General features: G+C 34.4%; 1 protein-coding gene and 1 pseudogene across 3 annotated transcripts; one reads left to right on the top strand and one right to left on the bottom strand.

The window, feature by feature from the left end:
• Window positions 1–15721: 15721 nt before the first annotated feature.
• LOC149577322 (uncharacterized) lies at window positions 15722–98463 on the bottom strand. Of its 2 annotated transcripts, XM_089823460.1 has the most exons (15): window positions 97889–98408; window positions 56686–56726; window positions 34224–34309; window positions 33935–34004; window positions 33694–33842; window positions 33492–33587; window positions 33296–33366; window positions 29854–29915; window positions 29559–29622; window positions 29383–29467; window positions 29179–29305; window positions 28954–29036; window positions 28769–28835; window positions 18750–18889; window positions 15722–16687 (listed from the first exon to the last, which is right to left on the bottom strand). In XM_089823460.1, the coding sequence occupies exons 3-15, from the start codon at window positions 34266–34268 to the stop codon at window positions 16382–16384; spliced, it is 1365 nt and encodes a 454-aa protein (XP_089679586.1). In that variant the 5' UTR covers window positions 34269–34309; window positions 56686–56726; window positions 97889–98408; the 3' UTR covers window positions 15722–16381. The 2 variants fall into 2 exon arrangements, with proteins under 2 accessions (XP_089679586.1, XP_089679585.1); XM_089823459.1 differs by lacking the exon at window positions 34224–34309 and having other exon boundaries at window positions 97889–98463.
• LOC149577323 (V-type proton ATPase 16 kDa proteolipid subunit pseudogene) lies at window positions 58245–66197 on the top strand (annotated as a pseudogene). Its single transcript, XR_016363194.1, has one exon. The product of XR_016363194.1 is annotated as a V-type proton ATPase 16 kDa proteolipid subunit pseudogene (transcript).
• Window positions 98464–144179: the final 45716 nt, after the last annotated feature.

The raw sequence follows: 144179 nt of genomic DNA on the forward strand, positions 1-144179 counted from the left end.
ATTCACTTGGAATAATAGAAGGGTGGGTGACAGCTGCATTGCCGAAAGATTAGACCGATTTTTGGTGTCCTACTTTTGGGTGGGAGGACTGTGGTCTTCTAATTTTGAAATATTAGATTGGATAGTTTTAGATCATTGGCCCATTAAGCTGGTCATCTCTTCAACCCGTTTGCCTCAAAAATTGTTGTTTAAGTTTCAGCTCATGTGGCTCAAGGACCCAGACCTTTACGGTTGTATAGTCAAATGGTGGAAGGAAGGTAGGCCTGCTTTTGGGACAGCAATGTATATCTTTGCTAAGCTCCTACAATATGTAAAATATCAACTCAAGCAATGGAATCGACAGTGCTTTGGGAACATTTTCCAAGCGAAACATGAGGCTTAAGTGGAGTTGAACAATATTACCAGGTTGATTAGGGAGGATGGGGTGTCGGAGTATTTGTTGCGGGAGGAAGCCAAGGCTCTAAAAACTCTGGAGGAATGGGAGCTGAGAGAGGAAATCTTTTGGAAATAGAAAGCTCGGGTTGAGTGGCTCCAGGAGGGGGACAAGAACACTACTTTCTTCTTCAATTCGGTGAAAGCCAAACAACATGGTAATTCTATCTCATCCTTGGTTACTGATAGGGGGGAAGTTATTTCCTCTACTCAGGATATGTTGCATGAAGCTACGCAGTATTTTGACTCTTTATTTAGGGAAGAAGCGCAGGGGGATTTGGTTGCAAAGACCCAGGTCCTTTCTTGTTTAGTCTCTTTGGAAATGAAATAGAATCTTATGAGCGCCATATCGCTGGGGGAGTTGGAGAAGATTGTTTTTCGGATGAAAAAGGGGAAGGCACCTGGTCTTGATGGCTTCCCGATTGAATTCTTCCAAGAATTTTGGGATATTATTAAATTAGATTTACTAGCAGTTGTTCAAGAATCCCAGAAGAATAAGCAAATGCTTCGGGCCTTGAACTCTACTTTCCTTGCACTCATTCCCAAGGGGGAGAAGGCTGATCAGCTAAGTCAATTTTGTCCTTTTTATTTATGCAATGTAACTTATAAAATTATATCTAAGTTGATTGCTGAAAGGCTAAAAAAGTGTCTTGCAATGATTATCTCTGAAGAACAAAGCGGTTTTGTGGAGGGGCGTCAGATTCTGGATGGGGTAGTTGTGGCCACTGAGACTATTTATTCCATGGCTAATTCCAAGGAAAAGGCTATGTTTATCAAACTGGATATGGCCAAGGCATATGACAGAGTCCACTAGTCCTTTCTTCAGAAGATTTTGAGAGCTTTTGGTTTGGAGGAGGAATGGATTCAATGGGTTATGAGTTGTGTTAATTCAACTTCCTTCTTAGTCTTGATCAATGGGGAGCATTCTAATCCCTTTGGGGCCTCTCAAGGTCTGCAGCAAGGTGACCCCCTCTCTCCTTACCTATTTCTTCTTTTGGTGGAAGGTTTGGGATGGTTGATTAAAAGGAATGTGGAAGAGGGCTTTATTCAGGGCTAGCAATGGGGAGGGGGTCTTCTTGTACAATCTCACCTCCAGTTTGTGGATGATATAGCTTTGATGGGCATGGCTACCATTAGAGAGGCTTCAAATATGCGTAAGGTGTTGGATATTTACCTGGGTGCATCAAGACAGCTAATCAACGAGGGTAAGTCCTCCATTTTTTTCTTCAACACTCTGCCCTCCATTCAGCGAAGAGTTGCTCATATTCTCAGGTTCCAAATTGGTGACCTCCCATTGCTATACCTTGGGATCCCTATATTAGCTGGTAGGCAGTCCAAGGAATCGTGGTAGGTTATTTTGGATAAATTCTAGGACAAAATGAATCATTGGACTCACCTCTAGCTATCTTTTGCTAGCCAGGTCTAGCTAATTCAATTTGTGGTGCAAGCTCTTCCTCTTTATAGGTGTATGATTCAGGTGGCACCGATGAGCTTTATTAGGGATCTTGATTCCTTAGCTAGGCAATTCTTATGGGCTAGAAATTTATCCTCAACTAAGTGGAGCCTTATTAAGTGGGAGATTGTCTATAGCCCAAAAAGGTTCGGTGGTCTTGGCCTACGACAGTCACTGCTGTCTAGTACTGCTCTGGTAGCCAAATTGTATTGATGTTGGTGTGTGGAACAGTACTGGGTGTGGGCTAAAATTTTGTCTCATAAGTATTTTTTTGGGATCCCACAGAGTGATATTCCCCGGTATAGCTTGATAGGGAAAGGCTCGATGATCTGGACTACTCTCAAGAAGGGGGTTGCGCTCATAAAGGGAGGCCTATTCTGGATTTGTAAGAGGGGGTTAGAGGCACATTTCTAGCATGACTCTTGGGATGGCCATCCTCCCATAGTTGTCCAATATCCTCATTTGGGCCTATTGTCCCAACGGTTTTGTGAGGCGGGATGGACCAGGGTGAGTGATTTCAAATCACTCTCCTTTCAGAGACAATTGGTGGAAGTAAGATGGAAGAACCTAGGGGAGTGGCCTAATTTGGGGATGGAATTAGAGTGCGGTGAGATTTATCATATTCTTTGTGGTCATGATTGCAGCACCCTTATGGAGAGTGATGTGTTGGCCTGGTCCCCTAATCCTAAGGGTGTCTACACTATGTCTACTAGGTATCAAGAGTTCCTCTCTCAACAATTGGTTGGGAGGGAGGTTCACTGGTGGAAGAAGGTATGGAATAAATTCTCTTGGCCAAAGTGCAATTGTTTCATTTGGACTTTGGCTTGGAATAGGTGCTTGACTTGGGATAATATTCAGAAGAGAGGTTTTGTTGGCCCTTTGAGGTACGTTCTCTGTGGTGGTGGGGAGGAAGATGTACAGCACTTATTCTTCTATTGTTCCTTCACCTTGCAATTATGGCATTACTGGTGGGATGTTCGGAAATGTCCATGCATTCATGCATCCTCCTTGGCAGAGTTTTGGATGAGATTGGGAAGGCCACCCTCTTCAGCTCCCTTCCTGCAAGATGCTTGGTATGCTGGTTCTATCTTCTTGTTGTGGCAAGTTTGGCTGGAAAGGAATCATAGAATCTTTAGAGGTGAAAAATTTGGGGTTTCAACAAGTTTGGATTAGAATTTTGGGGATGATCCAAGAAACTGTTGAAGCCAAGAGCGAGATTGTGTTGCCACTGGAGAAAGGCAATGCTGAAATAGTTGGCAGGTTTGGTATACAGGAAATCTCTCCTGTCTCAGCTTGTGTTAAGAGAGGGAGACGTGCAAAGAAAAGAGTTCAAAGGTTGGGGAATTGGTTACCCCCTCCAGAGGGTTTTTTGAAAATTAATACAGATGGCTCCTCTAGGGGTAATCCAAGTTCAGTTGGGATTGGTGGGATTGGAAGGGATTACTCTAGATCTGTGGTTTTTGTTTTCTCAGCCAATAAAGGGATACAGACTATCAATAGGATGCAAGGCTTGGCTATCCTATATGCCTTGAAGCGAGCTTATGCTCTAGGATGGCGAAAGGTGATTTGTGAGGCTGACTCTCAGGTCCTAGTTAATATGTTGCGGGAGAGGAAGACTTTTGATGTTAGCTGGTAGTTGTCTATGGTAGTGCAACAGATATTACAAGTTAGTTCTTTAATGGATTCAATATCTTATGTTCATATTCCAAGGGAATGGAATAGGGTGGCTGATTGTCTGGCAAAATGGGCGTCAGAAGCTATAGGCGGCCGGAAGATTGAGTGGGATCAAATGCCCTATGAGCTATGTTAGGACTTGGAAAGAATTTTGGTTGATGATAACAGTGGTACTGGGGACTGATGTTTATTGTGGTTAGGGGACTAGGGACTCTGGTGTTCCCTGGGGCCTTGGCCCTTTGATGCTTTGTATTCTGTTGTTCTAAGTTTTCAATAAAGTTTTTACCCCTCTTTTTTCAAAAAAAAATTAGAACTCAACTTTTTCAAGTAAACATATGCATAATATAATTGAATAGGAAAATGCCAAAGAACAACTGTGAAGATTCAAAGGGAAATTTACAATAAAAAGGAATACACAAACATATATATTATATATATTTCCTCAATTCCTTTGATGAGAAATATATATCCCAGAGACTATTGTTCCCTTTGTACAAGAATTGTGTCTTGAATAAAAAATAAATTATTCTTCCTCAAAATTGAATTCCCTCTTTTTGAAAAACTTTACAATATATATCCAAGAGGCGACATTCAATCTTTCATAACTATTTCTTTAAACAATTAAAAATTAAAATTAGGAGAAATGAAACCTTTAATCTCTTGAAAGAAAATGAGATTAAGGCATTATGTATCAAAAGTAATATATTCAACATAAAACTAAGAGGCAAGAGACAAAATATTTTTTGTGCATTGCTTTAGCTCACAAATTTTGATAAGGAAATGATGTTATGTTTTGATTTTATTTCTTTGTTTTGTGTTTTTCTTGTTCTCTTAGCTCTTTGCTTTCAGTGTTAGCAATTTGACTTCTTTTTTGAACTTGTCAATAATATTGATTGGTTCTACCTACTCCATGTATTATCAATCTTTGTTTGTTTTGAAAAATTGAGCTCTCCTCCTTTTGGCTCCTTCTTAAAATTATCTTGGCAATTTTAATGGCTTTGCAAATTCTTCATAGTATGAATACCTTTATTTATTTTTTTAAACTATTTCTTTGAGTCTTTGCCACCAACTTCAATAATAGATTTTTTCACTTATTTTCGCTGATGTTATTTATTAAATGAAAATAGATTTTGAAAGGGTCGTGAAACCTTTTACAACTTAGAACATAAGATATAAACTATTACAACCCATAGACAAAATAATAGCAAACATAAGAGAGGCATGGAAATAGACAAAAGCCAACCAACCATCAGGACAACACATGGACAACCAAAAGACTAAAAATAAAAAGATAGAACTCAACACCTCTAACCCAATCACTTCAGTAGCTCCTCCACTTCCAGCTCTAGCTTCTCCATATCCCGAATGACTTTCTTTAACTCTTTAACCTCATTTGAGAGAGAAGACTCTTTCTTCCTGGTATGCACTCTATTTCTATTACTGGGGCCAACTTGAGAATCCACAGTGGATTCCTTATCAGCAACCACATGAACAATGATCTTGTACGTAGTGGTATTATCCAACTTGCTAATTAGGATCTTAATGGGTTCATTTGAAGCTTTCAAAATCTTAAAGCATTGGTCAACATTAGGGGAGAGGAACAAATAGTTGAGCAGGGTCCAATAGTCAATCACCCTATCGTGAACATAGAATCCAATCTTCCAACACAATTTTACTATATATTGTAATTAATTGATCTATTTGTAAATATTAAAAAAAAAGAGCCAAATGTTGATAATAATAAAATATAACAATAATTGAACACATGAAAACTTGTAAATGTTATAGTAAAAATAAATAAATGAATTCATTAATGAGCGAAATAAATAACTTTTTGTCTCAAACAAAATATCATAGCTATCTCATATATGTGTGTCACTCAAAACATAATATGGTCACTTAAATAAACATTGACATTTTAGTGTACAAATACTAGTCTTGTGTGTACAACTATTGGGGTAGCAATGTATATGCATAGAATAAATCATGTCAATAATATGTCTCATCATAAATGTAAAAGGTGAATACTAATAAATGCCTTGTATATTTTTATAAAATGTGTGAGATTGTCAAAAAAATTTAGTGTTCAACTAATGGTCCCTTTGTGTTGGTTATAGGTTGTATTTTATATAATAATGTGTCATTTTTATAACAAAACAAAAAAAAAAAAAAAAAAAAAAATTGGTTGAAGTATTTGTCCTTTTGTGTTATATATAAAAGTTATATATAACAAATATTTATGATTAATAATAACTATTTGGTCCATTTAAGTTGCATATATGTTACATTTCATATAGTTATACAATATTCTATTAACAACAAATGATAATTTTAAAAACAATAATTAGATATTTTTAGATTAAGATTTGGTCAAATGTTTAAAAAGTCATTTTTTGGACACATATCACTAGATGCACTATTTTCACGAGTTGCATGATGAATCGTGACTTCAGACCTTAGTTGTAGGTAGTTCAATGTCCATTTTACATTTCTTAAAAAAATGAAGTTCTTACAATATCCCATGTAGCAGCTACATGTTGACAATGTTAGCCCTCATGATTGTCAGTTCCTCTCCCCTATTGTTAAGGGAAAAGTCCATGTTGTTAGCCTTACCTTCCAAAGACAACACCCTATACTTCAAAGCTTTAAGACCCTCAATACCCATCTCTTTCCCCATAGCTCTCACCTTGCTCCCTTCTATCAAATTGACCTCACTTGCAAGCTCCTTAGCAGTGACTTCCACATTCTACATATTAACCTTTCCCTTTAGAGCCCTAATCTTGAGATGGACCACATAAAATTCTTGAAAAAACCATTTACTTAGCCCATGCCCCCTACTAGCATCACTAAGATTAAGCATAGAGGGGCATTGCCTTATCTAAGTTCATATTTCCCCTCTCCTTACCCTTGAGGACCCAATTTAAATTTATTTTCTACTGTGAGACTCTTATCTTCAAGTCCTCCAAGACCAAAGTCATCCTATTCTCAATCTTCTTAGCCTGGGCACAATTGTCTTTAAGGTTATCCTCTTGAAGGAAGTCAATATTGCCATTAACAAGGGAATTATGGCAAGGAGGAGACAAAGCCCTAGCAATGTTCTCCTAACTTTAAACAAATCATGAGGGATAGATTTTTTTTTAAAAAATTGTGTTCTCTAGTTCTTCACTATCTGTATCCATCTCAACACCTTCCTCGTTATAATCTTCATTAGTCAACACTTCCCCCTTTGTAGTTTTTCTTGTCTTCCCTGCAAACTTAATAGGGATCTTTTTAGAGGTTTTTCCTTTGTCTTTCCTCTTAATACTTTTCCCATCTTCATCTTCTGACTCAGAACCCTTGCTCATAATGGTGTTAGAGAAATTATCATCATCAAATGAAACATAATCTTACGTTTCCTCACCAGAGTCAAGGTTCTCATGAATGTGCATTCCAATAGATTTATCCTTGATATGATCATATATGAGAACCATTAAACCATCATGCAATGGGGGATTCGTAACCTCCTGAGACCATATATCATTGATGCTAGCGTTGAGAGAATTAAATAGGTAAAGAGGAATATGAAGCTTCTTATTGCACCTAAAACGATTTAAACGCACAAAATGATAGGACAAAATCCTGGAAAAATATCCATCATAAGTGATATAGTACATTATCGCCCTCAACACTAACCTCCAATTTTTTTTAACTAAACTCGAAGAATAGTAAGTCTTACCCATTTTAACCAGAGCTTCTTTTTCCTCTTCGTTCTTGGGAACGAGATTGACTGCAACCTCAGATAAATTATTCTCTATAAAAAAATTCCTTATCCTCGAATGTCAGTGACCTACGAGATCAAGTCTTCATTGAAAATAATCTTCCCAACTTGAAAAACCAGCAACTCTTCATTCTAGTTTTTGTAACCATAGGGTTCCCGCTATGGAGCCTCTCCGTAAACACAATAAGGCCCCCCTCCTCGAAAATCTCCTAAACCCTCTTGCGATCCTTCCACTTCTCAAAGGAAACATATTCCCTTCGATGTCTTTGCCACCTATGTTGATCCTATACCATATTGAAGCCTTCAAATTCTTCTTCCACTCAAACTTAAAAACACCACAAACCTAGAGCTCACATCAATAACATTGCAAAGAACGCAATGAACAACCCAAGTAAAAAGAATGAAGTTGAGCCCGCTCCAAAATACCCACAAAATGTGCGGATGAGAAAGGCAATAATTATCCCAACTAGCTTCAAACTTGCAATCTTGCCTAGCAATCATCAATATAGCACACTAGGTACTAAATCATTCATTTTGCAATTTTCCTTCTTTCCCATTACTCTTATCATAATTAATATGTGACATAATCTCTGATAGGAGATTAGCCTGCCCTTGCCACCTCATTTGTTGATTAAATTTTGTTACCACACTGGCTAAAGTGTTATCCATCATATTAGACTCTCTAAAGGTATGAGAAACATGGTAATTTTCCATAGTATTGAGAATATTCTTAGCTTTTGATATAATGTTGGCAATGGTCCATGGAGGACTAAAAGAACCATTAAGGCATCTCACTATGTTGTTTGAATCTCCCTCTAGTCAAATTTTCCTCCAACCCATCTTCTTAGCTAGTTGAATAGCTTGAAGGGAAGCCACAACTTATGCATAGCTGTTGGTCTAATTAACTCTCTCCCTACATCCAACTAGTCCAAGGTTACCCTGAGCTCCCTATCAAAGTTGACTCTAAGGCAGTTCATAGGGGGGGAAATCCATTTACTCTCATGTCTACTATTGGACTTGCTAGAGAGAAGAAAGAAGGTTCCAATGAGGGATCCAAGAAGAAATAGAGGAAAAAAATAGAGCAATTTTAGTTCTTAATAATCACTCGCTCTATTTTAGAAAAAAACAATCAGAGGTATTGCTTTTAACCTTAAAAACTATTATTTTATCCCTTCCAAATACCCTATAGAATGTGAGGGAGGGAAAATGACCATAGTCTTTTAGCCTCCTTGGAAGAGGAAAGAGGATGATCCCATTAAGTAAAACTTAAATGGTCAGGGGAAAGACCCAATCTAGTCCTAAAATAGTCTCATCATTGTAGCACAACACACACCAATTAGTAAGGTGAAAACCTCTCTTACATAAATTATCCAACATTAGAATCCTATTATGAAGGAGAATCCATAAAAAGATATTGATTTTAGGTAAAAGACCAATGCTCTATGCTTTAGCCCAACATAGGGGTTGGTCTTGATCAACAGAAAGAAGATCATAAGAAGATGTCGTTGAATAAACACCAGATGAAGTAGCGACCCAAACCAAGTCATCCATGTCTCTCTGAGATAGGACCACCAAGTTAAGAATGGTCATCAAGGGGAACAAATGGGGAGAAACCAACCTCAGATTCACCCATCCCTCTCCATGCCAATCATTAGCAACAACAGTTCCTTATGCCTCCTCATAGATTCTTTTCCATCTATACACTTTGTCCCAATTACTAAATTCCCTATCTAGAAATCAATCATCATCCTAGGAAAGTACCATATCTCGACTTGATACTAATGGTCATCATCTCTCTAGTTTTAAGAATACAATTCTAGATGAAAGATCCATTAGGGTCATCTGGGAAATAAAGAAAGCCATGGAGATAGAGGTGATGAGAAAGATATTTAGACTTAAGAATATCTCTCCACTCTCAAGTGCTTTTAAAAACTCTCCAGGCTTGCTTAGCAAGCAAGACCTAATTTTAAAAATTTAACCTTTTGATTCCCGAACCCCCTTTGTAGTCCGGCTTGTAGACTTTATCCCACAAAATGAGAGGAAGTCGAGATTTATCTTCAGTGACAGACCATTGAAATATTTTTTGAATCCTTTCAATAACTTTAACAAATTTAGAAGAAATAAGAGAAAAGTCTTAGGGTGTATGTGGGAAGATTCTGGAGAGTAACCTTCAAGAGCTAGATTTTTCTAGCTTGACTCGAGAGAATTCTCTTCCAACCAACCAGTTATTTGTTGAATTTATCCACTAGGATGTTCTAGAAAGATACGAGGAGTTTAGAACCTAGAGGGAGACCCAAGTAAATCACAGGCAAATTCATCGTTTGACAACCCATAGTGTCAACAATGTGGGCCTGCCTCTCAAGAGGCATATTGATAAAAACTGTGGATCTTTTTTCCCAATTAATCGACTAGTGGCTTTACAATAACAGTTAAGAACAACTTTCATGTTCTTAGCCTCTTTAATGGGCAAAGCATCTACAAGGTTAGTATTATTGATGTTAAGAACTCACAAACCCTTACTTTCATTGACGTTAATAACTCACAAACCTACAAGATAACAATGATATCATTCCCCAATCAAACCCAAAAATCAAATCAAACCATCAATCTTTCTTTCAATCTATGGTGGGGAATAACAAAGACTAGAGTACACTTTCATCTTTTAATTTTGGGAAGAAATTAACTTTATGTTCAAACTTTTTAAATTAATTATTAAGCCCTAAATAGAGCTAGGTCAATTCAATTCCTTTCATGATAACTTATTAACACTATTAACAAGCAATTTTCAAAGTTTAAGTGATATTGTGACAATTAATAATCGAGTGATTGTCAATGAGCGGACACATGTCACGATTCCAAATGATTATAGGCACAAAAGAAAGCATTCCCCAAATTGACCCAAAATTCATCTAGTGTCATCAATCTTTCCTTTAATCAACAGTCGGATAGAAGAAAGATTACAATTGTCATAGTGTCACATTGACTCGAGTGAATTTGGGAAATGTATCTTGATTTCAAGAAGATCTAGACTTGAATTTATAACTTTTAAAATCATGCCCAATATAGAGTTGTGACTGTTGATCTATCTTTCATTCGACAATCCAAATCAATTCCTTGAACCTTTCGCATAACAAATATTAAATTTTCAAATTGTTGCATAATGCATTAAATTATTTCTCACATTTACCATATTAACTAGTATTTACATCACACAATGTATTCATTTAGTCAAAACTTACAAAAGTTAAAACATAGTACATACAAATTATTTCTTGATAAGTGATGATGTTATTGCTCAAATGAAAATAAAGTTATATTAATAAATTATAACTCATTACTTTAAAACTTTTGTTGAAACGTCACATCTGAACTTTTTTAAACCAAGATTTTCATTTTAAGGTATAATAGAATTTAAACTTTAAACAATTTCAATATGGATTAGAATAAAATTCAAAATATGATAAAAAGATCAAAAACTTGATAGGAGTCTCAATTTCAGAGAATTTCATGCGGCTCCAAGCCTTTTTGAGCAGCTAGCCCTGAAATGCATCTTCTATCATTGATCTTAATTAATCAAAAATCGATAAAAGTAATATATTAACAGTACTAAAGGAGCAGCAGGCAAGTTGGTGACAGTATTAATAATGGACACTAGTCAATACACTTGGCAGCCATAAAGCCTTAAAAGGTCGCTAGTCATTACACTTGGCAAATTCACTTCCAACTTAGCCAAAGATTTATATATTTATGTAGGCACCACCATTATTATTTCACCTCAAAAACAATTAATTTACCTCATATATAACAAACTCATTTTAGGCAAGAAAAAAATTCGCCAAAATTGATTCATGTGCCAACAAAGAGTAATTTAATTGTTGCATTTAACCTGATTTTTGTTAGGGCAAAATAAAAATTCGCCAAAATATAATATTTTGTTTCCCTACATTGAACAAAAATATAGCCCTTGAGATGCAAATTTTCGTGCCCATATAATGTTGGATTCGCCATATTTTTTCCGAGAGGTTTCTTAAAGTTATCCCTAACCATGGAGTACAATTTCAAATGCCAAATGTTCAAAGAAAAAGAAATCCCACAATCAAACCTATAATCCCCATGAAATATCATGGATTGTGAAAATATAATATATTTAATTTCAAAACACAGACAATGGTCCTAAGCATTTCAAAAAAAGTAGAGACCATTAATATATCTCATATTATAGCAAATGACCTCAATAATACTTCTCAACACAACAATTTGTTTATACAATTATAATTGACCTATCAACAAATAACAACTATTTAGTATGAATTCCTATAGAGTTAAGGATGTATTAGTTTTCACATTATTAAAACGTTAGTACATCAAATCATTGCCCAAATTTGGTTTTATTAAGGTGCAAAATATGAAACAACCAACAACATAATTTGGTGATTTCAAATATCACAATCATGTGGATTTTTATTGCCATCGACTATTGTATTAATTCTAACAATCCAATATTAATATGCATTCCTATAAAGGTAATGATCTACTAGCTTTCAAGCAAGCGCCTAGAACACAACAGTGAATTGTGAGCCTCTCATTTAAGAGGCCTTGGATTCGAGTCTACTTGAACTTAACAAATAATAATAATTACCCATAAAAAATGATCTATTAACTTTCACACAATCAAAATGCTGGTGCATCATACTATTACTAGAAAGTTATGTTAAAGTTCAAAACATGATAACAAACAACAAGATTAGGTTATCTTAGATACCATAACGATCAAATTGTATTTAACTATCACAGCGACCCTATAGCTTCTAGAATATTAAAAAGTATAAACATCATGTTGGAGTTATGATTTTATCCTATATATATGACCTTATCATCATAGCTCTTGTAATGGCATCACTCTTGAACAACTAGAGTCAGTTATATGACTACATATACAATATTAGTTCAAAGAAAAATATGAGAAAGACTTGAGTTGTTCGAGTGATACCATTAAAAGAGCATGTGTGTGTGTAAGACATGACAAAATGTATAAAATTTAAATTATCACTAACCACTAATATTGATAGCCAGACTCGGCAAGGAAAACACCTGCATGGATTACTTCATAGGTCAAGACAATGCAACCTAGAATGCTGAGGATCATAAGAATATCCAAGCAAGCAAATACAATCATATTGTGTGGACAGGGATTAAGAAGTTGGGTGGAGGCAAAGCAAAAGACCTTGTTGCACTTCAAGCTGAATATTTGAAGTGGGGTATGAAAACTCTTGCACCGCACATCACTGAAATCTTCAACAAAATCTGCCAGGAAGGGTTTCCGAAAGATTGGACAATCAGCCTTGCAATACCACTTTTTAAGAGTGGTGATGTTAACAATCCCTCCAACTACAGGACTATAATGATCAATCCCCTCTTTGCTAAACTTTTTGGCAGTATGATAGAAACTGGGATCAGCAAATGGGTAGAAGAAAATCATAAACGTGCTAAAGGGCAAGCTGCTTTTAGGCCAAAGCACTCGACAGTGGATCACTGTGTCACTCTGAGACACATTATTGAAAAAAAGTGGGAGAAAAAGGAAGAGGTTTTTTGTTGCTTTGTTGACTTCAAAAAGGCTTTTGATACCGTTCCGAGAGACAAGCTTTGGTTGAGGATGGAAGAATTGGGGATTCCTAGGCATCTCAGAGCTGCTGCTCATAGGATGTACGAAGAGGTGAAAGTCAAAATCAAAACTTCAGATGGCATTTCAGAATGATTTAGGAGCGATATCGGGGTCAAACAAGGCTGCCCTTTATCCCCTACTTTATTTGGTTTATATATTGACAAACTGGAAGAGTGGTTAAACACGCAAGAGCGTGAAGGCATTCAGCTAGGGGAATTTGTTATAAAGCTACTCCTATATGCGGACGACCTCATTTTAATTGCCAAATCTGCTTGTGGTTTGTAAGACCATCTATCTTCTCTTGAGCGCTTTTGTAGAATGGTGGGGATGCAAGTCAATATCAGCAAAACCAAGGTTATGATTTTCTCTAATAATAAAAAACAGCATCAACATGAATTTTATTACAATGGAAGTGTTCTCGAAGAAGTTGCGAAATATAAATACCTTGGTATCGATTTTAACAAAAACTAAGCTGGTCTAGCTGCAGGTATAAAAGGACATTAAGTGGATGGAAGGCTTTCTACGCTCTTCAGAATAGGTGCCGTGAAGCAGAGTTGTGGGATTGGAAAACTATTCAAACCTTGTTCGGTCTTCTTGTGCTACCAGTTGTTCTTTATGGGTGTGAATTATGGGTCAGCAACACTACTATAGCACAATGGAAACAAATCAAAGGAATCCAAAAGCGCTTGATTACAAGCAAGTTTAAAATTAAAAGCACTGTTCCATATGACATCATGCTAAGTGAAATGGGGGCTGCGCGTATCGAGGCACTTGCTATGGTTCGCCTTTTAAGCTATCTAAAAAGAATCGAAAAAATGGAAGAGGATAGATGGCCGAAAGTTGTCTTTAGGGACACACTATGTAAGCGAAAAAGGACATGGATGCAACAAAACATCAAGTGGATGAGTAAATGGAATATTCATTTCAATATGTGCCCCACAAATAATAAAGAAATAAAGGTCTTTGTTATGGAGAAATTCTACAAGAGAAATTGGGGAAGCGAGATTGGGAGGAAGAAACTATATTATATAAATGAGTTCAACCCCACTTGTGATCAACTCGAAAAAGTGCACATAGGAGCCAACATTTCTTGGAGAGCTAAAATTCTTATTGCTCAGCTGAGAACCAACTCTCACCAACTTCGTTGTGAGACCGGGCGTTGGAAGAGGCCAAAGGAGGCTTGGGAAGAGAGAATTTGCAGATTTTGCAATTCTGGGAAAGTGGAAACTGAACAGCACTTTATTCTAGAATGTGAGGCCTACAAGGATAGCAGGGATAAGTTTGCGGATACTATATGTGACAGTTCTTGGCATAACCTGTTCGACGAAGAGTACATTGAGCAATTGGGGGGGCTCATCATTAGTCTCCACAAGAGGCGAACAGCGCTACTTAAGTCTGCTTGAGTTGTCTTGCTGTCCCATAGGCTATTTTTAGCCTCGTGGACGTTAAAATTTTATCTATCTATCTATCTATCTTTGCATTTTTTAAATAACATGATATTTGTCCTCTCGATAACCAAAGGAAAGCCGCCAAGGTCCAAGACCAAGACCTTACACAACCATCCATGGGGATGAAACAGACGAAACATTTGTGCTTGCTCAAAAATCGAGACTTCTACTTTTCATGCCTTCCTCAATGCTTTGTGATGCAATGAACCCCCATGCAGTTCAAAAGATCCTTTCCCACAATCACCACCAACAAAACACATATAAAGAAGCAAAGGGAAAGCAAAGAGAGCACGGGTGTTGCAAAAAAGGTGGACTTTATCTGCCCCTTCGGCAATGGAAACTACTACAGATGATCCCCATAACTTAACCATAGTTTGTGATTCAGGCCCTATTTCATGGATATTTCCCTTACTAAGGTGGGGATTAACTAATATCGTGCCCTTAAAACAAGCACCTCCATCTTTTTTAAGTGATGTGCATTCCTGGAATGTCAACCTGACCAGCCTTGCTTTAGTGTTGATGCATGGATGAAGGCCATCCATGCCAAACCACCCGAGCATTTAAGCATTTCTTGTAAGCTGCAATGATAATATGCTCTCACATTCACCTGTACTCCAAAACACAAATCAAATTTGCCTGTTAAAGAGGGACAAGAGACCAATTCTGTGCAAAAGACCCCCAAGGAACATGCACGGCACCCTTGTCCATGTTTGGAAGACAGCCTAAATGAAGCAACCTGGATTGGTGTTATGTGTTGGTAGCCCATGGTATTCCACCTGCAACAAGAATAGAACTAATTACAAAACTATTTAAATAGACATTCACCTGTACTCCAACACAAATCAATTTCCCCTGTTAAGAGAGATGAGAAAGCAATTCTGTGCAAAAGACCCCCAGGGAACATGCACCACATCCTTGTCCCTGCTTGGAAGACGGTCTAAACGAAGCAACCTGGATTGATGTTATATGTTGGTACCCCATGGGTACTCCACCTGCAACAAGAATAGAACTAATTACAAAAACTATTTAAATACTACTGTCCTTGCAACAACAAATCCCAGCCAAAACCAGAATAAACAATTTAAAAATCAAAGATTTTGAACATTCACAAAGTCAAAAACAGGAGAAGTTTGAAAATACATCCAATATGCATAAAACATGGTACCCCCTGCCAAAGAGGCGTTACAAAATCTTAAACCTTGATTAATGCTGTATTTTGATCAATTTTAATGTCCAACGCTCCTACTTACACTGTATCCCAGTTGTACACCATCGCTGACAAGAAAAACAGCATATATATAAAATATAACAGTATTAGGTTTTCCATTAGAGTTATAAAATGTTTTTGTACAAGAACTGCAATATGCAGATAATAGCTGAATTCTCAACATATATTTCAATGTAACATACGAAACCAATGGGCCATGCAAGCCTTTCCTGGTATGTCCCTTCAAATTCAAGAGCACAATTGTTAAACCAGCAACCACAAAGGCACTACAGGAATGCATTTTCTGGATGCATAAAACTTTGAGATAAGTTCAAATTAATAATGAGTAACTCTAATTACAAGGTCATAGAAGACCAGAGGTCAAAATAAAATGATTGCAGGTTTGACCTTGGTACTGATTTAAAGCAACCTGATATGACCAAATCTCAGGTTTCTTATTTCCCATTTTGTACATTTCCAATTTACAAAAAATGGTAAGAAAATTGGAGCAACGAGGAAACTGGTCAGCTCGATTGAGTAAATTAGCAGTTTGGATTTCAATTGAGCAAGCTCGCATAATTTATAGCATTATCTTGTAACTATGGCCAACTGAATCTGTCAGACATTAAAATGTCTCCAACATCATCTACAAAATGGAGTTTCAAGGAGTTGATAACATGACCCCCCTGAATTACAAATGCTCCAGCACAAATGCAACCCCAACAGCTTCCATTAGTATTTGCAGTTATTACTTTCTGCCCTTGTCAAGAGAAAGACTCTGAATGCCCTTCAATGTAGCTTCATAATTCCTTGAATTTGATTTATCACAGTTTGAAAGTAAGTGCTTGGAACTTTCTAAACTTACTGGAGAATTTTGCCAGGCTCCAACAATCCCAAATGGACTCATATTAGAGAGAGGTGGTGAGAGTGAATCAGTCTGAGACAATCCCACAACTTGCTTGCCGCTGGAAACTGTAGCTCGCCTTGAAATGTTGCTTCCGTGACCAGTAGATGCCAAACGCATGCGTTGTGATTCTGTAAACCCTATGCCTACCTGCAAGTCCAAGTTACAAATTGCATATTGTCAGACAATTTATTGTATTCTTGGCATGCAACAACATAGCCTATGAGATTTTAGTTTGTTTCCCATTAAAAGCATAACTTAATGTTCTAAGGATGACACATGTTTACTCTACTTACTACATATAGAAGTGCTTTTCAAACTTTCAGCAGGAAGCAAATTCAAAATTATCCTTCAGAGCAGAAAATTGCACCATTTCAAAAGTGCAGATTTTCACTGCTGTCTCACATTGCATTGCAGACCTGCAGACACATGCTGCCAATGTGCTTTGTGCCTTCTAAACCATACTAAAACTTTGACCAAAAGAATCTAGAAAGTAACCACAGGAAAACACCTATACTGTATATGACATTTGGATAATACATTTCAGATGAGAACCCATTAAGGCATACAAATCTAAAATTATAGCACTCTATTAGGCCTACATCATTTTACATAATACAATGACTTCCACCGGAAGAAACCATAAAAAAAATATAACATACATTTGCATGTTGCACGCCAACTATGCTCATTGATGTAGGGATTAAACAAGAAGAATATCTACTACCAAAATAGAAATGACATGAGAAGAGTCATCTGCTTTGTTAACTTCAAAGCTACACTTGCCCTCTAAGCTATAATCAGAAAATCCATAAACCAGCAGCATTGTTCAAGAATTTCTTCATTCCTACACAAGTTTATCACAGCAGTGTTTCAACAAACACTGTTTAAGCTTTAAACAGTTTAAATTCACCGTAACTTTTGCAGTTCACAATTCATGGACTATCATTTTTATAATACGACTTCCACTGGAAGAAACCATAAAAAAAACATAACATACATTTGCATGTTGCACGCCAACTATGCTCATTGATGTAGGGATTAAACAAGAAGAATATCTACTACCAAAATAGAAATGACATGAGAAGGGTCATCTGCTTTGTTAACTTCAAAGCTACACTTGCCCTATAAGCTATAAACAGAAAATCCATAAACCAGCAGCATTGTTCAAGAATTTCTTCATTCCTACACAAGTTTATCACAGCAGCATTTTAACAAACACTGTATAAGCTTTAAACAGTTTAAATTCACTGTAACTTTTGCAGTTCACAATTCATGGACTACAAGGCTCTAAACAGTGCTAATATCTGACCAAAGGAATTAAGAATGTAATCGTAGGCAAATATCTATATTGTTGTACAACATTGACAAATACGTTTCAAATGGGAACCCACCACCAGTATTAAAGTTTCAACCACGTTGAGCTTGCCAGATCCTTTGCATTCCATGAAGGGCTCTAAACTACATTGACACCTGACTGAAGAATCTGGAAGATAATCACAACATAACACCTATATTGCTTCTACGACATCGATAAATCCATTTCAGATGAGAAAACAAAAAATCATGAATATCCTTCAGTGAGATAATTCCTTTTAACTGATCAAAGCCATCACTAGGGCATGCTTTGTTTCTTGTCACTGTTGGCATTCGTGATTCTATCTTCTAGAAATTCGTATAAATTATGTTAATCAAGCCAATCTATCGTATAAAGAAAATTAGGAGCCACAAGATTGTCAATGGGGCCATATTGACATATTATGAAGTAGAGCACGGGCATAGATAATCACCAAAAAGATTGAGTAAATGGATATCACACAACTTTTCAAAATAAGAATGTATTCAAAATAAACAATGTAGTGCTCCATTAAGCCTGCATCCTTTCCCTTGCCACACTGGCTTCCAATGAAAGAAAGCAGGTCAAAACATATAATGTCCTCGTACCTTCTAAATGACCATTCATGTTAATTAGCATAAAATTGTAATTACAAATCTCCCACGCTCATCAATCCATATCGCACAAAAACTACTAAAAGAATTGCTGGCTAAAGGGTTATCTGTTCTGTCAGCTTCAAAGCTACACTTTCTCTTTACGCTCCAAAAAGAATATATAAACTAGCAGAATTGATCATCAATATCTTTATTCCTATAAAGTTTTATCACAGCAGCATTTTCGTAAACAATCTCTAAGCTTCAACCTGTTTGAACTCACCAAATCCTTTGATGCTCCCATCTCATGGCCTACAGGAGACTTGAGCTTAGATAGATTACTTGAATTAAAAATGGCTGAAGGCAATTTTCTGTGGGGAACAGCAGAGCTATTGTACAAATTGTCCCGTTCATCTTCACGTCCTGGAAATTTTGAAATCACATTTACAAACCAAAACAAATATTGTCAATTTTGGATATATACACAACAAAAAATGCAACTATTGCATTTGAGCAGACAATATGGTTGAATATCTAACTTTAACCAACTATTTTTTTTTATCTTGAAAAGAATTAATAATTATTAGCCTGAGCTCAAAATTACAGCAGGAAAATAATTCTCTAAATCAACATTGCATTATGGGGTTGTAATTTATAATTATAAATTTACATGTTAAGATTCTTAAGGTAAAAAATTCTAAAGAAGTGCCATTCATGGCATAGTGCGATCATTAAATAGGGGCATCATTGTTGTAGCCAACAAGGTTCAACCCTCATGAGACCATTGTGATAACAGACATTGTTCCCTTGCCATTCCATTGCATTTTGAACTTGTAGGTATGGACTACTTGTGTCAATGTAGTATATTCATGCCAAAAGAATTATCATTTAATGGGTTACCAATCAAAAAAAATCCTTAGAAGAAAAACTCATCAAAAGATCAGTCAATTATAAAAAATCACAAAGAACCATTTTTAGCAATTTTTATCCAGCAAAAATATGATTTTTCCACGATAAATCAGCATGTGATTTTTCAAAATTTTGCCTAAAAAAATTTTAAATGGTCAGAATCTTCAGTTATTCAAAGGTTTGGAAATTTAATGCCAAAATCATCTTCACTTTTTTATGTAAATTTTTCTTCATAAAACAGTTTTCTGTTCTCTTCAAATTTGTTGTACTTTTTTTTGGTGGAGCAGACTATTTGCTGGCAGGATTTGGTAATTTTGCAGCCAAACTTCAAGCTTTCAACAATTTTCAGACTCTTTTTTATTGAGATTGCATCCTTCAAGTGAATTTTTTTAGGGCAGTTCATCATTTTTTGCAACAAAAGGCGATGCCCCTAATCCTAAATGCTAAGACACGTTTGGCATTTAGATTTACAAGAGTTGGGACTCTTTTTAACGAAAGCAATTCCCCAAAATGTTGTAAAACTACATTATTTTAGGTGCCCCCAATCATGATTGGATTTTTTTACTATAAAATACCCTAATGCTGAATCTTTTTCAAGCATATACAATTAAACTTAGGCTTTTGTCACCAACAAAAAAAAATCAAGTCTCATACTAAACTCTGATTTTTTTCAGTGCTATGGGTTGGGTTTAAATTTTATTGTTAGTGAAAACAACCTAACACTGCCTTAAAAATTGAACTCTTTTAGTGCTTAGCATTAGGGTAAGAATTCCTTTGTCAAAAACAAAAACCTAAACCTAAACCTAACCCTGAATGCTAATATTTTAAGTGTTTTTGGTTAGGGAAAGTTGGCATTTAAGGTAACAATTAGGGTTTACTTTTAACTATTGTTTATTATGATACATGTTCGACTTTATGACATGTCATTAAGTACTAACATTTATGATTCCAGTATACTTAGATGCAAAAAACATCATTAAACCCCTCTATAGTACACCATAGTATACCTTGGGAAATGCTACCACAAAAGCAGATTTCACAGCCATTGAAATTGGAATAATTTATGGAGATGTACTTTTCGGTACACTTTTCTCTTACATTTCTTCTCTTCCTCTCTCTTCTTCAAGTTCTTGTTTGAACAAAAATCAAACATATATGTCATATAGATAACCATGCCTATATGCTCTACTTAGTCCTCGTGGGTAGGTCTAGCATTGGAGGAACCAAAGACCTTTCAAATGCCATTTATTTTTGTGTCGCTCTACTCTCAAATAAATCTTTCCACAAACTATCACTCTTTGATATACCTTCAAAAAAAAGTAAAGATTTGGTATTTTGAGGAAATTGCTTCTCCATACCATCACTTTGGCACACTGAGTAAGCAGGCGTATCTAAAGGCAAGTGGGGTAAGGTTGGTACAATAAAGGCTTTTTCTAGGAGTGATTGGAAAAAGTTATAATCTTAGAACAAATAAAAGACCCCATTAACTTTTTTTATAGATTTGGTCATAATGCCATGTGAGACTTAGCATGGACATTTTGTGCAATACCACTTCAAATGCCATGTGGCAAAAGAGACGAGGCATGTTGTAATTCCTTGCAAAAAGTCTACAGATATCACTTATCGAGCACAAATGACTTCCAAGATTAGTCCCCAAAAGCAAGAGCAAAAGAAGAAGTTTTAATTCTTCAAAAGTTGGCACCAAATCTCTACATAAGGCACACCTACCCACAACAATCTTTGAGTAAGTCCCAATGAACACCTAGCTCTGAAACAGATAGCCCAAACACAAGTGGATGGAATATTATTTATTTATTTGCACCTCGTATTTATGGGATTGAAACCAATTTGGAGTGTACAATGTGTAGGAACAAAATCCATCAAACATGCAAAATTGACAATTGGCAATTTCTAGTATGTCTTTAGCCTGTCATTCCATGTTCAAGAGTCTCAATACTAGCAAGTTATGGCAGATGAAACAGCAGATACATATTTCAATTCAAAGCTGCATCTTTCAAATAATTGGGAGGTTGATAAGCTTAATGGTGCCATGAGAAGGCATTACGAATGTTATTACCCAACATTGATTAAAATGGGAAATGTTATATACATCATGATGCCATGTGAGACTTAGCATGGACATTTTGTGCAATATCACTTCAAATGCCATGTGGCAAAAGATACAAGGCATGTTGTAATTCCTTGCAAAGAGTCTATAGATATCACTTATCAAGCACAAATGGCTTCTAAGATTAGTCCCAAAAAGCAAGAACAAAAACAGTGGTTCTAATTCTTCAAAAATTAGCACCAAATCTCTACATGAGGCACAACCACCACAACAATCTTTGAGTAAGTCCCAATAACCACCTAGCTTTGAAACAGATAGCCCCAACACAAGTGGATGGATTATTTATTATTTATTTGCACCTCGTATTTAATGGGTTTGAAGCCAATATGGAGTGTACAATGTGGAGGAACAAAATTCATCAAACATGTAAAATTGGCTATTGGGAATTTCTAGCATGCTTCAGCCTGTCGTTCCACATTCATGAGTCTCAATACTAGCAAGTTATGGCAGATGATACAGCAGATACATGTTCCAATTCAAAGCTGCATCTTTCAAACCATTGGGAGGTTGATATGCTTAGTGGTGCCATGAAAAGGCATTACAAATGTTATTACCAAACATTAATTACATTGGGAAATGTTATATGCATCATACTGATAAATGCACAAAAATATATAAGGTACTGAAATCTCATCAACTTGCATTGTTTTTTTATGAACTTGAAAAGATCTATTGAAAATTTGTAGATGCATCAAATTAGATCAAATCTGCAAGTGCATTATCCAAATTGTTTGAAGAAGTGGTCATATATTTAGGGCCACCAAATGCTCCCATATTTATTATTAGCAATGTTGTTACTCTCATTGTTGTCAAGAGACTCCAATAAACAAGCATCCCTCTATGATTTTTTGGCCAATTCATAATACACTATTTTGATCTAACCATAGAGGATGCCAAAAACTTGAATGCGCTATGGAATTATTACAAAAGGCTCACCCTATCATAAAGTTCATCTACAATCACTCAAAGGTGGTGTATGATATATACCTTGATAGGAGACATGAAACCATAGTTCAAAATTTCATTCTCTGCCACTTATCGGCGAGGCAAAATATAAAGTTCTCGGCAAATATTGGAGATAAATCGACAACTTCTCAAGAAAATACCGAGAACTTTAAAAATGACTTAAATTTAATTAGAAATGCATTTTTTTGCAAAATTCAACAAGGATGCATCTAATGAGTTGGTAAATGAGTAAATAAGCCAAACAAGCTGATCTAGATATACATAAATGCTAAGTTGCCGATTCGGATTCGGGTTCGAGATTTGGGTTCAAAATTCATTCAATTTTGGGGGGCTGGGTTTGGATTCATCTTAAGTTCATCTATACAAGAATATGTGTGTGTGTGTGTGTGTGTGTAAACAGCAGCAAATAAGTTCATACACCAATATGCTAAATTTAAAGTCATTGCAACATACACCACCATATCAATGTTTCAGTTCGAAAACAATAATGTCAACATTAATAATCACCCATCACGATAAAATATCATCAAAAACTATCAAGCAAATCATCATCATTCTGCAGCTACGCATTAGAATCACAAAAAGTAATGCTATAAGCCTATTTAAGGCCAATGTTGTGATTGTGCCATATAGTAAGCTTCACCCATTATTTTTCATACTCGATGTTTCAAAGACAACAACTTTGGGTCAAACTGGATAAAGCCAAGAAAGCAGGCTTTGGATCCAGATTTGACCACAGTAAAGATCTCTTTAAATTTTGTTCAATCCATAGTTTTTCTATACATGTTAGCCTATATGCACAACATACATTCCATAATAGATGTCTGCCACTTTTATACATCCCGATTCTTCTCAAGTAGCATTTAATTCAAATTAAATATGATTAGTAATTTGAGTCCAGTCATGTGATTGAGTCTAAATCTGAGTCTAATTTGGCATTAAAAACTTTTTGAATAAGTAAACCAAAATGTGTTTTTTGACCGAATTCTCTGAAATTCTGTTTGGGTTTCTGTGCTGGAATCCGAAGTCATTCAAAAGTCGTCTGAATTCTGCCAGGGTTCCTTTGAGAGAATTCCCAACAAAATTCGCTCTGTGCGTGTGGCAGACTTTTGACAGAATCTGACTAGGACCAGACTTTTGAGAGAACTGAACCAAGAATTCCTAGGTCCATGAGAGAATCTGGTCACTTAGTATAAATGCAATATGTAACAAAATTGCATCCTCATATGGAATGTCGATGGCTGGCAGCCATATTTGGAGACTCTGAACTCTAAAGAAAACTAGAAATAGAAAAGTGTCTTTGTAAAAAGATAAGCAAATACAAATGTCACATAAAATATGAAACTAATCTACATCTTCCTTTTCCCCTTCCCACTTAAAAAAATAAATTTCGAAAACTTACTTGTGAATCCGGACTTACTTGAAAAATCTCTTCGAATCCACTTCAAGTCTTGAGATCAATCTACAAGGCTGCCAAAAACTATTTCTCTCCGGCAAAACCCTTCTCTCCTCCAAACACTCAAAATTGCAAAGTTAACAATGAATGGGCAAGTTGCTGAGTGTCCCAATTTCATTGGTTCCCCCCAAGAGAAATACTTAAGTTATTGCAAGAAGTGGCCAACTTATCGGTTAGAATTTAAGGTCTTCTTGGCTTGAATTTTTTGATGGGGATACTACACCCCTCCCCTCTCAAATTTTATTTATCCTCAAGCAAAAATCATTTATAGATAACTTTTCTTGTAGAGCCAACATATGAAGCATATAATTGGATGCAAGAAGACATAGGGGAGATTTCGTGGAGATTCCAATCTATAAGAATGCTGAGATGCAACAGCTTGCTTAGACACCAAATTCAACAGTTTCCCTCAAGGTTTTACAGACCCAAGCCCTTAAGCATTTATTGGACATGTCTGCAAAGCACTCGGGGTTGCTAAACTCTACCCAGTTTTGGGAACAACCAATTGGCTGGATTTACACAGGCCTCTCCTTGAACGCATCTCTGATTTTCCTTTCAGACTTGGAAATAACAACTAGTCTTGAGCATGTATGTTTAAATAATAGTAAAACTCTGTGATTACCTGAATTTATTATTATGTATAATCAAAATAATCAATACTGTGCATACCAGTCACAGAGATGTATGAAGCTTTGTCTTACAATCTGAGTATCTTCCTTACTTGTCCAATGATGTTCCCTGACTGTGTAAGAGATATGATTATATTTAATATAAAATTTGCAGTGATATACTTATGTATTATCCATTTTATTATAATTCCCATTGACTGGAACTGCTCAGTATTTCCTTTCTTATTTCCCTTTCATGATATTGCTGAATCAATAGTTGACTGTTCTGTATTTTTTTTCTAGTTATTCTTGTTTTTTTCCCATTTCCTTCTTTGCTGAGGATAGAGCCTCACACTCCAAATATGAAGCTCCACATAAGACATCAAGCAGCCAATTAATTTTCTCTCTTTTTTCCACCCAACTATTCAGCATATATTATAAACTCTCATTTGATTCTCTTCTCCGATACCCAGCTCCATTAATACAAAAATATTTCACGTAGTTCCCCTCCCATCTTATATTATATTTGCAATATATAATCCTTGTTATTGTAGTGGTCTGTGTAAAATGTAACTCCCCAATAGAAAAAAAATGGCACAGCAGATATCATAATTTTTCTGCCTCTCTGATCAATATGATCATACTGTTATGTTCCCTTGTTTTTCTTGTTCTAAATTTGCCCTCAACGCTTGTTCCCCTTCTTCACAAAGAGGTAAGCTCTCATAAAGAATTACGATATCATATTACATGCTGTTTATCAGTCATTTGAAATTTATAATATATTATTTGTTGTGTACAATTGAAACTGGAATTACCACTTCTGATTTTTGATGTTTGTATTAAGAGGTGAAAAATCTATCTCAGTTATAATTAGTCTCCCTAATAATGAAACATCTCCATCTCCTGTCAAATTTGTGGACTATAGGGTGTTTGCAATATAGATTCTATTATTATCATTGAGTATAAAACGTCCATTATAAACTCCTCTGATCCAAATCTGTTTTGTCAGCATTTTCTGAGTTACATTTCGTTGATATAAATTTGTATTCAATGATACATTTCTTCATTGTAAAGAGTATAATCTATAAATATGTGTACTGTTCTATAATTCCTTCATTAATATTAGATTGTGATATATTTGTTATCCCCCCATATCCAATCATCCTCATAGATAGCCATTTACCTTCTCAATTAGATTCCCCATGATGGTCTCTGTCAGAAGGTGCGATAATTGATGATATCGATGCAATAGTAATTCAGAAATCAGCACATATTACCCTTATGATAAGATCATGACACTCGTAATTTTAATCGCTGCTGTTGGAATTGCTGCTTGAACCCTGTCGTATGCCTTGTAAGTTTTTTAATCGATAATCAAGTTGGATATTTTAGAAACTCCATCACTTCCTCCTGTTTGGTCCTTGTGTTTTCCGATTGGACTATTAAAACATGCCTGATTCAGTGTGTTATTACATCTGACTGTGGCATGATTCCAGATGATCCCTTTGAAGTATTCTGTTCCATGACCATTCTTAACATACAGTAGTAGTTGTAATATGGTCATAATGTTATCGATAATGAAACCCATGTGTTTAATATCCAGGATAAGAACCTTTTTATGATTGCTTGTCTATTCACAAGTCTTATGTCATGTACTGAGTGGGTTGAGAAGAGAGTAACAACGTTTCTATGTTCTTGTCACCATCTGTTATAGTTGATCTGTTATATATGCATAGAAGAATGAAGAGTTTGCAACGGCTCAGAATGCTCTGATTATAAATGTAAAGCCTCTGTATATACCAGGATGGCAATACTAAAAAAACATATGGTCTCCTAGATATCACTTCTGCAATCAGGCTGGCAGGAGTGTTGCTCTGATACCATTTGAAATGTCTATATGTCTAATTTTCTCTTGTATGTTTTTTTTTTGGTGTTCTAATAATTTCTTTATATTCATTGATATGAGAAAAGGCGTGTTTTTTCAATCAATTAATTATATTATTTATTAATATTAATAATAATATTAGTATGCATAATATAAACACTTCACCATACATATTATGATTATTAACCTAATCATTATATAACATTATATATCATCATTTTATATAATAATATTTGATTCTCATACTTGAACATAAATGTAAATATATTATGCAATATTATAATATGATTATAATAAATGATAACTTACCATTCTATTATTATTATTTACCTATTTATATTTTAATTTTATAGATCTTATTTTGGCAGGATATTACAAAGCTTCCAACAGATCTTTATTGTAATGTTTCATTAATGGTCATCTTACTTAAACATTAGTTTATTAGGTAATTTCTATTTTCATCTTTAGTTCACACTTGTTTCATAATAGAAACATCGTTTTTGTAAATCTATATAAGGAGCCTTCATCTCCACTATTTAATACAACATTGATTTACCATAATATGGTATTGTAATGGGTCGATGGGATTTCATAAAATTTGACAAAAATTTTAAGAAGAATTCGAGCCTCTTCGGATCCTCAAAAAATTCACTGAAAATTGCAAGTTTGGTAGAGGGTCTTGATGGTGTGATTTCCTAGTTTGAGCAAAAAGTCCCTGATTTTCAAGGGTTGGATGTACTTGCATGTTGCTTTCATGCACTTTTTGTGAGTTGCATGTTGTTTGCATATGTTTTTTACCACACAAAGCCTCATGTTTTGTCGCAGGAAGGTTTCTCTGGTAGGTTTCCAAAATATTTTCCCTTATAAAATTTATGATGGGTTTTCATGATTTTTTACCTTAAAAATTTCTGATGGGTTTTATAACTTTTTCCCTTGAAATGTTTTTGATTAATTTTCATAGTTTATCCCTTTGAAAAAAAATTGATGGGTTTTTATAATTTTATCCCTTAAAAAATTTCTGATTGGTTTTCATTATTTTGTCCTTTCAAAATCTGCTGATGGGTTTTCACAAATTTTTCCTTCAAAATTTTCTAATGGATTTCCATAATTTTTTCCCTTAAACAAATTCTAATGGGTTTTCATTAAAAAAATTCCCTTTAAAAAGTTTCTAGTGAGTTTTAATAATGTTGTCCCTAAAGCAAATTATCTTCGGTTTATAGTTTTTAAATTGTTCCTCGAAAATTAAGGGTTTTCTCCTCTCGGGAGGGCTCTCCAACTTTTAAAAAGGATTTACCAGTTTTCCTTAAAACCAGTGTTTTGTATGATCTCCGTCTCGGATTTTGGCCTCTCGGTTTCATTCTTTGATTTTATCCTCAAAAATTGTTTCTCGATTATGTAACTAGCAAAGTAGTGTGGGACTCCTTTAACACGTATTCCAACACATGCAAAACCAAACAGATTTTTTTACTTCATGTATTTTCACCATAACTCCACCTAATGTGGAAGAAAGCTTGAGGTTTCAATTCTAAAATATCCACAATTGTAATTCTACATTGTAATCAATGCTTTGTTTCAATTACCAATTCTATTTTATATAAGGCAAAAATCAGGCGCCATTGAGGAAGAGCAACCAATGTCATTGATCCAGATTTTCAATTAGATAAATATAATTCTCCTTTTTGTCTGGTAGATATTAATATCCTTAAAGAGCCCAATGTTATTATTAATGTGACTGGAAGGAGACAAGAAAGACTTTGACAGTTTGACCTTAGAGGTTCATTGTCAAGACCTACAGCCCTCTAACGTAATCTCTTCATAGCACCGAAAGTAGTAGGCTATATTAATTTTTTAAAATTTGAAAATTAGATTGTAGGTTGACTTTGTACTTGGATCATAATTCAAGAATTGAAAACTATTTGAATCTAGTTAGCATTTATCCACTATGCAGTATGCATTGCGAACATAATTAGCAATATGAACATATATCATCCATGGTATAAAATACAGAGTAAATTCTCACTTTAATTGGTTCTCTATTCCTATAGACTATGACTATGAGTGACTAAAATGACTTCAAATTTTTAAAAAATTGCAACGTTTTCCCTTTTTGGAGAGCTCCATGTTTTCCCCATTTTTTAAAATCTCTTTTGGTGTCCTGATTTAATCCTGAAAATGACTTTTGATGCCATGGCAAGAAAATGGCAAAAACAACTGATTCAGTCATCCTGACTAAGTAATTTTGAACCCTATAATTATGAAAATCAACCCATATTAGTATAAAAGAGAGTAGGGATATAAATCACTTCAATAATCAAAAGAGCATATATCTAATATAAGCATAAAACAATACCTGGATACCTCTCTGAAACAGCACCAGTTGTTAATGCAGGCCCAGTACTTGATCCTCCAGCTGCATCCTGCCATGCAATTACAACAAATACAAATCTGAAAAAAATGTTCCTGAAACAAGCCCCAGCCAAAATTATAAAGATACTTCAAGACCACATGCAGAAAAAATTAAAACAAGCTACTTACAAGAGTTCTTGGAGGTAGGTTAGCAATTTGGGTTTGTTGATATTTCAAAATTGTCCAGTCAAAAATATGATCACATTCAAATCCTGAAGGTTACAAGAAGAAAACTTATTATTTAATGCATTTTTCTGTAAGTCAACCACATACATAAACAAGACATCGCATAGCATAGAAGTTCCCCCACAGGATACTTTTTAAGCTGTGTAAGAACTTCAAATGATGACATACCTTCGCGAATGAAAAGATCATGAAACAAGCTTTTAAAGTATCCATAATCAGGCTTATCCTCAAACCGTAATTTCCGTACATGAAGACAGTAGTTTAAAAACTCTGGGGGATAAGACATGCACAGGACCTGGGAAACATTTACACATTAAGAAAGGCTGATTGCTAAGATAATAAGAATTATTACTGCTGTATAGCGTTTCTTACTTCAAAGGGTGTTGTAACTTTTTTTTCACTGATTTTATCATACTTCTGCTTTTTGGTAACTGCTTTTAAACCCTGCCAGGGAAGGCTGCGAAAAAAAATGTCATTCAGTTAAATCATTTTTCATTAGAAAACCAAAGTCGTGATCTTTGTGGCTAAACAAAGTCAAATTGGCATACCTTCCTCTCAAAAAATACAGAAGTACATATCCAAGAGACTCCAAATCATCTCTACGGGTTTGCTCTGCCCATAGAATAATTAATGTACCAAATGAAATGAGAAACTCATACTAGATCCAATAAAGAATGAAAGAAACATACAAGAATTGACAATTCTTTTAAATTTATAATTATAGTTTTAAAAATCTAATGCGAAAAATCAGTAGACAACATTACTAATAAGCCAATTTTTCACTCTGCACAAAAATTTAATCATAAAATCACAATGAATTTACACCTAGAAGACTTTACATACCAACCCCTAGATGAGTATACATGCTTGCATATCGAGCAGTCCCAGTTAAATTTTTGTTGTCCCTGTATGACAATTCTAATGGTTATCTCAGAGTTTAAGGTTTCACACATCTTTATTAGTAATAGTTGATAATAAGTAAGAGGAATAGGAATAGCTGACAAAACACAAATAATTTGATATAGTTCATCAACAAATGCTATAAAGCACAACCGCACAATCCACTCAAACTTAATAGTGGCAAAATAAATCAAGACTCGAATTTCACAGGCAGTTATTTTACAGTTCAAAGCAGTTGCATTTCACTTATACAGCATTGACACAAAAAACTGGAAGTGTAAATGGATTGAACTACTAAGATTTAGAACATGAAATCCCCAACAAATTAAATAATGCTCAATATTAATAAAAATATGGAAATAACCATCACCAACTTGAAAAATGCTCGCATTTTAGTAAAAATATAGAAATAACTGTTATTGTTATTTCATGCCAAATATAGTGCATACATATAATTTGTTCAAGGTTGCCAATTACTCTCAAATTCTCAACAAAATTTAATAAAAAATGCTAAGTTGCCAGTATGTCCCTTTCTGCAAAATCTCCCCTGATCAATATTTCAATTTAATTTTCATGTCTTCTAAGTTTGTGGATGGACTGTTGGACCTAAGGGAGCTGAAAGAGTGAGTGTTGGCCATCTAAGAAGGCATGATCGAGAAGGAGAGTCTAGGGGGCTTTGAAAAGGTGGTAAGAGGTGGCCAGATTGGGGGTACTTATTCCTACACCAGGAGACATCTGATGGTTTCTTTCCCCTGGAGCAGTTGTGCCATGGCTCTCATTCCTCTACAACTGCAGTACCAACATACTCCTACAGAACAGGAAGAAAGCAGCAAAGGGTTGTTCCTTTCTCAAGAGTTAATGTCAAGTTAGAAATCAAGAGTATAATGTATAGCAGATAAAAATGTGGTAGGAAACCTGTCAGGCTTTCGGTGCTTCCTGACATAACAGCACTATTTGATAGCATACAGTTCATGTAGTATAAATACTAGACACAGAAAGACCAGAGCCTAAAATATAAAATTCAATTTTGATTAATACCTACAGCAACCCTGAGCTGCAGCTTACTGATCAAAACAACATTTGAATTTGATTTCACTCCACTTGGATCTAATTTCAAATAAGTCAATGTTAACAATTAATAGGCTTCACAAAATAAAAGAAGCAATAAATATTAGTCCACTTATTATGGCAGAAGACCACACTTACAGTCAATTCAGTTGCCTAAACAATAACAGTGATACTATTATCAGAAATATAACGAATTCACAGCAATCGGATGCTATAGAAACCAGCACCCAAATAGAGTTGTAGTCACTAGCCAAGAGCTGACAAGAGCCACCCGGATGCAATTGCCGAGTGGATTACCTTAATGCTGTCCAGGGTTTTTGTCAACTTGCTGGATATGGGGATCAGGGGTTTTTTGTCCTCCAATCTGCAATTGCAAATGATCGAGATGTCCAGTCTGTTTGAAGACTAATTTCATAAAATCACATGATGTCACAAATCTTTGAATTGGTTTAAATAGTAATATGAAAGCTCATTTTCCCTCCAAAGTATAAATTCAAATCTTATTTTCTCTTAAAGGAACCCACCTCCACCACCCCCCACCCCCAACACACACAGTTGCTATCAACACTTAAAAGCCTAAAGTAATAAATACTAATTTAAAAGACAAACTGTGAAAGTTTTTAGAAGACTCTGTGCCACAACGTGAAGATTCAATAGCTGGATATTTTATATTTGCTTGCAGCATCTTCAGCCATTAAAGATTTAGGTCCATTATTGAAAATATTGGAGGCACTTATAGTATTGGATGTTGATGCAAGATCATTCCAGGGACCATGCAATAATGCATGGCCAAAATTATCTTTTTTTACCATTTTAGTTTTCTGTCTGATTTTAGTTGTGTGGGTTCTCTTGTTGTGTTTCTTTTCTTTCTTTTTTCTTACACATGGTCAGTCTGCTGGGTATAGCTGATTGCTTCTGGAAGGGCTGAAGCACCTGCATAACAGCCTTCTTAAATCTATGTCTACCTGTGTCAGGGAATTATATATTTCCTTCCTTCAAGTGCCTGCTTGTGGGATCATGATCCTCAATGCTGTAGCGGTTTCCTGTCACCTGACTAGGCCATTGAAATTCTCACCTTCCTCTTTTCTTCGCCTAGTCTTGGTCTTTCACACACAGTTGCCACATTGATACTAGACATGAGCAATAGAGACACAGTGGTCTTACCTGGGCAGTTATATGCTAAAAACAGGCTTGGATGGATGTGACAGTTATAAACGTTACTAGCTGCTGGCAGTTCAGTCTAGCACTTATCTCATTTCAACAGGCACAAATTGTTATGTATGATTCTGACAATGAGACGTACAAGGCTACAACTATTACCAAATTTGTGGGCCTTAGGTGGCCAGCTTGTCAGTTATCCATCCACAACCAGAAAGGCACCTTAACTGCCAGTTATTCTTTAAACCTTGTAGGGGCTTCCTTTCCTCATTTTTTCCAGGTCAGACCAGATACTGAATAAGTTTTCAATTCCAGGAGGTGGCAAAATTTTTTCATTCTGATCAGCAACAATGTACAGGAGATATACAGCACAATTGAACATGGGATATTTCCAAGTCAAGGATTTATATTGAATCATTTTACTTAGGCTGTGTGCCTCTTGGTGATTGTTGTCCGAGTTTTCTATCTGCATCTTCTGGGACATAGTTTGAAGGTTATGTAAACTTAATTTTTCTTTCTGTATCTATATAATGCTGAGTCCCTTGATCTGAGCACCTGTACCAGGGGAATTGATGTTGAAATAGTTAAGCATTGTAACTTGATTTACCACTCTTGTTAACTGAAAACATGTACGAATGTGAAGAAAGCATCTTGGGATAACCGCTTGACTTTACGCCCCTAGCCTATGCCTGTATTAATGGCCACCATCGTTGTCATGAAGAGGGGCCATGTGAGCACCTTTTGCTACATGTGATTAAAACGGTTCTTAGGACAGCATTACTTAGGACATGCAGAGGACTGGAGCCACCTGCATTGAAACAAAGAAGCATAGCCACTTACAATGCACCAAACATTGTCAGTTTTCAACAGATTTCCTTTTCATTTTCAGATTAGAAAATGTAAATGGTGCTCTTTAATACATGCTACAGTACTGTATGTTTCACAAATCATACAGATTTAATGGTGTTTTTGAACAAATATTAGGGTTTTGTATAGTATTTTCCATGTTTGAATTTTTTTAATCTGATGGACTCTAACAAACAGGTCTGAGTCTTCAGCTTCTTGGTTCCATGACAGAGATGAGAAAATGAAAATAAGGAACAAAGCACAGACCTAGTTTTCATCAAGAAGACTAAACACACAAAATATCTTTGATTACCTGTATGGAATATGACGATGAGTGATTGGATCCCGAAACTTCTTTGCTAGCCCAAAATCAATCATAAATACCTTCAAAATAAGTGAAAATAGGTTTATCTCAAGGCATAAACATTGACAACAGAACCAACTCGTAGATTGATAAACATGGTAACAAAGCAGAAGATTGTATTTCTCAAACACAAAAAAAAGTATACCTGGTTTGCCTTCTTCTCAAGACCCATGAGAAAGTTATCAGGCTTAATGTCCCTGTGAATAAAGCCCTTTGAATGTATAAACTCTAACCTATTCAGCTGAAAAATACTACATATGCATCAGTGCTTCCAATAACAACAAGAACAAAGTACAAAATATTTGATATTGCAATATAGTATTATACAAGACAATGGGCATGCATACCATCTGCTCTGCAAGCATGAGTACAGTTTTAAGAGAAAACTTCCTATTGCAAAAGTTAAAGAGATCTTCAAGACTTGGCCCCAACAAGTCCATTACAAGAACATTATAGTCTCCTTCAATACCGAACCATCTTATATTTGGAATTCCAGCTGCAATGTAGCAAAGGGAAAAAAACATCCATCAGCAATATTACTGAAGATCTTAAATATAAGAAGCTACCAAAAAGGACTGGAATCCTTACGTCCTCCCATTAGAAGCTTGTAAACCTTAGTTTCGTATAAAAGCTGAGGGTGTTTGGTCTTCACATTTTCCTGGAGAAGCAAAATGGGTGTATTAGAGACCAAAAATAGCCCACCTCCAAATCATAACATTCTGAAGCTTAGCAGAATCCCTTGGGAAGCTATTAGAAATTGATTGAGCGTGTTTTTAGTGGAAAACCCCTAGCTACTATAGATCCTAAATATATAAACCAAAAAACAAAATCCTAAACTGCTACAAATAGCCTGCAACAATGATTTCACTTTAAATACCATGCACTTAAGTCCGTCTCTACTTTTACAGTGCAAGTCAAGCATTTAAGACCCACGTATGGCCCTTCTTCAAGTAACCCTGCACCCTAACATGAAAAGGGCAATGCATAGTCATTCCCCACATCTTCTAGTGATTAGCAAAACCAAACTATTTCCTAATTCGAATAATAAATAATAATATAGTTGTTGTACCAGCTATAGAAAAGGTTCAGACATAGTTTGATTACACTGTTATTGAAGAATACATATAGTGGTTCGAAAGCTATCGTATTTGACCAGAAATGTGGCTTGCTTTCAGTGTTATCTATAACAATAACAAAAGCTGAATGGGATAACAGTAGTCATACTAAAATATACAAACAAGAAAAACTAGTCACGAGCCATACAGAAACATTCTTTGATGAGCCATGATGTGTGATTTCCCAAAGGACAATAAGACATTCTAGCCTTAAATGTTCTTTGGCGAAAGTTTGAACTTTGGATGATTGATATAATGACCTAGTCCATTTGGTATACCCAACTGAGACAAAAAACTGCAAAACGGAGTCAAGGTATTGAAACTCAAACAAACTTGATCTTTGTTAAAATAAAATCCCAATAAAAGGTAATGCAGATGCAAAAAAACAATTATTTTCAATATATTTGTCACCCATAAATGCAAATGAGAAATGATCCACTACCAGTGAAATCTGCAAACGTTCAGAAAAACCTGACTTAAAAAAGCATGCAATAAAAGCAATCAGATGATGAAAGTCTGTGAACATAGAAAATCAGATGAGCAAAAAAACCATGAATGCTGAGATAAATGATTGAAAATATAACAAAGAAAAGATACTTAAATATCTCTTGTGCCATTTTCAACTTGCAGCCAGCCTCATCTTGTGGTACACCATTCCCAAACCATCAAACTCCCTTGTCATCTAAATCTGGACTTTGTCAGGAAAACACTGAGAATTGTACAGTTTGAGTTCACTCCAGTCAAAAATCAAAAATGGTAAAACAATAGGATGAAACTATGGCAAGAAATTGCTTATGGTAATGGATCCTTGCTTTGGTTTCAGGGTATAACTAAACCACTGTAGTAACACTGTATCACTAACTCCTATATCTCCAATGGCAACAAATGGAGGTTGTCTTAGGCCAATGAATTGCATTTCTATAAGGCGTCCAAAAGAAAGTAGGAGGGGAACATTGACTTAATAGTGGAAATCGTCACCCCAACTTTTCCCCACAAACTTGAGAGGGGTGGTCCTGCTTTCTTTTTTTTTTGGATATATTTTGTTTGAAGAAAGGCTTATACATCAAGACAAAAAAACAGATTTATAAGGTACAAATGATCAATTTTGTTTGTGCTTTGCCAAGATTTAAGCATTGAATCATACTTTTTAACAGAAAAATGGCATCTCTCTTCAATTTATACAAGCTGTCATTATGCGTTACTATGTTTTGCTTATTTCCTCAGTCATATTAAAAACCTGGATACCTTATGATATAACATGGGAAGCTTATCCCACAACTGTATTTATCAACACTAAATAGCCAGCAAGCTTTTAAAACACTGTTTTTCCATACAACTTATAAACTTCAAAGGATATGTACAAGTTGCAAAGTAGCACAAATTCAAGTTAGAGGAAAAAAGCAACTTGTAATGTCCCTACGGGGGTGTTGCAGATTTCTGCCAGGCATGCACCCAAGGCTCGGAACTGCCCACAAATGCACAGCCACGAGTCAACCAAGGGACCTGCCTCTAGGTGCTTTCTTAAATGCTACGGTGAGATGAAAATTCCATCCTTAATGCCAGTGAACACCGTTAATTATCAAGTAGGTTTTCCACATTGTGGTCACCTGACATGTACCACCTACCCAAGATCAAGCAACCATGTGTCCACAAGGGGGAACAGCCTCCAAGCACTTTGGTGTGACAAAAACCTCACCCTTAATGCCAATGAGTGCCATTCACTAACAACCTAAGCTTTTGGCATAGTGATCACCAGGATAGACACATGATTGCCATATCAGAGGTGGGTCCTGTTGTAACCTACACACAACATCGCACCATTGTTAATGGAGACCCCCTGTCCTTTTGGTTTGCTAGGCCTTTTGGGTTGCATTGTGTTGGTAGCTCTATGCTCCGTCTGCTGAAGTCTCCTGGGATCTAATTGAGAACTGGTATCAGAGTGGGTCAAAGGGATTTCATAAAATTTGGTAAAATTTTTATATAAAATTTGAACATCTTCTGATCTGGAATTTTTTTCCAGAAATTTGTTTTTCAATTTTTTGAAATAAAAAATTGTTGGAGGTATTTTATGAAAAATTGTGGTTCATCTTTGAATATTTTTGCTGAAAATTTCAAGCTTGAGGGTTTTGATTGTGTGATTTCTTTGATTTGAGAAAAAGTTTCTGATTTTCAAGGGTTGCATGTTTGTTGCATGCACTTTTTGTGAGTTGCATGTTCTTGGATATCCTGTTTTACCATGTAAAATCTTGTGTTTTGCTGCATGAAGGTTACTCTGTAGGTTTTGTAAACTTTTTCCCTCAAAATTTATCTACTGGGTTTTAATTTTTTCCTCAAAAAATGACCTATTCATTCCTAATAATGCCTCCTATGTCAAAGATCCCAAAATTGCATTTTGCGAGTTTGGGATCCCATATAAATTTAACTTTATCCTTCCTCGCGATAGGGAAAAGTATTAAAAAGTAAGTATTGAACTATTGACAACAAAGAGAGAAATTATTAAAGAAATTTATATTTATTATTTATAAAATAGAAAACTATAATTTCTAAAATGGAAAAATTAAAATAGAAAATAATAAATATAAGTTGAACTATTACCTATATATCTAAATGTTAATATTTATTGTTAATTGTTTACATTTATTTATAAATAAATATTAGCACAGTTCCAGGAAATGCCAACCCACATTCTCTTGTACATGTATCACCGAACCTAGAATGGCAAGCATATGATATGTCATGAACACAACATGGATACCATACGATTCTGTTTAGAATTCATTTCCTTTTAGCCATGCTAAATTCATTGAAATTTGGTTTCTTCTAATAATTGTTGTGAATCTTCAATAATTTGAAGTCCCAAATTTTTGGGGAATAAACTAAATTTTTTAGTTAACTTAAACACAGACTGAATTCATACAGCAGTTGTTTCAAGTAATTTTCCCTGCACAACATTTTTTAGGATTTTTCCTTGCGCAATTTCTCTACATGATTTCCCCATGGTTTTAAATTTTATTTGTGTTTGTGCATCTGCAGGATTTTTCTAGCACTCTTCTATGGGTCTTAATCTCAACTTTTGTGCGTTTTAATGTCAAAACTCCTTTCAATTTGTTTGAGGTGAGTCACAACTAAAGTTGCAATCAAATACTTGATATTAAACTAGTTTTTGATCGATAATATAATTTTGATTTATATTGAATATATAAAAACATAAGTTACAAAAACCAGAGATAATTCCTATGCAAAGTATATATTTCTTCCTAGCTCTAACCACTACCACCCAATTAACAAGGCTTACAAAAACTTACAAATATAAACACCCCAACCAGCTCCAAACCAAAACACCCGTATAGCTACAAAAATGAATGTTCATCCTTGCCAAAACAGGGCAGGCAATCACTTTACAAACCATCTACTATTACTATCAACCTTTCCCCGAAAACCAAACTCCTTTAAAAACAATGTCATTTGCAATCATTATAGGGCAACATCCATTACAATATAGCCCTTCACTGCCAAAACAATGCAAACCTCAAGAACCAAACACAGTATATTTCTGAATTTCATACCTATTTAAATCACAAAAACACTAAACCAATAACGGGATTCTCGACTTACTCATCTTCTTCCATACCGTTGACCCTTTCAACTACTTCTCCTCTAAGGCTACAACCATTGAATTTCCTTTGTTCTCAGTCCTCATTCCTTCTAGGATCTCTCGTTCCCCTTCCTCTTATCCGCTTCCCTGATATGGGTCTTCAGCAATTCCCACCAATCCTAAGCCTCATCGCATCGATGTTCCATGTCTGAATTGAGGCTTAAGACCAAAAAGGGTTGATAAAAAATTTTGCGTTCTCCCACCACATGTCAATCTCCCTAAATGGCTCTAAATCCATTTCCTAGTTCAGCTAATGCGACTATGGGGATGAGCCCCTCAGCCATTCTAGCTTTACAAAATCTTTTAAAACCCATACAATTTCCTCCTTGGATCCCAGCTCTAATGCCCAAACCAACACCATCGAAGCTATGTCAATATTTGACCTATATCTCTGCTCCAAATTGAAGTATTCCTCATCCAAAGGAAGGTAGATAATCTGCCAAAACTGGGGGTTATCAATGAAGAAGATACTCTTCAATCTCTTCCTAGTTATCTCCCCCAGGAATCATTGTTCTCATCTTGCAGTGTGCAAGGTAAAATTTGCTTCCATCTCTGCTCTACAAACCAAGCCTACCTCACAGACAGAAACAATGACAACCAAATATACCAATTTCTAGGGGCTTAATGGCATCTTTGCCATCTTCTCACATCTTCCACTTAACTTCCTCCAGATTCACCAAATTGAGTACCAAGGTACTCCGTGTGGCATAAATGTATGCCTCAAATGAGAGAGTTATCTAATCATTATACACTCTCATTGATAAACAACCTCTGATCTCCCATACATACACATTATTGTCATCAATAATAAAACCAGTCCTCCACAGATAATAATTAGCATTGGTACTACATTAATCAGGGCTGAATATTACTCCTACTTGAACACCTTCATATTTAGAACCAAGACCTTTTTTTTTTTAATTCTAATTTTTAACCCCTCCTTTGAAATATATGAGGCTTTCTCTAGGATATGAGACTCAAACCCTTCGAGTTAGTAATCAGCAATCATGCATCTAAAGTCACTTCCTTACTATCCACATCCTGCAAATCCTCCATCCATTCACCTCTCAATCTATCATTTAGTGATACAGCCAATTTGCACATTCTATCTATGATCTCATTACCTTCACATTTCACATGTGTGATTTTAAAGTCTAAAAAGGATCAAGAAGTTGATTTTGACATTTTGTCTGTATACTTGTTTAAGTTTCACATTCCAGTTTTATCCTTGTTGATAGCATTCACTACGACCTCCGAGTCCCCTTCCAAATAGAGCATGTCCACGTTAGTCTGTTAGTGCCTTAATTGCACTTAGACCCACTTGAACTTCCACTTTGTCATTGGTCTCATCCCCAAGACATTTAGCTCCCAACAATAATATTGCCTTGGAAATCTCTAGCCACATACTCTGCACCTGATTATATTAAAATTTTAATTATTTTGAATTAAAAAATATTAATAGTATTATATTATTTTGTTCTAAAATTAATTTAGATTAAAATGTTTTTATAATAAGGGTCAAACAGGTTTTGACAGGGCCTCGACCCTATAAAATCAGATTTTGAATGGATTTAAAACCCTCAAATGAACAGCTACAACAAAAAGTTCAACTCTGCTCAAGCCTCATGCCTAACATTTGTGTGCCTTGATTTCCAGCCATAATGAATTTTTTGATGCCTATACATTCAGAAGTTAGAATTCACCAGCATATGCCCAAATTGATCCTTCAGTTCTGATAAACAATATCATGAAGTTCCCATAGCAATCCTGAAAATGATATTATTGTCCAGCAGTAGAATTTATAAAATATGCAGTCTCTGTACAATAAAATATTCATTCTCCTGCAATGCAATTATTCTGTAAACTTGTCTCCAGCGGACTTCACTAATTTGAAATAATCAGTAGGTACACTGTGAGATACCTCTAGCTGGATTTCAATCCAATTCCTGAGAAATTCCAAGACTTTTCATCCTTAAAATTCCAAAACTTGTTGAACAAGCTCTAGAAATGCTCCTAACAAAATGATGAATGATGTTGCTTTTCCACTCCAACATCACTTTAATGATAATGTTCAGATAAGTTGCCGGTTCGGATGCATTCACATTGGGTTCGAAATTTGATCAAAAAAAGTTTGGGCTGGGTTCTGGTTCATTTTCAGTTCGTCCGTACAAGATTTTTCTTTTAAAAATAAATTGAAGAAAAAAAAAATTAAAAATATATATATATGTGTGTGTAAAAATATGCTGCAGCAAACCAGTTCATACACCACTATGCTAATCTAAAACAACTTAGCAAATTCAACCACCACATATATTAATGGTTTTGTTCGAATGGCATGACAAAATGTCAAAATACACCACCATATGAATGTTTCAATTCAAAAACTTTTAAACAACAATGTCAACATTAATAATCAGTAATCAGTAATCAGTCATAGACTCATAGTGATCAAATAGCAATGTATCATCAAAACCATCAAAAAATTTATCATCATTGGGCAGTTGCTGATTAGAAGCACAATTAGCGCCACTAGTATCAGCAATCTCAGCCATAGCCTCAGTATCAGCTCCATCAGTACCATGTATCTCAGGATCACCATCTTCAATCACAAGTGCATCAAAGTGGACTTCCAACTCCGCGGCCTCTAGTTCGACATCCCATTGTTTTGCCTCCCCCTTTTTGTATGTATTCTCTTTGTGAGTTGTGAGCCTCAAATTTGAATGCACAAACACCAAGTTATCTAGTTTCTTGGAGTTTAGTCGATTGTGTTTTATTGAGTAGATGAAGGAGTATGTGCTCCAATTCCTCTTAGATGATGATGAACTAGCAACCTATCAAGATTTGCAAATTAACCAACAAGAAACTAGAAATTAGAGTTTTGAATATTTACCAACAAGAAACTAGAAATTAGAATTTTAAGATTAAAAGACTTAGCTGCGATAAAATTTTGATGGCAATGGGTTGCAAGTGTTGGTATCTTTGTCCATGGAAGTACCACCATTTATGAGCATCAGCATTGTTCTTGTCTTCAAGAGCGTCAAGACCACAATCAATGGTGCTCGCAAAACTTATAAATTCAGACCTCACCGCAGGTCGTAGATGCTCAGGAAAGAGCCTTTGAAGGGCTGTCTTGTACCCTTGAGCAACTTCAGGATCTTTGTATGGGGAAACTCTAGTGGTAATCCCCTTGAGGACCGATTGGCTATAGAACTTGGTGCTCAATGCAAAGGCAAGCAAATGCAAAAGGGTAGTCATTTTGTTCCATCTCTCTACCATGATAACTTGTAGCTCCTCGACGAACATTTCATCAAGATCTTGTTCTTTCTAATTTATGATATTTCTAATGTCCTCAATCATGGAGTCAATGCCATCATATACCTCACCCAAGCAAGGCCTACACATGTCAGTGTATCGGATCATGCTCAATATAGGCTCAATGATCTTCAAAAGGTACTCAACACGATCCCACCAAGATTCATTTAGTATCAATCCCCTTATGGCAACTGCCTTGGCACTATTAGATTGCCTTCATACATTCCAATTAGCACTAGTTACCATTCTAGTCAATGCGTCTTTAAACTTGATAAGGCACCTCAACACAATAGTATTGGAGGCAAAGCAAGTTTTAGCAACCTATTTTAAAATAAAAACAGTAATAGATTAAAATTTTGAAAACATAGAAAGTTTGCTAAAGTGGCTAGATTTCTAAAACATGTTTAAATTTTAAACAATTCAACTTACCTTCAAGAGCTCCAATTTCAAGAATTGTCTGAATATGATTTGCATCATATGGTGGTTCGCGACTAACATTTGGATCTCTTGTGCCTCTTCATACATTTCTTTATCCAATCAACCTTGGTGCCAATTTCTTGCAGCATTAGGTTGAGTGAGTGCACCGCACAAGGTGTCCAAAAAATGTGTTCATACCACTCCTCAACGAATAAGCTGGCAGCCCTACAATTCTTCGCATTGTTGGTTATTACTTGAACAACATTCTAAGGGCCAACTTGCTCAATAACTTGGATGAGAATGTTTGCAATAAAAGGACAATCCTTTACCTCTCCTTCACAATCCACAACTTTTAGAAATATTGCACCTCTTGTAGACACTACAAGAACATTCACCAAAGGACGATTCTTTGCATCTTTCCATCCATCTGATTCTATTGTCACACCTGTTTCGAACCATGAATCCTTGATGGGCAACATGGCATTCTCTACACAGGCCACCTCATCATCCAATAAAGTGGTGTGTACCTTCTCATATCCAGGGCCCTTGAACCCGTTTGGAGCCTCATTAATTGCCCTCACCATGTATTGCCAATACGGTGAGCGAACAACATTAAATGACAATCCATTTGCATAAACATGTCTAGCTATGGCTTGATCAGCAATGTCTCCAGCTTCATTTTGGAATGATGATTCCAAGGGTCCCACTACTCTTTTACTTACAATTTGTTGTTGAGGAAGATGCAAGAACGGATGGCCCTCTGTAGGTGGTTCACTAGGAGTGGTAGTTGAAGGCATAGACAACGTTTTTCCTTTCTTTAGAGGCCTCCCACTTTCCAACAGATGTGAAGAATTTGCCCTCCCAGTAGCTTCCTCTACTTGCTTCTGCTCTTGAATACATTTTTTTACAATGTGATTTGGAAGAAAGGTTTTGGGTAGCACTCCATTTATTCTTGGCTTCCCGGTACAAAATTTGATGCCTTCTTGAGGGATAAAGCATAAATGTGCTTTTACTCTACTATAAGAGCTAGTAAATTCCTCCTTGCAGTGGCTACAAATCCACACATAACCTCCTCCACCTGGCATTGGTTGAATCATTTGCACATGTTTCCAAAGTGGGGATCATTGGTTAATTTTGAAGTGGGGGTTATTGGCAACAAAAGCTTTGCAGCCATGATAGAATCTACAAACAAACAAAGCAAGTTAAAATAGTGAGAAAAGATTCACAAAAATAAACCTAGGTCGTAAACAAATCAATAAAATCATTTCATTTTGAAAAAAATGCAAAACAAACTTCTTTCAGGTTTCCAGTCATACACAGGCTTACTACAGATTAGAATATTGAGAAATCGAGCTTCATTTGTTTTATACTTTTATAATTTTATTGTTTAGAATGGATTATGAAATATTAAATATTAATATATATTACAATAAATTAAACAGATTTAAAACAATTAAAAAACTAACAAAAATACATTAAAGAAGCTTTAAAACACTTAAAATAGTAACAAAAATACCTGTATTGGTTTTCTGTGAGGTTCAAATGTTGGCAAAGGCTGAGCCTGCAAAACGCTGGAAACAAAGCGCTGCAGCCCAAAACAGAAAGGAATGTCCTCTGCTCATTGAATGCCCAAAACGATAGTGTCTTCAAACGCCCAAAACGATGCTGTCCACTGTCTTCGAATGCCCAGAACCATGGCTTTTTTAACGCTGCATGCCTATTTTATTAAAAACTTTAGGTTGAAAGCCCAAAAACACTATTTTAACATGTTGAAAAGTCAACACAATTTTGCATTTTTCCAAATTTGTTTGGAAGTCGCCTACATTCTGCCCGCACTCATTTTTCCTCTACCAAATTTGCAACAAATTCTTGCAAAATCGACCAGGGTTCGAAATGTAGAATCCACACTGCATTTGATGGTAAATACGCAAATTTGAGATGAATTCATATCGACTATGAATTAGGAGGAATCGAATGTCGAATTTCGCCTTCCAGTAGTGAATACGGTAACTTAGATGTTCAGCAACCATTTACAATTAATTTGATATTTAAGTCTAAAATGGCTTATTAATGTTATATATTATTTTCCTCCAAAACAACATATTAACTTCAAATAATTATTAATTAATTACTAGTTACCTTAAATATTTTAAGACAAAATAGTAAATAAAATAATTAAATAATATATTTTTCCTTGCCACCAAAAAGGGACATAACAAGTCCTCCCACCTCATGTTTGCACTGTAGAACAATCACTAATGAACTATAAGAATCACCAAGATCCCATATCAATCTAGAAGGCATGTAAAAACTTCTACTAGAAATGTTACACTGCAATGAGATTGTAAGTATGACTTGATTCTTTTTCCTAGATATAAACCATATGACATACTTATTTCTCCTAGATATAAACCGGATCCCTCTATATGAGTTCAGCAAACTCACTTTCATGTAACTTGGCCTTACCCGATTTCTATTGCGCTGCTCTGATTTCCACATTCTTTCCTTCCCCATAAGGATAAGAGTTCTCTCCATTAAGCCAGCTCTAATTAAAAAATGTAGACATTATGCAAGGATAACAAAATCCCATGTCTTAACTTAATTGCATAACTTAATATCAACCTCGTGCATGAATAATGCCTCATCTTGTTTATTGTTCCTAACCTCAAGGAACCATCTATAAATGCTCTCAAATAATATTGTCCTCCCATTTGCCGTAAACACTAAATCTATCGTCCAAAAATCCTAACAGTATCAACCAAGAAAATTACGCCACTGCACTCTTGAAAAAACATGTCCCGCCAAGTCCCACCACATAAGAGTCATCTATAACTATGTACTCATCCATTGAATACTCAACTGTGAGACCAGCTTAGTGCGGCCCATTTTGAATCCGACCACCTATGCTATTACCAATTTACCATTACTTTCCTCATGCTCACCTTCCAAGCTCAAGTAACCTCCTCATACATATCGGAAGTAATCTCAATGTAACTTGCTTTGCCTTTCCCATGGCACCTGTGATTGGGTTTTCATGGTTCCTTCCAAGTGAAGCACATATCATTCCTTGACTCAAATTTCAGCTTATAGGTGATGTAGGTTTTAGCTGATTGGAAACACTCACCTTAAATTTATAATCTAGTCTATTATTCTTTAAGTTTTTCATTGCTGGTGTATAGAAAAAGTAGGAGGTGTCATCTCAAGATCAAGTGTCATCTAGATAGCATCTTGAAGTGTGATTGGCTTCAAAGCCATCATCAAACCTCACAAATAAGCATCCAATCCCTCTATAATTAGCATTAGCACTCTGCTCTCTGACATGTCAAGGATCATAAAAGTAACCTTCTGAAACTCACTAACGTAGTTATCAACATCACCAATCCACTTAATCAATGCTAACTTACAGATGTACATTCTTACATCCTCCCTCTCAAACCTTGCAATCAATTTTCTGTTCAACTCATTATAAGACTGAATCAAAGCATGGTTTAGTGTCACCAGACCATGATGCCACCAATCATATGCTGCATTCTCCAAATGTAATATCAGAAATTGAATCGCCTCCAATTTTAGCGTGGGGGTTTGAGTGTAAAGAAGGTATCCATGCAGATGCCTTTTTCCCACTACCATCAAAGTTTGGAAGAGAAAGTTTACTCGATGCATTGTATGACCTTATGTTGAGTTCAGGGACATTCTTTTTTTGTCCTTTTCTTCTCTCTTTGCTAGCTCATATACTGATACAAGGTAGATGGAAAAGGTCCAAAGAGGAGTGAGAAAAGAGTATTTGCAGGTTTTGCAAAACGGGTGTGATTGAGACTGAATGGCATTTTCTCACAGAGTGCACACCATATGATGACATCCATGCTTAGTAGGAAAACAGTTTGAAGGAAGGGACAGCATGCACAGTTTATTTGGAGAGAATAAGATCTACCAAACTGCTAGTTTGATTGTCAAGATTCATAACAGGATGTCAGACGTGGAACAGAAAATGGAGTTAGCTTGACGTTTGTCATTCTGTGGTCCTTTATTGTTTAGCCTTATGGACGTCATTAAAATACTTCAATTCAATTCAAGGTTATCTCGTGTCTAACTGCATCAAGAAGTGTATGGAACGCATCATAAGCTTCTATAACCTCATTAGCCAATGGTAGTTACTTAAGTCGTGATGTTGCCTCTGCATCCCTAGGTGTGAAATTAGGCTAGATTGGTACTTGCCCTTCCAAGATTGTAAAAACCTGCATTGCTATCATCACCAGTTATATTCTAAGTTGGCCTGAGAAAATTCATGTTTTGCCATACCTGTCCAATAGCTGTCATCAACTGATGTCGTGTCTGCATAATATTTTACTTCATCAGCTTCTGCCCACATGCAAGATCATTCAAAATATTTTCCACACTCTGATCATCATATCTCCTCTCAGTCCTATCCCAAGGACTCACTAACTGCGCCCACCATTGTTTCAGCTCCCTATGTATCTCTACATGGCTGCCTTCCTGCTAGTACTTCTGAAAAAGTTGCAAACTCAAACTATCTTCCTCTTTGTTCTCTTTTGAGATACTGTTAAGCTCTATCACTAGTGTACATTAACACCCAGGCTAGCTGGATTATTGTTCTCATACTACTGTAATGTCCCACTAAGATACTTACCCAGAGTTTTACTAGCAAATCTTTGTACTGTTATGGAAGTCTCAATGATTTGAGTGTATGATTGATTGCAGAGCTCAACATGTAAAATGATATTTACCTTCTGTGAATGGTGATTCATAACAGAAATACTGAACTTTAAATAATGAACTCACTCACAACATAGAAATTCTCAGAATAAATAGTTTCACAACTGAATGAACAATAAATTCCTACCCTTAATCTACAGCCTGTGCAACGAACATTGATGATTTCAAAGAAGTAAACAGATGCAGTAGTCAGAGTCCTTTCTAATTTTCATCCTTCAAACTCAATAAATATTTAGATAACATGTGACTTCCAAAATACTCTAAGCAGACTACAGAAAAACAATGAATATTATAGTCCCCGTCCAGCTGATCACAGACATGTAGCAGAATTATTTACTTAGATAACATGCCAATTCTGAAATACTCTGTCCACAGATTACAGCAAAACATTGAATATTATAGACCATGTCCAGCTGATCCCAGAAGAACAAGGCTCTTTACCATAGCAAAGGGAGTCTTAAGCACATGCGTCTAGCTCCCTTACAACATAACTAGTTCCAGCAACTAAGACATCTCCATCAACAATGACAAGATATTATTTTCTGCTGTCTCGCTTAACATAGAAGATGTTCTTATTTCTTTCCTGATGCCCAATAATCAACTCGTCCCTACATAATATTACTCATATATCCACCATGGTAACCTGTTTGAACAATACTTGTCAGCCATGAATGTCGAAGGACCACACATTGAGGAATAGGCAAGCCAAAGTGTAAGTTTGCTGCTGTAAAGAGAATCCAAAAATATGCACTGGAAGCAATGACTCAATAGCAGAAATTCGAATAGAAAATGGCCCAACACTTTGGACTTGAAGGAGCCGCTATCAACCCAAATCACACCAAACAGGAACTCCACACCACAGAGTATAGCCTTGCATTCGATCCTTGATAGAACCCACACCACACAGAAGTATATTGAATATGCACTAACAATTGTGTATTATTTGAAACAGCTACGATCAGTAAAATAATACAAACCAAAGCTGAAAAAACTAACAATCAGCTCTTTAGATAATCTCCAAACATATCATAAAAACAATATTTTATCCAAACTTCCACTTTGTTAAGCAATTGCCAATGATATTGAATTATTGCTCAGCTCTTATGAAGCTTCATGTCAAATTCATATAAAAACCAGGAGTTCTTCAAAAGTCCGCAATTCTTTTATAAAAATGCCTATTCTAAAGTATCACAAGTCCTAATAAGGCATCCAACAAAGTTCATAACTTTATTCCAATAGGATTGCATGCCTCAGTTTACAGCCGTAATGAATTTCTTTATGATTATACATGCAGTAGATAGTTAGAACTGCCAAGCATATTACCAAAACCAATCCTTACAATAAACAATATTCTAAAAGTTCCCGCATCAATCCTGAAAAATAATATTTTATTGTCTAGCAATAATTTATAAATGCTAAATGTTTTTGTAACTTCTTTCAGATAAACAGTAGAATATACATATATATATATATATATAAGATTATGATTATATTAATGAATAGACATGTCTGTCTATCCTTTACTCGCTTTCACATATAAATAAGAAAATGCTGCAAATTGGAAAACGCATACCATATACAATGGCAGTGCTTAGTACATTTGCAATGATCCTAAGAAAACCAACATGGTATCAGAGCCAGGTTCAAATGTAAGAAAACAACAAATATAGATACCACAGGACCTTTGTCGTTGGTACTTAATCCACAAGAAACATCAGTCCTTGCCATGTCTGCAATCTGCGATCAAGTTGACAAAGGTGAAAAGAATGGATTAAGGTGTTCAAGCAAGAAGCAAAATCACATATTCAACACACATAGACACGATTATTGAATATTGTTGTTCCCGAGTGTTGCTAGATTGATCGTCTGAGTATTTGACGAATCTCGGTGTGGCTGATTTATTCATATTGAGTTTATCATCTCCAATCAAGAAGATTTGAATTCATTTTACTTTCATTAACTACAATGCGGGGCTTATCAGGGGCCATTCATAGCCTGAGATATTATTATCATTATTGAAAGTTGAAACATAAAGCTTCATTGCTGTGTGATTTTTTTTATCTTCATTGGGACATGGGAATGATGGCAGGATTAAAAAATATATCAAGGGCTGTAAGATTGAACGATAATTACACTCACTTGACTGCAATCTACCTGTGGTAAAATCAGTGCTTCCATCCTTTGGCATGAAGGTCTTTGTGATACTGTTCTGTAAAGATGTTTGGCTGCCAGATGGGTACTAATTATATTATGAATAATGGCAACAAGTCCTTGTTTGTAACTGATAGTTTTCTACCAATAAGAGTATACAACATCTCTATTCCTAAAACCGGAAGCGATATCGATTCCGCAAACTTAACCTATCATAAGCATAACTGGCAGATAATTTGTCAAAACTACTGAGAATATTACAAGCAACAGTTGACGAAATTATTCAGTTTGGGAAAGTGAAAATAAAATAAAATTAGTGCTAGAACAGGGTGTAATTTATTTCTAAAATGAGGGTACGTTACATGCCACAAGGAGAAGCTTGAAGCCACCAATGTGGAAGGAAGTGAGGAAGATTGTAAGGATAAGGTACAAAGTCAACCACAATATATTACTACCTACAAAAGAGGGATAATCAGAGAACAATGATGACTCATGTCTTCCCCGAAGATGGAAAGGTCATGGGCATCAACAATGAAGTTGTAGAAATAATGAATTTGTTAGAAAATCCATCGTATCAGTTATTGTCGTGGTCGGAACGGACGGGTTGTGCAAATATGTTGCTGGATAGACAGTGCCGACATACCTCATGCACAATGTCTACAATCGTGTTAAATTAAGGGATTAAAATGGAATTTATAAGGTCTAAATAATCATAGCCACATTACATAGCATCTCCAAACATCACCACCACACATGCCAATATGATTTTGTCAAGGAAGTAACTTTAGAGTGTCTCAGGCACAATGTTCGAACGGTGGTATTTCAGTTTTGGAGTTATAGCAGTTTCAAAGCATGCGAATATGAGAGATATGTTGTCTAAAATGATATCAATCACATTAACTCCTTATTGGGCAGTGGTATTGACAATGAAATTAAGATATAAATATTACTTTGAGTCATGTGCAAAATGGTAGTGAGCAGATGCTAGAAGTTCTGTAGAAAGGATTCACATCGTGAAGGATGTCATTAGATATTTGATCCAAAATAATAAGATAAGTATTTTTTTATTCTTACATCTTTAGTATTGTCCTTATTGTTTTTGTGGTCAACCTCTTATTTGTATTTCGATATGCACTATAAGAGTTATGTGTCTTGATTTTTTCCTTCGAGAATGTTCTTTCTAGAAAAAGAGGGAGATTGAGATTTAGAGAAAGCATGGCATTTCATTAGAGGCAACTTTGAAAGAGAGGAAGCAGATAGAGGAGATGATTCAATCAACCTTTGGTGATCTCGATCATATTGATTTAGAGGGAGTAAACCATGTTGAAATGGATTCTCTAGTGATCAATAAATTGTAGCAGTCAAGAAGATTGTGATTCATGAATATACTTCGTGAATGTGATTTTAATGGGCCTACCCCCTGTGTACATCATGAGAAAGTGATGACTTTCAAATGATGTTACTTGTATTTGTAAAAGTTATTGAAAGGTGACGATCTTATAATAACTTAATTTTCTACTATTATGGGTATCTTACAATTTCTATGTAGATCATAACAAATTATACTTTGCATGGCGGATGTTTATATGGTAAGCATTATGAGAATGCATGTGCACATACCTTATAACCATTTTTTGAGTACATGGTGAATGTTATGCATATTGATATTTTGGAAGGCCATTACACATAGCACTTTGTGAGGCCTCACCCCGACCCTTCATAGTCTTAGTTGTTACAATTTTTTTTTTGATACTCACGACTCGAGATGTCAAGACATTATCAGATACTTGAACATATTATATTATTTCATGTTGTGTGATGTTACTTCCAGATATTTGATGTTCATCATTTAATGTTTTATGTATATGTATGTTAATGAAATAAGTAAATGTAGGGTTAACACTTTGATTAAGGGATTTGAATGGTTAAGAATTGAATAGGATGAGAGAAACCCTGATTTATTTATAGATGTATGTTTTAATTTATGTGATTCTCTGATACGTATATACATATGTGCATGTGATTTTATGGGACTACTGATGTGTGCAATGAGTGTGCAGGGTATTTTAGCCGAGAAACCCGACGGAGGAACAGAACTAATCCCTAGGTGCCATTTGTAGAAACCTTGTTGTTCGTAACTAAATTATATTGTGAGATGTATGTATGTATCTTTCTGTGATCAGTAAATGTTAATGTTTGTAACTGTGTTCTTATAGTGTCACTTGACACTCGTGAATTTGCTTATGCATTCCAGCAAGCTAGCTAGGGTTAGCTGTGTAACCTTTGGACCTAAGTCGGATTAAGTTAGTGTCTTTTTGCTAATTTGTTTCTTAATCGAGTTTAGTTACTCCTAATTCGGATTAGTGCTTAATCTGCATTTTTAGAGTTGTTAGATGGTCCTAAATTTTTCCTAGCTTTTGTTTGGTCCCAAATCTATTCTTAAGGTTTTAAATCATGAAATATTTATATCCAAAGGGTATGGGTATGGGTTGGGGGCATTTTCCAACCCCTAAGCCCCTTTTATTGACTTTTGAGGTCACTCAAAAAGTCTATTTTTGCCTTTGTGCGAAAATTGAATATGGCTACCATGAGTTGCATCACCTCAACTCCACTTAGTGGTTAACCTTAGGATTGGTTGAGTTAGAAACTTCTAGATTTGTGGGTGGGTGGGTGAAGTTATTGCCCTTTTTGGTGGATGAGTTTGAGACATATTTAGAGGCCCTTTTTGGAGTAGTTTGGTTGTTACCCAATCTCAACTTTTAGAGAGGAGTCTTGGAAGATTGAAGGCAAGGAAGGGAAAAGCTCTTCTCAAAATTGTTCATTTACCATTACCTCTTTGTGAAGGTAGGAGTTTTTCATGTCCCTTGTTCAGATTGTTTATGGTTGTTTCATGCTTATGCTATTGTGTTGTTATTTGGATGCTTGTATGTATGTTGGGTATGTTGGGAAGGATTGAAATCATGTTCTTAAATGCTTTTCTTTCATGTTCTTGTTTGAATTTTTGAAGTTTTCTTGTATGGGTGTTTTGGCAATACTCACCCTTGGATAGGGCAGAAGTGACCAATTTCAGGAAAGGTCTTTTTAGTTGGACTCCAACAGTGTAGAGTCTCTTCTCAGGACGAGAAGAGGGAGAGAGGGTAGGGTGTTATGAGCCCCTACCTGTCAGCACAAACCTTGTATGAGTTTTGGCATGTTAAAATGGAAGAACGGAAGTTCTTGATTTATAGCCCCGATTGGACATCTATTTGGGTGTTGTGTTTGACGTCTCCTGTTGGAAAAATTCACCTTTCCCTAATTTTGATTCATTGTGAATCCTGTTGTGGAAACCTAGTGTGAATATGCATGTTTGATTTTGTCTCTTGGTCACGCTTGTTTGACACCTAATCAGATTTTGTTCTCTCCACGATCTTAGCAATGTGTTGCAGAAAATGATGTTGATCCCTTGATAAGGGACTTGAAGGAAATTTATTTGATTGTTGTAATTTTGGGATTGGAATCCTATGTAATTTGTATTTCAAAACCTTGTTGTAATGGCAACGACGCCGGGTTTTCTTCCTAGTTCTTTCCCGGCTGAGCCTTTGAATCAGGTTTGCCAATAAAATGGTGATTGAGTATTATTGTTTCTCATGAGATTTAATTGAATTTTCAGTTAATATGGATGCACATCAAAAATAAGATGAAATGATGATGATTCAATTAGGCAAAATTTCAAGTTTCATATATGTTGAAAAAAGAAAGATTACATTATGAACGTAGATTCAGTTTTCGTGATTATTGGAAACAAAACAATTCTTGCATTGTGATTAAAATGGATAATTCAAATTCTTGTTTTGTTTTGTTTGTAGCAAGTCCTATTAGATTTATTTTGCAAAAAAAATATAACCCCTCTTGGTTAATAATCAACTTCAAAATGTATACTTAGAAAAATAAAAGCAAAAAAAAAATGTGTCTCAAGAGAGTAAAAACTCTCTGGTTTTTGTATGGGAACCAATTTATTCTTTCCTTGGTGACAGAGAATCTTTTAAGATTCTTATATATTTTGAATATCATAAGAGAATTAATACCATTCAAAAAAAAAAATATAATATAATCATAATAAAAAATACTTATAATCTAATATCCTAAATATCCTATATCTACCTATAAAACTTTATGTATTAAATGCTTTTCCCAATTCCCTTGTTGGGCGCGGCTCTTTGTTTAGGGCTTGAAAAGACCTTTAAATTTAGAATAAAAACAAAGTCAAAAAATGTCAGTCTAGGGTGATGTCACCCTGTACACCACATCTTGTCTTTGTGCAGGGGTCGATTTTCTTTTGGGGAATGCACTGAGTTCTCTTGTATAGTGTTGAAAGCAAATTTGTATGTGTGACCATTTACCCCTTGTCTTGGGCGTCACCATTACCTTTTTGTGTCAGGCGCATCTTTCTTGAGTCGACCTGTCCTTATAGCATTTGCTTGGGAGTTGGGAGTTGATGTGACGTGGGTAGTTGCGCATGTGTCTTGTTTCATTTAAGTGCAAACTGCCCTTTTTCCTCTTGGTCGCCCATATTCTCTGCAGTGGTCAACGCTTAGAAAGCGCATGGGATTTGAGTGGTCGATGTGACATGTTGGGGGGAGTAGGGTAGGATGTGAGGGGTGAATAGGTAAGTTAGTGCTAGGTTTGGGATGGTTTAGGTTTGTTTTGTCATGTTAGTAGTTATATTAATAAAGTTTTTTAGATTTTAGATTAGTTAGAAATTAGTTCTAGTTTTAATGATAGTTAGTTCATTTTTAGTTTAGTTTAGTATTGCTTGATTTTTATTTTGTTGTTAGTAAATGTTACTAAAGTTTAGTTGAGTAAGATTCAGTTAAATTCAATTTAGATTAGTATAGGTAGGTTAGTGTTAGTTAATGTGTTAGTTTAAGAAAAGTTTAGTATATGTTATGTTATGTTAGTTACTTTTTGTTATTTGTTAATAGTTTTAGATAGTTAGTTTTAAATGTAATTAAGTTTAGATTTGTGTTAGTTATGAGATGATTAGTTTAATTTACTAAAGCTTTTAAGGTAGTCATATTTAGTTAGTGGATATTAGATTTAGTTAGTTGTTATTTAATTAAATTTAAATTTAATAAGATTTAGTTGATATCTTTTAGAGTAGTATTAGTTAGCAAGTATTTTATTGAAGTTGTTTTAAATTGTCATTTTTGTTTTGTAAAGATAGTTTATGTTTAGTTAGTGTTCTAAATATTTAATTAAATGTAATTTTGTTAGCTTTAATCGAGAATTGGTTAGTAATTGTTAAAATTAGATTCTAATTAAAGCAATTTAGATTAAGTATAATTATGTAGTAACGTAACAAATGTCGAGATCAGATTAATAACGAGAGTTCAAATTTAAAGATGTATTCCTCCACAAGATTATAAACTTAAGATGGATTGTAAAGAACCTTTACTTTAACTGTGAGCACAACCATATTAAACTTAGAGCATTTTAATTATTAATTTTAAAAAAAAAAAATTGTGTATGTTTATGCCCTCGTATTTTTGAGCATGACACACTTGGTGAATATCATGCATCTTGATGTTTTGGAAGGCCATTACTCACAAAGTACTTGGTGATTATCACGTTTTGGAAGGCCATTACTCGCAGTATTTGGTGAAGCATCTCAACATTTTGGAAGGCCATTACTCGCAGTATTTGGTGAATATCTTGCATCTCAACATTCTGGAAGGCCATTACTCAAAAAGGATTTGGTGAATATCATTGATATTTTGGGAGACCAATACTCATGATATCAAATGTGATATCAAAAAATTTTGAGTAATTGGTGAATATCATGTATTCTAGGAGACCAATACTCATGATAGCAGATGTGATATCAAATCTTATTTGAGTACTTGGTGAATATCGAACGTTGATATTCTAGGAGACCAATACTCATGATATCAAAATGTTACTTAGAGTATTTGGTGAATATCATGTGTTGATATTCTGGAAGACCAATACTCTTGATATCAAATGTGATATCAAAATGGTGGATATCTTCTAATCAAAGATATCCTTAAAATTTGTCATTCTTAATATTACTAATGGTGTAATATGTCATGTTTATCCTCTCTAGCTAAGAGGGAGTCTTGATGTTTTTGTAGCTTCTCTCGGATAAACTGTATATATAAGATTGTGATTATATTAATGAATATACATGTCCCATGAAGGGACATGTCTATCCTTTACTCGCTTTCATATATAAATAAGAGATTGCTGCAAATTGGAAAACACATACCAAATACAATGGCAGTGCTTAGTACATTTGCAGCGATCCTAAGAAAACCAACAATAAAGTATTTATTCTCCATAGGATAAAATAGTTGTTCTCCTCCAAATTTGTCTCCAGTAAAGAATCCACTAATTTGAAATACTTAGCAAATTCAGTGTGAGATACCTAGGTGATACCTCCAACTAGAACTGGGTTTCCATCCAATTCCTGACAAATCCCATGGATTTAAGTTCTGAATGAATAAATGATATCCCTTTTAATGATAATTTGCGTTAACCATTTATTTTTAATTTAATATTGTGACTTATATTTTAATTCATAGCAGCCGGATATGCTTCTGCCCCTCCTGGGGTACATGTACTACTGTAACAGATATGGATACAGATATGATACAGGACAAATACACATCGAATAATGCACCCAATAAATCTTGATCTTTCAACCATGCCAGATACTGTGTTATTTGAATTTCTTTTAAATGACATTATTTTCCTGAATTTCAAATAAAAAATTTAATCATGCATTTGTTTAAATTGTTTTTTTGTAAAGACAAATCAAATGATCCAAAATGTAGATGCAAAAAAAGATAAGCACAATCAAATCCAGAAGTTTTGAAGTTATTACATTGTAAATTGTTAAATCAGCTCATAATTAGTTATGTAGCAATATGCATCTAACTATGCTTTTGTAGTGACAAAAATCTCCTCTAATAACTTAGAGAATTGTGTTAAATATGTGTCTGTTGTCTTTATTATTGCCATATCCCACCATATCATATTGGAAATCTTCAAAAATAGTTGCATCTGTTCTGTATTCAGTTCTGTGTCCATGCAACAGAATTTAAATATATTTTCTTCTAGAAAATTACTTTTTAACTTTAAATAATTATTAATTAATTACTAGTTGTATTAAATAATTTAAAAGAGATGTCATGTGAGTCTCAGAATCATCTAGGTTCAGCTAACAATGACTCCATGATTTGGGCACAAAATCCAATTCCATCAAAACTCGGATTCTAGGAATTTTAGAATGTTTTGTACCTAGAAACGGCCTTGTTTTTGAGTAATTTCTTAAAACCAATAAATGGTCCTAGCATGTCTAAGTTTGCATTAAAGGCAAGTCAGCAACCCCATAATCTCACCCAAAGTTTGAAAAGCAACAAATATAAAACACTATATGTGAAACTGCTCAAAAATAACTATTTACTTCCACCATTAGCAGGTGCAATATTGGAACCAACAAGAAAATGATGGTATTACTATCATAGAGATGTCACACAGATGAAAATTTGACACAACATTCTAATTGGTTTTTTTTCACTGTCTCTATTTTTCCAGCACAAGAAAACATTTTCCAGACTAAATCTTAGGCGGTTCAAACCCCATAGGGAAAATTGTCAGTTCATCAAAACTAAGTTGGGAAAAATCCATAAAATACTAAAGCAGGAAAAAACTAAAGAAACCCAATATTCAAATGCCTAACAGTTGGAGTTCTAACATTTCATAAGTTATAAAAATCAGAAGTTGCACGGGAAACCATACAGTCACACAATCAGCTCAAAGAATTGTTCTTGAGATGAAGCTCAAATTGAAAATATGATTAAAGGACAATAAGAAACACAAATGATCAGTTCAAAGAAAATTGATTTCCACTGAGGTTTCTTGAACTAATTTGATAGTTGAGAAATCTAACTTACCAGCTTAATGGCAACTTCCTCATTGGTGTGGATATTGGTCCCTGTTGATTCAAAATCAATAAGTTAATTTCTATTATAAACTCCAATACTCCACTGTCAAAAGAATTAAATAAAAAATGGAAAACCACCACAGAAAAATATAGGCATCTGCTACATACTTTCTAACAAAATAAATATTTTCTGGCACAATCATTGAAAACCAAATGGTAGACCAAAAGAATCAAAATCCACAGAAGGGACACCTACTTGTGGAAATAGATCATTGAAGAAACTGATCAACACTCAATTATCAAAATCTTTTTACTTTAAATTGCCTATAAAATGTATTTCAAATCATTGTATTTTAATGGATGTTTGTAATGTCCACTCTTTGCACCTGTTCAGATGATAATCCATTAGCCCATTTCTACGTCCTAGTTGGCTAAGTGGTCTGAGTTAAGGGACAATGTGTCCTAGTTGAGTTCGTACAAGAGTTTCTAAAGCTTTCTGACAGGGTTTCTACTTTTAGAGGGGAGCTATTTCGGTACTCATAGAAGTCAGTGAGGCCACCAATTCTTTGGTTAGTGCAAAGCTTCTATCAATATTTGTGGTGAGTTAAGGGTTTCAAGAAATATGTGATTTCTTAGCCCTATTAATCTTTTAAGAGTTGCCTTAAAGACTATCAGAAAAGCACCCTATGCCCTAAATAAACAAAGTTGTTTTAAAATAGGGGCCAATGTATTTCCTTGATAAGGCTAATATTATGCCTTTTAAAATAGACCCCTCAGCTGAAAAGAAAAAAAATGCTATAAAAAAGAAAATTAAAAGGCAAGAGGAAGGTGTACGTGTTAGAAGGGAGATATAATGACATTAAAGTAAAATTAAAACAAACTTAAGGAATGTGAAGTTTTGGAGGGGAAAAACGGTTTTCAAATTTGTGTTGTCCTCATCTTCTCCCTTCCTTAAAAAGCACTTTGACTATCATTGAATCATCTTGTGTTTGGCTACATAAGAAAGTGCTGCTGGAGTGTATCTGGGAAAGACAATCTGCTAGTTTGCAGACGAATATTCTCAACTAGGACACAAGTTTCCATGGTGAAAACCCCACTCTAGCTGGTTATTGTTAAGACAGATTTTTAAAGCTTTTGGCTTGCATTTGGTGTGTGATGAAGATTTTCAGTATGTTTTGAAGTGGATTTTCAGTCTACGGTTTTGGTGTGTGGTTTTCAGCATGTCGGTGATCATTCTTCATTTTGGAGTGAGTGAGCGTGTGTTTGGCTTCAGGTACAATGTGCTGGAACTTGTTAACAAAATCCTGAAGCGATTTTTCAATGTGGCCAAAGCACATTTTTAATTGCATCTCTCACAGAGAATCGAATCAATTTCTGCATATTTTGCCATTGTGTTTCTCTTGGCAAGATGCCATCTTTTGAGCTATCACTTGAGGATTTGATGAAGGTTTGATTCTATAATTCAAAACAACATTTTCTAGAGGGTTGCACTCGTAGGGGTTTGGTGAATGAAAATCTGCATCTTACTAATTAAGATTTATTTAAGTGAAAACTTTTTAGGTAAATCTCAACAGATATTCCCAGGTCAGATATATTGAACAGAAGTCTAGTTTCAATTTGTAGTTGTTGAAGTTTGTATCTGCGATAGAGATCTTCATCTCTGATTTTATGAGATAGAAATATGTTTGTTATGACCGTTATGGTCATCTTCAGCTGCAAGAGATATCTGTGATTATATTTAAGTTAATATTATGCAAAAAAGACGTGTCATACATCATGCAAAGAGGCATGCGTATGGAAATGTGAAGTGTTGAATATGTGGAAATATGAAGGGTTTTATTTTTTAGACTCAAAGAGACCCTTCATGTGAAAGATGAAGAGTCTTATGCAATCTATTTATATGATTGCTTGGTGTATTGTAAATCAATCAAGTGGAAAGCCGAGTACTTAAATATTTTATGATCAATTAAAGACATTTTTTTGCTGGTGTGGCTGGGTTTTTCCCTTCCAGTGGAAGGGTTTTCCTAGGATAAACGTATTGAGTGTTTTGTATATTGTTTGTGCTCTTTTATTGCTGTTTATCTCTATTACTGGGGTAAAACATTAACATGGTAACAGAGCCAGGTTAATAACAGCAATAAAAGAATGTTTAAGCTTATTGTTTATTGTTTTGTAGCTGTGTGAAAAATCCTTCATTTCATTCTACCGGGAAATGATCAAGGTTGAGTCTTTTTTGTATCTTTACCCACCATATTAAAATTGGGGCTCCATGATTTGTTATATTCCATGTCTCTCCTTGAATTTGTTTTTTTACTATAAGGCCTGCTTTGATCGCCAAGGTTTCTATGCATGGGTGCTGCATATGGAACAGAAAAAGTGGCATTGGTATTGCATCAATGGGTGTTAAAAGGAAACAGCTTGTCATGAAATCAATTGTGCCAGTTGTTATGGCTTGTGTTCTAGCTATCTATGGCCTAAATATTGCTGTCATCATTAGCACAGGAATCAATCCTAAAGCCATGTCTTATTATTTATTTGTCGGCAATGCACACTTTTTGGTATGTGGCCTTTCAGGTCTTTCTGCGAGCATGGCTATTGGTATTGTTGGTGTTGCTAGAGAAAGGGAGACGAATATCTTTATGAAGGCAATAAATGAGAAAGCAGGTGTAAAAATTTTGAATGCAACAGTGACTGGAGTCAATATCTTCAAGTCAGGTCATATATTGGCTTATCCCTCAACGTCGTTTCTCCTGGTAAAAATGTTAATGTGGCAGTTCTTATCACCACTGTGTAACAGTCACCATGAATTTAGTATCGTTGGGTCAGAGGCATTGTGTAAGATCCCAACAGTTGTCAGGTACCAAAGGAATGTGCCAATGTTCACATCTTGAATGCTCGAACACAAAAAGACATTGTTGTCAGTTATTTCGGAGGGCATGTATAGCATACAGCAGAGTCTTGTTAAAGTACTGCTAAAACGTATAATTGTTCTTGTTCTGACTTCAGATTTCGTTTGGGATTTACATCTCTATTCATGGCAGTGCTCTTGTTCAGGAGTTATCGACCCAAGTTTTGGTCATTGTTATCATGTCGAGTGGAGATTGTTTTCATAAAGGGAATCGTGTCTGCTAACTTTTGCGTTTGTATTTTCTAGTTTTTAATTTATGAGTATCAAATTAACGAGCTTTTTACAGCAGCGTATATACAATTTTTTTCAGGTCCAGTGGCATGAGGAAGATCGGCCTTTGCTTTTCTGGTCTCCTCAAGTTTGTGCTTTTGTCAGATTGCTTTAATCATGAGATACATTGTTGTTGGTAAATCATCATTTAGATAAATATTCTTATTTATACTTGTGTGTGTGTGTGTGGGGTTACATAAACACTATTGTTAATATTTTATTTAGTTCCTATTTTTAATATTTAGTTATTAACTAATGATGATTAACTGTAGAGACATGCCTCCTCTCATAATTATAAGAGATTCAAATCTGCATTTGGAACACACCTATAACAATGGCAGTGTAATTACATTTGTAGAACACGATCCATGTTACTTAACAGGTCCAACTCCTGACGTATCGTACAAAGCTATCAATTTTTGTATTTGTTTGGACATCTTCTGCTTATCCCTTTGTGATTTGTATTGTGATAGGATCTTTTCATTCTCCTCTGTTATTCTGTGCATGATTATTTACGGGAGAAAATGGTGCGCTGAAAACATAATGGTTTTCACATCTCAGCAATACATTTGGCATCAACTTATAATGTCTCTACAAATCTCTATATTGATTGAAGTTGTTGTATTTGCTAAGATTCTTCTTGAGGAAAAGAGATGAGTATTTTAAATTCTCGATAGTATATGTTTTTTGCATTGATCTCTTCGCGAATAGTTTGATTTGTGAGCTATTTTCTTTTTGCTTCCAGAATGAATCAATGAGGTGATAAGAGAGCCCATGCAGAGGCATGGAAAGTCATGGGACTTAATTTATGATACAGAAAATTCAGAAAAGTAGATCCAGCTTCAGAGGGAGGATACTCTCACAATATTATTGCATTGATTAAAACAGTTCTTGATTGATCTATATGATCTGTTTTGTATGTGATCTATTCTAACGTCTTGATCTGTTCACAGAGGCTGAAATGAGTATAATATTCATGTTGTGATTCTCAGGGGTAGAGGCTATTGATTATTGGCAAGTTTTTTGTGTATATTGTGTGCATCTTCATTGTTGGGTCATGCAGTGTTGCGCTATGTGTATAGATATTAATTGAAATAATGGGCTATAGGCTGGCATCAACATAAAGATCAGTATTGATAATAAGGGACTTTGGTATGTTATGTGAGATGTTATTATATGATATCATTTGCAAGTTGTTGATGTTCAGTTGTATGAACAATCATACATAAGAGTTTTTTTATGTTTGATGTCATCAATTATGATTGTATCATGTGCATGCTGACTTAACTTTGTACGAAAGCCTGTGATGAGACTAGCAAGTTATTCTAATCAGCTTATTACTGCCTTTTTGACACCCTTATCTCCTTTACGGGGTATGAAAAGACCGTCTAGTTTTACCAGTTCTACTGGCCATTACAGATCTATCAGGCCCCACAGCAGTTTTTTACATCAACGACACTCTTCCACAAGTTCACAGAGACAATCCAGGGCTCCTCTCTACTCACAGTCTTATCCTTCTATGACTGATTTCTTTTTGCCAAGGAAAGACTCCTAGTCTTTGCCTTGGCCTCTCTCTTCTTGTTTCTTGTTTCTTGTTGTTTGCTTTTCTCAAACACCGTTTGGTGCTCCTATTGTTGTAAATTGTTTGGTTGTAAATTCTCAATCCCATAGACCTTTTGTGGTCTTTTGTTGGACATTAATAATTTTATCTTATCTTATCCGGAAGATGTCAATTGTCATTTTCCTTTATGGTAACATCTTAATTGAGTAACACATTTTATTCAAACAAGTTATATGATTATCATATGCATGTTGATTTGCACTTATTCACCTTATTTGCTCATATTGTGTTGAGATCAGACTTCAAAGGGATAAGTATTCTATGATTTTTGTATCTAACTGGAAAGAGAATATATCTTTGCATTGACCTCTATGATAAGAGGATCTTATGAGTTGTAATAAATCTCTCTTGGTTGTAGGGTGCAATATGATGTTGAGAGATTATGCAACGTTATTGTCTTGATACTAAACTGGTGGCACTTTTAAAGCAAAGATCATATTTAGAGAGAGAGAGACTAGTCAACTTCAGAGTGAGATTACGTGACTCTGATCTGTTGCGTTACTCTGATCATAACTACAGTTATGATCAGACTGACACAACAGATAGATTCAACAATGTTTAAGTTACTTGGTTCATAATTGCACCAAACATAGTTGAACCTATCTATTGCATTACTTTGATCGTAACTACACCAAACCTCAATCTATGTAGTAACTCATAATAATCCACAAAGTGCAAAGCATTCGTCCTGTCAACTCCTGGATTCCAAATTGGTCTATCCATCCAATCCTAAAAGTAGAAATAGATGTGTATCATTCTACCATCTTCCTGTAACAACCATCTAAATGAGTGATCCACCCAATAGATGCCAAACACACCTTTAATATGCACGAGAACCAACTTAATAGGCCATCAAATATCACTGCTATATAATATGCTACTATTAAGAATGATTTTGAAGGTGACATTGTTCTCATGTAAATGGAAGAAATCTATCTCATGTGAGTACCTAACATATGGTTGTGTCTATGCAAATGCCCCTGCAACTGAGTAACTCCTCTAGACCAATCCAAAATTGAAAATGTAATGTGAGGCCAATCACAGTAGGCACTAATAACTGAAGTAGGCATAAAAATAAAATCACCAATCATTAAATAGATGACTGCCATATCATAACAATTTGGTGTCAAATTTCTAGTTGGACTGTAGAAGCCTCCAATATGCACCGAGAACAACTCTATGTTTCACCACGTGTTACCAATCAAATTTTCACCTCCATCAACAAAAGAATCACCATCACACAAAGTTTCAGAGCTAGTGTCACTAGGTTCATCTTTATCAAATGGCATTGTAAAGGTATATGACTGTTGATGTAAAAATCTGAATTCCAATGGTTCCCTTGTGTCACATCTTCACTCATTTCCAACACTCTTTTACAAACATATTATGGCCACTATGTACTAAGGTTACCAGCACTTGTAGACCCCAGATCATAATCATTTCCATGTGTTAAAGCTACAATTTCATTTGAGTGAGAAGATATACCTTTGCCATCCCAAATCAAAAGGTTAGACACCTCTTGGCTTGAGGCATGTTTTTCCCAAGCGATCAAAGGGGGTGACGTATCATTTAAATCTTCTTCATGAGATATCACAAGGCTGCAAGGTGTTTCTATGTTGAAATTTTCAGTCCATTCATCAACATTTTGGATGTCTTTAGTATGAAGTTTGTTGATAACATTTTCTCTCCTTTCTTCCCTCAAGAGTTCATCAACACCCCCTACTATTTGTTTAATCTCCATCTCCCTTGTGCCCACTTCTTGATCTTTGCTTGCAGTTGAAACAAACTGATTATCTGATCGGTATAGAGTGAAATGAGTCATGCTAAGTTGGAAGCAAGGATCATTAACCTCCTTTTCCTTGTCCTGCCCAATTTTGATAGCAAGTTCCTTATCCATTGAGAGCTGCAAATGTAAAGCTCTGCAAATTCTTTTGTTCTTGAATCAGACTTATATTTCAGTTTCGAATTGCTGAGAACGATCCTTTAAACAATATGTATACTCAGATTTGATTGAGGCAGATATTACTAATGTTTACTGCAGGTCCAGTCCTCTATATTCGATCCTAGATGATTAATAATATCTCTGCTATGTAATTCGGAGGAAGTAGAATGCTTGGAATATCAGACTGCTGTGTATGTGTGTCGTCCAAACTGCATTCACAACCCGTACATATATCCTATCTAGAGGGTATGTCCCTCAAGGGAAATAACCCTTGGCATTAACAAACAAATTGTTATCCCTAAGCCGGCGATCTTAGTAAACAAATTAGTTATGACTAACTAAGTTAACCAAGAACCAAATAAGGTATTTATCTAGAAATAGCCAGCACCTTTAGAGACAATATATATTAAATTGAATGCCATTCATTAGGAATATATGTATAGAAGAGTAGGTACAATCTGTACCATCAGACCTGTAGGTTTATCTAGGTTATATTCTTAACACTCCCTCTTAACCTGATAATCCTACAAAGAGATATCATATCTAGCACCATCAATATAGATGTTTAAGCAAGAATTAATACTCTATATCTGTCTGTCTCTTCTTAGTATGTGATATCATAGAACACATGATACAAAGTCATATTACTAAATCTGTGATATGACAAATCACTGCTGCTAGTGATAAGACACATGTTGTGACTCATAGAAACTCGTATTTCTATATCACAACGAGATCTCGAGTTTGAGATCTACCAGAATACAGGATAAACCTGGAGAATTCTAAGATTCTTCCTTTATCCAATTTGTGACCCATGAACATAGCAATGTCAGTGTCAGAATACGATCTAAAACTCATCTAAATCTTATAGTAAAATCTACTATTTAGTACATTATCTAAGAGATCATCATCTCTCATAATGCCATTTACACAAGTATTCATTATTTCAAAGATCGTCAGCTTTTTAAATAATGATTACACATGGTGGAGCCCCTAACAGTCAATAGCTTGAAAAAAAAATAAAATTATTTTATTAATAATCAAAAGAGTACAAATGGATTACAACTCAACCATACCAAGTCTCCTTCTGAAATGTTCTATCTTTACTCTAGATAGAGGTTTAGTGAATATGTCTGTTGTCTGATCTGCAGTACAAATGTATTCCAATTTTACAGAATTCCTATCTACCATATCTCTTACATAATGGTAAGGAATTTCAATATGCTTGGATCTATCATGGAAGACTGGATTCACTGAGAGCTTGATGGAACTCTGATTATCACAATGAATAATTGTAGGATTCATGGTTTGCCCAAATAATCCCACAAGTAACTTCCTCAGCCATATTGCTTCTCGAGAGGCCATTGCTATTGCAATGTATTCGGCTTCTGTGGAGCTCTGAGCTACTAAAGATTGTTTTCCGCATATCCATGAAATCGTAGCTAATCCTAAACTAAAACAACATCCTGAAGTGCTTTTCCTGTCTTTAACATTTCCACCCCAATCTGAATCGGTGAATCCATGCAAATCTAAAGCAACTTTCTCATATTTGAGTCCATAATTAAGAGTGCCTTGTGAGTATCTCATAATGTGTTTAATAGCAACTAGGTGAATCTCCTTAGGTTCACATATAAACTGACTTAAGGTATGAATAGCATAGCAAATATCAAGTCTTGTATTCACTAGGTATATAAGGGACCCAATCATCTGTTTGTAGAGAGTAGAATCTATTGGAGGTGATTAAGCAGCTGCTTCTTTAAGTTTATGCAAATTGGTCTCCATTGGAGAAGACATAGACTTGCAATTCCACATTCCAAATTTCTTCAAAATATCTGAAGTGTACTTTCCTTGATTAAGTATGATACTATCAGAATTTTGTCGTACTTCCAATCCTAGGAAGTAATGGAGAAGCCCCAAGTCTTTCATCTCGAATTCTCTAGTTAGATCTTTCTTGCACTGATCTATAAGATGATCATCACCTGTGATTAATAAATCATCAACATACAATATCTGTATTACCATATCATTTTTATCTCTTTTATAATATAAGTTTGGATCGACTTCATTCTTGGAGAATCCTAAGCCGATGAGATATTTATCAATCCTTTCATACCAGGCCTTGGGAGCCTATTTAAGCCCATAAAGAGCTTTCTTGAGCCTGCAAACAAAAGCATTAGTATCATGGGTTTCAAATCCTTTTGGTTGCTCCAAATAAACTTCTTCTGAAATCTTTCCATTTAGAAATGTTATCTTTACATCCATCTGATGTACCTTCCATCCCTTAGATGCGGCAATTGCTAAGATTGTTCGTACGGAAGTATATATGGCAACAAGAGTAAAGAGTTCTTCATAATCAATCCCTTCTTTCTGAGAAAAACCTCTGGCTACAAATCTGGCTTTATATTTCTCAATACTCCCATCAGCAGCATGTTTTATTTTGAATATCCATTTGGAAGAAACAACAGATTTTCCTTTTGGTCTTGGAACTATTTCCCAAACATCATTTTTCATAATTGATTGGTATTCTTCTGTCATAGCTTCTTTCCAGGCTGGATGTTTAATAGCATCAAAAGGATTGGTAAGCTCTATTTTGGATAAATCAATCATATTTGTTGTATAACCAGGGAATCTTTTAGGTCCTTTACTTTCTCCGACTGATCCTAAAGGTGCAGCAAAGTCTTGAGCTGCTTCAACTATTTTTATGGCCCAAAGTGATCTTTTCTTTAAATTTTCCTCAAAGTTCATATTTTCATCTTCGACCTCTTCTAGGTTCTCCCTCTAGGATTCAGATTCACTAATTCTTTTAGAATTGATAAAGGAGACGGTTCATTGGAACTTATGGCTCTTTTGAATGCAAAATCTTCCTCAAAGATTACATCTCTGCTAAGTTCAATAGTTTTATGTCTAGGTATGAAAATTACATATGCTTTAGAAGTTTCACTATAGCCTACAAAGATACCTTTCCTCCCAGATGGTTCTAATTTGGTTCTCTTTTCTTTTGGAACATGAATGTATCAGGACATTCAAAAATTTTGCGATGACTTATATTGGGTTTTACTTTAGTAAATACTTCTTCAGGGGTTTTATCTTTAAGATAGGAGTCAGGACTTCTGTTTTGAATATATACAGCAGTACAAGAGGCTTCTGCCAAAGATAGTATTCTAGATTTTGGTCAAAAATCATAGCCCTAGCGGCTTCTATAATTGTCCTATTCTTTCTTTCAGCAACCCCGTTTTGTTCTGGGATATACGGAACAGTGCACTCTCTCTTGATCCCTGATTCTTTACAAAACCTTTTAAACAAGTCTGAGGTATATTCTCCTCCATTATCTATTCTAAGGGTTTTAATTTTATGTCCTGAAAAAATTTCAGTTAATGCTTTGAATTCTTTAAATCTTTGTACGATTTCTTCTAATTCCTTGCATTTTAAAAAATTAATCCATGTTTTCCTAGAGAAGTCATCTATGAACAAGATATAATACCAAAATCCTCCAAGAGAGGAAATGAACATAGGTCCACATAAATCTGAATGAATTAATTCTAGTACATTATTTGTTTTCCTAGTACTATCATGAAAGGGATTTCTAGTACTTTTACCCAGAGCACACCTTTTGCAAATACTATGGTGATCTTTATTTAATTTTGGTAATCCGGTAACCATCTTTTCCATAGTTGATAAGGCTTTAAAGTTTAAATGCCTTAATCTTTTGTTCCATATTTCGTTTGAATCTTCAACTTCATGAACTAGGGCTTGAATGGATCAACTGGGTTCTGTATTCAATTCATACAAATATCCCTTTCTTTGACCAATTAATTTAGCTTTAATGATGGAAGAGTTCTTAGCCCAAGTTAATACTTTGCCATCCACGAATGCAACATTGTGTCCATCATCTTCAAGTGTTGTAATTGAGATTAGGTTTCTTTTAATCCCTGATACGTAGAGTACACCTTTAAGAAGAAGAGTATTTCCTGTTTTTAGTTTCAAAGTGCAGCTACCAATTCCTTCAACTGAGTGTGCAGAGTTATCACCAATAGTAACCTCACCGTTAACTTTCTCTGATAAGTAATCTAGAGTTTCTTTGTATCTCGTTATATGTCTAGAAGATCCACTATCAATTACCCATGGTTTATTTTAGATTTCATTTGATAGAGAGGAATACAAAACACGGTTCTCAGGATCATAAGTCTCTTCTTCTCTAATGACATTTGTACAATTTGCCTATTGTTTGGAATTTTCCGAACAATTAGATCTATAGTGTCCAAATTTTTCACATTTAAAACACTTTATTTTTGTTAGATCTTTCTTTAGCTTTCCATTCTTTTGATTTCCCCTTTTCTTCTTGAAGTGTTTTTTCTTGCCTTTATAGGAGTTTGCATTAAGAACGTGAAGTTCTTCATCTTCTACTTTTGGTTTTTGCATTAAGAACGTGAAGTTCTTCATCTTCTACTTTTGGTTTTCCTCCTTTCTTTAGTTTTCTAGACTCTTCTTGAAGACAATCATTCTTGAATCTATTAAAGTCCGGAAGCTAATCTCTAGCACTTATTCCTTGTGCAAATGTTTCCCATGATTCTGGCAATCCATCTATGGCCATGAGCGTTAGTTCGATGTCATTAATAATGGTTCCTATGCTTGATAATTCATCTCTAATGCCGGCAACTCTTAGGAAATAAGAGTTTATCAATTCTCCTTTCTTTATCTAGATGTGATTCAGTTGTCTTTTTAGTGCAAGAACCCTAGTTGCATTGTTTACTTCATATGCATTCTGTAATGCATTCATCATATCATAGGCAGTTTGGTGTTTCGTAAGCATAGGTACGATATCATTTTTAACTCCATCCAAGATGATTTGAATGGCTTTTCTATTTCCATTGGTCCATATGGATTTGTGAGGTTCAACTAGGGGCTGTTTGGATGCTCCATCAACAAATTGTTTAACATTGTTCTCTTCAAAAATCATTAAGATTCTAAATTTCCAGGCTTCAAAGTTTTCCTTCCCATCGAATCTGTCCTAGGGTCTGAGTGTATATGCCATTGAAAAATGGGAGAAAACTACTGAATATATATGAGGTCTGATTATTGAAATTTTGCAGAGCCCTAGATCTGATAACTTGGCTTTGATACCATGTAAATTTCTGCAAATTCTTTTATTCTTGAATCAGACTTATAGTTCAGTTTCGAATTGCTGAGAATGATCTTTTAAACAATATGTATACTCAGATTTGATTGAGGCAGATATTACTAATGTTTACTGCAGGTCCAGTCCTCTATATTTGATCCTAGATGATTAATAATATCTCTGGTATGTAATTCAAAGGAAGTAGAATGCTTGGAAGATCAGACTGCTATGTATGTGTGTCATCCAAACTGCATTCACAACCCGTACATATATCCTATCTAGAGAGTATGTCCCTCAAGGGACATAACCCTTGGCATTAACAAACAAATTGTTATCCCTAAGCCGGCAATCTTAGTAAACAAATTAGTTATGACTAAGTTAACCAAGAACCAAATAAGGAATTTGTCTAGAAATCGACGGCACCTTTAGAGACTATATATTAAATTGAATGCCATTCATTAGGAATATATGTATAGAAGAGCAGGTACGGTCTGTACCATCAGACCTGTAGGTTTATCTAGGTTATATTCTTAACAGCAAGTAATCTGATTTCATCCTTTCACATCTTCTTTGATTGTTTGTAATTGTGTACTAGTGACTCCACATGAAGAGCCCTATTGTCTTTCATCAATTTGATTTTGCCACATAAGATCTTCAATGAATTTGTGAGAATCATCTGCCCTTGTTAACACTTGTAGAAGCTTCTCTTTCGTAACTAATCCTGTCCATCAAAACTTGCAGCGATAAAGGTTTTTGTTCAAATCCATTTAGGGAATATGGATTGTCACAAATCCAATTTTTTGATTAGTTCCTAACTATGGAAGCAATATCATCATCACACGTAATTGTTTCTAGAGCTGGTGTAATGCACTCCTCATGAAGTACTGATGAGATAGCATCATGTTCATATATGGATTCTTCAAAGCAGTTCTCCTCTTCACTAGTTTTACCAATAGTGATCAGCAAATTATCAATTAAAATTTTAGGAGACCTCTCATCCATAGCAATGGGTTCTTCCATAATATCATCCTCACCTGGTTGGAAGAACATCTTGTTTGCCTTCAAGTGTATTATTTTAGCTTGTGCCCCATGAATCAAATTTTCACTTAAGTATGCTTCTATGTCCTTACCAATGTTTGGCTGCATTAGTTCTTCTTTATTGACTCCAAAATGATGATTAGGTGTCCAAAACTCATGATAAGTAAAACAAATATGTTCTTTTCTCATATGGTTTTCCTCATTTCCAAAGATCCTGAAATTTGTATGCCCACTGCTATCAGCTCACTGTCTGTCATGTGACCCTGAAACCTTTCAATTTTATGCTCAATTTATTCTTATATGAGTTCATAAGTCATAGGTGACATTTTATCTTCCCCTCTCCAAAATGCTAGCAAATCTGATTGTGCTTGTTTGCATCACAGTTGCACAGCCCTGGGGGATGGGGGGACGTTGGGATGAGTTTCTGAGTAAGGGGACAGAGGGGCCTCAATTTGGGGACAGCAACAGGGACAGGAGGGGGAAAGGGGGTGTATATACTATATACTATACATGTGGTACTTAAAATGCTACTTAAGAAAAGACGTATAACAATATAAGACATAAAGATGTAAACTACTAATTTACTAAAATTTAAATACTTGAACATTGAACATTGAATATTGAACATGAAAGGGGAACATTGAACATTAGATATTAAAATTTAAAATACTCAAATCAGCAATGGAAGAGAGCTAACTTCTATTATATAAATATTAAATAATAACAGTCATATATATCAAAAGTACGAGTATCTCATCATAAAGGTGATTACATTGAGCAGCATGATATGATATTCAATACGAACAATAGAATATTAAAAAATGTTTTTTTTTTTTTGGTTGGACAGGGGATGCTCAGTCATCCCTCAGAGGGGTTGAGGGACCCATTCCTGTTCCCTCTCAAGGGACACTAAGACGTCCCCCCATCTCCGCTAGAACTGCAGCGAACTGGTGGCACTGCTGGAGACCTTGGAACGGCATCCCCCCGTCCCCCGTGCATCCCCATCTCAAAGAAGTTGGGGCTTTTTTTGGGAAGGGGATGTGTCCCCATGTTACTATGGTTCGCATGCATCGTCATCCTCATCTAGGATTAAAGACATGATTATTTTTAAGCAAGCTTTCACATGGTGTGATGATGTTTTGTAATCTCTCTCAACAGACATTGAAACAATTGTAGAATCGTTTTTTCACAACCAAAAATAAATCTGGTTTTTTTCATAAGCTCTAAATTCTTCACCTTCTTCTCAAAGGTAGGGCCCTTGATATCATGTAGCCCCACATAGGTTGTCCACAATTAGCTGTAATATCCCTTTGATAGGGTGTTGCCGCCTTCAGCAAGTCTCTTATTTGTTCACCATTGATTGTGTTATTATATTCCTTTGAGAACACCTTTCTTTTCAGATTTTGCATTGTCTAAATTTTCACTAATTGGTATCCACTAGGCTATCTTGGTATTTGTCAAACAGCTATTATACAATTACTGAATCAAAACACTGACAAGATGGTTTAAAATCTTCAGTTTGTTTTTACTCTGATCGTTGAATTTTCTGATCTAATTCTCTGAGCTTTCAGTTTTACTGTAATGTTTCCAGCTTGTTCTGACCCAGATTTTCAGTTTGGAGAACTTGGCAATTTGTCAAACAGATTGTACACATGGTCTGTTTACTAATTTTCTGATGTTTGCAGATAAATTTCAATGCAGAAAAAGTAATTGCCAGTAGTATTTCAATCCAAATTCAAACACCGAGTAGACTCACTTTAAATAATCAACTCCATTTAATTTAATGGCCAAATAGCCAAGTTTTTACATGATATAAGTATCATCATAAATTGAAAGACATGTCTGATTGTTTACAGACTGCTAATGAATATTTCTGACCTCATTCTTGTAATCACAGCAGACAAAATAGAAGCAACCTATACACCAACCTTTACCAAAAGTTAAATTCCAAGGGATTATTTACTCTGACTTCCAATGACATACATGTATAGACAGGCTTAGTCACGATACTAGTAATAACAATTAACACTGAGAGATATTTCTAGTCACATACCCGATAGATTCAGTGTATTGGAAGTATGCAGAGATATATTTTACCCCAGAAAATAGACATAACTGCTACCATATGTTCGGTGAGTCCCAACTAAATAGATTCAATGCTCAAAGCTTGCACTGCTGAAGCTATTGCCAAACACTGCTTTGCAAACCAACTCAGCACGACTCCAACGAGATTCTATTCACGTCAGCAGCAGAGAAGGCCCAATACATAGCCTATAAGTCTAGGTTATTCCTTAGGGTTTCCCTTTAATCATTTACTCCTGTTATGAAATACTCTAGGCACACTGTTCCTTCATCAATAATAATCCACAGGCTCCCAATTTTAGGACAAGCACAAAAGATTTGTCATCAAGGACCAAGAGACCACAACTATAGTCTTCAATTTGTTTAATATCGCCGCACAGCATTACTTCAGTGTATTTTCTCCATGCAAGAAATGAACATAATCACAGCACATCAATATTACATCAAACCTTAGCCAATAAAAATTAACACGCCAATAGTGAATCAGGCCAACATAGACTTATGCAGACTTTGGCTCATGCAAGTACTGGCAACAAGCTTCATTCACACCTGTCTCTAGGACTCTATTACTTTCTGTAAAACATTCATGCTATGGGCAAAACAGCCGTCTTGCAAACTCCAACTTTCAGGTATCAAACCAACTCAGAAATGATTAAATTTTGCTAAAGAAACTATCTAATGTATACTCTAATTCACGGCTTCAGGTAGAGCTTATGGCAATAATATTTCCCAATTATATCATCAGCCTCCATGATTATGAGGATAAGTTATGCTTAATAGCCTTGCAAAAATTTAAAAAGTGCCGCTTATATTAATATAACATTTTTCTCCCTTCCAATCCAGTCAACATGAAATATCCATGGCATTCATCATTTATTTTGATAGTTGAACATTATTTGATATCTCTAAGCTTTTTCTCTTTCCTATTAAATACTCAAACCTTTTTTTCCCATTAACCACAACCAACCAAAGAATAGCCGATAATTTTTATTTCGGCTCTTTATTGAGATTTTAATCACACAATAGTTGTCTCTTTAACATTTCCCAAACAATTGCTTCCAAAATGTCTTGCAATAATGGCCCACCATTCTTGTAAAATCATCAGCAATTGTATCCAAATAGATTGAAACAAGCCCACAGAAACCCCAACACAATAATATTAAATTTGTGCCTCAGAATGCAGACCCACAATTATATTTCAAACCAAAGTCTGAATGACATATCTTTCTATCCCTCCATGAATGCTCACAAAGATATCACCTGAAGTATAATTTTCAATGGCTTAAAAATATGATTGCATTAACTCCACCCACCTTTCTATTAAAATTTAATTTTCATATAGCTCCAGTCTACAATAGCAAAACCCCAATAATAATCATATGACATGGAAGCCCCAAAAATATTTCAAAAAATATTATAAAGTTTCGCAGCAGCATATTAGAAGACTGGTCATATTTTCAATCTTGACACAAAATTTAATTTTCCGTCAAACTTATAGTTTCCGGAATATAAGAACCCTTTTTTTAAAATAAGATATTCCTATAATATGCCACAATCTAAGTCACAAGGTTCGAGTTTGAGTTCGAGTTCGACAAGGATGAAGTTTGGATGAAGTTCGACAAGTCAAAAAACTCGAAAAAAATTCGACATTAAATTCGCCTCATGTAATTCTCCAAAAAATATGTTATTTATCATTATTATTATATGTTTGAGTTTAATGCAAGGAACTTTCAATTCATAACTACAATAGAAAACATCTCTTCATGTCTAACAATATATCCAATATAATATCAGAATAGTTTGAGATTACAAAATAGATTTGAAATCATTACAACAAAAGATATCACATTTATAAGATATAACCCATAAGAAACATGTGAAATCATGATTACAAAGTTCTTTTACTATCCAAAAGATAGATCAGCGTTTTATACTTCAAAGTTTAGAACTTCAAATAGTTCAAAATTAGCAAAAGTACGAAGATAGTTCTTGTCAAAATATTATAGTCAAAAGTCAATACTATTAAACTTCAAAAAAGCTCCAGGTTATCAAGAGCACTTGGCTGATCTACTCTAGAATCATCATCAGTGTCACTACTAAGCTCATCATCCAAGAAGTCTGGTTCCTCTAGAGGTCCAATTGCCATGTCTTCTAAAATTCCTTTTTGTGAGGAAGATGTGGAGTCCTTTGCTGATTGGTTCATGAGCAATTTCAAATTGCTACGAACATAGACAAGATCTCCCAACTTTCCGGACAGCAGCTTGTTCCTCTTTTTAGAATGAATGTGGTCAAAACAACTCCAATTCCTCTCACATGCTGATGAACTTGCTCCCTGACTCAATACTCTAATAGCAAAGCGCTGTAGTTCAAGAGTTTGTGCCCCATAGCTCATCCACCATCTAGACCCAGTTACCTCAGCTCGTGCCATGTCATATTGTGCTGCTTGCATTCCAAACATCCCTTCTGCTTTCTTGTATCTCCAACATTGGTCCCTGATCAAAGCTGCAGTGTTTTGATCCGGCTCATACTTGCTAATGGCATCATAAAGCCCTACCATAATTTCACTATCACTTTGTCTATCAATACGAAATAACTTGGGCTCCAAATAGCAAGCTGCTGCATGTAGAGGTGTGTGCATTATTTTCCACCTGAAATCAACTGCCTCCCATATCTCCATGTAGTCTGCTTCCACATTCTTCAATGCTCTCTGAATGGATTCTTTACAACGGTCCATACTTTCATAAAGCATGCCAAGGCAAGGAGCGTCACCATCCACCATACGAAGAACCTCAACAATTGGACCACATATGTTCAAAACCTTTGATCCACTTTCCCAAAAATTGTTGTTTAAAATGATTTGCTCTATGTTCTTCCCCTTAGCACTTTTAGAAAGTGCTGAACCTTCCCACTCATTAGAACAAATCACAGATCTCAAAGCTGCCTTTTCTTCAAGTACCCTCCTCAATGTGATATAGAATGAAGCAAACCTTGTGTCACAAGGCCTCAACAACTCTCTCGATGCATGTTTCATGTAAAGACTCAAGGTGAGACGATGGTTTCTAATGAAATTTGCAACTGATCTCCCTCTATAAATTGCTTCATGTATCCATGGGAACTTGGCCAAGTCATGAAGCAACAAATCCAAACAATGGGCTGCACATGGGCTCCAATAAATCTGTGGGTACTTCTCTACAATCAGCTTCCCGGCTCCCACACAATTCGCTACACTATCAGTAACCACCTGAACCACATTTTCCACCCCTACTTCAATAATGGCTTCGTCTAATATCTGGAAAATATACTCTGAAGTTTTCTTTTGATTGATCGTGTCAATCACTTTCAAGAACACAACTCCTTCAGGGGAAGCCACTAAAACATTAATCAAAGGCCTCTGACATATATCTGACCACCCATCACTCAATATAGTGCAACCAGTTGCCTTCCAAGTGTCTTTAACCACAGTTAACTTTCCTGTCACTCTGCCTTTGGACCTCTCTAGAAGAGTTGTTCTGAGAGCCTCTGAAGATGGAGATGTATAACCTTTGCCAAACTCTGCTGTTTTCGCAACTGCATTACGGAAATGAGGATTCCTTGCCGAATTGAATGGAGTAGCACTTGTAAAAAAATAATCACCTCATGCATCATCCACCTCTTGTCTCTCTATTGGTTTCCAAAAGTTGTTTAATGTTCCACTTTGTTTTCCTGCGCCTGTAGACTTGAGCACACTAGAAGATGACACAGATGTGAACCTAGATATATCCTCTTGAATTCTTTGTTTTTTTTGCATGTTTATGTGGTCAGCTTCCCCCAAATGGGTTAGTTCTCTTTCTATATCAGCTACCATTTCATTAGTCACATTTGGACATGCTTTAACCCCTCCTCCTGTGCCCCCACTAATACCAAGTAAGTGATCTCTTGCCCTTGTTAGACTTCCTGTAAAATCTTTCTTACAATTCGTACAATAGAGTTTGGCACCATCTTTTGTCACATATTTCCATACTTCAGACTTCGATTTTTTGGGAGCCATTCAATTACAACCTGCATGATACAAAAGAAAGAATTAATACTTTTATTTCAAATCATTCAATATTTTTTTAATATATTAAAAGGAAATATAAAAAATAATTATTTTGAACTCTATAATGAAACATAAATAAATACCAAATTTCATTAAGGGCATACAATATAAAAAATATTATTAAATTAAAGTATATGTGACGTTAAAACAAAGTAAGATCACTAAATTTAACAAAATAAAACCCTTAAACTATATGATTTAAAATATCGAATAAAAGCATAATAGATTTTCTATGTTTATATTATTTATATACATTAGTTTTTTCATATAAAAATAGAAAACAATTAATAAAATAATATATTATAAATTAATTAGTAATATTAATAATAAATAAAGATAGTGTAATTATTTTGTAGTTTACCTAAAACAAATATTGCATACAAAACTAAATAATTATAAAATAAAATATAAAAACTTGACAAAAATAAATATGATATTTAAACATTAATTCATGATATAATTTAATATAAAATAAAATATTACTACTTTTTATAAACATTATTATTAGAATATAAATCTATTACTATTTTAGTGTTAAAATCTTATTATTTAATATAAATATTTATATTAAAATATTATATTTATTAATTTAATAATTTAATTTATTATTTGTTTTGAGTTTACAAAATTTTAAAAAAATAAAACTATAATATAAAACAATATTAAAATATTAAACAATATAACTATAAACATTGAACAATAATTTATATTATAATATTAAACAGTTTAAGTTTTATAACTATAATTTATAAACATTGAACAATAAAAAACCTAAATGAACAATAATTTATATTATAATATTAAACAGTATAAGTTGTGTAACTATAATTTATAAACATTGAACAATAAAAAACCTAAACTGAAACAATGAAAAAAATCGCAGGCGCCAAAGGGAATGAAAGAAAGCCAGGAAGAAAGTGAAGGAAACCTACCTGGTATCCGTCGGCAGCAAGAGGTCGGATGCAAGGTCGTCGGCGGCAAGAGGTCGAATGCAAGGAGGAGGTCGGATGCAAGGAGGTCGGCGACAGGAGGTCGACCAGACGCTAAACCAGCGTGATCTTTGAATGCGCATCCAACCAGCGTCCAACCAGTTTCTATAATGACTCCTGCTTCAAACGCTGGAACAGTAAAAACAATTTATTTTGCTTCATGCGCTAAGTGGAGAAACAGGTCATCGTCCACTGATGCATTCCTAGTGAAGGGCTCGGGTTTTTTATAATACTTTTGGCCAAACCCTTAAACGGCGACCAATAAATTATAGTTTCCACAAAACGACGAAATTTTTTCTGCCGTACGAACTTATAGCGAACTTTTAACTTTATTTTTTAGTTTTTTAAGGTTCGCCGAATTTCGAACTTGAAGCCAAAAATTCGGCAAACCTTGTGACTTAGGCCACAATTATGCAAACACCTTTATTTCTGAAATTTGTCTTCAAAAAAAGTCCATAAATGCAAGTGAATACAACCCACAGGCTTGCAGGATCCAAGCTCTAATACCATTGTAACGTCCCGGAATGATATTCTCCCAACGTTTCTCACACATAACTTTCAGGAATGTAAACAGCTAATTCATGCAATAAGTTTCAGCAAATGATAGTCTTAGAAATATTGTTTCATTTCAATTCCCAGCAGTACATGTATAATAACTACTGACAATATGAATTTCCAAAATGGATATTACAATCAAATCTCCAATAAATTAACAATGAGCTCCAATTGTACATACAAAAAGTAACAATCAGATTGGAGTATAAGAAATAAAAGTTCAAGCACAAGTGAAACACCTTGTATGACATCTACACCGACAATGGGTTTCCATCCACCATCTCCTGAGTAGAGGGTTTTTGTCCTCGAACTGTCTCAAGCTGAGCTTTCGATTCTTTGGAAATGTGGAAATTGAGACTTTTACAAATCTTGATTTAGCCAAATCAAGGTTTAGCAAATCTTCATTCCTATTTTTGAGATTTATTTGTACCGTTTGTTTCACTCAGAAGATGAGTGGAAAGATACATTTTTATGTGTAAGATTAGGGCCCGTTTGCATCATGGATTAGATTAGGAATTAAAATACGGAATTCTTAAAATTTTCAAATCCACTGTTTCGGTCCGCCAAATGAGAATGGGAATTAGAAAAAAGGTAGAATCCGGTATCCTTATTTGCCACCCAAAACCAGGATTCAGTATTCTTCTAAATAGCTGGAATTGTCCAAATACCAGTTTTAATTCCATTTTTCAAAAAATGAGTATTACAAATTATTGAAACAAAAACATTTTTTCACATCCGCTCATTTGACAGCTCATTTTGCAACACAGGATTTTTCAACATTGCCGCCTCTGCACATATCTTCTCTGCTCATTGTTGCATCTGCAGGTATGGACTGAGAATGAACATATAGCACTGAATAGTGTAAATAAATTTTTTTTGAGGGAAATGATTCATTTATTCCCATTGCAAAGTATCCTTTTCAAATGATTAAGTTGTTCTCGCTCCAAATTTCTGTAAGCTTGTTGTGCTTTAGAAACAGATATATTTTTTAAAAGTGTATTTTGAAAAAAAAAATGACTCTGCACATTTGAATCCAAGATCTATCAATGCATGCGGCAAATAGCAGTAGACAGGAATATCACTTTTGTTACAAATAAAATGAAGAATATGATTCCATTTCTTGATTTTGTGATTATGTAAACATGTCCCAGTGCAATTTATGGAAAAACATCAGTATCTTAAGCAATTCACTATTGTGTACAAACCAATAATGGAAAAGTTGTTTATTTTCTTTTCTTTGATCATAAATTTATTTCATTTTATAATGAATGTCTATGACAAAATAATATGCCATACAGTTGTTTCCTAAATCAATTCATTATGGCTAGTAGAAGGCTGTGAAAATTAGAATTTTAGTTTGAATATTAATTCTTTTCTTTTCTTTTCTTTACATAAATTTATCATATAATGAGTGTCTATATATGTCATGACAAAACAATGTGTCATACAAATGTTTGCTGAATCAATTTGTAATGGCTAATAAAGATCTAACATTTAAATAAAATATATTAAAAACTCATTTCATTCATCTTAAAAAATAAAATAAATAAATAATGCTTATTCTGGTTGGTGATCCAATTCTACAAATGTGCAACCAAACGGAAGAAATGTGTATTCTCATAAATGAATTCTTGGTGAACCAAACGGTCCTAAACCAAATTCTCAAAACTATAATCTGGATTTCAAGTTCCAAAATCCCAAATTCAGCATTCTGGATGCCAATTCTTAAATTATATTCCAGCAACCAAACGGGCCCCAAGTCCGTTTGGTTCGTGGAAGATGACGGCAATTGGCTTTCTATAATTCAGATTCAAAAAAATTTGTGTTGTTTCAAAATTGGCAAAATAGAATTAGAATACCAGACTTCTAAATTTTTCTCAAAACCAGGTTATCTACTTCCTGCTAGCAACTAGGAATTCAAAATCAAAACCTGGTTATGCTTTTTGAGTGTTAAAAAATTAGATTAGACTATTTTTTGGAGTCTGTCTTCAACTAAGAGAAGAAATCTGAAAACAAAACCAATATCCAAGTATGCCAAAGGAGTCTTCATTCCTTCTTTTAATAAAAGCCCTAATAGAAGCCATTCATTATTTTTTCATCTAATTTTGTTTGCAACTAGGCTCTCTTCTCATTTGGTCTCTTGGCATTGAAGGCAAGGTGAATACTTTTAAAGAGGATCATTTGTGGGGTGTCAGATATAGCTTTCACAAAGGAGATCTAAGCATCTAAAGTAGGCATTTAATTGATCCCATTTTTTAGTCCTTTAATGATTTTTTTTGAGATTTTGATGATTTTTTCAAGTTTGGGAAGAAATTTTTCAAGTTTTCTTTTCATTTTTTTAGGAAATAAAGATACAAAGTTTAGCTAACTATTTTGATATTTTTGAGTCTTTTATTTGCACTTGTATAGTTGGTGCTCATAGTTTTTTTTCTAATTTAAATTTATTTAATTTCTTACAATAGCAATAAATTAGATTGTATTGTGCAAGAATGGCCACCAGCGGTAGTCAAAGTTCAGTGGGAGGGCATGGAGCCGATAGATTCACATTTGATGTATAATACCACAAGAATATCACAAGTTTTAGGAGGTGGCTCATATCTTTGGAAGTGTAATGTATGTGATAAAAAAAAAAAACCATCCAATAGTTCATACTCTCGAGTCAACCTTCATTTTATGGGCCCTTGTGGCAAAGAAATGGGAATGTGCAAAAACAAAGATGGAAAGGGGATGTCTAACGCACAAATAGCAAGATATAAAAGATAAGTAGGAGAATGGGCTTAAGGGGCTTTCTAATGAATGGTTCATAAGGCACAACACTTGGTGAAGGTTTTGCAAATGGGGTTGCAAGCTTTGGGTTTAACCATGGAGGAAACTATGTAGTTAAGCGCGCTCAAGCTAGAGTAGTACTAGGATGGGTGACCTCCAGGGAAGTCCCGGTGCTTCACCCCTGTGAGCATCACGTAAATCCAATGAGTGCTAAGTGTTCCATTTATTCTCATGAGAGATGGATTCCTGTTGAATTACCACTCATGAAACATGGGTCAATGAGTTTGACTCAAAATCACATAGTTAAATCCTGATAGCAATATCACAAGATATAAAAGAACAAGAAGAGGTCGGTAAATAGGTGTAATGACCCTTATTGGGACATTCCTTATTTTCCTTAAATTTATATTCCCGACTTCCAAAAAAATCCTTTTTTACTCCCCATTTTCCCGTGATAATACTTCTCTTATATACAAAATCAAGGGAAAAGATGTGTCTTTTCATATATTATATATAAAATAATATAAGGTTATTATTTTATATAATATTATTAATTTTAATTTATCACACACTTCAATTTTGACATATTAAAGAGTATGTAATAACTCATAAATTATATGCTTACTATATATATAATATCAATTACTATTTTATTATTGTATAGTAAAATAGTTGTTATATATTATATTATTATTATTTCAATATGTATATGCCTAATATTATATAAAATATATTATAATTAAACTTATATATATATATATATATATATATATATTAGATTTAAATATATCCAAAAGATTAGTATTATTTATCTTATTTATTATAAATAATATTTATATTATAAAATAGAAGATAATAATATTATTTTAATGATAATTAATCCTTATTTCTTATTAAAACCTATTTTGAAATTGGGGACATCACAATCCTCCCCTCTTGAATTTGCTTGTCCTCAAGCAATTGATTTGATCCTCATTAATTCATGGTCTGGATTCATTCTTTTTCCTGCATATGTTACCATGTACAAGAACATATAAATGATGACACGAAATAGACACATTAATGCATGAAGACGCGATGCAAACACGAGGTAGACACATAAATGCATGCAAACACAAAGAAGACACGAGGCAAACACATTGATGCATGAAGGCACAATGTAGACACATAGTATACATGTTAGAATCTAGCTTACAAATTGAAATAAGAAAAGGTAAGGAAATGTTTTACTTCCTTGATCGTGAATATCGTGCTCCTTTCCCCTGTCTCGAAATCAAAAGTTAGATTGGAAATGCATATTTTCTATAGCTAGTACTATAATAGAGTGTATCATTCCATAGTGGATGGAAGATTTACTGTGGCTCTGAGTTTGGACACGCTCAGCTTGGGGCTCCCTCAGATTTTTAATCCATATTGGGATTCTTGTGCCCCAACACGACCGATTTACTCCTCCCCCTGCGCACACTCCCTACCCACTAGGAACATGCTTAATTTTGACGTGGATGGAATATTTACTACGGCTCTGAGTTTAGACACACTCAGCTTGGGGCTCCCTCAGATTTTACAATCCATATTGGGATTCTCTCACCCCAACGCAAAAAAATTTACTCCTCCCCCTGTGCACACTCCTTATCCATTAGGAACATGCTTAATTTTGACATGGATGGAAGATTTACTGCAGCTCTGAGTTTGGACACGCTTAGCTTGGGGCTCCCTCAGATTTTTAAAATCCATATTGGGATTCCTATGCCCCAACACAATCGATTTACTCCTCACTCTGTGCACACTCCCTTTCCACTATACATTTGGTGAGAAAATAAAGTTATCTTTTATAAGTTACCTTCCAAAAAGGTACTCTCCACATATCCTCCAAATAGTATAAACATTTACAACTGAAGATACATAATTAAATGTAGATGATTTTGAAGATAAAATATTTAATTGAGCCAAATATATTCCAAGCTTTATATCTCCAAAATAGTTAACATTCATAAATACATATTGCTATCCCTTTTTAAAAAGTCATTGTAGATCTTCTAAATTTAGGGTAAATGACTATTAATAATTTAACTCATTATGTAAAAGATTAAAATTAATTATTAATAATCCAATGTACTTATAAACAGTAACATGCCAAAAATGAGATAAGAAATTAATTTTAGCTTTTTTAACAATTTGAGCAAGCTCAATTTCTTACCTTTGCTATTTCACGATTTGTCAGCCTTCCTAATAGGCCTCCCCATTTTGGGAAGCTATTTAAATGATAAAATATTTTCATAATTTCAAAAAATTTCCTCTTGACAATATAACATGTTGTAATAAGAAAATATCAAATTAAAACAAACATTACCATTTCTACTTACCTGAGAGCCACATCTATTATCCTTCGATTCCATCATATCTAGTTAAAATAGAAAATTTGATGTGTTCGATTCTTCTTCTACTTTTGGTGTTGTCATGTTATTTTCCTTCCTTATGGATGACGAGTAGGAAGAAGAGATGGATAAAAGAATAGTTGTAGAAAGAAACCAGCATTCCTTTCTCGAAAATATTGTATGAGAAGTAATTAATCAGCAACAGTAAAATTGAATCCCGCATATAATCGTTCAAGCACTATTTTGGAGTTGAGAATTGATGCTAAATGGCAATTTTAATATTGAAATGACTTCCTGGACCAATGGCTATACTTTGGTAGTTAGATTGACAAGGTTATCGATGATTTCTGAGCTCTGGCATGTTGAAAAATAGCCCAGATCTCTTAACTACGGGCTGGAAGTAACATTTGTGAGATTTAGGAATGAGATGACAAAAATAATGTTCTGAAAGGCCATAATATTGTGGAAGCAAGTGTGAATTTTGTATGTGATGTCTTTGCTATCTATATCTAAGTCGCCTTATCTCCATTTGTCATCTTTTTGAATATTGCTTATAATATGATCCATTCTCTATTTATTCCAGCGAACATTCTTAGTCTTTCATTTTTACTGACAAGTCTTCTCTTGAATTTGGATAGCGCTATTTTTTAAATACTTGCATTTGTACTATGTAGGGTCTCCTTCTCCAATAACAAGTACTCGATACTTTAATGTGTTTTGTTTTACCAATTGTAATGACCTATGCTCGATAATCTGTATACTGGGATAATCTGTCTGCCTACATACTGGAAAGGTCTCCCAATGCGATGTAAATACTGATATCTAATCGATTGAAATTTGCAGCATTTTTCATCTTCTCCTCAGCATCCTTGATTGCTTTCACTGCTAGTGCAATGTTCGCTGTTCTATTTCCTTCTCTGATTTTGGTGGACTTTCCATGTGCCTACAATTTTCTCCATCTTCAAAATCTGAGCTATAATCGTCTGTCCAGTCAATATCTTCAAGGAGCATTGTATTCTAATCAGCGTCATCAATGTATTCATTCAGATCAAGTTGTGGTATTTCACAAAGTGTGCCCTTAATCTTTGAAATATACCTCTTCTTGGCAATTTGAAAAACCTCTTCTGTAGCCGAATCATTCCACTTCTCTATTTCTTTGATTTTTGGTGTACTAGAAAGCTCTATAACCTATTGAAGTTATATATCTGTGGCCAAAGTCATTATCTATTGAAGTTCTTCCCATCCGGATGGCAGGAACATGCTCTGATACCATTTGTAATGACCCTTATTGGGACATTCCTTATTTTCCTTAAATTTATATTCCCGACTTCCAAAAAAATCCTTTTTTACTCCCAATTTTCCTGTGATAATACTTCTCTTATATACAAAATCAAGGGAAAAGATGTGTCTTTTCATATATTATATATAAAATAATATAAGGTTATTATTTTATATAATATTATTAATTTTAATTTATCACATACACTTCAATTTTGACATATTAAAGAGTATGTAATAACTCAAATTATATGCTTACTATATATATAATATCAATTACTATTTTATTATGTTGTTATTATTTCAATATGTATATGCCTAATATTATATAAAATATATTATAATTAACCTTATTATATATATATATATATATATATATATATATATATATATATATTAGATTTAAATATATCCAAAAGATTAGTATTATTTATCTTATTTATTATAAATAATATTTATATTATAAAATAGAAGATAATAATATTATTTTAATGATAATTAATCCTTTTTTCTTATTAAAACCTATTCTGAAATTGGGGACATCACAATAAGTTAGAAGATTGAAACAAAGTTCTTATCAACCTCCATTCGAAAAGAAAAAAATATGATTACCCATCGAAACTGTTGTATCCTCCAAACATCCATTCTTGCAAATACTCATACCAAAAGAGGACGAGGAAGGAGAAAATTACCGCCTACAAAAGAGGTCCAGTGTTCACGACATCTAAAATGGAGGCAAGAGTGCTTGTTGATCAAGCCATTGCATGTTGCCACTGTGCTAATGGTCTTCCTTTCAAATTGGTGAGATCACTATATTGGAAGGAGATGGTGGCAGCCATCAATAAAGCGTCAGCTGATTACACAAGTCTCAAGTATGAATAGGTGTGTACTACCTTGCAATAAAAGAAGACTTCTATAGAGAGATTGCTTCAACCAACTAGAAATTCTTTGTAAACGTTGGGTGCTTCTATTGTTTCTAATGGACTAAAAGGTACAAGAAACCGGCCATTGATTAATGTGATTACAGTGTACCCCAATGAGACAATGATTTTTGAAGGTAGCTGATTGTGAAGGGGAAGTGAAAGATGCACGGTTCATTTCCAGAATTGTCATTGAGGCCAAAGACATGGTGGATGATGAGAATAGATCCAAGTGATTACAGACAATGTCAAAAATTGTAGCGGTGCAAGTGCTTTGGTTGAGTGTCAATGTGACCATATTTTTTGGATGCCATGCACCATACACTCCCTCAACTTGGTCATGCAACAAATTAGCACTCAAATAGATTGGGTGAAACAAATATACCAAGAGAAGGAGATACAAATGTTTGTGATGAACCATCAAATGTCACAATCAATATTCAAATCATTCTCCAAATCAAAGTTGTTAAAAGGTAAATTGTACTTACTAGATTTCATTATTTTATTTTATTTTAATTAATTTGATGTCATGTTCAACTACCAAAATCTATATAAATTTGTTTAAAATTTATTAAAATATTGTTATCAACTTGCTTAGGTTGTTGAGACTCGATTTGCATCTAATAATATTGTTATGTGAGGACTTGTCAAGGTGCAAGGGGTATAGCCAAATGGTTATTTCCAACTACTAGATGTATGGAAGGCTTTTTTCCAAAGAGAACCCAAAAGGTCAGGACATTGGTTTTGGATGATAATTAGTGGGCTTGTGTGCAATTTGTATTGGATTTCACCATGACTATCTAATGCAAATCAACCTTCTTTGGAAATGTTCATGATGGAATGGACACAATGCTAGAGAAGGTAAAACTTGCCATACAAACACATGAGAATGACCCCATAGAATGTAAAACCTTATGCAATAAGGTGGAAACAATCATTCATCATCATTGAGAAAAGATGACCACCCCATTGCACCTACTTTCACATACCCTATCTCTGAGGTACTATAGCATGAAAATACTTGCTATGAGAGATAGAGTAGCACCATACATAGATGAACAAGTTGCTAATGGGTGCTACAAAGCTTTTCAAAGACTCTTCCAAGATGATGAAATACACAAAACATTTAGGTGGGAATTTGGCTTATTTGACTCAAGAGCAATACTCAGACCAATTGCAGTAAAGGACCACAACAACATGGGAGCCATCACATGGTAGCACCTCTATGGTCAACCATTTAAGCATCTACAACCTCACTCAAGGTCCTCTCACAAGTAAATTTTTTTTTTTAGTTTTTTTTTTGTCGGTAATAATATTTCATTATATTAATATAAAAGTTTTTACAAAAGTCCTTACATAGGCTTTCTTGATTTGCCTTACAATCCCTTTTACAACTTAGAACTCCACAACTTTCAACTAAACTTATACCCTATACATCTACTGCCCCTTTCCATGGGCTATACATCATTTACACATCAAATTTCATTCATGCCAAAATACACAATAAACCTTTTAATAATTTCGCTAGCTGTCCTTCCTTTGCATCTATTCGACATCTACACACACTTACTGCTTCGCACATTTACCGCTTTTGCTTATGCCGACGTTCTTGATTTCCTTCAAAGCAAAACCATCAATTACCTTCATCACAAAACCAACATCTCTGAATTACCCAAAATCTGCCCTTAACTAATCATCTTCTCAAACTTGGCCCTGTCAAAATTCATTTACACATTTATCCTTCCTTTCCTTTTGCAAAAACGATATTCAAAACCTTTCCTAGCTTTTTCATTCAAAAAACCAAAACAGCAAGACATTCCCTTTGCAATTTAATCTTCCACATTTGGTGGGAATCGAACCCTCACCACCCGGTGGCTTCTCCTTCTTTCTACACTCCTTCGGCACTTTGGATGAGCAACCAAAAAATCCATTACCTTCCTTCCCTCACCATCCTTAAAACTACGAATTTCCTCCACCAATCTCAACCATGCGACATCTTTGCTTTGTAAGCTTCTTTATCTATCCCAGTTGGCCACCAAACAAAACCAAATTTTCCTCGAGTCTTGCCTTCCTCTTCGTTTTCAAAATACTCACTATAATCAAACCCCTGTCCCGGCCATGCCCATTCCAACAAAGATTCAATCCTGACAACCAAATCCGCAGGGAATAAAATTCTCATTACCCATTCCACCTCCTCCACTGGAAACGTCAGTTCTAGACCATGTGCCATTATCATTGCAGCTATATCAACATTTATTTTCCAATGGTGGGTGGGATTTTAAAACAATTCCCCCACCATTTCTTTTACTGCCTCCAAGAGTCCTTGCATTGGGCACTTCAACAGCAACCTCAACCTTTGATTTTGCACCAGGCCATACAACGCCTTTTGCTCTCTTGGTGTTTTGAAAGTAAAGGTAGCTTCCATCTTATTCTCACTTTTTTTTGTCACTTTCACCTAATTTAAAAATTACTGTTCAGCTTGTTAACAAATTCCTTTTCGGCTCCTATATTTATAGCATGTCAGTAGTGTCCTTTTTACACTTCCAAATGCCAAAAAGCATAATCATTCTATCTGCTTTTGCGCATCTTTTCATCATATGAGCATTATCAACAAATCTCCCATATCTTACAACTTGTCTTGTGCTGACAGTCCTTGTTTACATCATTTTCCATTCACTCATTTCCCCATTATTTAGACTCCATTACTCATCACATCAAACATTATCAAAAGCTCCCTCCCAACAGCTACACCATTCAAACCAACACGTTCCTTCTACCAAACACTCAACCGCCCATTTTGAAAGTTTATCGACTTCCTTATTGGCTTCTCTATAGACATGGCAGATTTTGAAGTCCTCCAATGATTTTAACTCTTCATTGACACAAAACAATAAATTTCCTAAGTGCCAAGCCGAGATCAGATTGCTTGTTAAAGCTTGAACCACTACCATAGAGTCACCCTCCAAAATCACTTTAACTCCGCCCACCTTCTTGGCACATTGAATTCTCAATAATGCAGCATAAAATTCAGCTTCATTATTGGTGCCATCAAGTAATTTTTTTGCACCTAAAGCCAATGTCTCCCCTAAATGATCTCCAACTATGCATCCAATTCCTGATTTGCCTAGATTACACCTTACAGCCCCATCAAAATTTACTTTAATCCATCCTTTCTCAGGAGGTTCCCACTTTGCTTTTTCCCTATGGTTCACCTTTGAAAAACTATTTCCCTTTGCACCAGCTTGGCCAATTTTGATCCCAAGCCATTCCTTTTGGATAGCTCTGTCACTGCTCATAAACACACTTCTTAACAAATCTTTCCTAAACACTACTACACTAACCACTTCTTCTATCGAATGATCAATCCTTTGCAATAGTTGTTCCACTGCTTCTGTCCTCTCCTGAAAGACTCTCATATTTCTCTCCTTCCTTACTTCCCAAATAACAATTGAAGGGCTTACCCTCCACACACATTCCAACATATTTCTCCTACTCATCCTTGGCCATGAAATGAAGAAAGCCAAAATAGAGGGGCACCACGGTCCTTTCCATCCCAATTTTCCCTGAATATGACTCCAACATTTTGTTGCTACTTCACAATTTAGCAATAGATGATCAACATTCTTTTCCTCCTTACCACACACAACGCACTTTGTTGGTCCTTGAAAACGAATTTCCTCTTCCTTTCCCCTGTCAAAATTCTGCCCTGAATAGCTAACCATGAGAAAGTTCCAGCCCTTGGCAAAATTTCTTTATTCCAGCACAAGTCCCCAGCCTCAAAACTTACATCTACTCTATTTTCTATTTATTCATAACCAAGTTTTATTGAGAACTTAACTAAGGCAGCAGCACACTAGCTTATCTTATATTTTCTATCAATAATGCATTCTTTCCTCCGCATAAAAATCTCCTTAAGAGATTGTTGCTGCCTCTATGATAAGCCCTCCACCCGCCAATCCTTCCATTCCCACACTTTACCTAGGATTCCATCCTTCTCAATTACATAATCTCTAACTTTCCTACCCCATAGAACACAAAGTTTATGTTTCATATCTCTATCTATACATTCTTCATCTAAAGTTTTATAACCATTCCAAGAATCCTCCCAAAACCTAGCTTGATTTCCATCTCCAATCACCCACGAGATGTGGTTTATTATGACATGTCTACATGACAAAATAAAGTTCCAAATTGTCGACCCCTTCATCGGGTTTTGAATTGTTAAAATCCTATTTCTTCATTTGAGTCCAAGTATTTTGCCCTTAGAATTTTTGTCCAAATCTGATCAGCATCCGCTACCATATGCCAAACTAATTTTGCTCCTAACGCAGTATTCATTAGATTCCAATCTCTTATTCCAGCTCCCCCATAATTTTTTGGTCTACAATTTTTTTCCCATTTTAACAAAGGCCATTTTTTGTAATCCCCTACTTGACTCCAAAAGAATCTCCGCATATGTTTTTCCACACTATTAATAACCTTTTTTGGAATTTTTAAGCAAATCATTGAAAAAATAGGAACTACAAAAACTATTGTTTTTAATATCAAGATTCTCCCGACCGAAGATAACCATTTACCCTTCAAGCCTTCCATTTTTTTAAAACACTTTTCAGCTAGACATTTCCATACATCACTTTAGTTTCTTCCTTGCAACAATGAGATCCCCAGATATCTACTAGGAAGTGGACCCTACTTAATATTCAGAATTCTACACATAGCCATTCTTCTACTAATAGGGGTATTGAAAAAGAAGATTTCTAATTTTGCCCAAGTTAACTTCTGTCCTGAGACTTTCCCATAAATCTCCATAGTCTTTTTCATCAATCTGGCTTCCTGCTTTGAAGCTTCCCCTATTAGCAAGGTGTCATCCACAAACTGAAGATGAGAAATGGAATCCACTCCCCTTGCCACTTTTACACCTTTCCATAGACCTCTAATTATTTTTTCTTGAATCAATCTTCCCAAAATTTCTGCTAGAATAATAAAAAGAAAAGGAGATAATGGGTCCCCTTGTTTGATGCCTTTTTTCCAACTCAAAGAGACCTTGAGGGCTTCCATTTACCAAAACCGAAAATCTGACCAAACTTAAACATCCTTTAACCCATCTAATCCAGTCATCATTAAAACCAAACTTATTCAAAACTTTGAACAAAAAACCCCTATTCACCTCATCATAGGCTCGCCTTATATCTAGTTTCAATCATTTTATTGAGTTTCTTAACTCTTATGGAATGAATCATTTCATGTGCTATAATCAACCCTTCAAAAAATGATCTCCCTAGTGCAAACCCACTCTGTTCCTTTGAGATTACATCATTTAGAACCAACTTGAAACAATTTGCAATTACTTTGGAGATGATTTTATACAAAATATTGCATAAAGAGATAGGCCTAAAATCTTTGGAAGTCCTGCACTCTTCTTTATTTGGCACTAAAGCAATGAAAGTATTGTTTATATCTTTTAAAACAAAACCACCTCTCCTAGATTACTCTACCATCTCACAAACATCATCCCCTATGTTGTCCCAAAAAAACCTGAAAAAAGTGCCCTGCCACTGAATCCATCCGAACCTGGGCTTTTATCCTTTCCTAAACCCCAAAGAGCCACTTTACCTCTTCTTTTGTTACTTTTGCACTTAGCATTACATTCTTCCTCTTTTGTGACACACTTTGGAATACACTTCAAAACTTCCCCTTCTAAATCACCTCCTTCATCCTCAAGCCTTCCTCTATCTTTGAAAAACTCTACAGCCTCCCTCTTGATCTCCTTTGGATCATTTACCACTATTACTACTGAATTTTTTATAGAGAAAATAATGAATTATGAAAAAACTTGGTATTCCTATTTCCTTCTTTTAGCCACATTTCTCTTGATTTCTGCCTCCAAAACACTTCTTCTCTTAATAGAATTTCTTCATATTCCTTTTTTAACTTCTTTTCTTCTTGGAAAACCTCCTCACTCATTCTCTGCTGAATAATTTCTTTAGTTAAATATTTTAAGGACAGTTCCAACTCTTCTTTTCTCTTAAAAGTATTTTGGAAAGATTCCCTGTTCCGCACCTTCAGCTTTCCTTAGATATGATGTTTAAAAAAATTGAAAGCTTTATTCCCCTCCCAAACAGGGGCATTTTTCCACCAATGTTCAACCATCTCTTTAAAACCATCCGCTCTCAACCACATTGCTTCAAATTTAAACGGGGATCTATCTAGGGCACACTCTTCCTGAATTCTCAAACTAATTGGAAAGTGATCCGACCCGTGGATTGATAAAATTTCCGCTTCTACCATCCATTCCACCTGTGTCCAGTCTCCCCCCAAAAGGAACCTGCCCAGCTTTTCAGCTATATTCACAAAACCTAGCCTTTTATTATTCTAGGTGAATTCACCTTGCTTAAATGGGATGTTCACTAATCCATTATTAGTCACAAAGGCTGAGAAGTCTTCTTGTCTAGCCATTCTCCAGCCCCTCCCTCCTTTTTTCTCCCTGGGTTAAAGAATGACATTGTAGTCCCCTCCCAAAATTGTAATTTCATCTTGTAAAACCTCCAAAATTTCTATTAAAGTTTTCCATTACTCTCTTTTCTCCCTACTTTGAATAGGCCCATACACATTGATCACATTAAATTCAGTCCCTAATTGTTTTGAAGTTACCTTGATCCATTGCCAGTTTTTCTCCTTCTGCATCATTACACCAATCACTTAATCCCCCTTCCAAAACACACTAATTCCACCTGACACTCCTTCTATAGCTACCCAGTCACTTTGCCATTTTCCAAACTTCCTTTTCACACCATCCAAATCATTTGTTTTTATCTTTGTTTCCTACAATAGAACCACATCCGATTTTGCTTGATCAAGGCCTCTCTTGATCAACCGGAGCTTGTCAGGAGCATTACAGCCCCTAACGTTCCACGATAAGATCTTCATCCCTTCCGGGAGGGGTTTTTCCCCCTTCCCATCTTCATCTTACTTTGGCCTCTTGCACTCCCTGTAATTTAAATCAGAGCATTTAGTGTTCTTTTGCCTCTCTTTTGGCTCTCCCCCACCTGAACTTTATGCCTTTTACTTTTTGTTTTTGCTAGAGTTCTTTTCTCTTTAAGAGACATTTTCTCCTCCAAACCTAGGTAGTCCTCTTCCACAGCCTACTCTCTATCCAAATCTTCCTCATTTGAACTCTCATCCAAGCTTGAAACTCCAAAGCCCCCTTTTAAGTTTTTGATTGGGGAGATTTGAATATCTTTAAAAACCTCCCCCACACTTCTATCCTCATCCTACTCTGACACAACCTTATAGTCTTCTTCCTACACCACCCCTGTTGAGTTTCCCCATTCGTGATCCCCTCATCTGCTTCCCCACACACATCACTTTGTAAACTTTGATGTTCCTCTCTAATGACAATAGCTATTTGTTCATCTCTAACTTTACCAACTCCCCCCCTCTTTGTCCTCCCCCAGCTATTGCAAGCCTTCACCCCATTCAAAACCTTTCAATACTGTAGTCTATTGGAGATTAGCACCTGCCTTTTCTATCTGGATTTCCTGCTGCATATTCCCAACCAAATCTACATCAGGTCCGATCCCTTGCTCATTCACAATTTTTTCAGCCTCAGCTATTTCACTCACTTGACAGTTATTTTCTCTTGTTTTCCAAATCATTGAACTTTCCACTTCTGCAATGGCCCTTTTTAAACTCCTCTCTATCTCCCCCTACAACCCTTCCTTTTTTAGAGCCATCTCTACCGCCTTATTTAGAAGCTTTTCCTCCTCCTTCCCTTTGTGTTGGCCCTCTTGCTTACATTTCTTGGAATCATGCTCCTCAGAAAGACAATGCTCACACACCATCAAACCTTCTTCCATAGACAAAGGCTGCCTCCAAACTTTCCCTTCACAAAATACCTCAACCATTTCGAGTATAGGCTGACAATCATTCCACATTATGCGTATTCCTGGAAACATTTGTAAAGTTTCCTTATCAACCATTTTCACAACCTTTATAAATGTTCCCAATTTATTTCCAATCTTTCTATAGCAGTGTCCAATCCAATATTCCTAAGGAAGGTTTCTCAAGCCCACCCAACTAGGAAATCGCTTTATTATTTCCTTTGTAGGGTCGAAGTTTGGGACCCAAGCTTTCATGTAAAAACCGAACCCTTCTAGAAAATATGGTCCCCCATTTAGAGTCCAGTATCTATTATGAGCCATCTCCACCGTAACCATACAAAACCCATTCTCCATAGTTTTGAAATCTTTCACTTTTCCCCACTTCTCATCACACCAAGTCTTTATCTTCCCTATTGCCGGCCATGGTCCTCCCCATTTCAACAAGAAGGCATTTTTTTTCCAAGTGAGCTCTCTTCTCCATCATAGCACCCATATCTAACACCACCCTTTCAACTGTGCATCTTACTATTTGTTGTTCCTCTATCATCTACTTCTCCTAGTTCACCACTGCTTGTGGTTTCCTTAAACTCTTTGCAATCTTCAAAATCCACCCTACCCCCCAGATTGACGGATGTGAACCTTTGCATTGGATGACTTCTTTGTCCATTCAAATTGTTTCTTTCTCCTGCATTTTGCCATGATCTCCCTTTCTGTTGTTCCACTTTTTTCCACTGAGTCCTTCTTTGAAAGTTTTTTCTCTCCCCCTACCATCTCCCATTACTATTTCCCCAAAACCTAAAACTTTCATGCCTTCTGAACAGTTCAAACCTTACAGATTGCTGAAAGTTTTGACCATGTTTACTGTAACCATCCTCAAACCTGCTCGAAAACCCTGCTCTCCACCATTCAGCCATTTTGAAGGTACTACTAGTCTTGATGCAACTGTAAATTTTTCTTTGTTTTCACATATTCAAGTTGAACCAAGACAGTTCCAATTTTTTTTTAGTTTTTTGTTTACCACTTGTATTCTATAATTTAGCGCTTATCATTCTTTAAATTTGCTTTTAATTTTTATGTTTAATTTTGTGAACATTGTCCAGGTTGCAAGTTTTTTTGTTGCTGAATGGAATTCGAGTACATACTCCTTTATCCATTCAATGAAGGGTAACCAGTTGGGCTCAACAAAACTGAAGACTTGGTTAACATCATACCAACTTGCGTCTTTTGTCACGTAAAGGAGGATCACTACAAGGAAGGAGCAGCCAAGATTTGGTATATAGCCCCTAAGTGTGCCAACTTAGATGCAATGGTTCAAGATCTCACTGCTATCATAAATGATGATAATAATAACACCACAAAACGTGGTGCATCTAGTGCAAGGGGAACTGCTTTGGGTTCAAATGATCTTGAACTTGCAGCAATTGGAGATGATAAGGATTTTCCTGAGAATCCTTATGATTTTAAATAGTGTGTAATATCCCCAAATAAGATACGAAAAAAGAAAGAACAATAATATGTAAATTGAGGCACAAGTCTATTAACAAAGACTTTTACAACTAGGGCAAAATCTGGAAATGAACTTTGCATCAAACAATTCTCATTACATCTCAGATTTTAGATCAAGTATAGAACAATAAATAGAAATTTCCAATTGCTATTTTGATCAGAAATTATTACAAAATAATCTTGAATTTCCAGAAAGGCCTATGTCTGATTTTCACTAATTTTTCTGGATATAGACATGAAAATAGACAAATTTAGGCACAGAGATACCTCAGATTTATTTCTGCACTTGAAAAAACCTAGCTGTCCAAAATGGAAAGCACTAGACTCCCAAAATAACTGCCCAATAATCTAATCTAGTTGCTCCTTACAGCACCGAACATCCCCAGATCTTAGACTACAACACTGATATTGTCCTCAATTTCGTCTCCAAACCTGATCAATACTTGCAGCCCAAAACTATCAATGTGCTAGGGTTTCACACACCAGAGTTCTTCCACCAAAACACACTCTTCTGACTAGGGGGAGCTCTTATGTCCCACTGAGATCAAGGATACTTAAGGGTTTCAATATCAAGCCAAGTTACAACCTAAGTCACAGGTTTGAGTTTGACAACTACGATGTTCGGATGAAGTTTGGCAAGGCAAAAATTTTGAAAAAAAATCAACATTAAATTCGCCTTATATAAATTTTAAAAAAATATAAATATATGATATTGATTCTTAGGTATGGGAGGGTTTTTAACTTTGTGCAGACAGTGAATCTTTGGTACATTTGGTACAATATAGTTAAGCACCGTTTTTTGTCACATATTTCAATGCTTCATATTTTGATCTTTTCCAGCAATCAATTATAACCTCCATGATTCAAAAGTTAATTAATATTTTTATTTTAAATCTTTCAATATTTATTTTAAATACAATAAAACAAAATATATCAAATAATTATTTTTAACTCTATAATGGAAAATAAACAAATGTTAAATTCTATTTTAATAAACTACAAACAAAAATAATTTAATTAGTCTTTAAAAAGAAGAAAATAATTATTTTAAATACAATATTAAATTTTGAACAAAATATATTAAATAATTGTTTTAAACTCTATAATGCAAAATAAAAAAATGTTAAATTCTATTTTAATAAACTACAAACAAAAATAATTTAATTAGTCTTTAAAAAGAAGAAAATAATTATTTTAAATACAATATTAAATTTTGAACAAAATATATTAAATAATTGTTTTAAACTCTATAATGCAAAATAAACAAATGTCAAATTCTAATATAATTAACTACAAACTGAACTTCTTTATTGGATTTTAAAAAAGGAAAAAAATATGTTTCAAATAAAATATTAAATTTTCAAAGCAAAATAAAACTACTAAATTGTAATAGCTTAAAATATAAAAAATAAAAGCATAATAATTATTTTATTTTTCTTTACTATAAACAAAATTAAAATAATTAAAGTAATACAATAAATAAAATTATTAATAAGTATATATTAATAATTATATTAATTTCTAAATAGAACTATAACCAAAAACTAAAATCATAAATATTAATGTCTCAGTAAAAATATATATACATCATATTAAAGTTTTGAACAAACTAATACTAATAAAAATAATATAATCCAATAATAAGTAAATAAAACACAAACAAACTTAATATTTTAGTAGATAAACAAGATAACATTTAAAAATTGAAACTAAAATTTACATAAACAACAACCTAAACCCAAAAACAAATAAAAAGAAACATAACTATTCAACACAAGTCTATTGGTTGAAGCAGTCATGGAAATGACAAAAAATTGGAGTGGAGATTGACAAGATTATACTGATGCGAACAATGGCAACAACGATTCCATAGCAAATTCACAAAGTGATAGCATAGGACAATGGCATGACAACTACGCAAAAAAATGGTGGGCGACAGTGTAGAAAAACACAGACGCTTTTGCAGAGGTTGCAATGCAAAGCCTAGACTCCAAACAAAAAGAGAACATGGCCGTTGTGATTTTCCCTAGCTGTCATGTAGAAACGATTTCCAAACTTATGCATTTTCAGTAACTAGAAAACGTTTATATGTTAAAAACATTGCCGAAAAAACCCTCAAAAAATCCTTTAAAAAAAAGATCTGTTCATTAAACCGCAGCTAGTTTTTACCAGTACGAATTTATACAATTTTTTTTTGTTTTTTATAGGTTCATCGAATTTCGAACATGATGCCGAAAATTCGGTGAACCTTGTGACACAAGTTACAATAGCAATAATAAGAAGTCATCATCACACAATGAATTCTAAATGGACCCCTTTGAGGTGTTTTATAGCACCTTCTAAAATTTTGAATCAATAGTCACCCTTGATATTCCACCTCTTACTCCAACGCTCCAAAATTAAAACCAAAAGTGTGCACTAATGAAACTTTTTGAAGTTGAAACCCATCTTGACTATTTGTCGTATGTTTTATTAAGTCACTTAAGTTTCCTAAAAAGACATGCCTAACTTTAAATAGCTTAAGTTTATTTAAGTTGAATCAAAAGATGTGCACACAACTTAAAATTAGAATTTAGAACAAGCCAAGGACTTTATTTATTACCCAGTGATGCTCTTTGTCCTCTTCGTCTTGGGTAATCTATGGAAAGGGCAGCCTACTACTGTTAATTGTCTTGCTTTGGGCTGGGGACATTACATAGTGAATCTTGAATTGATGAACATTGACTTATGAACTAAATTTTGATTTTGTAATAGTAATGATTTTCTGATTTGCGTTGGAAACGTGAATGTAGAAGTACATGATATGACTTATTAGCTATTTTAATTTGAATATTTGTGAACTATCAATTGGCATTTTGATTTAGTATTTATCTTGACCAATGATGAAGTATCATACAATCAAATGATTTAACTTCGTATATTTCTTACATTTCTTGCATATATATAATGCAAAGAAAACCTAAAAAATACTTGTGCATCCGTGCACTCAATTCTGGCACCAGCATCTGCACCCTAATCAGCAACTTAGTAAATTACGAATAGAGAAAGCATAACATGCTCTACACCAATTATCAAGAAAGCAATTGTAATCCTTTCAATGCACTAAAGCAACTGCAATCTTTTCAATGCACTATCAAGAGGGAAAGTGTAGCATTTTCAATGCCAATAAATATGTGGACAAACGTAATACTATTCTTTTATAAGCAACCATCAGGCAGGCGTATATAATCTTCAATAATCAATCATGGAAGCAAACGTAGCCTTTTCTAAGATAATTTAGGGGTGATTCTAATCTTTTATAATACAGTTATAAAGAAAAAAAGGTTTTATTTTCTAATTAGTTGATAGGAGAAGGTTTAATATATAATTCAATTACAAAGGAAATTATAGTCTTTCTGGTATAATTACATAGTAAGCAATATCTTTCTTGTCCAATTTATGGGTTCAAAAGTAATCTTTTCTAGTCCAAACATGGGAGCAGAGGCAGTCTACTATTAGCCAATTTTCTTGAGGGAAAAGTAGAACACCTAATCTCTTCCTATGGAATCGTCGGTCCACCTCCACGATGGTAAATTCATTTTTTCCAAAGGGAAACCATTGAAAGAATCAATGTAATCTTTTCCTTGGCGCAAATGCAATCTTAACAAGCCCTTCTCGACAAAAAATCCTACGCAGGTTATCGACAGTTGCTTCAGCAAGCACCTTCCTACCATAATCCCCACTTTCAAAATGAAATATTTTCTAAGCCAATTATGAAGAACAGTAAGCATTCAAACTCAACGAACTTAAGGAAATGCGTGCCTTCAGCAAAACAAAGCATTTTCCAGGACAATTGTCAATTATATTAATATTTAAAATTTCAGAAAAACATGGGAACTAGAATACATACCAAGATAGATCTCGCCAAAGGACCCGCTGCCAATTTTGCGGCCCATCTTATATTTGTTACCTACCCGAGCCTCCATGTTGCAGGATTGGATCACCGCTAACCCGTAGAAGCCTATGAAATTTCTCTAGATATCTCAGTTCAATCAAATATGAACCTGAAGAAAGCCACCCACTTGGCCAAAAAAAATGCAGCTCAACTGAACATTTGTTGAGGTGTAATAAAACTCAAGCTCGTCGGCAGATTTTGTTGAAAAGAGGAAAATATCAATGGGAAAGGGCACAGAAGTCGTTGGGCAATTGCGAGGGTTTTACCGCGAAGTTGGCCTGCATTTCACCTCAACGACAACACTAATTATTGCACAGATGTGAAAAGTTCGATTCGCTTGCCGTGCAAGTAGAGAATTGCTTTCCTGATTCATTTAATTTGGATTACATTATATATCTTCCTAGAAACAAGACAAGAGGATTAAAACAAAACAAAGGCCGTCCGTAACAGGGAGCAGATTCAAACGGAACGGCTTTCTCGGAGTCTTGGACGTGGTTTGTGCTCAGGTTACCGATTGGTAGTTTTTGGTGGGTTTAATAATATGGTAATTTTGATGTTTTATTTAGCTTCATTCATTTGCTAATGGGCGATGTCAATTTTCAATTTATTGGTGCAAATATTATGGTCCTATGTAGTGGGGGATGCCAATATCAATTTATTGGTTCAAATGTTATTCCAAAGAATTGTCACTTTCAACTTTGTGTGGATAAAGGATTTCATGAATATGGTTGTCATTGGATGGAAGGTCTTTTCCATAGAGTACTAATCACACTATATCTAAAAGGTGCATTGTATTTTTCATACAGTACTAATTTCATGTAATTAATAGTAAACAAGATAGAGATTAATGTTTTTAAATTATGTTTTTATTATTTTTAATTCTTGTTATAGATAAGTATGTTATTGCAATTGTGAGTCTCTTGTCTAGGAAGTCCTCTATTCGAATCTATTTGAATCAGTCATTTATTATTAAAAAATTATTAAATTACATTTCATTGATCAATAGAATCAAAGTATTTTTTGACATGTTAAGTTTGTTATATATTTTGAAATTTTTTTGTTTGCATATTTATGATATTCATAAAAGACATTTTATTTGAGATTCTATTAGATGTAACAAATAAGTTTTTTTTTTTAAATGAATTTTCAAAACAAAAACTAATTGAAATTATAAAAATTCTAACTGTTATAGAGAGTCTTTGGCACAAATATCATTCCATTAAAAGTCTACTCGCATTGAACATGCATTAATGTGACAAATTATCTATCCTTCTTCTCTAGTTTTGCACTTTTATTTTCACATATTGCAAAGAGGGCATTGAAGTCTCTAGATGTTTTTGAAATAAAAAGTGACCAAAGACTAGGGGGTCGGCCCTTACAACCAAAAAGCTGGTAACTAGCACATCACCAGTAGAGACCAACAATGATCACTACTAAAGTAAAAACATACTAAAGTTCAACTTAACTACAATAATACTATGCAAGTAACTAACCAGCATACTATTATGAACAGAAGCAAGTACACTATAGTAGAAGTCTATAATGTTTGCTATACTACTTAAGTTCATCATAAAAATTGTTGGCACAACCAGGGCAACCCAAGTCTGAGCAACAGCTGAATACCAACAAAAAACAAGTAACAGTAAATTAACATAAAACAACTTGGATGCAAGGATCCCTTAAAACTAAAAAACTTAATTCCTTGTTTTTTCCTTTCCCTTTCCAACCAGAAGAACCCGAGCCCAGTCATCAGCAAGGAATTTTAAAAGGAGCTTAGGATCCTCCATGTCCATTCATGTTTCTTCTTTCTCCTTTGCCGGTAGTTGGAGGGTGGTGGTAGCAGCGTGAGTGACCTTTAGAGCAAATTTAGAGAAGGTGGTAAACCCTTCTTCTAAAATTTTAACCCTTTTGTCCAATTTGGCATACACCTCCAATTGCTCCTCAATCTCCTTATTTTTTGTTCCCACATTTTTAACTTCCTCCTTAGCTTTTTCCACCTGGTTATCATCCTACAAAACCCTTGGGTTAGTAAAAACCTTAGATTTTTGTTTGACTGGGGAGGAAATGGTAATGGGGGAGGTGTCTACTTTACTACTATCTTCACAAAAAGTAATGGGTTACAGCGTGAAGCTGGCCGAAACATGGGTAGTCTCTGTGGTAACAGCATTTTCAACCGACACCTGAGTATTTTCAGCAGACGTCTGGGCATTATCAACATAATTGTTCATTGAGTTAACACTTTTTTCTACCTTCTCCTTTCCTTTTTCTCTCTTGGAATCAAAGTTATCCTCATCCTCCCTCTCCTCTTCATTATTTTCTAAGCTCTCCTCTTCCACCTCCTCAACCCTGAATCTATTAGATCTTTGCTTGCATCTTGCCTAGGATTGGGCAATTCTTCCTGATCTTCTTTTACCCTTTCCTCCCATCTCCTCCTCTAATTCCTCCTCTTCCACCTCCATAGGTTTTTCCACTTTAATCTTTTTACTACCCTTTTGTTCCACAGTCGCATAAGGTTTTTTCTTTTTTCTTATTTTCATGGCTTGGGGAGGGTCACGGGGTATGAATTCAGGTCCTAATACTGGTACTCGGGGGTGAATTCTACTGGTGGTGTTGATTATCAACCACCACCACCCTAGGGGGCAAAGGGCAAGATGGAATTGGTATAGGCAAAAGATCAGGCCTTGGTGGATAATGGTGAAGTTAAGCCCCTTATTCCTCTTCTCCCTAACATCATTGACCATATCTTCTAGAGAATGTACCAGAAAAAATGGGATAGAAATAAAATCTCTAATTCTAAAATGATTCAATAGGGGGAAATGGTAGTAGTAATAAACACCGAACCTACCCTCCAACGTGAGGCATTTCATGAGTAACAAGCAAACATCATCCCACGAGGCTAGTAGCCTATCCCTCTTGAATCCTCCTCTGTAGCATACTGGTTCCTCATTCTCCACAAAAAAACTACTCATACTGACCTTGTTAGTGGTTTTGGTGACCTTTCTCCATTTTTTCCCCTTCATTGAAAGACCAGTAGCCATGGCAATTACTTCCTCATTCACTTGAAATGTGATTCCATTAATGGTTACCTTTTGGTCATTCCACCCATTGACAAACTGGAGGGCACAATTCTCATTATACCCCACCATCGACTGCATGTAAGGCAGAAAACCCCCCTCCTTTAACAAGAACCAAGTAGCCATTGTCTTTGAAGTTCTCAATTTTCATGGGCTCCAACCTATTCAAATCTCCATCCATATCTTCCCGCCAATTTCTAGTTCCCCCACCTCAATTATGCACATCTAAACCTCCTTGTCTACAAAAACACTATATATACTTTCAACCCTGAGTCTCTCTGCAATGAGCATAAATGTTTCACAAGCTCGTGTTCGATAAACTTCAAAATCCCATCAAACTCATTATGGGAATCGTGCTTTCTTAACATCATAATTTTAACACCCCGAAAATCTTTGACAATCTGAACAATGATATCATTTGTACTTTCAAAGGGGAAGTAATTTGAATTTCGCAATGTGTTACCATAATGGCGAAATGACACTATTCTTAAATTGCATTCATTCATCTTTCCACTGGTACGACCACGTCTTCTCCTCATTTCCCTAAAACCTTTATTAAATTTAGCGCACCTCAACTCTCTAAGGAAAAAAAATGCCAAATTTGGCCCCAACCTTAAATTTTATAGACATAATTAAAAGATACTCCTCGCTCTTTCATTGTGTATCAAGGACTTAATATCCTCGTTTAGATTTTCCATATGTCTCTAGCACATGATTGTCATTAATTTAAACCCCATGGCAGCCACCGCATCGGCCACCTTATTTCCTTCCCTATAGATGTGTTGCAGGTGGACACTTTCCATCCCTTCTAAAATATGCCTAATGTCCATAATAATAGTCTAAATATTCCATCTTGGTTGGGACACTCCCTTAACCAAATGAATAATTAATTTTGCATCTCCCTCTATGGTTATTTCCTTAAGTTGTGTTTCACTAATTAGCTGAAGCCTCCAAAACAAAGCCATTGCCTCAGCCAAATTATTACTTCCACTCCCCACCTTCCCAACGTAGACTAACAGCACATCACCATTCCCATCCTACAGCACTCCACCTATTGCTCCTATACCTCCTCTAGCAGCACCATCAAAATTTAGTTCGAATTGAGTAAGGGTAGGTGGTTTCCATCCAAATGTTATTATGAGGGTGTTCCTGCATTTTCTACTTTGTATGAACATTTGATGTTGTGTGCAAAGGTTTGTTTATTCATGTCTTCTATTAGTGTTGGAATATTTGTTTTCTATTACTGTTTCTAAGATGTGTTCCATGTAAGAGTTTTTTAAACTAAATCTTTGATCCACGTTGAAAGGTTTATTTTTTATTTTTTATTGTTAGATATTGAGAACCAAAATCATCCTCTCTTTTTTCATGTGTAGCTAGGGAGCTTTAGAAAAATTGAAAACTTTTTGTCTAGGGTGAAATTATGTAAGTTAAAGTGTTCAACGACCAAAGGTTTGAAAACAAAATGTTATTTTGTAGTTTGTGAGAGGTGTTTCTTCAAAGCTTTACTTATCATGCTTTAAATTGCAAATAGAAGGAATAGTTTTAGGTTCTATGTCATGGAAAGATGAAATGACTTTAGGTTTTTTCTTAATTAGGTGTAGATTTGTTTAGTTTTTATTCTACATACAAAATGTAATGTTTTAAAAAATAATTGAAAGTATTGTTTTGGTAAATTTTAAATCTTTTGATGGTTCATTTTAATCATTGAAAGTTTAAATGGTACAACGTTTGCAATTACTTTGACCTTTTAGAAGAAAGCTTTGAGGGTGTTTATTAAGAAAAAGCACTTAAGTTTTTTTAAGAGTTTTTTTTATGGGAAGGGAATTTATATGATTTCTTTAAGGTTTTCTTTGTGTACTTGTTTCTATGACTTTATGCTTTAAAGTGTTTGTTTTTTATTTGTGACTGATGTTTTTTTTTTGAAATTAAGTGTGCATATATAAGATACATGTTGGTGCAAATAAATATTTACTATTTACACTTTACTTCAGTTTACTTAGGTTAATGCATATTCATATTAGTTGTCATGTAGAAACCTAGGAGTTTGCATATTCACATGAGTTGTCATGTAGATAACACAATACTTTGCACTTTATTTGAGTACATGGTGTCTCACACCTCTCTTTATATGATACACCTTCGTGTTCTTATCCTCTCATTGGTGCACATACTATCATGCACAGTGGAGGATAATCCACCTATGGTGCACATATTCTTAGTTGTTATGCTTATCACTTGCATGACTCTTAGTTATCTTGCATTGCCTATATATTAAGGCACTTCTATGATGTATTCATCTGATCTAATTATTCATTATCATTTGATCAAATATTGAATCATTCATTTGATTATATCATTTGTCTCTCTCGTGTTATGAATTGAGCTTCTAGATCTTAGCACTTTCATTCTTTTCCTTGGGCAAATTCTAACATGGTATCAAAGCTTGAGGTAGATTCTTACATAATATCAGAGTCAAAGGAGTGTTCATTGGATAGCCATTGGAGAGAAAAAAAAATTGTAGGTCAAGATTGGAACTTTCTAGTACAAATCAGACGTTGGCATCACATTTAGAAGGTCTAAAACCCCTAAATCGGCTCTTATTTCATCCAAATCGGTCATCCGAGATGAAATCTAGAATCGTTTAAACTTTGAAGGCATGGCGCAATTTAGAAAAAAAAATTACAGAGGTGATTTTCAAAAAACGATATCTCACTCATCCAAACTCCTTTTTTTGAGCAATTATTTTTGTTTTGGGGTTGAATTTCATGATCTACACATTGGTGCAAGTTGTTTGTAATCTTTTTTCCTTAATTTTTATAAAAATCACAAATTGCCATTTTTTGCAACTTTAGAGGCATTGTTCAAGCTCATACAAACACGTTTTCAAGTGCAATTTTTTTTAAAAAGTGCATGAATTTTTGTCTACTTTCCAAATCTAGTTAACAGTTTGGAGAAATTTTAAGTGTGTATTTTACTTTTAATATTTGGTCATTTTTGGCCTATTTTGGCACTTGTCATTGTTTAGATCCTTGAGAAATCTTGTGTCTTGTAGTCTACTATAGCTTCATATTTGTAGTTTTAATCATCAAAATTAGAGGTCCACTTTGACATGTGACAATTATAAACACACTAAGTATAAAGTGCCAAAGCATCTTTTTTATTTGGGGGGGGATTCATTTATTTCATTGCATTTTGGAAGGTTAGTTATTGATGTAATCATGCCAAAACCACATCTCATTGTAATATAGTTAACTAGGGATAATTATGCATTATGAGAAAAAGTAATCATCACTCATTGTAGATGTCTTAATATCTTGCCTAATCTTTATGGACTCATTCCTGAGCCAAAGACATATGGGAAGGGAAAGGCATGACAATCTAAATTCAACATATTAGAGGTACAGTTTGTAAGAGTCTCCATTCCTTTACATCTCATGTAGTCTATCATACAATCATGAATAATCAATCCCCTCTACAAGGGTGGAATCTTATTTGGGAACATTTTGGAGATCCATATATTCCTCCAGTGCTAGTTGATCGTGTTGCAAATTGTCTCATTCCACTTGATGATGTAGATAATATTCTCTATGATGATGATATGTTAAAGTTCATCAAAGATATTGCAGAAGAAGATGATGATGATGATGATGATGATGATGATTGTGATTTAGTGTAGCAAGAAATTCCTTGTCTTCCAGTTACAGTTCCTTGGGATGACTTCTTGAAAAACATTACATATTTGTTTGTGGATTCGTACATTGAGGACTTGGGAGACTACATTGATGATATGCATCTTCTCTTTGGTAAGGACAATCCTTCTTTAGTTGTTGTGAGGGAATACTTAGACCCTCATCGTTCTCCACTTGATCCTTCTTTTGAGTTTGACATGATTGTTGATACTTTCTTACAATAGTGTAGGAGGTCTCTTTCACTTTAGAGAAGACATTTCAATCTTTGGAGATTGATATTCAAGAGTCTCACACTTCACTTGAGATGTCATATTGCATGGTTGATCATAGTCACGTGTTGGAGATTCATATTTAGTTTCCTAAGACATTTTGCATTCTAAAAGTTCTTCCTACTAATCGAGGAATATTCTTTGATACACCTATGACACCATTCCTTCCTAATGGGAGGAACATATTTTAGTTCTCATGGTGCAACTTCTACATTGATCCAGGAGCATCTATCATGGGTGTATATTCTACATTAAGGGGGGGGCTTCTTTTCTTCTCTTCCTAGTTCTTTTGAGGAGACATCTTGGTCTTCAAAGTTTGAACTAGATTCTTACATGGAGTAGTTACCATTGGTTCCTTGTTTGTCACCTTCTTCTTTTGGGCTTGATCCTTGTTAGTTTGTGGCATCTTCATCACTCAAGGACATGGTAACACATCATCGTACTTCATACTTAATGTAGATCCCCCTTTCATCTTCTAATCCACAATGGGAAGCCTTCTTGCATCTATACTTGGTGTATCTTCTTCATAAGGAGAGAAATGTTGATTGTAAACATTGGACCGCCTTTTATCTTCAAGCACTTGTCATACTTGCAAGGCATCATTCATTGTGGGGGGGATTTCATTTCTCCTTATTTCCTTCTTATGGAGGGATACTATATTGTATATGCATGAGTATGTCATAATAGGGGAGTCTTGATTACTCCATCCATGCATACATCTTTTCTTTTTCATCTATCTTTTTTGGGGGAGGGTTTTTCTCATGTTTTTTTCCCACTTTCTTTACTTTATGAGAGATTGTATTACATATCTTTTGCACTTGCAGTTTGCACATGGATACCTAACATGGCCTATTAGTCGAGACTCATCTTGTATTATTATCTAGCTTTTGTGAGCTTAAGTGCATTCCCCTAAGTTGCACTTAAGGGTGGGTGTTGGTTTAAATAATTATTTACTATTTACACTTTACTTAAGTTTACTTAGGTTGTTGCATATTCATATTAGTTATCATGTAGACACCTAGGAGTTTGCATGTTCACATGAATTATCATGTAGACAATGCAGTGGTTTGCACTTTATTTGATTGCATGTTGTCTCGTACCTCTCTTTGTGTGATATGTCTTTGTGTTCTTATCCTCTCACTAGTGCATGTACTATTAGGCACAGTGGAGAATAATCCACCTTTGGTGGACATGTACTTAGTTGTTAAGCTTATCAGTTGCATGACTTCTAGTTATCTTGCATTGCATATATATTGAGATACTTATATGATGTATTCATCTAACTGGTTATCCATTATCATTTGATCAATATTGGATCATTCATTTGATAATATCATTTGTCTCTCTTGTGCTATTAATTAAGCTTCTAGATCTTGGCATTTTAATTCTTTGTCTTAGGTAAATTATTACATGGTATTAGAGCTTGAGGTAAATTCTTACAATACCAAAAAATTGTGCATAACTCAATTATATTGTTTCAATACAATTTAACACTTCACATATATACAATACCAACAAAGTGCACTTAATTATACTATTACAATACAATTGCACACCTCGCTAAACAAAAGTTCTTTCCTTTACACTAAAATCTTTAAATTGATGGCCTTACTTTTCTTCACATGTTACCAAAACTCAAAATTATAATTTGCACATATAGGATGTCATCCATGTACCTTGTCAAGTTCTTTATTTGACAAGTCAAATCAATTCCTTGACCAAATTGACCATACTTTGCAAACTACTCTATTCCTGCGATGTCAAAAACATCACTAGAAAAACTTACCAAAACATATGCAAATCTTATCATTAGGTTTAGCAGTCTTAAAAATATCTTCTATGGTGTCCAAACTAACTTCATTTAATTATGAATAATTATATCATCTCTCTATGAAGTTCTATGAAAAAAATAGTCTGATTGTACACGACATTGCTCTTCATACTTAAACAATCTTCTAAGTTATTGAATATTTAACTTAACATGTATCTTTGGCGACCTTAATACATCATAATGTTGTCATAAATGAAAACATATATCAAATTACCTCATCCTAATTTCCAAAAATCTCCCCCCTTGGTATTGATGGCAACATAGAGAAAAATTGGCTAAATATAAATGATACTTCATCAAAATTTGTAAAACTCCAAAATTTGTGGCCAAGTCAAAATTTCAAAATGTGGATCGTCAATTCATATCATCTATCCATACTGATATGTTCTACATGAAATCTATGTGTATGCTTCCCCTTATAATATGATCTATATATACTTGCGTATAATTACTTCTTCCCATATCTATCACAACTACATTTACTTTCCTTTACAAAAAAAATCACTTACTACTTCTCCCCCTTTGACATCAATGAAAGAGGTAAGTCTAATTTCTATATACAAGTCAAAAATTTGAGTTCCCAAAAACTATACCTCGGGGTAAAAGTCTTACACAATCTGAAAAATTTATTTTTGAAGTTTGAAACTATGTATCCCATGTAGCTTTCACTAATTCTCCCATATGAATGATTGCACACATACCATAAGTTTTAACCTAAGCTTCATTAAGATCCATACAAAAATAATTATCATATGATCTTTTAACATTTACTAAAGTGTCCAATTGCTTTTGTAACAAATCAATTTTGGGTGTTAGATGATCTCTGAATAAGTTAAATATCTCAATTATTCTATCAATTGTTCTATCCATGTCATGCTTCAAGATATGTAGCCCATCATAAGCTTTACTAACTCTTTTATCCATGTCAAAAATAAATAAGTCATTTTCTTTCAATTCCTCTACTAACTTCTCTAATTATTCTTCTTTCCCCTTGATAGCTTCTATTACATTTGATATATGCTTGTGTTCCCTTCACATTCAATGTATAACTTCTTCGCTTTTGAAATACATCCTTTAATAGCTTTGATATATGTGTCTATAACTGATAGATCATTCATAGTGTTATCATATACCTGATTGAAGAGTTTAGCCTCGTGGTTTGCTAGAACATTACTCTTATTGATTCTTCAAGTATAGAGTAGTGTGCCCAAACTCTTCAATTGCATTTTCCAAAGTATTTTCCTTTTCTTGATATATAAACTGTATTGAAAATGGTAAAGTCTTATGTAGTCTCTCCAATGCAAGTTCTAATACCTTTTGAGTATAATTGTCTTGTTCTCTCAATTTTCATGGCTTTGGTGAATGCAAAAGTTGGCAATTGCATGAATCTTTTTTCTATCCATGTCTTCTTTCATTAATTTTGTAATGTCTCATCCAATGTTAGGACTACTAATAAATTTTTCAATGCAAGTGTTGGAGTACTATAAATATCTTTGCCTTTGTCCACTAATCTAGTAGGTGTCTACATTAGGGATGTGGCCTGAATATCCTATTTTTCTTCCTTTATCCTCTACTCCAACTCTATCCTTTGTGCCTCCAGTAATCCTTGATCTATCATTTCTTTTTGGTCAATCTATATCCTTTATTATGATAAGACCTTAATAGTGTTATGATCTATGGATAATGAAGATCTTTCTTCATTTTCCATAGTTGTAATAGATTCATTGACTTTATCCTCATCTCGTTGATAGTCTTGAACATCTTGTCTTTGCCCTTTAGTAGCCACTGCATCCTTTACCTAATGATGTTCTTCTTGATCATCTATGTCTTGATCTTTCACATCCATCCTATGACCCTTTGATTGTAGTTTTGTATGCTCCTCTTGCTTTAATTTATCTCTACCATCTTTTTATATCTATTGGCTTTGATTACAATTGTCATTTTTTATAGTTTCTATCATTTGTACTACCTCTTGCATAATATTTCCAATTTCATCCAAATCACCAACATCAATAATGACTTGATCTTTGAATGGGTCTTCTTTTATTGTAGTTGCATCAAGAATTATTGGAACACCTCTAATATAAACATCAGGTTGCTCAACTATGCTGACAAACTATTATGCTTCCTTGTCATTGATTTTTAATATTTTATGCTCATTTATTGTTATTCCCAATTATTTCTTCTTAGGTTTCATGGCATTAGGGTCTTTAACAATTTGTGTGTTACATTCTTTGTTTCTTCTTAAAACTTATCATATTGACTTTCCATATTCTCTATTTTTCTTAGCTTCATTCACAATAATGGCTTTGTGTTTTCAAGTACAATATTTAGATCCTCATAACTTATCAAATTAAATATCTCATTAATTGTTTCTTTTCTTAATTGTGTATACTTTACATTTCTCTTAATCTTCTTTCTTCTATTTTTTTGAACAAATGATCTTGTATGCTTCCCTTAAGTTCTACAACATTCCCCTTAAACTTTAAAAGATATTTTATAATTACATTCTCAAGTTGGCTTTGATCATTGTCATTGAATCTCCAATAATTTTGTTTTACATGATCTGAATTACAATCATGGTCAATTCTTTTTAAAATATTGATCAATGTTGGCTTCTAGTTCTTCCTTTCTATGACTGAGTCTAATGGTTGTACCTCAATATGTTCTTCATCCTTATGCTCTACAACCTTCTTTTTCCTCTTCTTCTTCTACTACCTTACCCTCCTTTCTCTTCCTCAGAATAGTCAGTTTAGGAGGTCCATGAGCTTTACCTTTCTATCTAGGGTTTCTTTTTGGCTCATTAACCTCAATCTTAACTATCTTTTCAATAGGTTTTTTTGGTTCATCTTCCTTCTTGACTATACATGAGGTCCAAGATGATCTTCTATGATTGAAAATTTGCAGAGTGACTTGCAACTTAGTGATTTCAATATCATCTTCAACCTTGCTTTCATCTCCTTTAACCTTTTTTGTTGCCTCCCCTGTAATGTGTTGTTGTGGTACTTTTCAATTTTTTTTATAGGCAATCAACCGAAGCCTAGATTATTTATTATTCATTGATTATTATTTTTAAGGTCAGTTATTATTATGTGTTAATCTCGAGTAGATTTGAACCTAAGACCTCCCTGATGAGAGGCTCACAATTTCACTTATTCTTATCTTTGTTTCTTTCCATTCTTCTTTTCTCACCCCTTGTTCTTTAACCATTTCTTCTACCATTTTAGCAGCTTTTCTCTTTCTTGCTCCACTATACATTTTTCTCTCACTTCAGTGGGTTTCTCTTTGTATGTCCCTCATCTATGGCATTTAGTGTCTCTCTTAGACTCTAACATTTTATTGGCATATCCTTCTAACATTTCCTCACTGACCTCATAACCCATTGGGTGAATGAATATATCTCTAGGTTCTACCACCTCCATACAAGCATAATCAATCTCCACCATAAAACATATAGTATCCTCATACTTTTCCACTACATACCTAGTAATCCTTACTCTTTGTTTCATCTCCATTTGGAATGCCTTGATTATCTGAAATATGTTTGCAATTATCATAGAGTTGGGTTGTTTGTCATATTAATCATTAATCAAATTGATTGTACATCTACTAGTTGTCCACTCAATATGTGGCATGTTGGAAAAATTGTGGAGTACTTGGAAGAAAAGATAGACAACTAAGGATCCAAATCTAAAAGGTTTATATTTGACATTTTTGGTTCTCTTAATGTTCTCAATTAATTGTTCCCTCGGTATTTCAAAAATATTAACTTTTTCTTTATCAATTGTCATCTTATAAGTTTCATGAATGAACCTTTTTGAAATTGAATTTGGCCCAGAACTATAATTAATCTTATATCCCATGATCTTGCTAATTAGTCTAGCATCAGTTTGTCTAATAGTGTATAGCTTCATACCTCTCCTATCCCAAATTGCTCCAGAGTTCTTATAAACTTCCTTATTAACTTGCTTCTCTATTATAGGAATAGTTCCTTCATTACTCAATATTGTTACCTTATGGATTCAGTCATTTATAATCATAGTGGGTTGATCACCCATCCACATCATGTTGTCATGAATTGTAATCAAAATAATTTGTATCCTCTTAGGTTGGTCAAATTCCTAATAGAACATATTGTGTAATGTTGCATTGACTCAAATGTTCAAACCCTTCCTTAAAATATTTATTATTGTTATAAACCTTTCCCAAGTCATCAAATATGACACTTTCTCTCAAAGACTTAGACTTATAGTGAATGTATGCTCTAATATCTTCCACATGTAGCACACCTTTTGGCATCTATGAGAATGCTCCTACAATATAATCTCCCATAGATATGAACGGGCGATTTTTGAACTAGAATCAAGGTCTCTCTTTTACATTGCATACTATATGGGTTGTCATTATTTTAAACCTTTAAATAACTTGAATTCAAATGTGATTACAACCACATGGGATGGATAAATATCATCTATATTCAAAGATCAAAATACTTCAGTTTGCCTCAAAATCCCTTTATTGTCTCTTCACTCTTTTCTTGGTGCTCAAATGATGAATATTTCTTTGCATTCCAACCCTTAAATCTTTGAGAAATTGAATCTATGTTAAATGCATTCAGGTTTATAACCAAAAAAGTGTATTGTACTACTAGAAGTCCTCAACTCTTTCGTGGTCTTCCACACATGCATCTTAGAGTCTACAAACTTAGATGTATAGTCTAATTATGATTCCATTCTACAACTAATTGTGCATAACATAATTCCATCTTTCAGGAGTTTGATAAATATCTAGTGTAGTATTCCATATTTAAGTTATAAAGTGATAGTTCATGAAGATCTAAAAGGTTCGGTACTAGGTATTTCTTTAACCTTATTTTTTCAAGATTTCTTTGACTTTTCCATCCACACCTTTGTGCTTGATGAAGCTCCTTCCTTCACAAATGTCTTATTAACAATTTCTACCATGTCTATTTACATTCTGATTTCTTCCTCTATCGTTCATGTTTCTTCTACATTAGGTGTTCTCATATTGTTAATATTTAGTGGAAAAATGGAAACTCTTTAATAAGATATAGGCCTCCACTTTTTGCATATAAAGCATTTAAAATACAAGAGAAAGAGGTGATTCCAGGAATAAATCTCAATAAGACCTAGGTTTGATTAGAAAAACCCAAGTATAACAAAGAGATGCCAATACAAAACCTAAAGACTTATCAAGGAAGTACATTAGCAAGTCCTATTTGATGCAATGTAGATTTGATTGAGGAAAATATACAAATGTAGTTGATTTAATGAGAATTGTCAGATAGGTCTCAACACAATTAAGATATGAAACTATGCTAAAATTGAAAATGGAGATGAATGATAGAGAACTTGCCTTAAAATATGCTCGAGAAAGTGTGTTTTTGGTCCAAAAAGTGTGGATCTGGGCCAAATTTTGAAATTCCATCAATGGATCCCTAAATGAAATAGAAAACCCAAAAATACTTCTTTTTTTTTTTGGAAAAGCAACAAAGAACAAGTCAACCTGCTTGTAACTATACAAAACAATTCCCACGAGGTCACCGTGTTCTAGGGGCCTTATAATGAAGTAAAACCAAGATCTCTAGAAAGCTCTTTAAAAGTGATTTTCACATATGTGATTGTAATTCCACTATCTTGCTCATGCGCATAGAAAATAAAGGTTTTTATTGTTTGGTGGATGAGAAATTACCTTAGTCAAACCTTAGATTAAGGAATCAACCTTGAATTGAAATGCAATTGATAAAGGAAATGCTAACATGTAAAACATCTGAATAATATTAAATGAAAGATATAATTACATTCATAGATGCAATTGTATTTGATGTGTGTGTTGCCTAAAAGTTCGTTCTCCTATTAGAATTTATAATCTGACTCTCTTAATGCCCAATGTTTTGGAGGCACAAAAGGATGTTACCAACAAATGGGTCAGTATATGTGTTCTATCACTACCCTCTAAATTACAAGGTGACTTGCAATGATGTGCAATGGATATGTCTTTCTTAGATCAGAAGTTTTGATAGAATAAGCTCTTAACCTTAGAGCAGTAAAGACTAACTAAATTGCTTGTAGACACAAATAATTCAGGAAAAGTGAATGGGACAACCTATTACACCCAGTGTAATGACTATAGTAGGTTATTTGGAGATTTTCTGACTCTTACTCCTATTTCTAAAAGCAGATTGATTATCTAAATGCAAAAGAGGAAAGGAAGAAGAGATGCACATGAGGGAAAATGGAATTGCTTTAACTATTAGACTTGGATGAAATGGAATCCAAAAAGTTTCTAATAGATTCAACCACACTTATTCTTCAATTCCTAGTGAAACTATTTAACATACCACGAGACAAGCAAGAGGAGAAGCAAAATCACATATGAAAAAGTAAATGGAATTACCTATACTATAAACACCGTGATGAAATGAAAACAACGTGGTTATCACAAAATCACATATAATTGTTCTTAAACTCTCAATTTGGAACTAATCTATGGGCAACAAAACATGAAAAGAAAATTAGGTAAATGGAATTATAGAGCCAATTCACCATCAAGTTTGCCAACCTTTGTATTATCAAAAGAAAATACATTTATAGTTTTCTGCCATCCCTCCTTTCTTGTAGAGCAACAATCACATAATAGAAATAAAACATGAAATTATTTAATCTGTAGCATAGTATGGACACATGGCATCTTCTAGTGGATGATCTTGATATCATGGTACTTCTAAAACACATAGTGACTGTTGATCTTCATATTGTTTCAAGAACCCTATGTTAATCTTTGCTTCTTCATATTTTGTTGTTTGGCACCAAGTCTATGTAATTCATATTTCAATGATTGCTGTAAGTTTGAATTTTGGTCATCAATCTCAAATTAATGATCATGATTAAAACATAATAATGCTCTTTATTTTTTCTTGTGGCTTCTTGTTACTCATACAATATATTATTCTGATGTGACGATGTGATTAATCAATTTTCATTGTTTCACCATGCTAACTATGGTTTATCTCTAATCACTAGTGACCATGCAACTATTTGTTTTAAGGTTTAACTATTAATCCTTTTGTTGGGTCACAACTTAAAATGTTTTGAATGCTTCTTAACTGACGATCTTGTGATTCCTCTTATTTGTCAATTTGCAGCTTGATCTGCCTCCATTCTACTAATCGCAATGACTTAGTGATGACTGTACACTAACATGGTCACACCTTAGCAACATTAACCTTAGGTTGTCTTTAACTGCATGCGACCATGCAACTAATGACTTTCACACTATCATTATATTAACTTTGGGTTACTTCTAACCACCTGTGACCATGCAATTCTTCTATTTCACTGCTTCGTGGCTTTGACTCATGATTAACTTAACTTGCCTGCAACCCTATGATCATGAGATCTATACACTTTCACTTTGTCTTTGCCTTAACTTCAAGTAAGCATCAAATGTGTGCAACCTTGCAATACCTATTTAAGACTAACTGTTAAGTATGTGTTTTCCAAGTCGTAACTTAAATGTATTGAATACTTCTTGGCTAACAACTTTGCACATAACCTTGATCTGATCTTCATTTGATGGCCAAGGATCTATCTTCAAAGGTAATTGACTTTCAACTACCCAATCATATTTGCTTCTTTTATTGATTGACGTTTCCACTCATCCACGTAGCTGCTTGATACAAATCAATTTCTCTGCATTCTGAGCCTGATCATCTATGATATCTTCCATGAAAACTATAACACAATGTGAATCTTCACCTTCAACATGATTAAGAATAGGGAATGATGGACTAGTAAAGTATCTAGACCTTCTTCTCATCAAGGGAACACATGAACAAACCCTCCAAAATATAATCACCTAGCCTTTTGACTAGTGCATTGCTCCCATGATGTCCCACATTAGGTTAGCTCAAGGGGATGATGAGAAGAGAGATCATCCTATGGGAATTCTAGACTTAGACTCAATACATTGACACACTAACTTGACTCAAACCTAAAGCAAAAAGGAATGAACTGAAAATTGGGCAACAATGTGATCACGTATGTAGATGTAATAGCCTTGACTCAAAGAAACAAAAGAAAATCAAAGAAGCCAAAACCTCATGAATAGGAATGTAGGTGACATTCCATGGATGAATTATAGAAGAACTTGAAGAAATAGGAATGATAAATCTCCTTCTTTGAATCCAAACTCCACTACCACCTTGAAGGAAGAAGCTTGATGTGAAGGGGAAATGATTAAACTTGATAACTGCTTGAAGATGTTTTTAATCTTGCTTGAACTCCTTACCTTTATTTCTTGATGTCTTGTGAGTTCATGATGTGGAAATGAATCCCCCAAGCCTCCTTATACAATTATTTTCAAGCAAAAAATAATACAGGCCAACTAGGAAGCAGAGAGTTAATAATTAAAACCCTGAGGCATTTCAAGCCACAAGCCCCATAATCATTATAGAAGAGGTCTACATGGGTTGACCTCTATTAGATTAGGTCAACTTATTCTAGAATAGGTCAACCTGGGTTGACTTGTTCCCAGAGAAGGGATAAAATAGGGCTCAAAAATCTCTAAGAAGTGTAGATGAAATTGTGAAATACAAAGTTTGCCGAAAGATATGACTAGAAAGGTGGAAACAAAACAATTAGAGGACCATATTTGAAGGCAAGAGATGATGTAAAAGTGTGAGATGGATTGAGGAGGAAAAAGAGATACCAAAACCACACTAACAAGGGCTAAAAGGTCTCAAAATGAAGTGTGTCCATTTTAAAATGGTACATTTAGCCCCCACTTTACCGAAAGTATGAGGCAAGTCATACTCTAAGTAATGGAGGAAGAGAATAGAGAAGATACAATATCACAATGAGATAGAACATCACTAAGTGTAAGGACATAAACCCTTAAACCTAGGATCCTAACTCAATTCCCATGCATAAGAGCATGAAAACAAAGAAAGAAAAAAAAGAAAAAAAAAGGGGAAACAAAATAAAAGAAGACTAAAACCCCAAATCAATTAGTGAAAGAGACCTCAACTGAAGAAATGAATCACCCACTAATATCATATTCGAAAGGCTATTACAAAGCATAAGAGATTGCATAGAAAATGCAAGAGCACCATAAAGGACTACATCCCTCATGATTATATCCAGAGAGAGAGAGAGATAGTATCTTGCCCATTAAGGTTTGTATGCCTTACCGTGAATCATAAAAAGGAAATATTGAATGGTCTAGCAGGTTGGTATGCCTGATAGTTAATCCTAAAAACAAAAACAAAAACCAAGATCAAATGGTCTAACAGGTTTGTGTGTCTAGTAGTCAATCATGTGCTCCTCTTGGTAGCTTATGCATGCATGCATATGTGTATGTGTATGTGTGTCCACATATAGATCAATTTCATAGTATCACCATAGAGTGTGTGTTTCCTTGAGATGGAGAAGTATCACTAATACCTGTTGAGGGTTTAGCAAAAAAAGAGAGAGTAAAAGGTGTGTTTCCTCAAGATGGAGAGATTTCACTAATACCTATTGTGGACTTATCAACTTTGTATGCACTACCCATATATGAGATTTAGCATATGGGCTTGTGTTGTAAAAGAGATGAAGAAACAATGCATAGATTTGAGGATGACCTAGAAATGATACCAAGAAAATAAGGCTAAAGTACTCCAAGCCATACTTAGAATCCATATTTTCTACCCATGGTTGTCATGAGAAACTAAGGAGGGTGTATGTGTGCCCCCTCTGTAGGATGATTATCTAGCCATATACATCATAAGGAAGATAATCAAGGATAACTACGTCTATAAATGAGGAGATGTCCTCTAACAACATTGTATGCCATAAAATTAGAAAAGAGTATTAGATTAAAGGAAAAATATAAATTATGAAAGGATGTATCATTTATGAGAAGATACCCTTGAAAGGAATATATCTTGTATACAAGGCATCTATCTTTAAGAGGAGTGTCATGAATAAAGATAAAAAAAACTTCAAGACAAAAGAGGGGAAGAAGAACAAGAATGCACCTATTCAACTCCCTTGTTTACAAGTGGAATAGGGATCCTTGGATGAAGAATGACAAAACTTTAAAGCACATAGTAAGGTAAAATGCTTATAATGAACCTATTTTTGCAAATAAAAAAGAGGTGATGATAAAGGACATGCACCTATTGTATATAAGAGAGAGTCACGATCAAGTCATATTCCCTTAAAGAAAAAGAATGACATATAGTAAAAAAATGCCATTGTACTAAGAATAGTAGATCCCTAGACTGAGAGAGATAAAGAATGTACCAAAAAAAAAAAACTTTCCCCCCAAGTGTGAGGCAAGAAAGAAAGCCTATGGTGGGATTTATATAACAATATTCCATAAGATATGAAGATGAAACATAAGAAACAACTGATAGTAGTGCACAAAATGCAAAAACCTCATATCAACAACAAGTATTATATAATAATGCAACACCATAGATAAGTAACATAAGAAACATCATAGGATATGTGATTCCAAACAACATAAGATGATAAAAAATAAATATTATGTATGAAGTTAACTATAGATGATTATTAAATGAGAAGAAATAAAATCCAAGGCATAATAAAAAGATATTTGCTAGGCAATAAACACACTATCTTTCATGTAAAAAAAAGTTTTATATCCAAAGATAAGAATGCGCTATAAAATAATGCAATATATAGAGAAATGAAAGAAGAATATGAAAGGATATCACGTTATGCCTATTTTATTATCACAAAAGAAACAATAAAGGGATAACAAATCCCTAAGAGAAAAAGAAAAATAAAATCTAGTATATGTCCTAAATGAGGGGTTCTTTTATAATAAAGATGCACTTACAAGCATAAGATTGCACGCAAGATGCTAATCCTTGCATAACACAATAAATTCATGCAAGAGAAAACATCAAATTATAAGAGAATGAAAATTCATAAAGGATATCAAATGTATTGAAAAAGAAAAGGAGTATGTATTAGACCTCCCTGAGTGGTTTTCAATATATACTAGACATGCAATTCCAAGAAAACATAAGATTGCACTCAAGATGTTAGTCCACAAGTAATCATAATAAATGAATGCAAGAAAACATCCCATTGTATAAAATTAAAAGAAGACAAATAAGGGAGAAAAATGGATCCAAGGATATAGATAGAAAGAGGAAATAGGGCCCTTGCCCCCCAAGTGAGGAGACAAAGGAAATGACTAGTATGTTACTTGAAAAGTAGGACAAAGATCCCCCAAAGGCTAACAATGTCTCATAGCTAGGAGCAACATAGTAGGGATGTAGATGTACCAAGTGAAACAATCATGAAAAAGATGTCATTCAACATTGTCAGTCATATGAAACATATCACAAGTAATGAATTGAAAAGAAGGATGAAACATAGAAAAAGATATCTTAAATGTAATTAGATTCAAAGAGAAACATTTAATCTGCATATACTCATGAAATAACGGTGTTGGAATCTCAAAGTCAAGAATATAGGATTTTGGTGTGAAATCTAGGGTTTCCCAATCTTTAAGAGTTGAGAAGCCACTCATAGAGTCAATGTTAGTAGGATCCTTATGATCTAAGTTTGAATGTGTGAAAATACGATCATAAGAATCATCTTTTTAAACAAGTCCTAAATTGAAGTAAGGCATGTCATAAGAAGGAGCATCAAGTGTGTGATCTTCCATGAATAATGCACTCTTAGGGGGATGCTAAAGAAAACTCATAAGTGCCTCATGTATAGAAGGAATATCAATGAAATACATATAAAGAGATTGATCACTAATAGAAAAAATAATGTCATCATCCATCTCATGAGGAAGGGACAAACCAATGTCCTTATCTAAGGGTTTATCCCAAATAACAAAATCATCCAAGGAGAGAGGAAAGCACAAATTAGAGGAGGAAATTTCACAAGGAAGAGAATAGTCAATATTCCTATCCAAGGGCTCATCCCAACTAGTATCACTATCAAGGTTTGAATTATCACGAATCACTAACGGTTGATCAACATAATATTTACAAAGATGAGCCTCAGTGAAAGAACACACATAAGCATCATTATACACATTAAATGGAATATCTTGAAGATCATGAAGATAACTTAAAAATAAAGATAACAATATAACTTGAAAATAAATATAAAAATCCCATTGAAAGGAAATGCAATGATTATAAATGAAATGCAATATAAGAATGAAATAGATGCAATGTTTTTGTATTTTCAAAATGAAAATATTTGAAATACAATCTATATGAAAATAATGAAAATTCAAAATAAGACCTAAATACCACTAATTTAAATAAGTAGATCTAGATACACCAAGAAGATCTAACTATGAAAAGAAGGAAATAAGGGAGATCAACTGATCTAACACCACAATCCGTGAGAAGGGGAAAGATGTTGGGTTTACCAAAAGAAGGTAAACACCCAATGCAAACAATCTAACTCCAATAAGATTGGAGCACAAGGTCAGGCTCACCAAAAATTTAGTAACAAAATGGAGACTCTTTAATAGGATGTAGACCTCCACTTTTTGCATCTAGAGCATTTAAAGTGTAAGGAAAGAGGGGATTCCAAGCATAACTCTTAATAAGACCAAGGTTTCATTAGAAAAACAAAGTGTGATAAACATATACCAATAAGAAACCTAAAGATTTACCAAGGAAGTACACTAACAAGTCCTCTTTCATGTGATGTAGATTTGATTGAGGAAATATACAAGTGTAATTGATTTAATTGATTAAATGAGAAGTATAAGATAGGTCTCAACCGAATTAAGATATAGAATTTTGCTAAAATAAAAAATGAAAATGAATGATAGAGAACTCACCTTAAAATGTACTCAAGAAAGTATTTTTTTGCTCCAAAAAGTGTGGACTTGGGCCAAATTCTAAAATTTAGTCTGGATATCCCTAAATAAAACATAAAACCTAGAAATATTTACTTTCTAAAAAAGTAGCTAAGAATATGTTGACCTAGTTGTAACTGTGGGGAACATTTCTCATGAGGTCACCATGTTCTAGGGGCCTTGCAATGAAGTCAAACACAGATCTCAAGAAATCTCTTGGAAAGTTATTTTTAGATCTTTGATCACAAATTCCACTATCATATTCCTGCTCATCAAAAGTAAAGGTCTTTTTTGTTTGGTGGATGAGGACTTTCCTTGGTTAAGCCCTAGATTAAGGAATCGATCTTTAATTGAAATTGAATTGATAAAAGAAATGCTAACATGTAGTAGATATGAATAATATCAAATGAACTATATAATTACCTTCATAAATGCAATTGTATTTGATGTGTAATCAAGTATGCAAATGTAATAGCCTTGACTCAAAGAAACCAAAAGGAATTCAAAGAAGCCAAAAACTCATCAGTAGGAATGTATGTTACATTACATGGATGAATGATAGAAGAACTTGAAGGCACTAAAATGATAAATCTCCTCCTTCAAAACCAAACTCTACTACCACCTTGAAGGAAGAAGCTCAATGCAAAGGGGAAATGCTTAGGATTGAAGAATGCTTTAAGATGCTTGCTATCTTGATTGAAATCCTTGCCTTGATTTCTTGATATCTTTTGGAAGGCTTGTGATTGCGTGATGTGAAAATGAATCCCCCAAGTCTCCTTATATACTAGGTTTTGAGTAGGAAAGTAATAAGAGTCGACTAGGAAGTGGAGAGTTAATAATTAAAACCCTGAGGCATTTCGAGTTTTGAGCCCCACAATCACTGGGGAAGAGGTCAACTTGGGTTGACCTCTACTAGACTATGTTGGTCTATTCTGGAATAAGTTTATCTAGGTCAACCTATTTCCAAATAAGGGAGGAAATAGGCCTACGAAAGCTCCAAGAGGAAGTGTAGATGAATTTGTGAAATACAGAGCCTATCGAAATATATGAACATAAAGATGGAAATGAAACACTTAGAGGGACATATCAAAAGGAAAGAGATGATGTAAAAGTGTGATATGTATTGATGATGTTAAAGAGAGATCAAAACCACGCTAAGGAGGGCTAAAAGGTCTCAAAATAAAGTGTGCACATTTTAAGATGGTACAATCAAATCTATTGAATCTACAAGATCTTGTTGTGTGACCTAAATTGTTGCAAATATGACATGATACAAGTCTATTTTGATACCTCAATCCAACTAATTAATTTTTAATTTGTAGTCCCTAGCAATATGTCCAATGTTGTTACATTTGTAACATATAACTCCATTGGTGATAATGTTGTTTTTTCCCAAAGGTCTTGTAGCTATCATGTTAATCCTTTCATTTATCCTCATATTTGATCTCTTATTAGGTTTCTTGTATTCACTAGATCTATGTCCTTAACCAAAGAAATAATAACATTAACTTGTAAAAGGTTTAGCATCAAGGTTACCTGTGCAATATTTCTTCATGTGTCCAATTTTTTCACATGCAAAGCAGATTCATTGAATTATTTTCTTTGGTCTCTAGGTTTCTCAAATTCATTAGGTACCTAATTTATTTGATCTACTGGTTTAATAGGTTTATGTTGAATATCATGTTATTCTATGATCTATGACTGCTTTGATGATTTACCTTCAAGGTAGCCAAATCCTATCATATCTCCTACATGCATTTGTATCATGATATATTCATCAAATTTCTCTATACTTATATCAACTTCTCAAGATGTTTCTTAGTTTTTATAATTTCTCCTTTTATCATACAATTGTATTTCTCAAGTTTAGAAATATTTAATTTCATATCTTTAAGTTCATATTTTATCTTGATGAGCTATAATCTTAGATATGTATTTTTAGACTTCAAATTTGTTTCCACTTTATACTTATTTGTCATCAAACTCATCTATAGTGTTGTGATATCAAGTTCATGCCTTAAAACATCATTCTCCTTCTTAAGTTTTCTTGTTGATTCATGATCCTTGATCTTCTCAAGCAATTATTTTTTCTTCAATCTTGAACTCTCAATCCGATCTTTCAAATTATGACTGAAATCTTGTGCATTCCTAAGCTTGGCCTTCATTTTATTCTTTTCATCATTAACTTGATCTAATTCCTCAAGAGTTTCTTTAAGATTCTTTTGCAAATCCACTAAATCCATAGTGATCTCTCTCAAGTTTTTAGGTTATGTACCGTCTTAAATTGGAAGCACTCCAATTTAATGAAGGTTTAGCACTCATTTAATGTGATTCTATCATTTATTTGCATTTATCTTCTATTTAAATAATTTATTTCATCTCATTGGACCTTTTATTAATTTATAATTAATATAAATGGGTTATACCTTTATTCCTCTTAAATATCATGTCCTCATTTATTAATTAATTTAAATTAATATTTAAAATTGGTCCTATCATAGTTAATATTTTATCTCCCCTATAAATTAATATTATGTGTTTCCTCTTATTTTATAAATTAGGGTACACCTTTATTAATTCAAATGAATGATTCTTAACTTACTCTACTAAAGAATCTTACTATGATCAATCATTTATTGTTCCACTTAAGATGGGTCTCACCTCATTTTAAAGCTTGAGGCATTGACCACTTTGATATCTCTATAAAAGATAGCCTTCTCATTTCATTTCACATCAAGTATTCATAACACCACATCAAGATATCCATGCATTCTATGATCAAGCACTCATGCTCAAGCACTCAAGCATTCAAGCCTTCAAGCATTCTTCAAACAATTTCTCCATTGAAGATCAAGGATTCAAGAAAATAAGCTATTGTGGGAGTCATCTTCAAGATATTTGTCAATCCATTCAAGATCCTTTATTGTATCTTCTACATAAATTTTGTTGAAAATTTTTATTCAATTGTAAATTGTCATTGATGTTACACAAATTTCAAGCTCTAACCAAGGATAGCTAGCGTTAGCCAAGCTCAGTCAGGCACTAAAGAAGACTCCAATATCAGTCGAGCATAATTCAAAAGGAACCAAGTTTAGTTGGTCATCAAAGGAAGTTAACATTAATCAAGTTTGGTTGGTCAATGAAGAGAGTTAGTATAAATTTAAGTTTGGTCAGTCAATAAAGAGAATTAGTCTTAACTAAGTTTGGTTAGTTATTAAAGGAATTTAGTATTGACCGAGTGACTTATTTCAATGTTAGCCAACTGTGAATAGATTACTTCTATTAAATTAGTTGGTTAGTGCAAGCCGACTAAATGGATGTTAAATATTTGTATGGAAGGATATTCAAGCCAAATTGGCATTGAATATCATATATATGAAAGCTCAAGTTATGGATTGAATTAAGCAATTGGGAACAATGTAAAAGAAGCAAAATGAGAAGGATATTTGATTAAGGACAGAGCATCCAAGTTAGAAGACCAAGATGTAAACAATATTTTGATAAGGAAGGATCAATAGGATAAAATAGAATAGTGATTTGAATTTGCAAAGTCAGTTGCTTCATCAATTAGTTCAATCATTGTTACTCTCTAACAATTGTAGCACTGAAGAAATCTCTTAACAGAGTTGGCTTAACAATCATTTTGTAAATCTTCTAACAAGGTGGAATTTCTAGATTGAAATGTCTGAAGACCTGTAACAAGGCCACTCCTATTAGGGTGATTCAAATCCTCTAATAAATTGACACTTAACCAGGTGTTTTGTAACCTTTAAAATGGTTGACTCCTAATAGGGCTCACTTCAGAAGAGTAAAAAGTTGTAACTAATTGCATTGGTGGTTTTCTCAAATTGAGTTTCGACATTAAATCTTGGTGTCTCATGTGTTCATGTTATTTTCTTAATGCTTTATGTTTCTGTAGCTAAGTTATTAAAAGTTAGTACACATTAATATCTTAAGACTACTTGTTAACCAAGTCATAGTAAATATCTAGTTTTAACCGAGTAGAGCAAGGATTTGGTTTATTAAGTGAGAAGTTTGTGTTGACATATAAGGGACTTGGAAAAAATTTATGGTAACTAATTCCCCCCCCCCAACTCTTAGTTCTTCCTTGCATTTCCAATAATTGGTATCAAAGCTATTTGTGCTTGCTGGAAAGGTTTTAAAGATCTAAGCTAAAGATCAATATGTCTTACAGAAGAGAGATTCCTAAGCTTAATTGATAGAACGTTTTAGCATGGTAGGAACTAATGAAGCTACATCTAGGAACCATTGGAGATATAGGTATGCACTTCTTGTTGAACCAGTATGTGGCACCAGCTAAGCCTTTAACTGTGCATCAGATGATCAATGTGAAGAATCACTATACAATGATTATTGATATCACTTCCTCTTTTAACTATTATGAATTTGATGAAGTCAAAGATTTCCCTATTGTCTATGGCATGTGGAACAAATTGGAGAAGATCTATGGAGGAGATGATAATGTGAAAAGAGCTAAAGAAGAAATTCTAAGAGGCCAATTTGATCATATGAAGATGAAAGAAGATAAAAACATTGCAAAATATGGTGAAATAATTAAAGAAAGTGTAAATGCAATCATAGATGTAGGAGGAAAAATAGATGATACAAAAGTAGTCAACAAGGTATTAAGAAATCTTCTTCCTATTTATGCAATTAGAGTTTCAAATATTCAAGAGATGAGATGTGATCCTAAAAATGATATAACTTTGGATTCACTAGTGGGAAGATTGATTGCTTTTGAGTTGGATAGTTTTGATAACTATCTTCCTAACTGTTGAGCTGTCATTTTGCACAATACTTAATGACAAGAATCCTTTCGAACTCCTCTCTTGAAAAGCTGACTTGGGATTAACTCCAAAGTTTTGGGTGATCTTGCGACCTATTGGAATCCACTCAGTAGAAGATAAATGTGAGTGTTCATGAGGAGGCCTTTGCTGGTTCTAACCAATTTCGAATAAGATGTTGAATCTACTTGCTATCTTAAAAAAGTAACCACACAAAATAAATATATTTTTGTATTCTTCTATTTATAATGAATGCAATTTTAACTATGCAACTATATGAATTCCTAAATTAACCAAGTGTTTGTAAAAGAAAATAACAAAGATAAGGTAACAAGAAGTTTAAGAAAATTACTTAAAAAGTAAATCCCTAATAGACATAAGCCACGAAAAAAACATGTTTGTGAGTTAAGCCTTTGAAAAGATCAATAGGTAACTAATGAAATTAGGAACAATGCTTCCTTAATTTCACTGATGTAATCATCAATAAGAATTCAGTAACCATGAGATGTTTCACTTTTAATTAGATTTCAAGGCCATAGAAAGTGTGCTCTGGGAGACAAAAATCTATGCAGGAGCAATAAGGTGATCTCTTCTCCAACTAAGTACGTTAGAAAAATTTGTAAACACATAGAAAACACTAGAATTAAAATATTTCTTAATAAAAATAACACAATAAAACTATTGGCTCCATTACACTCCATGAACATACATTCGCAAAATATAACACACTAAGGCAAGAATAACTACACTCTAAATGAGAGCACCAATAACATATATTATTACATCAAAATAACAACTTGGAATACATATTACATTCCTTAATTTATAGGAAATATTCTCCTAAATTTTTGTTGAGAGTGAGATATTCCTTCATGAAAATATATGCTTCTAAACTAATAAAAAAAATCTATTTATGTACAAACTGACTCTTTAACTAGTGCTAAGTAGGACTTCACCCTTGTGTATATCATTTCATGGGTGCATGAGCTTTTACATGTCTTAAAACAAGAAAGCATGAGAAAATATGAAGAAGAAATCCATTAGATGATGTAAGAGTATCTAGAGATGCCAAAAATAGAAGCTCAACCTTCTCTAGAAGTTTGTAGGAGTTAAACTGTTGTCAGAATGCATTTCTGATGCATGGAAAGATCTAAATTTGGAACTAGCAGTTACTGTTAGCACACCTCTGAATTATTCAAAAAATTTTGACACACCTTTGGAGAAGTGCACCTTGCGCACCTTGGGAGAAGCATACCTTGGAAGACAAGTCCAAAAAATGCAAAATTTTACCAAGTGTCAAAACTGAAATTCTAGCTTTTGGGTTTTGTTCTCCTTCATGCCAGAGCTATGTCTGGGTATTTTCTCTTGAATTTATCTATAATCTCCATCACTTGGGTTGCATCCAAAAAATATAAAGCATTATTTATCCTTTACTTTTTGTCGATAGTTGCCACCTCTATGCGAGTCTCTGCAAATCTCCCAATTTTACATACAATTCTAGCAATGCCTCTTTGGTCTTAAATGCCTATCTGATATCCTCATGAGTGGAAGCTTCTTCAAAAGTCTTCTGAAATTTTTTAACAATTGTTTGCATAGTCATGAGTTTATCCCTTGAATCATCTTCAAAAATGTCAAGGCAAGCATCACTATAATGTCTCTCTGCTTCCAAAATTTTCTCTTGGGCTTGATCCTTGAGCTTATGAATATTTGCATGTAATGTCTCCATTACTTTATTACCATCCAAAATCTTATCTATCCAATCATTTATCTTATCTAACTCATATGTCATATATACATCCATTAGCATCTGACACCTCTGACCCTTTATTGATTATAATGCTTGTAGGTCTTTACCCTAGGTATGTATCTCATCCATTAACCCAAAATCTTGGTTCAATATAGCAACCGACTTGTCTATACCATAAACCTGCATATGGTGCAATAACTTAAGATTTCCTTATATGATTTGCACACATTTTTCTTCAAAACTTTACTACCATTGTTGACAAGCCTTCAAAAATGGATCTAATTGTACATTCTCCTTATCCCTTTTATCGAGTGTCATACTTAGAGTCTCCTCAAGATTTTTAGGATCCAATAGACCAACTACTTCATTCAAATAACCTCTTAGGAGTTCATTCTACTTCTAGAGCTTTAACACTTTATACTCATCTTTTTCTAAGTGCCTAAACACTTCTTTGGTTCCCGTAGTGACCATCAATTTGGCAGTATCCACAATGGGTTTTCCAAGCAAGATCTCTTTGATTTGATAATATTTTAGGGTCAAATCCTCCATATCTACATGTAGAAGGGGGATAGAAAATGGGCGAACAAGTCCTAGTTTTGATCACTCATAACAAAGGCCAATGTTCATGCATCACTTGTGAGTGGCTTAGGCTTCTTGAGAGCTTCAATTAATTCTCTCATTTCCTCTTCTCTAGTGCAATACAACTACTTTTTGTGTCTAACAATCACCTCTTTTCTCAACCATCTTGGAGTATCTTCTGTTAGAGGCTTATTCTTAGATGAAGAGGAAGCTTGTAGTGTTAGGCCCTTTACTTATCACTCCTCTCCAGAGTCTTCTCCTTTTGTGAGAGATCCACATCAAGCATCTCTATGTCTGTTGAGTCCATAGTCCTCACCTCTATATCTTGGGAAGTCTGTTGAGGTTCCTCATATATTTGCCCCTCCTCTGATTCATCATCAATGGGTCTTTATTGTGGCTCTTCTATCTATTTAGCTTGTACCTTTTTTCATTGATTGGAGGGAGAAGAGTAACTGAACCTTTATCCAAGTGAGATAAACCTTGCTTTGGTGATGGTGGGGCACTTAAAAGGTCCTTGTGGCTAAGGTGATAATTGACTCCAATCGTCTTGATGAGGTTGATTTGTCGTGTATCCCTTATCTTGTCTCCTACAAGTTCAGTGCCTATAGGCATGAAATCAAAATCTGACATCTTAAAGACATCACCCCCTTGGTCCTCTTGCTCATCAATCCATTGTTGTAACTCATCCTCTGAAGTTGTAACCTAAATAGGTTGTGTAGGAATAGATGTTGGTGTTATAGTAGATCTCCTTCTCCTTTCTACCTCTATAGCCCTAGCAAGATGAGTCCTTTAACTTAAGGGAAGGTTATCCTCTTCGTCTTCATCATCCTATTCTTCTTCCTCCAGAATAACTTCTGGGATTAATGGAAAAGGAATAAACTTTCTTATCACCTTTTGTCTCCTTGTCCTTTTAATTGGAGTTTTCATCTTCCTTTTCTTGGAGCTAATAGAGAGGCTTCTTCCTCTTATATAGGTGGAGCCACTTCTTGTGCTTTTGCTTCCACTTCTTTCCCTTGGTTTGGTGGTGGCATTGGCAGATTATCCTAAGTCTAGATGACTTGTACATTTTCTGCCCCTTGTACATTTTCTAGCCCTCGGTGCTTTGGTACTTCAATTGACTCTTCTTTAGACTCAACTTGCTGAGGGGAAGCTCTTTTCCTTTTGTTCTCACCCTTCTGTGCCCTAACGTATCCAATTTCTCTATCAATTTGATGCACTATTTTTGGCCTTATTAGAGACTAAGCTATGAATGTTGGCATTGTCACCTTTGCTCCTCTACCTTTCACTAGGTAGGTTGTAGCTTCAAAAACTATCGTTTATGGAATCAAATCTAGCTTGAATGGTCTCTTAATCCATTCTTTGGTTAACTGGATAGCAGGCCTCCCCCTATGATTGATATCTGCATTTTCTTCTTTATCAAGCTTTGTATTCATGATTGGTTGATCACATATCTTATATCAGTTATATAAGGGATCTAAGACATCTTCAGTATCTTGTTGCAGAATCTTTAATGGGAACTTCATTTTCAAGGCATTTCCTACCAAATGGAGAGTCATCCTACAATAATCCCTTATTCAGATTTCGTAGTCATCTACTACATTCATCCAATGATCCTCTATGGCATCTTCATGTTTGAACCATTTTCCTGCTAAAATCTGAACTGTGTCAATGTTATCAAAATAGGGGTAAGGAGAGTTATAATCCTCCAAGGGATATTGATCTCATTTAGATTCAAAAGTCATGATATTATGCTTTTGTTTAACACCATACGAACCTATAGTATGGGCCATACCTAGGTCTTCTTATGTTGCTTCCTTACTCTCTTATATGTAGATGAGAGTTGTCATGCAATCTCTAGCAATATGAGTCTATCACATGAATATGTAGGGAGCTTCTTTGGATTCATAGTTGTACCCGCTACCCTTAAATAGGTGAATGTCTTGAATTGGATGTAATAGACAAATATTTCTATAATCATTTTCGCTGCCTCTTCTAACATCTTTTTTGTAAAACATCATTTACTATTCTATATTCCTTATTGTAATTTGAAATCTTTTCCCTCACCAACTGGGGGTATACCACATAAGGTCATGTGTTAGCATCTTGCAAGTTGTCCCTTTTAAACAACCCCAGATAATCTGTTGCTCTTGCAGCTAATAGATACACCAAATAAGATGTCATATAGAATCTTTGGTTGTTTTTTACCACCACCAATTGTTTGTGCAAATTCTCATAGAGAATTGAGGCCCAGTCAATAGGCACCTTCACCATTCTGATGGTTTCAATGAAGTGTACCTACCATATGTTTAAGTGTCCTGCTACTAGTAATCCCATGATTCTTCTCAGGAGCACTATGGAATGTTTGATATCATCTTTCATATAACCTCTTGGCATATCTACTTTCTTGGCCTTTTTCCCAAGAGGAGTCCTATTAATGAGATACGAGGATTGAATAATTTACGTAGCTTCTAATTCATGCTCTCTATACTACCTTTCTACTTGATGGTATGTTAACCTAATATACCGACCTTCCCTTGGAAGATGGAAAATTTTCTCTATATTTTTAGGCCTTAGATTCAAGATGATTTATCTAGTTATGATTTTTACCATCCTTTCCTCTAAAACATAATTTTCTACCAGTGCCATGATCACCTCAGAATATTGTATTGAAACAGGGTGTGAAGCTGCATTTACTAGTCCTAATGTGATAAGTGTAGATACCATTGGAGACCTCTCATTTGGTTTGTTGCAAAGGACCAAGAATACATTCTAGTCAATATATCCTAGCTCAATGTCTCGTATCTCCAAATATGCATACTAGAAGTGTGACTTTGATGGAACACCTTGAAATTTGAAGACCGCTAGTTTTGGAGCCATCTTTGCAGTGAGGGAGGACGAGGAGGAAACCATTTAATCTATTCAAAACAAACATTAATTAGTTCAAAAGGTGGAAAAAATTAATTTAAATAAACCCTAATACTAAAAAAATGACCTAGAAACCCTAAATCCTGAAGACTGTTCACAAAACACCTAAAGAACCTATTTTACACCTCTAGAAGACAAATTTGGGTACACCTTGCACACCTTAAGGGTGCACTAGGTGTGCCTTTCTCCTAAGAAAACTTTCAATAGGTGCACACCCTTGGATAGTGCAAAGAAAACTTGTGTTGAAAGGGGTGTGCACATAGCGCACCTTGTGGGGTGCACTATGTGCACACCCTTATTTTGTATAGGGGATTCTTTGCCTTTTGAAAGGTGCACATGTGTGCACCTTGAATAGGTGCGCACATGCACACCCTTCACTTTGGTAAATAGTTTGCTTAAGTTTCTAGTTTTATTAAGTTTGTTAAATGTTTTATGAAAAAAGGTGCACAAGGCTAGGTATGCAAGGTGTGCACCTTTCTAACTTAGTGCTTGTGTGTGCAGGTGCTAGTTTAATGGAGATTAGCACACCACACAAAGTGCAGAGGTGTACTTGGCTGAATGCAAAAGAAGAAAGTGAATGAAGAGGAGGGGGCATCCTAGGATTTTGTAGGCTTAGGATGAAGTGCACCCTTTGGGGGTGCACACCTGTGCCTATGCGCATGTGCACACTCCCAAAGGGAAGTGCTTTGCACTAGGGGAATTAGCGCACTAGCATACCTTGAAGGGTGTACTAGGTGTGCTAGTGCACCCCTAAGTATCAAAAAATCATTTTTCTCTCCTTAAAATTCTATTTTTTGGCAAATGGGTTTTCAGGCAAAGGGCTAGACTAGGCTTAGAAACTAGGTAGAACCCTAAAAAGAGTTAGACCCTGGACTAGGGATCTGGAAAGCTAAAAAATTATACTAGGGGCTCCCCATTTCTAGGAGAAATGGGGCGTGCATTGTGAAACTACAACACTAACACTAGCAACATAAAATCTACATTCAAAGCCAAACTACTTCTGGGTAGAAAGAGAGGAAACTCAAAAGGCAAATAAATTGATAGTGAAGAAGATGATGATGTCCTTGAAGCCATTAAAGCCCTACTTCAAGAAGGTTACCAAAAGGAAAAGGTAAATATAAAGGAAAAATGTCATTGATTTGTTTCTCTTGTGAAGAGGTTGGTCAAATTGCTACAAGGTGTCCAAATAGAGAAAACAAAGATGACAAAAAAATCAATAAATTCAGAGGCAAGAAAGACTTCAAGAGCTACAAGGACTACAAAGAAAAAGGTAAGAAATCTTGTTACAATGCTAAAGATTCTGACAGTGATGATGAAGATGAAATGGAGGATGAACTAGATGATGAGGAAAAGGAAAAGATGGCACTGATTTCTCATGTTAGAAATAATGACACATGAATAATAGATAGTGGTTATTCTCATCACATGGATGGTGAAAAAACTAAGTTTGAACACTTGGATCATTATGATGGTGGAAGTGTTAGATATGGAAATAATGTGCCATATTATGTGAAAGGAAAAGGATGCATTGCATTAATTGATGGAATCAAATGTGATAATGCCTACTAGGTTGAAGAACTAAGGCACAATCTTCTAAGCGTGGCACAACTGCACAACATTGGATACAAGGTAGAACTAATGAATGGTAAAGCCAAGTTGTTGGATGGCAAAGGAACCTAGTCAGGGCTGGCAATTAGACTAAAGGTAATATATTCTATCTAGATCTTACTGAAAGTTCATGTTTTTTGGCTCAAGTAGAGGAAAGATGGATATGGCATAAAAGAATGTTTCATGTAAACTTTGATAACTTGGTTACCATAAGAAAGAACAAAAGAGTAAGGGGTATTCCAAATCTAAAGAAATCTAAGATGGCCATGTGTAAACAATGTCAAATGTAAAAATGGGCAAAGGTAGTTTCAAAAGTAAGAATTACTATATAGAAGAAGCCTTGGAAATAGTTCATATAGATTTTTGTGTACCGGTTGGTACATAAGGCTACAATGGAGATAAATTTTTCATTTTTTTTGTTGATGATTATTCTAAGATAATGATAGTGGTGTTCCTAAAAGAAAAATCTAAAGATTTTCAAAAGTTCAAGTGGTATCTGGCTAGAGTTGAAAAAGAAATAGGGAAGAATATAAAATGCCTAAGGTCAGATAAATGAGGTGAATTCATCTCTAATGAATTCAATTAGTTCTGTAATGAAAGAGGGATCAAAAGACAAGTATCTACACCTGGTACACTTCAATAGAATGATATAGTAGAAAGAAGGAATAGATCCATCATGGATTGTGCAAGAACACTGATGATTGAGAAAAATGTTGCAACCAAATACTGGAGAGAAGCAATTAGTACAACAATTCATACCCTAAACCAAGTTTAATTGAAGAAAGGTACAAATCAAACACCTTATGAATTATGGTATGGCCATAAAACTAATGTTTGTTATTTCAATTTATTTGGAAGAAAATGTTATATCTTGAAAGAGAAAAGGAAAGGAAAGTTTGATGCAAAAAGTGATGAAGGCATGTTCCTAGGCTACTCCACTAAGAGCAAAGCGTATAAATTTTTGAATCTTTCTACTCACAAATTTACAGAAAGTATACATGTGAAAATTGATGAGTTTGCATAAAAGAGTGAAGAAAAAAGTAGCAAGAAACATGAGGACTACATAAACATTGTTTACAATGAGCATGAGACTTTATCCAAGTTACAAGCAAGTGTGGTCGAGCAACAACAAACTATACCACCCAAGTCATCTAAGTTTGCAATGCAAGTCATGTTGCAACTAGGACAACTTGAGCAATAGACAATTCAAACTGAGTCTTAGATAGAGGAACTTGAGTCATAGACAAAGAGAACCGAGTCTCAGACAGTTGAACCTGAGCAAAGAATATAATATCACAGAGTCATTGTGTTGGAAATATTTAAGACTATGCTAAATTACTGAGAGGGGAGGGATGAATCAATAATTTCTAAAACTTTAACAATTTCAATTCTTAATCCAATAAACCAATTAGTAATTTGATCTAATTGCATGCATGAGAAACTAAAAATATCAAAGCATCCATAACACATTGACACAAATATTTGGTGACCCAGAAACCTTCCAAATAGAAAGTAAAATTGGGTTGGGGATGATACCCACAAACTCTAGTACTAAAACATAAAGTTGGCCTATTAATGCTTACATTGATCACTTTTGATGATTTGCCCTATTAGGAGCAATTAGGACTGCTAGGTCCACCTTGTGGGAGGATTTACAAGCATATAATGAAGTATGCACTCAGTAAAGAGATTTATGAAAGACTATTAGGTCTACCTTGTTAAAGGATTTTGACTGGTTCACTTATTAGGATGAAGTAGTAGTAGATCTCTAATTTACAACTGAGTTTGCTAAAAGAGATTCCTTTGTGTATTGATCACCTTTCTGTGATAAATATGTCTCTTCTGCTCTTTATGTTGTTATGGCCTTTACAATTCACTATTTTTTTTGCTGTATTCATAACTTTAACTTTTTGCATACACATTCAATTTTTTTTTTGATATGGCACAATACATTACCAATCCAAATTTCATAATTACAAAGTCATCCATGATAAAAGTTAACACAAATATTAGAAAGTCGGACCACATGAAGACACTCAGGTTCTAAAGACTGACTTGATGAGGTTCTGATACTTGGCATCCACTATCAATGCTTGCCATCATCATACACTCGATAGATATAGAAGCTCAGTCCATACTGATCACTTTCAAGTAGTCTTGAACTCGGTCTACACTAGTGACTTGGTAGATATTGTGCAACTCAGTAAACACTGAATCACTTGGTTAGCATAGAGTAGCTCAGTTAATACTAGCTTCACATCACATGAATTGCAAACTTGATAAGCATTGATAAACTCGATATATACTGAAATGCACAGTTTAAAATGCTAGTCTTCACACTGACTGAATTTGCTTGGTAACCACTAGGATTTGTCCAAAGGACTTAGTAGTAATTGTAGAATTCAATAACAATTGAAATCCTTGGCAAACATTGTAAATTGTTCAATAAGCTTGGTAGCTATACACAATCTAAATAAGTGTGTGTCACTAATAACAAACTTGATTGATATGTCAAAAATCTCCCCCTTTGGCATTAGTGACAAAAACACTTATTAGCCAGAACTAAATACTTTGTATTCATCATCATGTGATGCTAGCTCGGTAGAGTATACTATTTTTTGAGATTTTTCAAAATTGATACATACAATATACTATACATCTTTTTCTATACACAACATGTCTTATTTATCATTTCACACTTGTTACAAGTTCTCCCCCATAGCATATTTCTCTACCATATCGTCTTCTATCTTTCTCCTAATACTATGTGTCTCTCCCCCTTTTTGACAATAATGCCAAAGATTTATTCTAACTTATTTAAATAGAAACACCAAAATGGGATAAGAATTCATAATTTACCTTGAGAATGATTGCCAAGGTTTTATCCCAATTTTCTTGCAGGACCTTACATGTATGAAGTGCAATTTTTACCTCTGTTGATAGTTCAATCATATGGTCCACAATAGAGAAGTTATTATCATGGATCAAATTTTTTGAATATACAATATGTTTTTTCATTGCATCCATGTTTGGGAGGATCAAATTTTGTATGTCAATCAATGTTGAGCTGATCCTTGCTTCTTCTCTTAGCAATTTAGCTTGCATGTCTGACAAAAAATTGATTTTCTTGAAATGTGCAGAGCTTGAACTAGGGTAAAGTTGCAGCTGTTGAGCACTAGCCTTTAGATCTATATCTAATTTGGATAATTTGTCATGTATTTCCTTTGTAAACTCAGAGAAACCACATAGTTTTCCAAAAAGTGATGACACATTTGAACATGATGTTTCAAGATTGAACAAAATTGTAGAAAGCTCAACTTGATGAATGGCTATTTGCTGAGCAATGTGCTCCAACACTTTATTATTAAATTTATTTTCAACCTTTTCCACTAGCTTATCTTGTCCATCAATGTCCTCATTGAATTTTTGGACTGCTTCTGCTAGCTGATACAAAATAGGTTGAGAAGAATCAATCTCAATTCCTATTGCCTCTGTCAAAATGTTCTTGGCATCTTCAATTATTTTATACTCTTTATCTCTCTCCTCTCTTAGTCTTTGTTGTTTAGCCTTTTTCTGGAGAAGTTCACCAAATGCCTGCATTTTGTCTAGAGTAAGCTTGTAAATATCCCAATTGGGGATTAGGGTGATCCCACAATAATAGGTTCCACTTTTTGACCAGTTTTGACATTGAAATCAATATTTTTGAAACAAACCTCACATTCGAGTGACTATATCTTTAAAACTATGAATAATTTCAAGATAACATAAAGTAGCGATTTGTAGTACTCTGTTCCTACTTTGTAACCATATTTTTTAATTTAAAAAAATAAATTATTTAAGTCAATTTTTTCTTCTCCTCTGAAAAGTGGTACATGTTAAAATTCAATATTTTTTAAGAGTGACAGTCTGTTTGACACACATAAATTTTTTTCTAGAAAAGACAATGAGGTAATTCTTTTGGCATTGGATTTCTAACATCAATATCTAGAGGATGCATTTGGTTGAATATTGTATAGTTTATGAAGTTTTGAAGTGACACCAATCGTAAGTCAGACACACATTCGTTTTAACATAGATAACTTGAATTCACTTTATCATAAATCTAATTTTTTTTTTGAATAGAAAGCTATCTCAATAACCTATTTCCTAGATATTTTTCAAAAAAAATTTGACCTAATTTACTAATTTTCCCAAAGTGTTGAAGTCAGTTGATGTTTAATCAGGAATGAACCTATAATGAGTTAAACTCATATTTGAAAGTCTTAATGAATATAATATGTACTACAATTATAGTCACTAGAAAGCTTGCTTCAAGCAGCACAAATTGGCATTTTTTATTTTATAGTAGGAGATCAATCATTTTCAATTTTGGGTGTCAAAAGAGCCAAAAAAAAAAAATCTTCAGAAAAGAGTGTCAAAAATTTGTAATTTGACATGTTCGTAGCAAACATATTTTATGTGTTTGCAGCGAACATGTCACATTGTTTATGTTTGTGCAAACATTGAAAAAAATGCTAACATGACTAGCAGATAGATCAGTTTTAAAATAATGTGAAGCCGTATTGTTTATATACTTATTGCGCGAAATTTATCTTTAGGCAAGAGGTAATTTTTTTAATAAGGATTTTACAATGGGAAACAAGAAAGGAAGGCAAAACAAATATGCAAGGAAGAGATCTGATGAAGCAGAACAAAGAAATCATTAGAAGACTATTGCACGTTATCATCGAATTAAACAAGGTATGTAATTTTATATATTAATTTTTTTTTTATGGTCTTAAATTTAATTATGTTTCAATTTAGGCAAAAACCTACAATGCAACAGTAACCTGTGAGCCTCTCATGTGGAAGGTCTTGGGTTCAAATCTTCCTTTGCTTAACATATAATAATAATTAATTCGAACAAATAATAATAATAAATCTAGGCTTCAGCTGTTTATCGATAAAAATAAATTAAAAATTATGTTTCAATCTTATTTTTTATCTAATTTGATTTATTTATAAATTTGTTGCAGACAATCAAGAAGGTGAAGGAAATGTTGAAGAAGGCTCAACAAAAGTAGAAGAAGTGCATATGGGAGAAAGGTCAGGAACACTCCCTACAGAATCTAAAAAAATGAATGTTGAAGAAGGTTCAAGATCACTCCCTACAAAGGTTCAAATAACAAAAGTCGAAGAACGGTCAAAATCTTAGAGAAGGGTAGGGATTAGGTGCAAGAACTGGTATGGACAAACTCCTAAATATTGCCTAATCTATAAAGAATGGTATTTCTCATAAAAATTTAGATCATTTACTTAAAATGTATGTGGATAAATTGAGAAGACTTGCAACTATTGTTTAGCCCTTAAGTTTGTCTAAGAAAAGGTCAATGAATAAGAAAATAAGAGAAATTATGACTAAATTTGATAACATTGAAACACTTGAACAACTTCAGTTGCTTTCACTTTTGCTTACACAAAAGAAATTGCAAGAGGCATTGGAATTTTTAGGTGTAGACACGATATCAAAGAAGAAAAGATTTTCTAATATGCAAAATTGATGTGATTGAAAATATTAAACAAGATTTGAGAAACATAGGAAAACACTCTCTAACTAAAGATAAGTCTGTAGTAAGAAAAGTGATGTTGATGTCTATTGTAAATAAGAATATGACCCAAAATAGACAAATATCTTCAATTTCATCTGAAATGGGTTTTAGTAGGAAAACAATGAGAGAATATGTTAAGAGAAGATTAATTGTGGATGGCAGTACTATGGAGGGCAATTGGGCAATCACGTGTAGAGCACCTCATTCTGATAGGATTGAAGAGTTATCAAAAAATTTAATCATATCATTTTGGATTGATAACACTCATCCTTCATCAAATAGTAGAGATGTTTTCAGGGATAGGATTGCATTTGGTCAATATGAACATCATACAAAACATTGGTTGGACACAACACAACATGAGTTATATATATCGTTTTGTAGTGAACATCCTAATGTAAAAGTTGGGCAAATGTTGTTTGAAAAATTGAAGCCATACTTTGTAAGGTCAAACAAAGTGTTTGAAACATGTTGTTTTCGTCATCATATTGAGTTTGATCTCCACTATTAGGTATTTTGAAAGTTTGTAGAAGACACATATGGTTTTCATGTTGCTCCTCCTATTATGAGATGTTAGTTTATATCATCCATTCTATGTGACAAGATAGATGATCCAGCTGGTCAAATAAATTGCATCAAAGGATTAGGGGAAACATGTGGTGAATTGGCTCTATTATCTTTGAAAATTGAAAATATTGATGTAACAAAAAAATTGAATTGTAAAAGTTATAAGTATGTGAAGAATGAAACAAAGTTGGGGTAAGAGACAAAAAGTTTGGAATATGTTGAAGAGGAGTTACCTATTCTAACATGTATGGACAGATTTAAGAATTTGATTCAACCTTATATTCGTCATGCATTTTTTGCAAAGTGGCAAGCACAACAGTTTCAAACTTTGAGAGATAATTTTCCACTTGGAATAATTGTATCAGTTGTTGATTTTGTAGAGAACTATTCCTTTGTTCATTAGAAAGCAATTCAATCAGATTATTTCTTTTCTAAGTAGATCACTATTATGGTAAATGTTTGTTATAAACAGGCATAGTTAGATTTGGATGGTGTTCAGAGTACAGTTCAAACACGAGAAATTAAAAAGAAATATCATTTTTATATAAGTGATGATAAAGAAAATGAAATTAACTATGTAGAACATTGCTTCAATATGTTCGTTTCTTATTTGAAAGAAAGAGACATAAATTTTGATAAACATTGTGTTTGGTCTGATGGATGTGTCGTACCATTCAAATCATCTAGACCATTTTATGCATTATGCAGATATCATTGCAATGAGAATATAAAACACATATGGAATTTATTTGAGAGTGGCCATAGAAAAAGTGAACATGATGGTTTTGGAACTTGCATCAAACGTGCTCTACGAAAGTATCAAATGAATTATCAGGGAGTTCATGTAAATGATGCACATGATGTTATTGAATGGTGTAAGACACATTTTGCATCAGATGAGGTCGGGACATCATCAACAACAAGTTGACAGGTACCATATAGAGTCTTTTGGGAGATAATAGGTATAGATGTGTACATCTATTTAAATTTTATGAAATTAAGTTATAAAATTTTATTGTTAAGTTTTATCTTTCAATTTGTTGAAGTTTAAATTTAATTTGTCCATATTTTCAATTTAATGAACTTTCAGGTGCTAATAGAAAAAACAAGCATGGTTGCAAGAGGATAGAAAAGACATGTTCCTTACATTCAATCATGAGTATGGATAATTGCAATTGGACATTGAAGACAAGATAATACTCATGTTTTTGTGATAGTTGCATTGATGAAGACTATCAAGAATGCATCAATCAAACATGTGGATATATAGGTGCATGTACCACTTGATGTTACCGACACATTTGATAAAAATGATGAAAATTTTGATGATATTCCATTGATTTCTGATGATTATAATAATATCTGTGGATTGGTAAAAGTGGGTAAGTATCATAAAAATTAATCTCAACTTCTCAGTTAATTTCAACTTGTTATTTAATTATTAATTTGAACTGTCTTATATATACTGTACACATGTATGTATACTTGTTATGCAAGAGATGTCTTTGCAGTGATTGCTGAGCTTGGAAATCATGAAGGTGTTAGTTATTATTTATTGCGATGTATTGCATAGAGAACAAAGTTATATGATCTGGAGGAAAGTGATGGAATGTTGTTCCCCATAGGTATTATACACACATGTGTGCATGCACATAAATAAATAAATAAATAAATAAATAAATATATATATATATATCTAGGTAACTTTATATCTATCAAATTTTAAAATATTTAAATTTGTGGTGCAAGTTCTATTGTGATAGAGGGAACATATTTGAAGCAAGACAAAATAGTCCAACATGGAATACACTTTGTTGATTATCAACTAGACAACAAGATTTTACAATACAACCACCTGGTCATTGCTACCGGGCTTTGTCTACATCTAGTCAAACTTAAGCGTGTACATCACAAGTAGAGACTAGACAATGAAGATCATGAGAAGATATTACATGTTATAAGTGTACATCATGGTTGAACTGACCTTTGAGATTTATTTTATAATAATTTGAATTAATTTAAAGTTGTTAGTTTACTGTACAGGGTCATAACTCTTAGTTTATTAGTTTATTAATGTGTTTTTAAATGTACATACATTTTAATAATATTAATTATCATGGATGAATTTAATAACAACAACTTAATATAAATAGGCAATACAAGTTAGTTGGAACTTACACAATTATTAGATAGATATGTATCAAAGATAATGTAATATGTTAAAATTCTTAAATATCAACTTCTTTTCAAACTATTGAATTTCATCTTGAATTAAATGTGTTTTTAATTGTACAATCATACTCTAAGTTATCATTAGTTTATTAAAAAACTATATAAATTAATAATTTATTAATTACATATAATGGATGAATTTAATAATAACTTAATCTAAATAGGATTGATCTATGTAAGTTAGTTGTCCAGAACTTACACAATCATTAGATAGATATGTATCAAAGATAATTTAATATGTTAGAATTCTTAAATATCAACTTCTTTTCAAACTATTGAATTTTATCTTGAATTAACTGTGTTTTTAATTGTACGATCATACTCTTAGTTATCATTAGTTTATTAAAAAACTATATAAATTAATACTTTATTAATTACATGTCATGAATGAATTTAAGAATAACTTAATCTAAATAGGCTTGATCTATGTAAGTTAGTTGTCCAGAACTTACACAATCATTAGATAGATATGTATCAAAGATAATTTAATATGTTTTTTTAAATTCTTTTATCAACTTCTTTTCAAACTATTGAATTTCATCTTGAATTAAATGTGTTTTTAAAATTGTATGATCATAAGTTCTTAGTTATCATTAGTTTATTAAAAAAACTATATATTAATGTTAGTTTATTGTAGGGTCATACTCTTAGTTTAAATTAGTTTATTAATATGTTTTTAAATATTATATTTTGTAAAAGTTTTTTAAAATAATGTACTAGCTTACCTAGTTCTAGAGCATATTTTTATCCACATAAAACTAATATGTATCTTTAGCCCTACTAATTGATAATTTAATTTAACAAATTTATGTATCCTTCTAACTCTGTACTAATTGATTTAACAAATTTAATTATTTGATTATTTTATCATGATCACAATAAAATCTAAAATCTAAAGTTTAAATATGTTCACAATAAAGTTTATAATGATCATGTAATAAAATCTAAAGTTTAAAATCTATAATCTAATTGTTCATGTTCTACTAAATTTTTAAAAAAATACACATGTACATGTACATCTCAAGAATAAACATCTACATCTAATATAGACTAGATACTGAAATGCATACATATGCAAACTGTAAGTCTCGAATAAACATGTATACATGTAAAAAAATATAAAAATTCATATACATGTGACCATCCAACTACTGAAGTACTAAATAGTCAAATAAATAGTGAAACATGTATGTATGCCATCGAGGTACTAAAATACACGTGTATGTAAGTCTCTAGAATATATACAAAGTCTCCAATATATAAATGCATGTATCTAATATATAAATCTACTACTACTAGAGGGAGCCCTCAAGACACATACGAATAGAACAACCCTCTGATCGAGTCTCCTATACATCTTGTGGTTGAGGCACATCAATCAAGCCCTGCAAATACACACACACACACACACACACACACACACACACACACACACACACACACACACACACACACACACACACGTGCATGTACATGTTCAAATTAAATACGAGTGCATATATATCTAGTTTGAAACATAAATAACTTTACAAACTATTTAAAACTTATACCTAAGCACTACTAGGTGCCTCAATAGAATCATCTCTTTGATGTACATGCCCTAACCCAACACTAGATGTAATCATGTGCTTTGCGACCTGTGCCTACATGATTTATTATAGTTCTTAAATTAAATATCTATCTGAGTTGAATTTTTTAATTTCATATATTTTAATTTTAAAATAAATTGTGTGTGTGTGTGTGTGTGTGTGTGTGTGTGTGTGTGTGTGTGTGTACCTGGGTCTCTAGAGGTGGAGGATGATCTGAAGCAGACTCCATTGTATCATCTATCGATGCACCTCTATTGCCTGAAACATTAGTGCATCCTAATACTCTAGCATCATCTCCTGAAACTCTGACACATACTAAACCACCCTTAGCACCACAATCTCCAACTTCTAGTAATGATGAGTGAAGTGGATTGTGTAATTGGTTGGGTAATGGTGTAGAATCAATGCTGGGTCCGAATAACATGTCCATGTACGATGATAATCCCATGCTTAGACTAGTATCAATCTCAGAAGGCCCTTGTAAGTACTCACCAAAATCATCAAGGCCCTCAGCTGTGATCCTAACATCTTCGACTCGTATCCTGAGCCATCTATAGAGTGTTGTGAGCCTGGTGCAGAATGCTGTGAGCTATACATAGGTGTATTGACTATCACTGGTGTAGTCTATTCCTATGGAGCTATGGGGCTCTAATGGTGTCTAATGGAATCCATCACTAAGTGAACTGGCATCCCTTGTGTATTAGAAATATAACTGATACTATGCAACAGATCCTCCAAAAAATAAAGTGTTAAATCCATATGCATATGCTTTGCTGAAAGAGCACGAACATCGCCTAGTATTGGTAATCTAGTAGCTCTATATGCATCATCATCAGAGGTTCTTGAAGTGCTACTCAATGCCTCTAAAGATGGTCGACGTGGACGAATCCATCGACTATGAATATAATGACCAAGAGAATTAGATGTGATACTAGCAGTCATAGATGCAATGTATCCAATACTATCAATTGCTACCCTCTGGGAAGCAATGACAACTCTATCTATAATAGGCGCATGTGCTAGAGTCACTAGAGGCAATCTCTGTCCAATGAAGTGTCTTACATCTGGAGGTGGTAGATGCTATGCACTGTAATATTGGTCACGATCTACAATTTGACCACACCCTTGTCCACAATAATTTGGAATGTCAAAGTAGTTGACATTGAGCCCTATGTAGAACTCAACGTACAACTGCTATGCAAAATAAAGAGGTATCTGGTCATTATTAGGATAACAACCATGTGTGACTAAAAAATTAGGATAGATCATGCTAGCAATAACAGGATCTTTGCATCGTGTGACTCGGTAGCCTCTCACCCTACCCTATGCACCCTCATATGATGGAAAGAGATCTCATTTGATGATGTCTTTAGGGGCCACCCTCTTGACATCATCAAAAGATGCATCTCCTAAAATCTTAGCCCTAATCTCCCTAGATATGGAAGCTAATATGTCAGGGGTAAATGAATGGTGAGCTCTAAATCTAGTAGTCAAATCTTGTAAACTCCTACATATAGTAGCACATATGTCTCTGTATAGACCATCATCGGAGGACAATATAGACTACTATAATCTAGCAACCTCCTACTATAAAAATACAAATAATGCACTGATATCGATGCATGGAGGTGGTGCAGTAGGACCTCCAATAGAAGCTGTAGGTGCCGGACCTCCAACAGGAGCCGCACCAGGAGCCACGCCAGGACCTACACCACCTAGAGCTGCACTAGGAGTCGCAACATGATCCCCACAATGAGCCCTATGATGAGGCACAATAGGAGCCCCACCACAAGCTGCATCACAAGCCCAACCACAAGTAACACGATGAACTACACAAGGAACCGAAACAGGAATTACATCAAGTGCTGCAATAGGAATTGCATCAGGTGCTGTAGCAGGAGCCGCAACAGGATCCACAATAGGAGCTATAGCAGGATGATGAGCAAGTTGATCGTGTGAAGTCATATCTATACAACATTTGATGGAGCTACTTTATATAATTTTTTAAAATTGTACATATAATACATATGTTATAACATGTACACATGTCTGTCTAAGTCTAGTACAAATAATTTTTTATTTAAATTAAAAGATATATGTAATCATGTACATCACATGTCTAGATAATCTGTAACACATGTACATATCAATAAAATTTATATGATCACATACATATGAGAGTTAGAGTTAGAGTTAAAGGGAACTTGAGTTTTTAGAACTTTAGTCCAATTAAAAATTAGTACCTAGGTTTGACTTAAAGGGTTCAATGAGTTAGATTAGGGTTTGATTAGGATTTCATTTAGATTAAAAAAGGCTTGAGTTTTTAGTTCTGGATTACATTAGAGTTTGAGTTAAAGAAATTAGGGTTAAATGAGTTTTCAATTACCTTAAATCTTACATGTTAGAGTTTGAGTTAGATCAAAGGGTGGCATTCTAGATAGATGGGGGTTTGAGTTTTCAGTTAGGAAATTGTAACATTAGATCTAGTTTGAGAACCTAGATTACTATTTGAGTTTGAAGTTAGGATATAATATTTATTAGGGTTTGAAAATGATTTAGAAATAAAATTTAAGGTTCACAACTAAAAAAGTGTAGAACTGACATAAAGTAAATTTATCAAACATATATATACAATTATAGTTTGTTGTTGTCAATCATGTAGGTCCTCGAATATAAGTTATTTGAATAAGTTGACACTTGCATCACATATACATGTCTTACAAGTTTATACTAGACCACTCGGGTTTCTAGTGGAAGCTAGGGAAAAAATTATGAACATAATTTAAATATATGTATATATAGATAACTTAATAAAAAAAATCTATTGTAATCCTAATAATATTTAAATTAATAAGAGAGTTTTTATCGTT

The sequence above is a fragment of the Cupressus sempervirens genome, chromosome 1 (assembly GCF_028749045.1).
Source record: "Cupressus sempervirens isolate cs-2001-9-10 chromosome 1, ASM2874904v1, whole genome shotgun sequence".
NCBI lineage: Eukaryota > Viridiplantae > Streptophyta > Pinopsida > Cupressales > Cupressaceae > Cupressus > Cupressus sempervirens.

Excerpts from the sequence above, each read along its gene's own strand:
- LOC149577322 (XM_089823459.1), bottom strand. The coding sequence starts at position 97,964 with ATGGAGGCTCGGGTAGGTAACAAATATAAGATGGGCCGCAAAATTGGC. Across the intron at positions 29,037-29,178 it reads TGATCTTTTCATTCGCGAAG|GATTTGAATGTGATCATATT; the intron begins GTATGTCATCAT and ends TGTAACCTTCAG. Across the intron at positions 28,836-28,953 it reads ACCTACCTCCAAGAACTCTT|GATGCAGCTGGAGGATCAAG; the intron begins GTAAGTAGCTTG and ends ATTGCATGGCAG.